At 40.1% G+C, this 121463-nt stretch overlaps 3 protein-coding genes, 1 long non-coding RNA gene and 3 pseudogenes across 10 annotated transcripts; 5 read left to right on the forward strand and 2 right to left on the reverse strand.

Annotated features, from left to right (window-relative positions):
- The first annotated feature begins 8256 nt into the window (after nt 1–8256).
- LOC150009863 (uncharacterized) lies at nt 8257–29917 on the forward strand. The gene is made up of 4 exons (XR_016511209.1): nt 8257–8404; nt 8846–8924; nt 12758–12836; nt 29713–29917. It is a non-coding gene; the product is annotated as an uncharacterized LOC150009863 (long non-coding RNA).
- On the reverse strand, nt 17558–38885 carry CUTC (cutC copper transporter). 2 transcript variants are annotated; one of them, XM_090277838.1, is made up of 9 exons: nt 38684–38882; nt 35740–35811; nt 32892–32951; nt 30421–30630; nt 29737–29772; nt 27614–27747; nt 22844–22871; nt 19361–19466; nt 17558–18045 (listed from the first exon to the last, which is right to left on the reverse strand). In XM_090277838.1, the coding sequence occupies exons 1-9, from the start codon at nt 38742–38744 to the stop codon at nt 17931–17933; spliced, it is 822 nt and encodes a 273-aa protein (XP_090133964.1). In that variant the 5' UTR covers nt 38745–38882; the 3' UTR covers nt 17558–17930. The 2 variants fall into 2 exon arrangements, with proteins under 2 accessions (XP_090133964.1, XP_090133965.1); XM_090277839.1 differs by lacking the exon at nt 17558–18045 and adding an exon at nt 20186–20282 and having other exon boundaries at nt 19402–19466; nt 38684–38885.
- Nucleotides 24421–24909, forward strand: LOC150009865 (adenylate kinase isoenzyme 6 pseudogene; annotated as a pseudogene).
- A 53-nt stretch (nt 38886–38938) lies between the features above and the next one.
- Nucleotides 38939–104835, forward strand: COX15 (cytochrome c oxidase assembly factor COX15). 6 transcript variants are annotated; one of them, XR_016511210.1, is made up of 10 exons: nt 38942–39147; nt 41256–41446; nt 42987–43109; nt 43400–43586; nt 45918–46085; nt 48220–48301; nt 50206–50360; nt 51902–52015; nt 59487–59605; nt 81261–81317. XR_016511210.1 is itself a non-coding variant. In XM_090277841.1 (9 exons), the coding sequence occupies exons 1-9, from the start codon at nt 39058–39060 to the stop codon at nt 104546–104548; spliced, it is 1320 nt and encodes a 439-aa protein (XP_090133967.1). In that variant the 5' UTR covers nt 38939–39057; the 3' UTR covers nt 104549–104835. The 6 variants fall into 6 exon arrangements, 5 of the variants coding, with proteins under 5 accessions (XP_090133967.1, XP_090133968.1, XP_090133970.1 ...); XM_090277841.1 differs by lacking the exons at nt 59487–59605; nt 81261–81317 and adding an exon at nt 104339–104835 and having other exon boundaries at nt 38939–39147; XM_090277842.1 differs by lacking the exons at nt 59487–59605; nt 81261–81317 and adding an exon at nt 53198–54064 and having other exon boundaries at nt 38940–39147.
- ENTPD7 (ectonucleoside triphosphate diphosphohydrolase 7) lies at nt 61307–103577 on the reverse strand. The gene is made up of 13 exons (XM_090277846.1): nt 103503–103577; nt 103118–103220; nt 101870–102052; nt 81981–82186; nt 81581–81731; nt 77732–77835; nt 75521–75577; nt 72381–72514; nt 69490–69656; nt 66853–67177; nt 64875–64960; nt 63882–64043; nt 61307–62448 (listed from the first exon to the last, which is right to left on the reverse strand). Exons 2-13 carry the CDS (start codon nt 103123–103125, stop codon nt 62217–62219), a joined length of 1815 nt encoding a protein of 604 aa, XP_090133972.1. The 5' UTR covers nt 103126–103220; nt 103503–103577; the 3' UTR covers nt 61307–62216.
- On the forward strand, nt 67631–68302 carry LOC150009868 (receptor-binding cancer antigen expressed on SiSo cells pseudogene; annotated as a pseudogene).
- Nucleotides 104836–108381: 3546 nt separating the features above from the next.
- LOC150009869 (small ribosomal subunit protein uS8 pseudogene) lies at nt 108382–109338 on the forward strand (annotated as a pseudogene).
- Nucleotides 109339–121463: the final 12125 nt, after the last annotated feature.

A 121463-nucleotide genomic window follows, 5' to 3' on the forward strand; every position in this document is an offset into this window, starting at 1 on the left:
AAGGCAGGACCCTCCCTGTATTGCTCCTCTGACCACTGGCCCACTCCTTGGCCAACCCTCGCCCAAGGCCCTGGGCCTGCCAGTGTCCTGGCTCCGCCCCTGCCCGTATCTGGCCCACACTAAGGCCTTTTCCTGGAAGGTCTCAGCTGCGCGGCGGCCGGGACTCCTGCTCTGTGTTAAGGGGGTGCCAATCCTCTGCCCAGGCTTGGGGGAGGATTCAATGACATGCTGAGGCCACTCCCTACTTCCAGGAAGTCCTCCCCCTCCCACCTCTAAGCCCAAGGCACAAGCTGCCCTCCTGACACACACAGGACTGTGCAGCTCACTGGCTGCTTTCCAGGTGGGCGTTCTCTTCCCACCCCCGATGGACTGAGCTCCCAGGGGAATTTAGCCCCGAGGGCGCCCTGGCCTGGGCCCTGGTTAATGGAAGTGGGAGATGCGTGACTCCCCTGGGACCTCAGTGGCGGGAGCCAGCCTGGCCTGCCCTGCCAGGCGCTGAACCCCAAGGCCTGGCCGCCTTACACGGGATGATCTGGATGACTCTGGCCTTCTTCATGTTCGGGGCAAGTTGCCTATTCCTCATGTTCTCCTTCATGATCCAGAAATTCATCAATTTCTGCAGTCAGAACAGGACACAGCCATGCCGTCAAAGTGCTGACACTCCTGAGTGTGTCTCCCAGCTTCCTAACACCAGGCACCAGTATCTGCCTCTGTCCCCAGACTTCCCCCTGGGTGCTGGGAAGTAAAAACTGTGTGCGGGACACTGTCCCCCACTTGGGGGCTGCTGTGTTCTCCCTCCCCGGCAAGTCACCCAGGGCTGGCTCCGCCGCCTTCTCCAGGACCCATCAGCAGGGCAGCGTGGAAAGCGGCTTCCTTTGAGCCGACCTGCCTTCCTGGGCTGCTGGGACACTCACCCTGAACTCTTCGTCCAGCCCGATCTTGTCGAAGTGGGTGGCAGTGCCCTGCAGCATCTGCAGGTGCTTCTCCAGGGAGGACATGTCCAGCTCGGTGTCCCCGTAGAGGCAGTGCTCTAGTAAGGCCTAGAAGATGAACATGTACTGCATCTGCAGGGACATAGCAGGCGGCCGTGGGGTGCACCCCGCAGGCCCTGACTGCTCGCGCTGGCAGCTTCAGGGGCGGAAGAGGTTTGGGGCAAGAGCCGGATGGCTGGCCGTTTACAGTGACTGTTTGATGGCCTGGAGTAAAGGCCACACGACTGAGGACAGTCTGTGCAGGCACGGCCCCCACGCACTACCAGCTGCAGCGGGACAGCTGCAGCGGGCTGCAGAGGCATCTGGGTTGTTCCTTGACACTCAGGCCAGGACGAGGGGCTGGGCCAGTGGAGGGGGACTCATGTCCGTCTGCACCATCTGCGGGCGCTGGTTGCGGATTCTTGCCACAAACTCGAAGACGTCCACCTTCTGCTCCGTGTGCATCATGTCCATCATCGCATCGATGACGATGAAGGTGCCCGTGCAGCCCATGCCCGCACTGCAGGGACAAAGATGCCATGTTGAGTCACATTCCCCCCGAAACAAATGACAGGGCCTCGGATCGTGCCCACAGGTCAGGATGGAGGGAGAGGCCCACCCACCTGCCCTTAACTGGGAGGCCGACCCCTGGTCCCAGAACCCAACCTTGTTTGGGTTACTCAGGAGCACATCTATGGTGGGGCCACGAGAGTGAGCCACAATCTTAGTAAAAATGATCTAGAAACTGTTAGAAGGCGGATCAGACAGAGCTGCCATGGTGAGCCTCGTCTGAGACTGTGCAGATCATTTTCCTATACATGTGTCGCACGTTCTGAACACAAATGAAACCACACCAATACCCCTTGTTCTGCAGGCTGAGCGTGTGTTTCACACTAACACCTGTGTCCGCCTCCCCCCAACCCCTGCCCGAGACTGGCCAGGTGGAGCAGCTTCACCGTTTTAAGAGGTTGCCTGCAGAACACCCCCTCAGGCAAACGGTCCACAGCTCTGCCTTCGCCGGGTGTGAGAAAGACCAGGAAAACGACTCAGTACATACGAATAGTAAAATATCTTAATAACATTCGTGTTAGTTTTACGCATATGGCAAGGAGAACATGGTGAGTGAGCTCAGGCCCCCAGGTGGCATTCCGGGTCCAGACGGCAGGGGGCGCCATCCAGGCCCCAAGGCCAAGGTCTAGGTCTCTGCTGGTGTCTGGTACGCAGCTGCAGAGCGTTAACAGGGGCTTCTATTCGGGCGTCACTATTCTTCTCTGGGGATCTCCGCCTCGGCTTCGGGATGTCCTTCCCCACGCAGGCTTAAAGTCAGCCATGTTTTAAACAACGAAAGCTGTTTTGCCAATTTCAGTTACGAGCAGTTCAATCCAAGACGTATCTGTCAGGTGCCTGGGGACAAAGCAGTGAAGGCAGGGGCCGCGGTCCGGGTCCCCACGGAGCCAACCACATGTGCGTGCTGGGAGCATCACAGGGCAGCGGCGATGGGTTTCACAGGGCTGGCCGGGCGAGGGCCACCGAGGGTCCCAGCCCTGCGTGTGCTCAGGCGGATCAGCGCTCAGGGAGACGGCACCTCTGAGCGAGCTGCGTTCTCCATCCGAGACCAATGGTCCTCTGATGAGTTCCCACGATCCCGTCTGGGGCTCGCGCCTCCTGCTGGCCTCGCTTCTCCAGAAAACACTGCTCCGTGAGGCTCAGTGTACACCTGTCGGCGCAGACGGCCTGCTCATGCCCAGCATCGTACAGGTGTTATTTGCTTCTTCCCAAGGGCCGTGCTGCCAGGTAGGTCTCACTCCGGTTTTGGAAACGAGGTGCCCGTGGCACACACGGGATGCATCGTCCTCTCGGCCTTCGGGGATCACGCAGCCAGCGGTGAGCTGTGTGCTTGGCTGACAGCCTCTGGCTCTTCCTCAGGGTCAGCCTCCTCTGGAAGGGTGACCCCGTCTGGTCCACACCCTGGGTGGTCCAAGGGGCAGCCCTTTCTCCCCACTGTCAGCCTTTGGTGCATCTGAGCCATGATCTGGTGGCTCTCTGTTCAGTCCTGCCCCCCCCCCTTTTCCATCACAGGGTTTGCTCCCCAAGACACCCTGGGCCTCCTGGGCCATCCTGCGCTCTCCTTCACAGACACCCTGACCTGTGGGAAACTGAGGACCAGGAGCAGCTTCGCTGGCTGCTTCGGTGTTTATTCATGGCTGCCAAGCACCAAGCACAGCCAAATTGTCTCTGGGCCCCAACAACCTCGCTGGGGTAGAAACGCCCCACTCCTGCCTCCCCCCGCCGCCCCGTGTTTCCTGCCTTGCTGCCCCCACATAGCCCTTGAATGGCCAGGCCTCCTCGAGTCATTGCAGGGCTCCATTGTGGGGTCTGTTGCGGACACGTGGTTGCTCCCCCTCTGGCGCAGTCATATGGGGGCCCCCTGGGGAGTGCAAGGCAGGGCGGGGCTGCTGAGAAGGGGGGCACTGCCTGCAGGGGAGCACTCTGATTGTGGGAGCGTTCACCTCGTAATGGCGCCGCAGAGGGGGTGCCAGTAAAAGGCTGTTTTATGACAGTAACCCGAGTGTGTCTGTTCTCCTGGCACCTTGCAAATACCTTGGGTGCCACAGGAGTCACACGGGGCGTGGCCAGGGCGGCTCACGCCTGTGAATGGGACCTTTCAGCTGCCCCTCCCCCGGAAATGCTCGCAGCCCTTGCCTCCCGCAGGTGCCCAGCCCAGTGTCCCCTCTGACACCTGCGTTCACCAGTAGCTCTGCTGGCTCAGACCAGCTGTGGGTTTTGTTTTGTTCTGTTACATTTTTGTCTTTTTATTTGAAAGCTTGATAAACAAAATGAAAGGAGCTTTAACAAGAATAAGGGAATGAGAATGTTAATGTCCAGCCCCATGATGGTCTGAATTTTGCGATTGAGACATGTACATGCCTCGTCTTACATGGTCTGTGAAGCTCTGGGAACGTCCTTGTCACCCCAGCCAGGCCCGTACAGGCTCCCACATCCACAGATCTGACTCCCTGGTCCTAGGCCCAGGGGTGGATAAGGATTTGTGGGGCCTGAAGGATACGCAGCTTGAGACACGTTTTTAAAGAAAAGGATACAAAATTAGGAATCAAGCTAGATATTTATCTGGGATAAAGATCAGAGTCATCAACCATCCCTGGAGATGGGGGAGGGCCACTGGGGAAGAGGCATGTTTGCAGGGATCAGAGCCACAGGGACTCTGTGGGCAAACTCTGCCTCAGAAACTGGTCATGGAAGGGCCACCCCCAGAGACATGGCAGGTCTCCCTCCGGCCAGACATGGAGAGGAGACCCACGCTCCCTCCCACCATGGACTCAGTGGTGCCCTTGATGACCACACTCTTGTCTGTGGTCGGTAACCACAGCCAGTGTGCTATTGCCCTGGGGGCAGAATAGTTCTTATGCTCGTAAAGGACTGTATAAAAGTATTTAAAGTAGAACAATATGTGACAGAGACCATTTTTACTAGTCCTGACAGAATAAGTTTGCTCATCTGTGTCTGCAGTTCAGGACCTTGTGACCTGTCACCTAAACGACAGTCTCCTGAACATGCTCAAGACCTTCTCATTAAAGGTAGAGCTGGCCTATCTCTCCTGAGCGCAGACTTTTTCGGTGGCTCCCAGGGCCACCCCCGATCCTTTCACTGGTCTCCAGCACACTGCCCCAATTGGACCTTTCCAGACTTTCACCTTCACCCAGTCCTATCCCTCATTCATACTTGATGTGCCCATTCCTGATGCCGGTGAGCTACCTGGCAGCCCCAGGGCCTTCCTCAGCGGCCCCCTCTGTGAGTGTTGGAGAGCCCTGGGGGCCAGGCTGCCGGTCCCCTCCAGGGTCCACGAACAGATGCCTGTGGCTCGCTGACGCTCAGACGCAGTGCGCCCAGCCTTTCCGAGCTCCCCCAGCGCGCTGGCTGCACCTGGCCATTGCCCTTCTCTGGACTCCCAGGGGTGCGCATTTGTGAACCCTTGAGGTGAGTACTGCCCTCATTTCCTCTGAACGCCTCATGGTCAGCCAACCTCTGGGGACACTGGACTCAATGTGACTCAGTGCCTGGGATGTCACGGGCTTCTGAGGATCACCAGGGCAGGGGTGCTGACTGGCTGTGCCCTGCTGCACAGACGGGCAAAGGGAAGCCCGGAGAACTCAGTGGTCTGGGCCATCCGGGCAGCGGCTGAGCCTCCTGGCTGCCAGCCCCGGGCCTCGGCTCCAGCCCTGCCTTGGCCTCGCGCTGCAAACGCAGGTCTCTGGTGGGGCTGCTGTCGGGGTAGCTGAGCTTCTGCGCACGGTGACAGCCACCTGGGGGATTTTCCATGAAGTTGATGGATGGATTCTCTGATTTCAACAACAGTGCTCCTTGAAATAAATTTCTCCGGAAAATATCAAACGTTCACAAAAATAGAACAAGAAGATAAACCGCCATATACCTGCTACTCTGCTTAAGCAATAATTACCTTGTTTCATCTGTACCCGGCGCCCTTCTACCCCCACTCTGGAGTATTTCAAAGAAAATATCAAACTCATAGAATTTTCAGGTCATGCTGGTAAAACTAAGGATACACACACATACATGCATGCACAAAATGCCATTAACCCCTTCAAAACTTTACAATATCTCTACACTATCATTAAATATCCAATTAGGGTTCCAATTTCCTTGGCAATCTTATAAATTGTTAATAATTTACTGTTCAAGTCAGGATCAAAATAAGATACATGCATTGCAATTGGTTGGTGCTTCTCAACTCTCCATTAGTCTCTCTCTCCCCATACCCCTCTCTCTCCCCGCACTCCCCATCCCTGCCTCCCGTTTCCATAGTGATTAACATGAAGGAAGCAGGCTAATTGGCCCATGGAGTCCCAGTGTTGCATCCACAGTATGTGTCCCTGCCTCTCACCCAGCCCCTTCCTTGCTGTCTGTGGGCATTTGGTGGTTGGATCTAAGCAGGCTTCCCCGCTGCTGAGCTACTGTCGTTTGGGACCAGCTGCTGGTGGGCGGTCCTGTGCTTGGCAGGGTCTTTAGCAGCATCCTAACCTCTGCTCATTAGATGTCAGTAGCACCTCCAGCAATGACCACCAAAAACATCTCCAGACACGACCACGTGTCCCCCAGGGCCCAAGTGGCCCTTGGCTAATGACCACTGCTCTAGGGGGTGTTGGGACTCAGGTATGATTTTTTCACAAACCCCACCGTGGCGGCGGCGTCTGCACTCCGCATCAGGAACATGGTGAGGCAGGTGCACGGAGAAGGCCAAGCTACTTCCCGCGTAGTCTCTGCTCTCCTTGGAGGCTGCTGTCACCAACTGGGGACAGATCCTAGGCCTTGCTCACCACTTCCTAAGACAATGTAGAGAGAGCTTTTAGTGCCCTTTCTGGACAAGTACTTTCCCATCCCCTCTTTCTGGCTGGCAAGGGCAACCCCTGCACTGAATTAAAGGAAGAGCAACGGAATCGTGGCTTTGGGCAGACGGCCTGAGGCTGGGGACACGGGGTGGCCTGGCTGTCCCTCGCCTACACCGTCCTGCGCTCTGGGTGGATCTCTGCCTCACATGACCACGTAAGGACAAGGGGTCTCTGGTTACCACCAAGGACCTGACTGTGTTCTGATTTATGGGCCATGAATTCTAACAGATTTGGGGCAGTCAACTAACTGATGCTTCTCTAGGTTGTAGTTCTAGACAACACGAGGTTCTTAATGAATTCTGTTACATTAAAATGCCAACATTGTTTAATAAAGTGTTTTTCCCCTCCACATTAGATGACACAACTTTGACTTTTTTCTCTTTTGTATTATTACAATTTAAAATGAGGAAAGCTATGTAGCCATTTCAGGTTAATTTGTTATTATATTTGCCAGCTTATTTCACTGCATTATTAAAACATTTAGTACTGTGTGTCATTAGTATCCCAAAATGTAATTAGCATATTTAATCCAAAACAATTAAAAACAAACTCTGCTTCCCTTTTTAAGTAACAAACTATTTACTTCTGCAAAAGCAAATGGAAATCAAAGGTACCTTGAGGTGTTGGGTTTTTGAGAAAGGAAAGAGGGAGGAAGGAAGGAAGGAAGTTCCATGGCGACTTGCCACCTAAGCTCCCTCTGGTGGATCCTTTACCTTCTTTGTTCCTCTTGGGGATTTTGGTTTTTGTAAAGTCAATTGCAAAGAAATAAAACGCCATTACTCCTCCTCAGAACAATAGTAAAGGGCACTGTATGAACTAAAAGGTGTACGGTTCTCTGTTTGGGAGTCTGGCTTCTCAGCTGGAAGTGTCTTGCTTGTACTGGCAGGTCTGAATGTTAAAAGGCTGAGTGAGGCCTCAAGATGCCTGCAGCCTTACTGCAGAGAGCGGCGCAGCAACACCCACTGCCCTTGCGCATGGAGGGCACCCTGCGTGTGAGGGCGGCCTTGGCAGTGACCTTGGCTTGGCAGCGACCTGGGCAGCACCCCAGCCGCCAGCCAGCCCTCTTGGTTTTCCACGTGCCTTTCTCGTTGAGATCCAGCACGACGCGGCCTGCGCCTTGGTCCCCACCGGCTCCTGCCCGCGCCCGCACGCAGACCAGTGACCCTCCCCGCCTCCCTCCTCACGGCCCGCAAACCTGGACCTCTGCTCTCTCCTCCTTCTTCACTGACCCTCCTTTGGTCTCCCGTTCTTTCTTTCAAGGGCTTTGACCTCAGGACCCACATGTCCTCACTCTCTTTCCAAGGACCCCACGTGATGTACATCACTGCCCTGTCAGCGTGTTGGCACGTCTGCAAACCTCAGCCAGGCCGGTGTTGTCATTCTCCTTATCTACACCTGGGAAACGGAGCGTCACGGGCAGACACGGCCCAGACAGGTGCTTTGTGTCACCGTAGAGCTGAGGTCACCGACATTAGCACCAACTGTATAGTGAGACCTCTGGTGTGTCTGGAGAACTAAGAACATAATCTGGTGTGCCAAAGCAAGGATTTTGCTCCATATATTCATCACACCATTATCTGTAACCCTAAAATATTGAGCCCCAGCTGGTGTGTGTGGCTCAGTGCATTGAGCACTGGCCTGTGAACCAAAAGGTCACTGGTTTGATTCCCAGTCAGGGCACATGCCTGGGCTGTGGGCCAGGTCCCCAGTTGCACCAAATTTGAATCGCTGTTTTCTTTTGAATGTGGAGAAGGCGGCGGGCGGCTTTCCGGGCCTGCCCCGCGAACACCGCGCACTTTGGGGCCATAGCTGGGCGGGCCACCGGGTCAGTGGGGAGGGCGACTGCGGCCGCAGAGGAGGTGGGCGCGGGCCCGCGGGCTGAGTGCCCGACCCTGGGACGCGCGGCGGGAGGTGGACGCAAGTGGACACGTTGCGGGCCCCTCACCGCGCGGACCTGGGCAGCGCCCCAAAGAGCGCACAGGTGGCGGTGCTGGCAACTCGTCCTGGGTGAGTCGGAGCACCACGGGGGCGGGGGCCGCGGAAACCTCGCGGGGCTCTGCAGGGCCCGGGCCGGGAGCGCGCCAGGGCGCGGCTCCTTCCGGGCTCGGACTCCGGGGTCTCGGTGGGAATTCCCGGGGGACGTGATCCCAGGGTCCCGTCCTGGCCGTGGATCTTTGGGGGCGCCGCGAGCTGGAGGGTGCCCATGGGGCAGCGCAGGGCCTGGGTGGGGCTCCCCAGCTGTCACAAAGGGTGGTTGCCAGGGCAACAGCGACCTCAGTGAATTGTACCAGAAGCCTCAGTCAGTCACTTACAAGTGACTTCTTGGCAAGTAACACGCAACCCCTACCCCGCGCAGCGTATACTTTTTTTTTTAATTATTCAGTTCGAGTGCCTGCGGTAGAAGAGTAGCTTGTACTCAAACTGTGGTTTAGAAAATGAGTCTTACAGGACGCCTTGTGACTATCAAAAGGAGCCGGATCGACAGCCCCCACTTTCAGCTGAGCCTGAGCACCTGCTTGTTTGTGAGGTGAGCCCTGCGTGCGCGCGCGCAGACAATTTAGCTGAAAAGACTCGAATATCCTGATACCAGAACAGCAGGCTGGGGACTGACTCTGTGCTGTCAACTGGGCGGCGTTGTTTAGTACAAAACAGAATGTCGCAAACAGGGTTTATCGATTTGGTGAACGCCTTTAGATGGAGAAAAACGTTGATGGCTGTCACACCCTGTTTCAGGTCGGGCGTCAGGGGAAGACAGCTTGTGCGTCTGAAACCCGGGGGCGGGCACACGGGGAGCAGAGGGCAGAGGGAGGCTCCTGTGGGGCTTCTTGGTCTTTTCGGGGAAATGACAACGGGAGGGCAACCCCTCCTGCTAGTGTTTTGAGAACTCTTTTTTTAAAAAATATGTTTTGTTGATTATACTGTTACAGTTGTCCCACTTTCCCTTCCCTCTGCTCCCCTCCACCCAGTGGCCCCCCTCCCTCCAGTTGTCCCCCGCTTTTAGTCCATGCCCATCGGTTGTGCAAATAGTTCTTCTCAACCTCTTCCTGTCTGTTTCACTCCCTCCTACTATGCTTCTTAATTCCTGTACTATCTCCCTCCCAAACCCCCTCCTCCCTCCCTGCTGACCTCCCCCCAGTATGTTCCCCATATCTATAGTTCTTTTCCCACTCTTGTTGCCTATTTAGTTTGCCTTCGTTTTGATTCCCTAGCTTCTGTTGTTGGTTCTTGTGATGCAGTTTTCCTTTTAATGTTCATAGTTTTGATCCTCCTTTTTCTAAACCAGTCCCTTTAACATCTCATGTAATAGTGGTTTGGATCTAATGAACTCCTTCAGTTTTACTTTGTCCTGGAAGCACTTTCTCTGCCCTTCTTTTCTGCGTAACAGTTTCGCTGGATAGAGTATTCGTGGCTGTAGGTTTTTGCTTTTCATTATTTTGAATATTTCTTGCCAGTTCCTTCTTGCCTGCAGGGTCTCCCTCGAGAAGTCAGCTGATAGTCTAACTGGGACCCCTTTGTACATGATTCTTTTCTTCTCTCTTGCTGCTTTTAAGATTCTCTCTTTATCTTTAATTTTTGACAATTTGATTATAATGTGTCTTGGAGTGTTTCTCCCTGGGTCCAGTTTTTCTGGAACTCTCTGTCCTTCCTGGACCTGTAAGTCTATTTCCTTCCCCAAGTTCGGGAAGTTCTGGTTCGTTACTTTTTCACATAATTTTTCAATTTCTAGTTCTTCTTCTTTGTCCTCTAGCAATCCTATAATCCGTACGTTCGATCTCTTATTGCTGTCCCAGAGGTTTCTGATCCTCTCCTCACTTTCTTTGTTTTCTTTTTCTTCTTTCCACATTGGTTGACTGTTTCTTCCCTATATTCTGGTTTGTTGATTTGATCTCTGGATTTTATTTTCTCACCATTTGTCTTGTATGTGTTTCTGTTCTTTTTAGTATGAGTGGCTTTCAATTCTTTCTCGTCTTGTTTCAAATCTTTTGTTAATTCTGTAAGCTACCTAATGACTATAGCTCTGAATTGAGCCTCTGAAAGGTTTCTTATTTGCTCGTCTGTCAGATTCTTCACTGTTGCCTGGTGAGCTGCGTCACGGGCATTTCTATAGTTCTCTGCCTCATTTTGACAGATTTGCGTTTTGCTTTGCTTCTTGGGCAGGCTGTGGGGGGCGGAGCCCGTGTACTCGTCGCAACCAGGCAGCCAGTGGCGATCCGCAACCTTTTTCGTGGCACTGTGGCGCTTTGTGTGTGGGCGGGGGTCCAAGATGGATTCCTCCCGTTATTCTCTGCTGGGAGACGGGGACCGTCCTCCCGCCCTCTGGGCCTCGCCGTCAGAGGCAATGCGGGGGCTGTCTTTCCCAGCTTTGGGGTCGCGAGCTGCCCAGGCTCCACTGCAGCCAGGATTGCTCTCCCTGCCGCTGTCCCTAGTGCTACTGTAAACAGCGCCGCCTGATTTCCGCTCTACCTACCTGTCCGAGGAGCACCCCTGGTTTACAACTTTGTACGTTGGGCTTCCGTGTAGTTTTATTTTCTGGAATTTCTAGTTATCTTTTGTTTTGGGGTAGTTGTATTCCTTTCTAGTTGTAGAGGGAGACCAAGCATGTTAGTCTAAGCCTCCATCTTGGCCGGAAGTCCTGAACTTCTCTTCTTGATGCCTTCCTGTGTTGGTGGTGGCGATTACTGTGGTCCCAATGACAGGCAACGTTATTAGCCGCACCCCTGTCCACCTCTAACATATGCCTTTGTAGGCAAATGATAGGTCACTCTTCCTGGGGAACCCCGTAGGGTGCCACCTCGAGCCTCCTCAACCCACATCCAGTGCTACCGTGGTCCACCCCACCTGGGTGGGACATCCCTGGCTTGTCTGTCCCACTACTAAGCTTCCAAGGACAGGACCATTTGTTAACAATTGCGTCTTCGGTACCTCGGATGGGGTCTGTCTTGTAAGATCAGTATTTAGCCCTGGAGCTGGGGAATTGGAATCAGTCTATAACAACGGTTCCCAGCTGAGGGCCGTTGTGCCCTAGGGAGACATTCCCAAGTCACAGGGGGACATTTCAATGTCACAGGGAGATATTGTCTTGTTGCAGTGCGGCAGGCTCAGGCCCCTGACATCACTGAGCAGGGGCCAGGGATGCTGCTGCTGGTCCTGCAACGTACAGGGTAGTGCCCGCTGTCAAGAAGGATGCGGCCGAGGTTAACAGTGCTCCCCTGTACTGATCCTGACTGGCAGTCTCCTGCCAGACAACTCAATTCTAATGGGATAGTATCTCACCAGAATGTTCTTTTACCTAAAAATCTAATTCTTTTCTTTGACTTAATGTGGCTGTTCACTTTCCGTAGCCTCTTCTCTAAAAAAAAAAAAAAATTGCATAAAGACGTATTGGAATCAAATGGCAGTAATTGTGGTTATTAATACAGCAGTGATGAGTGTATTTTTATGAAAGATTTGTAACTGAGAACCCATCAATAAGTGTTTGGTCGCAGGACGTGGGTGGGAGGAGAAATCTTTGCCTCCAGAGGTTCTTCCTGAGAACAGAGATGAGCAGTATTGTTCCAACTCTAAACCCCAGGGTGGGGACGGGAACCCCAGAGGACCCCCCCAAGGACCACCGGTAGCTTTGGGAAGTCTCCCTTCCTGTGCTTCCTGCTGGACTTTGCTGTTCTGTGAAAAAACAAGTTGAATCTAGAGAAAGGTTTTCTTTGTCACTTGCAGATTAGTGCTTTTGGGACTAGACTGTGAATCTGTCAGTGAATGGAGTGTAGTTTTAAAAAACAAAGCTCACAAGTAATGGCATGTACTGTTTTTTAAGCAAGTGACAGATGTGCATAACTCACTTAATAGTTTGAAGGACACCACTATATAGGCACTGTCATTCTCTTTTTATATATGAAGAAACTGAGGCACGGAGAGGGGCTGGCGTCAAACAGCCCGTTTGGTGAGCAGTAATCCTTAAATTAGACATCACGTTACAAATGAACCCACAGCCACCTTTCTGTCGAAAAGCAGCAGAGTATTAAAAGTAACCCATTCTTCAAACTGGTGTGAAATATTCCTTTCATCGGGCCTTAGAAGCATAGATATTTTAGTAAAAGGCACGCCAATTTTATAGTGTAGTGTTTTCTAGTGTAATTACTTTTAAGTGCTCTAAGTTTTAAAGATTTAAAATACTTGTTATATAACACTTGTGAAAGTTATTTGCAAAATTCAGAGACTGTTGACATCATCTGGTTGGTTATTTCTTTCTGTCATTTCACAGATAGAATAAACATATAGTCAAGTGTTGTTTTATTTTGAAACATTGATGTAATTTTTTTAATGCAGAAACTTAAAAGAAAACCTTCATTCCTTTTGGTTCAGGGGTATTGAGTGTGACATCCATATCCAGCTTCCTGTTGTGTCCAGGCAGCACTGCAGGATTGAAGTCCACAAGTAGATGGTGAGTGGGGTGTGGGAAGTCTGTTCTTAGAAAGTATTCACTTCACTTCTTACCTGTGGTTTCCTGTTTTCCCCTCTGTTCTCCTTTCAGGCAGTCTTGTTTAACTTCAGTGCCGCAAACCTCATTTTTTAAAAAACAGCTTTATTGAGATATGAATTCCATACAATCCACCAATTTAGTGTATAATTCAATGGTTTTTAGCATATTCGGAATTGTATAATTTGGGGATATTTTTATGACCCACAAAACAAACTCACCTCTAATTTAAAGCCCCTCCCCTTTCTTGGCTCAGGGACCAGCTACTGCTGGGGAGAGGTCACTCCTTTTATCATTTTCCTTGTTATTCCAGCCCCACCCCCCAAATCCTACCAGGATTAGGGCAAGAAAGTAAGGACTAAGAGGCAAAGATAATTTCACTGAGCTGGTAAGGTTACCAAATTTTTCCAGTTTACCTGGCACTCAGCAGTTTCCCAGGACATGGGAATTTCAATGCTAAAATCAGAAGAGTTCCAAGCAAACTGGGATGGTTGTTCACTCTATGAGCTAGTGCTGTTTGTAGTCGTCTTGCTTAATCAATGGCTACCCATCATACTGGGTTACAGCTCCTTACCAACTCAGCTCTTCGAACGTAGGAGACCTCCAAACTCCAATTTCCTAACATAGGTTATATGCTCCAGATGACCTACTTTCCCTCTCAAATCCTGTCCTTCAGCAGTGCGGTCTTGTCTCTTACTGGGTTGAGGTGGTAAAAATCAGATAGCTCCATTATAAGAAAAAGTTTCTATCTTTATGACTGGCAATTAAGCTAGAGGGCAATGTTTTAGCACCATATGGATATTCAGCTATCTTTTACCTAATAGTTTTAGCATTGATGGTCTTTGACTGGTTTATTTCATTAGGGAGTGCAAAATGGTTATTCTCTAATTCTAAAAGATAAATAATGTTACTATGAACATTTATATACAAGTTTTTGTGTGGGCATATTTTCAATTCTTTTGGGTATATGCATACAAGTGGAATTGCTGGGTCATACGACAGCTCTATTTAACATTTTTAGGAACTCCCAGACCATTTTACAGAGCACCTCCACCATTTACATTCTTACTATCAGTATATGAAGATTTTAGTTGCTCCACATCCTTGGTATGGTCAGTCTTTGGGGGTATAGTCTCATCCTAGTGGGTGTAAAGTGGTATCTCATTGATCTGCATTTCCTAATAACAAATGTTGAGCACATTTTCATGGTCAACTGTATACCTTCTTTGGAGAAATGGCTATTTAAATCCTTTGCCTATTTAAAAATTAGATTGTCTTCTTAATGTTGAGTTGTAAGTAATCTCTATATATTCTGAATACAAGCCCCCTATCAAATACATGATTTGCAAATATTTTCTCCAATTTTCTGGGTTGTCTTTTCATTTTATTGATGTTATCCTTTGGAGCATAACTTTTTAATTTTGATGAAGTCCTATGTTTTTTCTTTTCACTTGTGCTTTGGTGTCATATCTAAGGCTTTATCTAACCCAAGGTCACAGACTTTACTCCTGTTTTCATGAGTTTTATGTTTTAGGTCATTTAGGTCTATCATCCATTTGAGTTAATTTTTGTACATGATGTTAAGGTCCAACTTCATTCTTTTACATGTGGATGCCCAGTTTTCTCAGAACCATTTAAAAATACCATTCTTTCCCCCATGAATTGTTTTGGCATTCTTGTAAAGAATCTATTGACATATTGATCACTTAATTGACATAATATAAGAATTATTTCTGGATTCTCAATTCTATTGCACTGAGCTGTACATTCACCTTTATGTCACTGCGACATTGTCTTGATTACTGCAACTTTGTAGTCAGTTTTGAAATCAGGAAGTGAGAGTCCTTCAACTTTGTTCTTTTTCCAGATTGTTAGGCTTATTCTGGGTCCCTTGTATTTCCAGATTAATTTTAGATCAGTTTGTCAATTTCTGTTTACAAAGGTGGTCCGGATTTTGATATGGATGACATTGAATCTGTATATCAATTGGGGAGTATTGCTATCTAAACAATACTCTTTCAATCTATAAACATGGGATGTCTATTTATTGTTAGGTCTTTTAAAATTCCTTTCAACAATGCTTTAGTTTTCAGTGTACTGTCTTACACTTCTTTGGTTAAATTTATTCCTACGTATTTTCTCCTTTTGACGCTACAATAAATGGAACTGTTTTCTTAATTGCTTTTTAGGTTTGCTAATTGCTAGTATATAACAATACAATTGATTTTGCATATTCATTCTACATCCTGCAAACTTGCTGAACCCATTTGTTATTTTTTGTGTCTGTCTATTCGTTAGAATTTTCTAATAAGATTATGTCACCTGCAAATGGAGAGCATTTTACCTCTTTCTTTCCAGTGTGTATGCTTTTTCTTTCTTTTCCTTTCCTAATACTTTGGCTAGAACCTCCAGTACAACGTTGGGTAAAAGTGGTGGGAGTGGACATCTTGTCTTACATCTGCCATTAGGGAGAAAGTATTAAGTATGATGTTGGCTGTGTAGGGTTTTTTTGTTTTTGTTTTGGTAGATGCTCTTTATTCAATTGAGGAAGTTCCTTTCTATACTAAGTTTGTTAAGTGTTTTTATTATGAAAGGGTATTGGATTCTGTCAAATGCTTTTTCTGTGTTGAGATGATCATGTGGTTTTTGTACTTTATCAACATAATGTGTTACACTGATTATTTGATGTTACACCTGGTACATTACTGGAACAGTATAAATCCTACTTGGTCACAGTGTATAATTTCTTTAATGTTGCTGGGCTCAGTTTACAGGAGCAAAGTGATGAATGGATCTGGAGGGATATTTAGCATAATTACCAAAGAGAGTGCTCTTTTCCCACTAGCATCATAATCAATATGAGTATATAATTTGATGGGTATGAGAAATATATAAAAATATGGAGACACAGTCCTTTAGCCTCAAAATACTTACAGTATTGTTGAGAAGAAACTTATAGAAACTTAAACACATGAAATAATCAGTAAATATTTTTAAAAAGACCTAAGTGTAGATAAATAAAATCAATGTAAGGATTACCTTATGTTGCTTTTACTTTACACAGTGGAAGGCACAAAGTATTGGTTTTAATACTCAATACCTGGCTTCGTGGGAAGGGGTTTTAAACTATCAAAGACTGATACTAGAAAGTTAACCTAGAAGAAAAGAACATTTAATTGGTTCTTACTATGTACTTGGTGCTTAAATATATCATTTAACCAGAAACCATGGTTTAGTTATTATTCCTGACTTACAAATGAGAAAATCAAAGTTCAAGAAATTAAGTTAACGTTCTCATGCTTAAACTTGGAGCTAGAATATCATGGGTGTGTCTGATTTGCCCTGGAGTATTGCTCTCTGTACCACATCATCGTACTAGAAGCATCTTAAAGCAGAAGACTGGAAGTTTAGTAGCCTAGTATTCAAACAATGTTAATTTGTTGTTAAATTTTGAGCAATTTCTACCACCTCTCAAATCCCTAGCTAATCTGTTTTAATAAAATAGAGATGGTTGGCTCTGTAGCTTCAGCTTCACTGGAGAGGACACTCCAGCGTCATCGCAAGATGTCGATTCAACACGGGAGGAGACAGATACCGTGTCACTCCCGAGTCGGACTGCACAGCCATTCTCGGCGGTGCAGATAGACTCTTAAGAAGCTACACCATCGTCTCTCGAGACAGACGGGCATGGGCAACAGCAGACCCTCCATATCACCCTGCCCAGGCTCTGTAGCTTCAGCTTCACTGGAGAGGACACTCTTAAGAAGCTACACCATCGTCTCTCGAGACGGATGGCTGCCGACGACGGTCTGCTCTTGTCTTTACATAAAATACAGTGAAGTCCAAGCACAGGGGAGGGTTGGGACAAAATACTAAATATGAGCATATGTGTATGTGTGTGTGATACTGTATTACACATGTCTCTATATTCCAAAGCCAATAATGAAGACTATTTTTGAAATACTTACTATCTTTAGTAACAGTCTGAATAAGCGAGAAAATAAACCACTGAGATTATTATTGATTTTTAAACAGTTTGCCCTTCATTTTCATAAACTACTTAGTGAATATTCTACATTGATTCTACATTGAAATTGTACCTGACAAAATGAGGAAAGGAACTAAGATTTAAGGGTGAGGGAAGGGGCACATTTAAATAAAGGCAAGGCTCTAAGTATATACATTCTTAAGTACCCAGATCTATGCATGCTGTTCACAGAAGCTCCATTAACTAGCTTCCTAACCAAGGGCATGCCCTTTACATTAAGCTTCAGCGACTCTCCTAATATAGAAACAACAGGTCTATTATCAGTGTGTCATTAGTATAAAATGATATTATAAATATCAAAATGACAGATAAGGCTAGTAATGACCTTCACCATTTATCATTAAACTACATTCTCCCTATCTGTAGCCTTGGTGGAAAGAAATAGCTATATCCTTATTCTAGGTCTTTGTAAACTGTCAGATGAATGTTATGGCTAAGCCATTTCTCTATCTGGAAACAGAGGCAGAGGTAACCTGGGGAACATAGGAGATCACTTCCACCTTTATAAAGTCTAGGAACTTTTACATCCTGTTTCCAAATCTTGGAATTTTTATGCTGTACCATTTTACTCTGTATCCTTAGCATTTTGCCCAGGGCAACATATCCAATTAATACATAAAAATAAGAGACTCTGCCATAATAGCATGGACATTTTTATTTTACAAATAAAAATGTAAAATACTGCTATGAAATTGAGCCTGAAGTCACACTAAATTCATACCTTGCTGTTGAATTTTCTCAGTTCATCAATTGATTCCAATGAAAACAGAATAAGCCTCAAGCACAGACCAGATTAACCATGGCAATGAAGATGGCTGGCAAGATTAAGTAAAGGGAGTGATTGTAGCTCTGTTTCAAGTTCTTTTTCTTCTTGGAAACATTCTCCATAGCCACGTGAAACTTAAAGACTGACTGTTCTGGCCAGAGAAGGCTAAAGTTGTGTCACAGAGAACTGTAAACGACTCTTCTGTCTTCATTCTGTGATATCCATGTCTCTCAGAGAGGTCCAGCTAAACCAAGATATTCTTTGCTATAGCATTCAAAGTCCTTACTAGAGTCACATCTGTTACCTTTAGAGAATATTCTGAGCTAGAAAGAGAGGCTCCCATGGCAACAGAGGAATTTCTGCAATAGAAATAATAAAGGAAGAGGTAATTATATGTTGTTAAATGAGCTCTCCTACTGGCACTTCATTTTATAGGTTATTTCATGGCCTAGAACATAGGTTGTCCCTGGCTGGTTTGGCTCAGTGGATTGAGCGTCGGCCTGCGAGCTAAGTGTCGCTGGTTCGATCTTCCAGTCAGGGCACATCAGAGAAGGAAAACTCTGACTCCAAAAAACCTCCGCTGCCTTGCGGCATACCTCTTCAGGGGAAAGGCTAAGGGAGTAAACCCCGACAGAAAATCCGGAGCCGGAGTCCCTAAGGCAGTTTGACGTTGTAGTCAACACCGGCAACTCCTGCGGCGCACCTGAAGCCAAGCTGTATTGACTCCGTCTTTCCCTTGGACCCTTCAGCTGCGAAGAGAGGGGGGGTCTGCTGCATGGGCAACAGCAGACCCTCCATATCACCCTGCCCAGGCTCTGTAGCTTCAGCTTCACTGGAGGGGACACTCCAGCGTCATCGCAAGATGTCAATTCAACATGGGAGGAGACAGATACCGTGTCACTCCCGAGTCGGACTGCACAGCCATTCTCGGCGGTGCAGATAGACTCTTAAGAAGCTACACCATCGTCTCTCGAGACGGACGGCTGCCGACGACGACGAGAACACAGGTAAGTCAAAGTCCCTGGACTGTTATACTCCATAATTTTTATTAGTTACTTGAAGCATCTAGTAGTCAAATCTACCAGACAGTATAACTGACTTTCTATCTAGAAATGTAAGTTCTAAGCCTCTTGCTTCTTTTATATCACATTTTTTCCAAACTTACAAATAATCAACTGCTAACTATTCAATTATAGGAGTCCTCTCAAGTCACATAACAGTTTCAATTCCTTAATGATAATAAAATTTCAAAATAACTAAAATAGAGAGCAAGGGTAAGGGAAGACTAAGTATTAAAGATAGGAGGGATAAAAATAACTGACTCTTCCATCCTTACACCCTAGTTATTAAGTTTGCTAAAGGAAAGCACAGATGAATGAGCACATACACTTAACTGACTCATTTGAAACTTAGCTATTAAATTAGCTTACTATTAACTGGTCTAAGTTAAACAATGACTTAATGAATAAATGGTTCATCTATTTCAGAAGAGCCTGCTTATTTAAAGCAGGATAAAAACCATTTTGCAGTTGAAAATTGCAAAATAACTGCAATACTTATGTACTAATCACAACTTTCCACTCATTTATCATGCCATTAACTAAGGTTTTCCTATGTGGGGAAGTAAAGATTAATTTCATTCCTTCCTGTAGAAGTCAAAGAATACATTTTTACCGAAACTTCATTCCTGAATCTCTAGCAGCCCGAGCAGAACAGTGGAATTCTGTAGCACCTGAACCCTCAAGGATTCTTTGTAGATTTCTGTCTGTTATACCACCCCCTGTTGGAAAAAAATAAGTAATACATTACATAGAATAGAATTTTGCATAAAATTTAACAAATAATAATGACTGCTTACTCTATCTACTAAGCTAGAATAGAATTAGGAAAGAATGATGAAAGACAAACTACAAATTCTGAAGAACAACTGATAAGGTCATAGAACCTATGATGGAATCTTCATATATATTGGTTATATAACAATGTTATATGCTACAGACTTAAAATCTAAAAAGATTACTCTAGGGAAAGGAAAACCATCAAGCATTCTATCCCTGTTCCTCCTCAATTAAAGAAAAGTCAAATTAAAACAAAAGAAGGATAGGCTTGAGGTCAAAGCTACAAAAGCACAGGCTCAGAAATGTGTCTGAAAGAGAATCTTGAAGATTCTCTCTCTAGACCAGGATTCGAAGACCACACTGATGTCATTAGACATGGGAATAATGCCAAGTGTTATACAGTTTACTCATTATAATATCAATTTTTTGGTTTCATTTCACGGAAGAATCTCTCCTTTATTAAAACTGCACAATCAAGTACTTTATGATCACTCATTTGTTTTGATGAACAATCTCTTAAATATTTACATATAAAGAATCATATTCTCAACTGGTACCATATTTAAATATAATATAAAATTAGTTTATTCGTCTTTATACCCCTGTCTCCTAATAACAGGAGTATTCAATAAGTATTTTTAATGACTGATAAAATATGTACTTTGTATCTCAAGCTGTTCAGGTTGCTGAAGTAACTTTACACACTCTTTCGGACTCATAAACTTTTTTTCTTAGTGGTACAGTAACATCACTGAGTCCTAAGAAGTAAAAAGAATACAGAATGAGCAGTCAGACTTAGATTGGAATCCTGGCTTCACCAATGTAACTCTTCACAGCTATGTGATCTTAGATAAATTACTGTAAACCACTGAGCCTCAATTTTTTCCACCAATAAAAGAGGGATAATTGCCTACCTCAGAGCCTGTTATAAGGATTAAAATACAAATACGTTATTTCCTTCTAACAAAAACAAGATATCTGGCCACTTGAAACCATGTTGCTCCAGTTATCAGCAACTTTAGGACATAGATAATACATTTTCCAAACACAGAGTAACACATCTTTACAGTCAGAACCTAAGAGGACAATTAGCTCAATACCTCTCTTTACAGATGAGGAAACTGGTGACTAAGTATGTTGTAAGCTTCATTATGAAACTCCCCAGAGGGAAACTACTCTGTTTTACTTATCTTTATATTTCTCAATAACAAATACTCATTAGGAATTCAGTTTCACTTACTTAGGAATTTTTGCTTTTTGGTACTTATTTTCATGAAATGGTAATAATTTATTTATAGATCTATTCTATTTGTTCCTCAAGTAAAGGGATTACTTCATATTTATTTCTGTCTTTTCATATCTACCAAAGAACTTGGCATATAATTATCATTTGCTTGGTAAGGTATGTTAAGTAGTCACAAATATTTTCATATACAGCATCTTTTCACCTAAGACTGTTAAGCCTTTTGAGGAAGTAATTTCTTATGTAACACTGCATCCCAAGTAATACCTTGCACATAGCAGATAACTTAGTAATTATATAATAAGCAAAGGCAATCTTAACATTAACAATTACATAAGTCTGGCTATTAGTTGTCAAGACTAAAAACATTTAGTCTTAAATGGAAATGCATTAGACTCAGGTAAGTCTCTTTAACATTTCCTGATTATTAATAAAGGGTCTCAAATTTGACAGATAACATATGCTTTCTATCTGTTCATGTTTCAGGAACTTGTTGCAGGTCAAAACTTCCCTAAATTTCTGACTATCCCTTTATCTGGTCTCTTTTTAAGAGTTGGCCTTTATTTTTCTATCACCATTTTGACCCCTGTTAGCCTTGGCACCACTGGTGGTGAGACAACCAAACATTGTACACCTTCTGATGTGATATGATACATACAGAATGAGACAACCAAACACTGTATGCCTTCTGATGTGATATAATGATACATACAGAATCACACATAAGATAGCCTTACCAAAATATTTAACCAGAACCTAATCAAGCCTTATGATCTAGCTACCAGTTTATAGGAAATGCAGAGGCTAAGAAATAAGAGCTAAACCATATCAAGAGAAAACAGTACAATAAATCCATAAAGTAGGACACTGTACAGGGTAAATGCCCAAACTTTTTAAATTTCATTTTTTTAAGAAAAAGAAAAGAAAAGGAAAACTTTTATATTAAAAAATATTAGGTCCTGGCTGGTGTGGTTCAATGAATTGAGTGCCCACCTGCAAACCAAAGGGGTCACCAGTTCGATTCCCAGCCAAGACACATGCCTGGGTTGCAGGCCAGGTCCCCAGTTGGTGCATGAGAGGCAACCACACATTGATGTTTCTCTCCCTTTCTTTCTCCCACCCTTCCCCCCTCTCTAAAACTAAATAAGATAAATAAATAAAATCTTTAAAAAAAATTAGGATAACAACTAATTGCAATACTTATTCTTTGATGAGCTCCTGATTTGAACATATCAGCTATAAAAAACATTCTGGGGGCAACTAGGGAAAAAAGAGTATTGACTATTAAATGGTATTAAAGAATTAGTGTTTATTTTTATAAATATGATAATGGTATTGTGATCATAGTAAAATGCTCTTGTTTTTTAGAGATGCATAAAGATAAAATGTCATGATGCCTTTAATTAAACTTTAAAATACCACAGGATGATGAGACCAATGTTAGAAAATGTTAAATCTTTGGAATGAAAATATGCTATTTCCTACTCTTTCATATGTTTGACAAGTTTAATAATAAAAAATTATATTTGTCTCCCTCTGATTCAAGGTGACCTTTTATAATGCTTTAAAAATTGTTCATTTCTAATGAGCCATTATGTACTTAATTGATCTCACAGTTATCACCAGGAGCATATGGACTAATTGTTTTACTAAATAGAGTAATCAGAGATTTTCAGGAACTGAGTATTATATTTATCTGGGATATTATTTGCTTAAGCCTTGTTAACAACATGGACATCTGGCCCTAGCACAGTGCAGCAGCAAACTTGGTGTGCCTTACCAGAGATGAACATCCACATTCACAAAATTCTACACTATGGGAGAGCAAACATGGAGAAAGCCCAATCCTACTTTTTTTGCTTTTCTCTGAGCTTATCCCTTCTAGAATGTTCGCCTCCTTATCTAAGGTTTTAAATTGCAACAGAAATCTTCCAATCTTAAACACATTAATCAAATGATATAATCTTCTTTCTGAACACCAAGTACTAATACTTTCTCCCATATTGCCCTGCCTCATTTGCTCCTCCTCCACTGCAGTTCATTGTTACACTAGTGAATGGATAGATAAATAAATACCTGGCATTACCACAATCCTGCCTTTTGCCTGAAAAAAGAAAAAAAAAGTAAATTTTTATCTTTCTCTAAGTGAAATAATAAGGCAATGAGAACAGAAACATAAGTTAAATTTCAAAAATTACTTTTAGTGTTTAATTTTCAATAGATCTTTTCTCTTTCTTTGGAACTTTGGATGCGTAATTTAAAATTTTGTACTGTTATAAACACAAAGAATAGGAAAATACAATAAAAATACTGAAAAATCACACCACCTTAAGAAAAGCCATTACTCAAAAATAACACTAATCTGAGATATGATGGTATGGAAACAGTTAAACAAGATTTCAGCATGAAAGAAAGAGCACAGCATAACTAAATTACTGGAAAAAGTCTACACAAATTTTGTATCCTCAACTAAATTCCCTAGCTTATCAAACCAATTAAATAAAACCATAGGTCCATTTAACTAGGTTTTAAGCAATAATACTGGACTATATGGATTGATTTAATTTATGATAATTCTAAAAGACATGTATTACTTTTATTCCAATCTCCATCACATTTTCTAAATAAATTTTGGTGATATATCATTGAGAGTCAAAAGAAAATCACCCCATTACAAATGCATACTTAGTGGAACTACTAGTAGCAGGTAAATAACAAGGACAGAATAAAAAATTACATATGTCAGGCTCACTAATTTGCAGAATAAAATCTGTACATTATATATAAATAGAATTTTTTCACATGTGGATTCCCTGAGATGGGTCTTTAATACTGGACCAGCCAATCCTGCCAAGCCAACACAATTCCAAATCATCTGCCTCATCTGTTAAGCTTATGTATACACTCAGCCTATACTCTATCCAACTCAAGGTTAGGTAGGCAATCTTTCTTCTATTGAGTGCTGTGGAACAATGAAACAATTCAATCAATAACCACCCATAACTTAGTTTCTTTATCCATAAAACAATGAAATATTTAACTACTGTATTCAATAAATATAATTAGTGTTGAAAAAATACTTAATTCTACATCATGTCCAGTTAGGACAAATGAGAAAACTAAAAGATGAGCTTCGTGTGGGAAAGACAAATGGGAAGAAAAGAAAAAAGAGGTATCATGTCTGATGTGAGAAGAGGGGCAGAAGGGTAAAGAAGAAAGAGGATGCAAGGGAACAGAAGAGAGCAGAAGCCAGAAGGGAATAAAGTAAAAATTGACTCACACCAGCAATAACAAATGCAAAAAAAGGAAGAGCAGCAGAAAGTCTCAAAAGCAGTGATAGCATAATAGTAGTGAAAAGGGAAGGTAATAACAGTAGGGAAAAGAATAGAGATAGTCATGAGTGGAGGGAGAGAACCTTACTCCTTACTTTTAAGACAAGTTACAGATACTTTAGTGAGCTTTAAGTAACTAACAGTGTAAAGTTAAGGTGAACATTCAACATGATTGTTCTTTGAGAGATTTTATGTAGCAAAGCAACAAATTCTAAAGCAGCTCCAAAGAGCTAGATATACTATAGAAGCCATCTATAAAAAGGATTCCAAATTATTTTAGTTTAAAGAAAGTGAGGGTAGGGAGCCATTGCAGTGAGGACCATGCTGCTTCCGAACAGCCTGCTCACTGGTACATCAGCGGTTAAAAAAACCACACTAAGCAAAGAACTTGCATCAAGGTCCAGAGTGACATACATTAATGTGGGTGATTTAGCTTGAGAAGAGCAGTTATATGATGGCTATGATGAAGAGTATAACGGTCCCATTTTAGATGAAGACAGAGTAGTTGGGTTGGAAAACCAAATGAATGAAGGTGGAGTTATCGTTGATTACCATGGTTGTGATTTCTTCCCTTAACAGTGGTTTCATAATCGTTTTTGTGCTGAAAACAGATAACAGTGTATTATACAAAAGAAACTAAAAGATAACATTGAGTGTGAAAATTTTCAAGTTCTTTATGAAGAAGCATTAGCATCCTACAAGAAAGAAATAGTGCATTAGCTGCCCAGCAATAAACCCAAAGATCTAGAGGATAATATCAATCAGATATTGAAGTGGATTGAGTAATAGATCAAAGATCAGAGCTCTTGACTTGTAAGACTAACCACTTTAGAATCACTCTTAATATTTCTCTGCCCACATCATATAAATTGTCCAATTATCAGTAAAAATTTTTATTAAAATTGTGCTGCTGAACTAGTAGGTGGATAGTATAAAGGTTTATGTTTGGCTTCTTTTTTCTATAAGAAAGCTAAACAATTTCAAGTATAATGAATATAACATTGCTAAAGACAGAATAAAAACTGCCATCATTTAATGCTTCAATTGCTAAAGAATAAATAAATCCAACCCCCCCCAAAAAAAACGTGAGGGTAAAAAATGATTTGCGGATTCAAAAAGAGAAATAGACACCAATAAATGACTTGGAAAGAGTGGTCATAGAGAAAAAAGATGGACTGCTACAAAACTGTTTTAGTTGCATATTACAATATTAAGGTGTAAAAAAACACCACTCTTCTGTAGAGTGTGTGAGCCAACAACAAATTATATTCTACACTGTGCAAAAATAGAATCCCCAGATTAGTATTAAGTAACAGGGACTGATAGGAGAATGCAAGAGTTAAAGATTTTAGCTTCATATAGTTGATAGCCTTAAATAATTAATGCATGTGGAGAGCCGTTATTCCAGGAACTAGAATATGTACATGATGCAGATCAAGAACTGTTAATCAAGAGATAAAGAAGTATTAGGAAAAATCGCTGCTGGACTGCAACTCTTATCCAAGTAACTTTTTTTCCCAAGCCCCTTTCCTACCCTTTCTTTTCCTTGTAAAAAGGTCAGCCTGAGATGAGATGTTAAGATAGTTTTTGAGGGTACATTACCTGCTGTCTTCTCAGATTGCCGGAATCGGAATAAAGTACCCAGAAAGATTCAATCCTTTTCTCTACTTATTGATTCTGGTAGTGACAAGGAGTGTGAATGCTGACTTTTCCAGTTTCAATGGTAATAATAATGCCATATTTAACAGTACTGGAAATTTACTGAAGAGTATATTTCAGGTGCTCTTACCACACACACACAACACACAACACACACACATGGTAGCTATATAAACAGATATGAGCTTGACTGCAATCATTTTTATTATATATGTATATCAAACCATGTTATATACCTTAAATACATAAAATTTTTTTTAAGTTAGTGTAAAGGAAAAGTTAACCCAGCTCTTCCTGACAACCGATGATTAAACTACATATCTCTTACACATACACACACACACAGAGGCTTAAAATGCAATATGAGACTATGGCAATTATTCTCTACTCCATGCTAAGTAACAGTTCAAAAATGAAAATATATCAACTCTTCTATTTTAAAACCCTGCAGGCTTCCCCAGTACACAAGGGACAGAATTCTCTTCACATTCAATATCATAGTAATTCTTCAATATATTAAGTTATGCTCACTTCTGTTTCCATTTCTTTGCATATACTATTCCTTCTACATGGACCATTCCCCAATTCTCCCTCTCCTCCACCCCCTTTTACATGAAAAACTAATTCCTAATCATCTTTCAAATGAGTAAGACATCACAGTGTAGATGTCTTTTCTTCTGGGAAGCTAACTACTGCCAACTTCCATCCCTCAAATCTGGAGTTAAATCCTGTCCAATGTGTTCCCACAGTACCTTTATTTATAACATTCCATGAAAATTGCTTGCTCTATTAAAAGTGCCTGTTGTGCACTAGATTGTAAAGGCAGCGATTATACACACACACACACACATACACACACAAACTTGGTCATCACCATAATACAAATGCCCTGCTTCAATTATATACTTAATAAATATTTGTAAAATCAGTAAGTTATAGACTAGTAAAGGCACATCAGATCCTTCTGTGAAACTTCTAAAGATTATTTTCATGGCTATAGAAAAGCAAACATCAACAGATACCTACCCAGGAACACTAAATAATATTATTAATAATAGCAGTAGTAATAATAATAGAAACTAACATGTATTAAGATGTATTGTATGTCAAACCCTGTGCTAAGGCTCATAGATAGCTTTTTTCTACCAATCCTCAGAGCAACCCTATATAGGAAGTATTAAACATCTCAATTTCCACCTGAGGAAAGAGAGGTTTAAAGGTTAGTAATCTACTCAACATTACACAGCAAATAAATTTCAAATCTGAGTCTCAAATCCAAAACTCACTCTTCTCAAAGTCCATACTCTAACTTAGAATGTCTCTGGACAGATGTCAGAAAAATACAGACATATCCCAATTACAAAGCAATCTTCCAACTGCTCTATAGATGATGATAACACACAAGGGCATACAAGAGAAAAATATTATAGTATTTCCTCCTATCTTGATATATAGAAAGACATGAAAGAAGAATATAGTTTTAGTTTTAGAATTCACCTGAAAATGATAATGATATCAAATTATACATGGGATCCCCTGAATATATACATAGAGTGCCAGTGAGAAGGTGTGGTTTAAAACTATGCAATGCTGACCGGCTGAGCAAAAGTAAAATTTGCTCTGGTTATTCAAAATAGGTAAGATCCTTAGGCATTTTCTATAATCTGATCTTAAGAGCCTTGGTTACTAAAAATGCTCATGTGAAAGGAGTAAGAATTATATATTACTGCATGCTTGCATTTTCCTATACAGTAAACAGTCAGTAATACTTAGTTTCACAACCTAGCTGAACAACAGAATATCAGTAGTAACCACAACAACAGTCTTAGGAAAAATAGAAAAAAATTGTTTGTACCTGATCTATGAGTCGCTTTATTACAGGTAGCCCTTCTAAAGCTGAACTGTCACATCCACTGGTCAATACTCGTTCAAATCCCAAGGTCAAGAGAGTCTCTAGAGCTGCCATTGGATCATGAACCATGTCAAAGGCTGAAATAAATAAAGCTGATTTGAATTTCAAACAGATATCACTAACACAGTGCTTTCTAAAATGTAGTATATACACAGTGGTGAGCTGGACTTCACTTGTACTGGTATGCATGAGCCAACTGATAAATATTCAGAAATTTTGCAAGCATGATCATTAAGCCATTGGCAGCTTGAAATCACTTAAAAGTGGAAGTATTTAAACCACAAAAATCAACAAATGCTACAAACTGGGGCTCTTTTTTCCCCAAGAACCAGTTTACCAGCACGCCACAATCTGCATGCCATTGGTGGTATGCATGATCATTTAGGTGGTACACATTTGAATAGATTCAGTTACTTAATTAAATTCAGATTAGAAAGCAAGGTTTCAAATTTTTGTTAGCTGTAGAAGTTTCTCTTCAAAATAAACTTATTTAGGATTTAAGAAAATTAGGAAATAACTTTGCACAGGTGGCAATCAGGTGTGATAAAGTCATAAATGTGATAGGCCGCTGACACAAACTGGGGAAGTCTGCCCTAAGGCGTCAGACAGACTGAGCAAGCAGCATTAAACAGTACTCCCCAGTTCTAGAAAAGGCCTTGGTCCATATACTGTCTTGTTAAATACATGAGTGAACGCAGGCCACGTAAAATTTTGCGAACATGAAAATATTTTTGTTGAACTTATTGAATAGTTTCATAAACTTATGTAAAATAGGTTAGTGTCTGCAGATAACTGAAAAGTCAGTTTTGTGATTGCAAAGGAAAAGAACAGAAATTTGAAATGACTTTCTTAGTTTAAGAACAAAATAATTCAGTATGATGGGTTTATTTTGAATTATTTAGCATGTCAAATTTTAAACTATGTTTTTCAAATGTTTATTCATTAAAATTAATTGTCATATTTCAAAAAAATGTTTGACTAGCCTCAAGGTTCTGACTTTTAAGCAATATAACATTTTTAATTATTGCTAGTTACTGAGAAGCACTGCTAAATAGCAGTCAAGAGAACAGTTTTCTGGTGGTATTATCCATTTAAAGAAAAACAGGGTAATAAATGCTTTATCTCTTGCTTTTATATAAATGGATGAAACCGTTTGTGTCTACTCTTATCCAAATCTCTGAATGCTTATTCAAAAGGTGAGAAAAACATTCAACAATTCTCAAGCATACTATCAAGTCAAAAAAAAAAACAAAAACAAAACTGACTGAAGACTCCCTTCTTTTCTTGTGCAATAGCAGTGCCCTCTGAAGGCAAAACTGACCCTTGTTCCTTCATTTTACCAATGTTTGGCAAAAGTTTATGGAAATTATAACTATCTGACTTATAGACAGGAAGTATTTTCATATGAAATTGGGTACATTTTAGAAATTATTCTGATGAAGGTAAGTTATCAATAACTGTAAAGCAATTTTGTGCACTATAGTGAACACCTCTCTGTTCACTGCCTGTCCAGAATCTAATTTCTTTTTGCCTCCTTCCTAACAGAATCCAATTCCTCTTCAGATATTCACCCCCTCTCTGCCCACGATTCATATATTCTGCTGGGAAAGCTGACCTCACTCCTAGTTCCAGGAATAGTCTTGTCTAGCTTAAGCCAGGCAGTAAATTTCATTTCACTGGCCACAGTAATTTATTCTTTCGGGGCTTGCATAGGACCTAAGGCAATCTAATAAAAATGAGTCTCAGGATTCTTGCTTGGAATGCTGTGATGAGTAGATACACTTGTAGGTAATGCTTACTCTCTCCCCCTATTATAGCCTTCCACCACAACTATTTTTTTTTTTTCACCACTGTCTAATTTGAACAACTTTTCACAACTAAGGCTTCATATATTCTAGAAGTTGAACATTTCTAAATATACAGTTGTTAATACCAAGATCAGATAAAGAAACCAATTGGTAACACTGTAGTACTACAGAATTTTGTTCCCAAAAAAAGGTTGTGACATTTGGTGAAATTCGAAAACTGACTCTATTCAACAGAGCTTCTAAAATGGAAACACTCACCTCGGTGGAAAGTGACTGGCAGAGGACGGCACATAGCTACAAAAGAAAGTCACATAACAACATGAATGAAGAGATCATTATTGATTACTATGTACAGAATTCTCCATGTTAGATAAGACTTTTATATCTTCCTCTCCTAAGTGAACCAAAATAATAAAATGGCAGCCTTTCAAATTCAGAAGTTCTGTTCCATTAATCTAAATTTTATATTAAAAAAAAAATGTTCATCCTCTCCTTAGAGGCACCAAATTAAAATTATATAATCTGGCAACTATAAGGGCAGCATTCATTATATTTACTACTCACTCCTCTGAGAATCTTCAAGAACTATTCTGACCTACTAATAAAAATAGTTTACTTCTGTCCTCTCCACATCTCCCTGTCCTCACCAAATGCAATAGCTTTTGTGGGTTTTGGTACAATAATGAAAGGAATCAAGGCAAACTTGCCTTTAACCCTTTAGGAACAGTAGCAAAACCAGATCTATAGCAACTGAAAAGCGTCAGGAAGGCTATGCCACACACGCCCTCTGCCCAAACATCTCAATAACTGCTGTTTGTTATAGGCTATTAAGTGCTTGCACGTGTGACTGTAAAGTCAGTTTTGTGATTGTGGTTTTCTATATCAGGAATATTAAATGCAATAGTCATTAGAAGCTTTTTGGTCTCAGATACAAATTCTTACCGACAAGGGACATGCACAGTTCTTCGTTGATGTGTCCATCTTCTGTTAATGCCCCAAATACCAGACCATCAGCACCATATAGCTTGGCAAGACGAATGTCAGCTTTCATCACCTCAACTTCACGATCTGAGTATAAAAAGTCACCTCCCCGTGGCCGAATCATCACAAAAACCGGGATCTGGACACACTGCTTCACTACTTGAAGGACACCTACAACAGGAATCAGACTAATTAAAATGAAAATGTGAGCTAGAAGCTCAAGGAAGTCAATAAAATATTATTGGTCTTTTACATATGCTCTTATGATAGTATCACTTCTGCAAGAAAAGGAAGAGTTGACTGAAGAAACAAGAGAAAAGTGGACCTAAAAGGAAGGAGAATACTGAGAAAAACAGAGACACAGAATAAGTAATTAAAAAATCAAAGGTAAAAAAAGAGCAACTTAGAAATGAAAGGAAGTTACTGCATTTTAAAACCACTTGTCAGCTAGACTCAATAAAAATCCTTTTACTAGTATGTAACATTTGAAAATGTAATAACTACTAGGCTCAATATATTCCCTAAGATCCAGTTTCTCCTTTCTAACTGGTGACAGCTCTATTTAAAACTTAGTATATAGATGGTCACATAGTGTTAAAGTTTATGATCCTTTAATGGACAAAGACATTTTAGCAAAACCTTTTTTTGAAAGAGATATGTAAAAGGGAGCAAAGTTCTACTTATTTGTGATTTTATGCAGAGATCTATAGATAAAAGTACCTAAATATGACATAATCAGAACTCTTCATAGTTATGATTTGTAGCAAGCACCATTAGTGTTTACCCAATATAAACTTACTTCTTTTTCTTTGCTACAAGAACCCCAACACGAAGCAGTGAATCATGATTGCTGTTGAAAAACAGATTGCTATCAAATTTGCAGATACGCTCTAGAGTTTTCATAAAATGGCTAGGGAATATCCTCTTTTAGTGAGATTTCAAAGGGCTATTGCATATATATTAAAAAATGCTATCATCAAACTCAAAATAACATATGTCTTGTATTCAATAAAAAAACGATATGGAGAGAAAATAAGATGCATCATGAGGTGATAAGTGAATCAAACAAAACCAACCTAGAACTGATACAAATGTTAGAATTAGCAGCCAAGTCACTAAAAAAGCTATTATAACTTTATTCCATATGTTCAAAAAGTTAAGCTACAAGGGAGATATAACAGACTCAAACTTCTAGAGATGAAAACTATGTGTGAGATGAAAAACAGCAGGATTAACAGTGATTAGACAATGCAGAGAAAAATTAGTAAACTTGAAAACAAAGCAATAGGATCTATGCAAATGAAACACAAAGGAAAAGGAGGCTTCCTCAGGTCCATCATAATCAAATTGCTCCAAACGGAGAGCAAACAACAACAACAACAACAACAACAAAACCTTAAAAGCAACCAGAGAAAAGAGACACATTACACAGAAAAGAACAAAAGTATGGATGATATCAGATTTCTTGTCAGAAACAATGCAAGCAAGAAGAGAGTGAAGAACAATCTTTAAAGTACTGAAAGAAAGATAAAAAACCTGTCAACCTGGAACTCTACACCCAGCGAAAATGTTTTAAAAAAATAGGAAAAGATGTTTTCAGACATAAAAAGCTGAAAGAATTCATCACCAACACACTTGTATTATAAAAAAATGATAGAGAAATTACTTCAGGCAGAAGGAAAATGAAACCACATGGAAATACAGATCTACACAAAAGAATTAAGAGTACCAGAAATTATAACTATGCGTGCGTAAATATGTGATTGTTCTCTTATTACTTCAGACTCTTTAAACAAAAGTCACAGGGCTGTGAAAATTGTTGTGAACCCCATGGGCAAGTTAAACAAGTGTGGAGTGAGCTGCCTCAGATTTTGTATGTAACTCAAAGACCTAGAAAGTGGCAGACTAGCCAGCTCTCAGCCTGTCAGTTTGATTTCATTGCCCCGACAACAGCAGCAGGCGTTGCGGACCATGAAGAACCAAGACCAAAACACATGAGAGGGAAAACCCTGGGATTCTTTCTCTCGGGATGTAATACACATGTGCCAATAAAATGCCTCGGTGTGAGTAACAACCACAACAACATGGTGTGGAGTTTTTAGCATATGTGGAAGTAGAATGTACAACACCACCACAAAGACAAGAAGGGGAGAAATGAAGACAAACGTCAATAAACTGAGGACACCAAAATGGAAAGATAAATTACTGCACAGCAACTGAACCAATATTAAGAGCAATTACCTATCTCTCAACTTTTTGATGTATAAGGAAGAAAAATCAACTTGATCATATCTTTGACAAACTTATTTACAATCATTAGCATTTCTGATACAATATCCATAGCATAGTTAACATGGTAGTAACATCAGTAGAAGATTCCAATGAAACAGATTATCAATAGTCTCCTGGCAATCCAAAAAAAGTTCTCTTACCCATGCTGGGTGTGGTTCCTCCTTCCAATAAACCTGAACATAATTCAATCCGACCAGCACCTGGGACAAAAACAAAAAACAAAAAACATTGCTCAGCACACAAAAAAGTTTTTTTAATTAAGAAAAAGTTTTAAAGCATTGCTCAAAAATTACTGGCCAAAACTCCTATTATACAGCAAACAATATTTTTTCCAAATATAGAACAAAGAGTGTTAGAAACTGAGAGAAAATCAAATTATAAATCTAGAGTAAAGTCTATTTTTAATCCCAACTATATCGACCAACTCACATTTTGTTCCTAATAGTCAAATTTAAGAGTTAACTCAAGCTAGGTCTCTTAAATTTTTTATTACCGAGTTGTCTCTCCAAGTACAAAGAAGTGACTTAGAATAAAGAAGTTTCTAGATTGACCATTTTGGAACTCTTGACTCTTCATTAGTAAGAAAATAACAATCTTTTCCAAAAGAGTCTTTATTACTCTTAAGTTTTAAAAAAGCAGTTATTTTAAATAGCTTAACGCAAGATAATTTCAGATAAGAAAATACTGAAAGCAAAAGATATAAGACTATAGGTCATGTCAAAGGTCTCAGGAACTTGTTTGAAAAGGCTTCTCCCTACCAGTCAAAAATGGGACATTTTGAGTATCAATAAGAATAACTACAGTGTATTAAAATATATCAAATATGTCTAAATCTAGGTTCACAATGATAAAACAATTCACTGGAGAACAGAGAACAAACACATCATCCCAAAAATCAGTAAATAAGGGGAAAAAAGCAAGTATTTATTCTGTCCTCCTTACAAACTGAACCTCAGTATACCCAAACAGCCGAGGAGGAAAAATTCTTCTTTATAGAAGTATACTGCTAATATATGTAAATGAATGTTGGATTTAATATCGCACCATTTTGCAAACGCACCATTTTGCAAACTCTACTAAAATATACATTGCTAAAATTACTAGGTGAAACTAAGTAATTATAGAGGATGGATCAAGTTGACAATACTCGAATCCATTGATCAATCTTAATATTACAAAAACAGAAAAAACTAAGATGTTATCCTCCCAATGTGATGCAACAGGGGTTGGGGTGGGTGGATGGAGAGACTGAGCAAAAAAGAAAAAGAAAAGAGAACTCATGGACACGGAAAACAGTGTGGGAGGAGGAGTTGGTGGCAGTGGAAGAGGGTGTAGGGGGATAAATGGTAATGGAAAAAAACACAATTAAAAAAATAATGTTAAAAAGCTCTCAAATCTAAATCTGATTAAGCCTTTGGGCTAACTACAACTTTACAGAAAATATAAGGGTCAGAGAACATAGTAAATGACGCTACATATACAATCAGCAAAACTGAGAAAATGAAATACTCTAAAAGATGAAAATCACAGTTTCTCTAACAAACTACAAGAAAAGAAAAAAGGGAAAGATTCAGATAGACTTAAAAGACATCAAACAAATGAAATATTTGGATCTTAATTCAAAGGACTGCAAAACAAAACAAAACCATATGAGCTAATAAAAAAAATCTGATAACTAAATGGGTTATTTTTGGTTATACTAAGAAATTATTTTAAATATGTTAGTGATATTGTGATTATTATTTTTAAAAAGTCCTTTCAGAGACACATACTAAAATATCTGAGGATGAAATGACATGATGTCTGGGATTTTCTTCAAAACAATCTGGGGAGAGAGGAGGGAAGGCAGTTATAATAAATCAACAGTCAGCAAACTATGGCCAATAGGCCAAAGGCCCATGGTTCATTTTTGTTATGACCTGCAAGTTATAAAATGTTTGCGTTTTTCAAAAATAACATCTTTATCGACACATACCATAAAATGCACCCACTGAAAGTGTGTAATTCAATGGTTTTTAGTATACTCAGAGCTCTGAAACCATTCCCATAATCAATTTTGGAACATTTCCATCAACCCCTCTAAAAAACCTGGCATCCTGTAAGCAGTCACTTCCCTCTGTCCCCATATTCCTCAGCCCTAGGCAATCCCTAATCTACTTTATGTCTCCATAAATTTGCCTACTCTGGACATTTCATATAAGTGGAATCATACAATATATTGTTTTTTGTTGTTGTCTTTCTTTTTTAACTGTAAAAACTTAGAATAATCTTTCAAGATTTATCTATGTTGGAGCATGTATCAGTACTTCATTGTTTTTTATTGCCAAATTAAGAATGGTATTTACATTTTCAAAGGATTATTTAAAAAGCCAAAGACAATGCAATGAAGACCAAATGTAGCCAGCAAAGCTGAAAATATATTGTATATTATGCTACTCTTTACAAAAAAGTTTGCTAATCCCACCAATATGGATGAAAGATTGGCTATACACTGAAAATGAGTGAAGCTAAGTAATGGGTACATGGGGATTCATTATACTATTTTATTTTTGTATATGTTTGAAATTTTCCATAATAAAATGTTAAAACATTTTTCTGATCCTGAGACGATGGGAATTTATATGCTACCTATTAAAGCAGGTTCACCATGCAAAAGTAACTTTGACATAAAAATGTTTAAAAAAAAGATAAGATAGAAGTCCTAATAATAAAAATCTCTAAAATCATCTTTAAATCAATGGTTTGAAGAAAATTAAACGTTTGCTCAGTTCAATAAAAAATGAACTTGGCGAGTAAGCACTATTGTGGACACTAACTCCCCTACTAGGGGAGTAAGACTAGATCCTAATTTTCAAGTAGGTTGGTTGTTTTCAAAAGGATTACTGGGATCCTTCGAAATCACAAAGGCTCACAAGATCAGCTCCCAGGATTCATTTTCAGACTCTTACAAGGACTGTAAACTGTCATTCATTCTCTAATTTCTCTTACCTCCTCTTTCTGCATTCATAGCCGACTCCACTGAATCAACACACACTTCCATGAGGAACCCATTTGCTGTTCCTAAAATACATGAAAAACCATGCAATACCATAATGGGACTATTCACCTAGACCAATCTACCATTAACATTTTATATTTTGCTGCCCAAATCCATATGTCCAATAATAGGAAAATAGATAATTACACCAGGGTCCATGAATGCAATAAATGACCACATTACAAAATTGATGTCAGGACTATGAAATAAGAACCTATACAGACATATGTGTATAAAATTATACTGAGAAAAATATATATTGAATGCCAAATTAATCTTCTTAAAACACAGACCTCATCATCATATTCCAGGTCAAGATTCTTTCAGTGCTTCTCAATGAATGCCTGCAGACTATTTAAACTTCTTTACAAGGAATGGATGTTTAACAGTTGGGATGGAATTCAAATTCTGGCCCTCAACTACACATATTTGTCTAGAATCAAATTACTTAGCCTAAATTTCCTATAAAACAGAGTAGGTTTTAGTACCTACCTCAGAGTAGTGAGGATAAAGATAATTCATGTAAACTAGGTATTACCAGCTAAATGTGTAAAAAGTATTAGTTTCATTAACTACACAGCATTTTCTCTGTATGCCTTGTTCTCTTTAATCCCCATCCCTGCTCTTGCTTATGCCATTTCCTCAATCTGCCAAGTCCTTCCAGTTCCATCTTTGACTGCTAAACTCTTCCAAGTCATACAGGATTTCCATGATACTTCCTCTCACAAAGTAGGAAACTATATCTCCCTTTTTTGAACTCATATAACTCTTTTTAAGTTATATGTTCTTCTTTAAGACACTAATTGTATCTATTCAAAATACTAATTATTTTCTAGCTATTTTTAGTATTTCTGTAGATAAGTGTCTGATCACTCTTACTTGATTTAAAGTTCTCAAGCTTGGTCTTTATGTGAGAGATCACCCACAGCAAGCACAGTGCCTACCATGGTACACAAGAGTCAGGCAAAGATTTATTAAAGGCTAAATTACAAATTCACAAAAATCCAAGTATTTACACTAAAAAGTATGATGAAAACAAAGTTTTGAGGGTTTTTTCCTTCTGTAAGCTAAGCATATATTTTAAAAATTAAGGATTTTTGAGCCCTAGTTGGTGTGGCTCAGTGGATTGAGTGCTGGCCTGTGAACCAAAGGGTCGCCAGTTCGATTACCAATCAGGGCACATGCCTGGGCTGCGGGCCAGGTTCCCAGTTGGGGACACGTGAGAGGCAACCACACATTGATATTTCTCACTCTCTCTTTCTCTCTCCCTTAACCCTCTCCCTAAAAATAAAAAATATTAAAAAAAAGATTTTTGAATGCATACTTAATGCAATAACACCTAAAAGAATGGCTGCCACATACTGATAATGATTACAACCAGGTGCTAGGATTTGGAATGCCTTTGTTCTCTTTTTTACTTTCCTATATTGCTTGATTTTTTGTCTACTCAATATTGCTTTTATTTTTTAAAAAGCAATTTTTAATTTGGAAAACAAAAATCCATGATCTGCAAACATCGAGTTGCAACTGCCTCATTTATTTAAAAGAAGACTATCAGTCTCAAGCTGTGAAAGAGTTAAGTGCCCCCTTAAGCTCTTAACTAGCAGTGCTGCATTAAGCCCATGAGTTTCCTGACAGTCACCCCCTCCAGCAGTCAGGTCCATCTAACGAGACAATGCTGCAGGGTTGCCAATCTTCTCCTGCAAGGAGCCTTCGCTAGCATTGAGTGGAGATGCACAAAAGACTCTGAGAGAAGGCAGAGTAAGGCAATTGTTCTAAGAAATGAAGATATCTGCAGGGTTCACAGACAATGACACTTCTTCGGAGCAGCAGTTCTCAAAGTGTGGTAGGTCAGTTAGCTCTGGGGACCTTAGGAATCTGGGGATCTTCTAAAACCTTTTCTGAGTCTGTGCAGTGAAAATTTTCATAATGACATTAAAACTTTATTTGCCTTTTTCACTGTCATTATTTCACACCTGGAGTTTCTGGGAGGCTACCTGCCATGTCAGACTGAATACAGAAGCAGGAATAAGAAAAGGGGTGTGAGAATTCCATTAAACTAGAGAGTAAAGAGACCTACAAAAATACAAAACATCGGCACTGTTCTATTTCATTGAGGAAAATTGTTATTTTTCATAAAAAAATGTTATTTGCGTTAACATATAATGAGTTTATTATGGTCACTTCCTAGTTAATACATATATTAAAAATGTTTTAATTTCGAATACAGTAATATCAATAGATTTAACCTATATAAATAAAAAGTCTTTGACGTTCTCAATTTCTAGGAGAGTAAAGGGCTCCTCAGATCAAAAAGTTTGAGGACCACTGGTTTGGCTTGGCGGAACCAAAGGTTCACGGAGGAGGGATCCGCCAAATCCCCAGCACCTGCACTGCCATCCTACCCCGGCGCCACAGGAAGAACTAGGGACTTGTGACAGCCACAAGCTCTGCCACTCGGTAGCCGTGTGGCTTTGGGAACAATCCCACCCCCGCTGTTGCAGCTACAGTTATTGAGCGGTCACCACAGGTTAGGCACTGTGTTCAGCACTCGACATTTAACTATCACAGCGATGCCGTGAAGAGGGTACAGGGATCCCCATGTGGCGACGGGAAACGTGAGGCTGAGAGAAGTTCACCAAGTTGAACTCGGTTGCACGATGATGCACGGTGGCGCCGGGATTCAAACCCACACATCTGGCTATAGAGCAGGGCCACTCTTGCTACATGCCCCTTCTCAGGCCACCCGTTGCCACGCCTTTCATGTCAGAATGACAGAACATGTCGCGCAGGGGGCTCCGAGGGAAATCGCGATTAATCCACAGGTCAGAACCCCTGCCGGCCCGCCCCTGGGAGCTAGATGGGCCGACCGCCCCTTCCCGCCCCCTTCCGCACCGGCCTTCCCGGAGGGTATCCGCGCCAGTTTCCGCTCCGAAGAGGACCCCTGCCTCTTCATCCTCCACGCGCTCCTCCCTCGCGCGTCTTCGGTTTCCACTCAGTCCGGGCTCAGGCGCGCGCGCCCAGAGAGGATCGTTCGCACCGCCCCGCGCCGCGCGTCCCTGCGCGTCCCCGACGTGCACGCCCCAGCAGCCTTCGCGAAAACGAGTCGCTAGCGCCGGCGCAGGCGCAGGCGCAGTCACGGCTCACCAGGGCCGTCGGAGGAGGAGGGGTTTGCTCTGTGACTCGGAAGTGATTTTTTTTTGTAGCTAAGAGAGGAGGTTGCAGAGGTTGCTGGGGTTTTGAGGTGGCGGCCGTTCAGTGCCTTCAGTATGCAGCGATTACTCTTTCCGCCCTTGAAAGCGTTGATGGGGAGCCCATGCCTCCGACTCCTGGTTCCAAGGGCGGCTCCTAGAACGCAGGTACTGCACCGCCCCGGATGAGTCTCGGAAGTGGGTGTGGGGGCAAAGAGCCTGGAGAAAGGTAGTAGACAACCCATATCACCTTTCCGTAGATCCTTAGAGTTCAAAACGCATTTCCTTGTTTCCAGAGCCCATGACTTCTGAACTGGACCTTCCAGTTACGAGCTGTGTGGTATTAGCCGAGTTAGCCAACCTTTCTCTGCCTCAATTTCCCCATCTGTAAAAATGGGGATAACAGCAATATTTAGTTCATAGGATTTCTGGAAGGATTAAATGTAATATACAACAGGCACTTAGTACAAAGTAAAAGCTCAGTAAATTTTACCCCAGTATTTTTTTGCCAGAAGTCCCCAGGTAGTCAGGTTAGGGATTATAACCCCCCTGTACCAAGAAGGAAATTGAGGCTTAATTTAAGTTGTCTAAAGTTGCTTAATTAGAAGCAGGAAACCAAAACGGGTTTTCTGATTCTCAGGCATAGAGTCAGAAGAGGGCATATATCCACTCAATTAATAATTACTGTGTTGAATGATTAGTATGTGTTAGGAACTGGGAAGCGAAAGGTAAACACCACAAGGCTACTGCCCCGAAGGAAGCCGCAGTTTATTTATTCATAATTTATTCCTTAAATCTTTATTAAGGTCTTGTTATGTCAGGGAACTGTGTTTGGAACAAAGGAAGCCAGAGGGGAAGAACCTGGCTGACCAGACGCCCTTGTCCCACAGCTCCTAGTTCAGTGGGAGATAGACAGGAGTATGTTAAGGATTGATAGGAGAAGTAAAATGTACAGAAAGTGACCTGTTGCAGACCTAGAATAGTCTGGGAACACTTCCCAGAGGAGGTGACATCTAAGCTTAGGTCCGCAAGTAGGTATTACAGACACACTTGAAAGGTAGGTTGGGTTCCAGACCGCTGCAACAAAGCGAATATTGCAATAAAGTGAGTTGTGTGAATTAAGTGTGCAATAGCATTACGTCTAAAAAAAAAAAAAAGTACATACCTTCATTTAAAAATACTTTATTGCTAAAAAACAGTGACCATCATCTGATTGTGGGTCTTGCCTTGATATTTATTGATGGCTGCTGACTGATCAGGGTGGTGGTTATTGAAGGTTGGGGTGGCTATAGCAATTATTTAAAATAAGATGACAATGAAGTTTACTACACTGATTGAGTTCCTTTTATGAGAATGATTTCTCTGTAGCTTGCTGTTTGATAGCATTTTGCTCACAGTGGAACTTCTTTCAAAACTGGAGTCAATCCACCCAAACCCTGACACTGCTTTACCAACTAAGTTTACATAGTAATTCTAAACCCTTTGTTGTTATCTCAACAATCTTCACAGCACCTTCAGCAGAAATAGGTTCCATCTCAAGAAACCACTTTCTTCACTCATCCATAAGAAGCAGTTCCTCATCTGTTAAAGCTTTATCATGAGGTTACAGCAACTTAGTCATATCCTCAGGCTCCAGTTGCTACCACATCTGTAGTTATTTCTTTCTCTAAAGGCTTGAGTCCTGCAATGCCATCCATGAGGGTTGGATTCAACTTCCAAATTCCTGTTAATGTTGATATCTTCACCTCTTCCCATGAAACAGGAATGTTAATGGCATCTAGAGTGGTGAATGCTTTCCAGGAGGTTTTCAATGTGCTTAATGCAGGGTTGCCACAAATCTTCAATTAAAAAAAAAAACAAAACAAGCAAACCATGCAATATCTGCAAAGTGCAATAATTGAAGTGCAATAAAATGAGGTGTGCCTGTATTTTCAATCAGAGGACAGGTAGTGTCCCAACCAGAGAGAAATCTCTGTTAAAGACCCACAGAAGAAAGAAAATAAACTATATATAACTGTAGAGTTAAGTCTGGGGAAGAATGCAGAGAACAGAAGGTTCTTGTGTGGGGATGGATTGGAATGAGGCCAAGACTAGAGGCAGGAAACCAGTTGGAAGGTAGATGCGGTAATCCAGTGAGAAGATGATAAACCGGGGCATTAGTGGTGGAGCTGTTGCCATACAGGGTCCTCAAACTCCAGAAGGATTCAGTGGGAGTTGCAGTAGAGTGACGTCTTTCCCGCTTTCTTTAGTTGTAATTTATCTGTCTTGATCCTTAGTGTGGTTGCAGCTGTGGGATCAGAAGCCCCTCGAGACCAGGGCAATACAGCACCATCTCTGAAGTAGCTTTACAGTCTGCAAGGGGTCCAGTGTCCCTTCCATCAAAGGCTGCTGAGCGGGTGGTGGGCCGATGGCTCCTGGTCTGCAGCGGAACAGTGGCTGGAGCAGTTATTCTTGGTGGAGTAACTAGGTGAGTAATTTGCTCATAGTGTGTGAGCTGTTTGAGTCATGAGTAGAGGCACAGGATGACCAAGGTGGGGAGGGACCCTAGGAATCATGTAGTCTAGCTCCCTCATTTTACAAATGCAGAAACTGAAGCCTGAAGAGGGAACAAGTCTGATGGCTCGCCTGACAGAACAGTTCAGGGGATTTTTAGTTGCAGTCCTTCACAAAGACTGGGCTAGATCTTAACTATTAGCTGTACATTGTGTATATTTTCCCCTACAATCAGAGTTCAAATTTGTCTCAAAATTTTTGTACAGTTAGTTTGAATTAAACCCAAAGAAATTCCATACATCACAGTTAGTTCATATGCCTCTTAGATCTCTTAAAACCTCCCCCACCGCCATATTTGCAGTTTGTATTGTTGTTAAGGAAACCCAAATCATTTGTCCTACAGAATTTCCCAGTCTAGATTTTCCTGATTGCATGCTCTGGAGGTGTTTAACAAGTGCCATTGTCCCCTGTATCTCCTGTAAACTGGTTATTGCTTCATCAGATCCAGGTTGGAGCAGGGGGCAAAATACTTCATAGGTGACTATAACATTTATAAGTATCTGGTGTCTATTAGAGATGTCAGCCACCATTCATGATCATTGCCTAGATTCATTATTTCATTAGAGTTGCAAATGTGTAATATTCTGTTAGCTCAGCTGTAAAAGAAACTCCCTCATCAACAATTGGGTTACCCTAAGGTACAGTGTGTATAGGAAAGTCAGGATAAGTCTTTGATTCTTTCCCTTTATTTACCAGTTTTCAAAAAAAATAAATTGGTTCCCAAGCATCTTCCAAAGGTAACCAATACAGTGTTTGAGTTTTTAAGTATCATTATGAGCTCATAGGTTTACACATACTTGGTATGTTTCAGCCCATTGCAGTGATGATGTTTTGCTCAAATTGTCCCATCTTTAGTCAGTGAAAACCTTCTCAAATTGGCTCCAGAATTGTTTTTGACAGGACCCTAGTAATTTTTGATTCCTTGTTTTCTGGATGATAAGATGTTCAGGCTCTTCTTGCAGATTTCCTGCCTCAGGCCTAAAATCAACCTTTTACTGTGTGAATCCTAACTCATTTTGTTGAAAATACTTTCAATTTTAACAAAGTATGTGTTCTCAAATTCTCTCCACATTCCCTGTGCCCTTATTTCAAAATACTGTATGTGTTACATAGGGTGTTATGGGAAACTGACAAATTTGCATTTTACTGTCTTTAAAATCACTTAAGAACCTAAAATGTTTATCAAATATCTTTTCCTTGTGTAAGTAATGTTGGTTATGCATTTTAGGGCAAATTTCTTTGGTCTAAGTGTTGATTTTGCTGTTTCTCTCAAAATTCTAAGGAGTAAGAGAAGAGGAAGGTGTCAGAGGAAATGGTGAAGTGGTGTGTTTACCTTCAGAGGGGTCTACTTGTTGCTATAAACCATTTATGAGTAATCCAGCATTGCGTGCATGCATGCATACACACACACACACACTCACACTCACTCACTCAAATATCTTTCCTTTTCTAAGGTTGACAGAGTCTGGCCTCTCAATGGTAGATTGGCATTTAATAAAGGAGATGAAGCCACCTACAAGCGAAGAGGAATGGGAAGCAGAATTCCAAAAATACCAGCAATTTCCAGAATTTAAAATGTAAGTCTTATAGAAAATCAAGTAATCATTCCACAATATCCACTCTAGTTTTTTCCTTATTCAAACATGTCAGAATGATTAGATTCCATTATTTCTTGATATTTGGCTCAGTTATGTTTAGTGAGCTTCCTACTCTAAACCTGCAATCCAAAGCGATCCTAAGGTCACTGATGAGGAAGAGGGCAGACCTATCAAGCTTCAAGACCAAGAATGTCCCTGCATTCTATTGAGAAACAAAAATCAGATGGATGTTTCCTCTTTCTTATTTTTTGACTTCCCTTTTCACCTAGCTTGAATCATGATATGACATTGGCAGAATTCAAGTTCATCTGGTACATGGAGTACTCACACCGAATGTGGGGTCGCCTTGTAGGCCTCGCATACATCCTGCCTGCTGCCTACTTTTGGAGAAAGGGCTGGCTCAGCCGCGGCATGAAAGGACGTGTTCTTGCCCTCTGTGGTTTAGTGTGCTTCCAGGTGAGATTTATTCAAGTATGGGAAACCAGAGATGCTCCCAAGAGTTTCCCAGTTGGCATTGTTTTTAAGAAAGTAATTTTATAACAGAGTACGTGAGAGTGTGGATTTTAGTGTCACATGCCTGGCTTCAAGGCCCAGCTCTGCCACTTAGTAGGGCAAGTTCTAACCTAAGTAGGCTATGCTTTCCTTACCTGTAAACAGGGATAATAACAGCGCCTACTGTTTTGGTTGCATGAATATTAAATGAGACCATACTGTACATATATAGTACTTAGGTTAGTGTCTGGAATCAATAAGCACTCAATAAATATATTTTTGTGTCAGAAGATTGAGTTTTTTTCCCACCATGGCTCTCCTCCTGGGTTCTCCTTCCTTTTCCTAACTTGACTGCTCTATGCAGAGTGGGGATCCCTATGGTAGAATGTCTACAGAAGCAAATAGGAAAATTCCAAAAGAGAGGAGCAGTTTATGGGATGAGGGATCTTAAAATAGAGATGTAGCTGAGAGATATTCAAGTACTGTATAAATGGTGGTTAAAATCACATAAGTTGAACTCTTAAGGAAAGGAGCATTGAATGACAGTCACAGTTACAGGGTTAGGTGAGGCTGAGAGCCAAGAAAAGGAATATTAGAGAAGACACGTGCGTAGTTGGGTCAAAGAGTACAGGCCCTACGGGAAAGTATCAGAGCATCAAAGAAATACCAAAATTTGATCAGGAGGAAGGGAGTTGGTTAATTCAACTTAGAAGTGGGGAGACTGTGAACCAAATAGAAGGAATTAAGGAGGGAGACAGAAGAGATGTAATAGAGGCAATAGAAACAGATAATAAGGAATTAGACATTAATAAAAGTCTAATAGAAACAGGGGAAAAGTTTGTTTTAGAATGGAAAAAAAAAAATCCCACTAAAGACAGACTGTCAAAGAGGCAGAAAGTTAAAGATGGCAGATAGAGTGTGGAAGGAAGAAAGTGAGGGCTAGTAGATCACACTGTATACTATTTCGTGTTCCAGTGTCCTGTGCAGATGAAGTCAAGATAATTAGAACATCCAGAGTAGTCATGAAGGGGGGAAAATGCCCAAAAAGATTTTCCAAGGAGCATATATTTAGAAGAAGTAGGCCGTGACTGAGTAGCTCGATTGGAGCATTATCCCCATACATCAAGGTTGCAGGTTCAGTCTCCAGTCAGGGCACATACAAAAAGCAACCACTGAACGCATAAATAAGTGGAACAACAAATTGATGTCTTTCTCTCTCTCCCTGCCGCCCCCCCCCTTACCTCCTCCTCCTTCTCTCTCCAAACTCAATCAATAAATAAAAATTAAAAATTTTAAAGCCCTGGCCAGTGTGGCTCAGTTGACTGGAGCATTGTCCCATACCCAAAAGGTTGTGGGTTTGATTCCCAGTCAGGGCACGTCACCTAGGTTTCAGGTTTGTTCTGGGAGGCAACAAACCCATGCTTCTCTCTCACATTGATGTTTTCCTCTGTCTCTGAAAACAATGAAAAAAATGTCCTCAGGTGAGGATTAAAAAACAAAAAAGAAGAAGAGAAGGTGGGAAAATCCCACCTTTTGACAGGATTCTATTGGGGATGAAAGGGCTGTATCTTATCTGATATGATTGGAACTGACATTTGTTTGGGTTATTTGAAAAAGTTGGTAAAAGCAGGGAATCATAGAATAATAAAAATACCTTCAACTTTTAAACATACGTTTTTATTATCTTTTATTTATTTATTTTAATGAAGAGCCAAGGCCTGTTCTTTAGTCCTCTGTTTGGAGTTCAACTTTAGATCTCTTGCACCCCAATAAACTATCATTTTCGTTAAAGAGGAATGAGAACTTAGATTCTTGCAAGGCAATCTGACTGCAGAGCCTTACAGATTTTAATGACTTTCCCCCCCCAGAATGTTATTATTTTCTATTTCTAACTTGACAGTATTTGTTTTTAAGCTTTCTCAAGCTTTCCAAAACTTTTAGTCTGTTTTTTATAGAAACAGCTCTCTTTTCTCTTACTTCACTGGTTTACATAATATTAAATCATATCAAGGATATGTAAGGTTTTGCCCACAGATGAGTTTTTATATACTTTTCTGTAGTTGACTTATACTTCAATAAAATGTTAATCTAATCAGCACTTAAATGTTTATGGTGCTGTATGTGGAAATGTGGATAGGTCATGATTCCTGGGATACTGAGGATATAAGAGGGGTATGGAAGCGGGGGGTCAGGTAGAGAGTACATCTGATAACTGATAACTCACTTTCTCAGAGAGTAAAGTTCAATAGACAGTTTCAACCTTGTTTGATTTGCCTCTTATCTTTTTGGTTCTAGGGTCTGTTGGGGTGGTATATGGTGAAAAGTGGATTAGAAGAAAAACCAGATTCTCATGACATCCCTCGGGTCAGTCAGTACCGCCTCGCTGCCCACCTGGGATCAGCCCTTGTTCTTTACTGCGCCAGCTTGTGGACCTCGCTCTCATTGCTGCTGCCGCAGCACAAGGTAAAAGTCAGTCTGTGTTGTTACCACATCTGCACAGATGCTGACAGACAGGGAAATAGTAATTCTGGTTCTAATAGGAAGTTATATCAAAATGCACACATTCCCCTAGTGACATCTGCCAATGTACCAAAAACTAGGTATAACCAAAGTTTAGAGGAACATTGAACTTTGGGACTGGATAGCTTTGGCACTGCAGAGTAAAATGCGCAGTTACTTTGAGCTGGAACAACTTATTCAAAGGAGAGATAGTATTTTGTCAGCATTGCCTCTTGGGAAAGGTAAAAACATAAATTTTAGAAAAAGTGGGAAGGAACACCAACAAGAGATATCCCAGCCACTCTACTTCTGACTTCCAGAGGGAAGGCAGACGGCAAGATGAGGAGGGCAGAACGAGAGCGGTTTCTGGCCCTGTGGTGGGGCACAAGAGCCGTGTTGGATCGTTTGTTCTTTAGATGGGACCTACCATGCATCAAGTCGAACAGTACGATAAACCTTAGTGATCTTGCCTGAGAGTATTTTCTCAGTAGGCTGATTTGAGTTTTTTCTAATTTTTTTTTAATCAATAATATTTTAGGTATTGAAGTCATGGTAGACCTGAATCACCTAATCATGGGGTTGTTTTTGAGATGATAATAGGACTTTTAAGTAGAATCATCCAATAGGTACTTGGAGCCAGTGGCCTGGATCGCAGTAAGGACAGGAGGACCTGACTTGGCAGTCACCACACAGGGAAGCCAGGTGGAGTTGAAACATTGGTGTAGTACACAAGTCCACATCTGAATAATTCCTGTTCTCCTGACTTTCAGAGCCAAAATTCTCAGATGAATTGCCTATAGCTATAGATGTTCATCCTCACAACTCATTCTTCCTTTTCAGTTCTTGCCATCTGGCTTCCCCACCCACCCCTATAAATATACACACACATATTCCCACTCTACTGAAATGGTACCCTTAAAGGTTACCAGTGTCTTTAATTATCAATTAATTGTTTTTACCTTTTAAAAATTTATTTCTACTCTACTAACTACAGAAAATATTTGAGACCATAGTCAAACATATAGTTGGACTGTGCTGTCCAGCTCAGTAGCTAACTAGCTGCATGTGGCTATTTAAATTCTAATTAATATGAAATAAAATTAACTTTAAAAACTTGTTGTTTACTTAAACTTTAAATAAAATTAACTTTTTATTTACTTTTAAGTTGCTCTAGCCTTGCTTTAAGTCCTCATTATCCACATATTGGGCAGCACAGGAAGTTAAATATTGACAGCAGTGACATACTGTGCTACAAAATACCTAAATTCACATGCTAAATTGTAAAACATTTTTGTATCCTTACAGTTGTCTGTTATAAAGCTTTTTTTAAAAAATTTATTTATTTTTGTAGAGAGGGGAAGGGAGGGAGAAGAGAGGGAGAAAAACATCGATGTGTGAGAGATACGTGGATTGGTTGCCTCTCGCACACCCAGGGACCTGGCCCACAACCCAGGCATGTGCCCTGACCGGGAATCGAACCTACGACCTTTTGGTTTGCAGGCTGGCACTCAGTCCACTGAGCCACACCAGCTAGGGCTACAAAGGTCTTAATAAATATTTGTTGATTCACTGTTAGTATCAGAAGTTGGCTATAGTAAAAATAAAAACAAATTTGGAATTTACCAAGAACACTCAATGCAAGAATCTGCACTCTAGGCATTTTATGCAGTTTTGATTCTGACTATATTTGTTAAGCACTAAATATCACACACAAGATGAAAATCTAGTCCTATATCTGAAGCCACACCATTTCAACCATGGTGAAGCATTTTTTTCCCTGAACACTGCAAATCCTTCAGTTACTAAATAGATACGTATTGAATTCCTATATCCCAAGCCCTGGGCTAGTACTACTGCAAGACAGATGGCAGTTCCTGCCTTCACAAAACTTAGAGGATAGCAGAGAAGACAGATAGTAAATGTACAAATTTAATAAATATGATGCATTCGTCAGAACAGAATATCGCTGGGAATATCTAACTTAGTTTTGGGGTTAGACAAGATCTGACCTCAGATTGTCTTAGGTTTATCCTTGGAGATCTTTGCTGCCTCTTGTAGTTCCTAAAGTACATTTAACCTGAGTGATTTTCTTATGTAGTTGCCTGAAACCCGTCAACTCCTCTGGCTGAGACGATTTGCCCACGGAACAGCGGGCCTAGTGTTCCTCACAGCTCTCTCGGGTAGGACTCTTTAAGATGCCTATTTCTATTTCACTCTCACATAGGATCTCTTGCCTCATGCTTCTCCCTTTCTTCCTGTATCCTCCTATTTCCCTTTCACACCTGCCTCTCTCATACCCATCATCTTTACCATTCCTTCCTCCCTTCTAAAAATCCTGCTTTCCACTCAATTGAACAAAAATATTGAGCCTCTATGTGGATCCAGACTGCCTAGGCTCAAATACTGGCTTCACCACCTATGAACTCTTATGACCTTGGACAAGTTGTAGAACCTCTTTGGGCCTCAGTGACCTCTTCTGTAAAATGGGAATGATAATAGTATGAGTAGAATATGTGAAGTGTTTACAATAGTGCCTGGCATGTAGCAAAAGATATGTAAATGTTAGCTGTTATTAGTATATAAACATTATTATTATTATTATTATTATTATTATTACATATACCAAGATGGATCAGACAAAAAGTCTTCCCTCAAAAATGGTCCAAGGTAGGGAGTTCATTGGGGCAAAGAGACCAGCACAGATCTTTCTCATTCTCTCATGTGACTATTTAAATGTAAATTATTTAAAATTAAATGAAATTTAAAATTTAGTTGTCAGTCACACCAGCCACACTTACAGGGCTCAGTAGCCACATGTGGCTAGCACCTATTATATTGGATGGCAGATATAGAACATTTTCATCATCCCAGGAACTTCTCTTGAACAGAACTGCTTTATTATTTATTTCATCAGTTACCTCTCATACATGCCCAAACCTGGGACCGAACATGCAATCCAGGCATGTGCCCTGGCTGGAAATTGTATTGGTGACGTTTCATTTTGCAGGACGACATCCAGCCATCACCAGTCAGGGCTGAACAGCACTGCTTTAAGATATAACCAGCAGCCCTGGCTGGTATGGCTCTAGGTTGGGCAGCAGCAGCATCCCACAAACCAAAAGGTTGCAGGTTTGGTCCCCAGTTGGGGCACATGCAAGAGGCAACTGATCAGTGTTTTTCTTTCACATCAAGGTTTCTCTCCCTCTCTTCCTCCCTTCCCCTCTCTCTAGAATACATTTTTAAAAATTTTAATAAAACCATCAAACCAGTGATCTATCCAACCTTCACTCCCCCCCTTTTTTTGGTGGAAGAAAATGAATTTTAACTTAATAAATGGCATTTACAAAATAAGGAATGTGATCTAAACATCCCAGAATTCTCTTTGGTCATAAATAATGAAATCAAAATAATAATTTGATCATAATAATGATTTGTAAATACCCTGTTTATTTGTTTATCCAGGATTTAGTCTATAAGGCTTTTCTTTTTTTGTTTTTTGGGTTTTTTTTTTTTTTTTGTTCATTCAACAAACATTTTTTTGAGCACTTGGAGAAGAGATAAACAATAAAAACAACATGTCAGATAGTGTTCAGTGCTGCGAAGGAAAATAAAGCACAGTGAGGGGTGGAACTGGGGTGGGGGAGTGCTGTCTTATACAGGCTCATTGGGGAGGTCTCTTTGCTAAGGTGACATTCAAGTGAAGACTGAAGAAGTGAGGGAATAAATTACACAGAGTCTGGGGGAAGAACACTTCCAGAATAAATAAGTAGTTTTCAGTGAGTGGAATCACTAAGGGAATTTTTTCAAACTAGTATGCTTCTCTCTAGAGCTTCCAGTTCACTTCTCCGGGTGAGGCAAGCCAGAATCTTGAGGTGGGAGCAAGTGAGGATATAGTTGTTTTTCTTTTAAGTTCTTATGGTGATTCTGATATTCTGTTTGAGAACCCCTACTGTAAATATTTCTATTTATTATTCTCTGGCACTTCCTTTTATCTAACTCTGGGGTAATACAGTTTTTCTATGTCAGAATAGTATTTGGCCTCTTCTTTCTCTCATCTTAATAATTACCATTTACCTCGGTACAGGGGCTTTTGTAGCAGGGCTGGATGCTGGGCTTGTATACAACTCCTTCCCCAAGATGGGAGAATCTTGGATCCCAGAGGACCTCTTTACCTTCTCCCCCATCCTGAGGAATGTTTTTGAGAATCCCACTATGGTACAGTTTGATCACCGGATTCTGGTAAGTCTGGCTGTTGGTTACTGCCTGCTAGGCAACAGGGGGCCTCTCACAGGTTCTGGGATGTTTGAAGCCCTGATGGTAACAGTGAGAGGGTAGAATGAGCACTAGATGTCTTCCTCTTTTTAGAAGAAATTGAGTACCAGCTCTCTGTTGTGATGTTTTTTCCCCAATTACCCATACATCCTCCAGCCAAATTCTGGCTTACAGGATACTGCCAGCTTCTCAAAGTTCAAATCTGCTTTTTGCCATGTGGCAAATGATAACCTCTCTCAATCCTGCACACACACTTTAGCAGATAGGAGGCTGAGTAGAGTAGAGAATGCAAAGACGGTGGTAGCCGAGCACATGGCTATTGGAGCTGAACCAGAACCCCAAGGAGTCAAGAGCATCATAAGTACTTTTGGTTTTATTTACGCTAACGTTCATTAAGGGCCTGCCATGGGTCATGTAAAGATTGGCCTGGTAGCCTAGGTGTGGTACATTGGAGCAAGGGAAGATCAGCAAGGAGACTGGTGAGAAGCAGTATTGCTGTTGCAGTAATGCAAGTGAGAGTGATGGAGTTCAAGGCTTCACGGTGGGAGTGAATTTAAGAAGTAGGATAAATCTGAGGGACTGTAAGGAATAGAAGATTGGCTGTAGAAATGAAGATGAAGAAAGATCAAGAGAGATCCCAAAACTTCTTCTGGGGCATCTTTAAAACACAACCGACAAAAATGAGACTGTTGGAATGAGTGTTGAACTAGACATGGGGAGTTGTCATCAGATTGAGGTATGCCAAGTGTGAGAGGATAGAGGGCATCCAAACAGAGAAGTCCAGAGGACTCAGACGTCCAAAGGGAATGCTGGGGCCGCACAAGTGACCTTGTGTGGTGGGCCCGGTCCCCACTGCCACATATGGTAGAATTAGCAAAGTCTGGTTGAAGTTGTCATCATGGACAGCTCTGAAAAAGAGAAGAAGTGAAACAGTTGTACAGATACGACAGAAGAACATTCTCCTTGACATCAGAGAAGGGGATGGAGACCCTATTGTCAGGCCCAGACCCTTGTTCTGAAGGGGCGGGGATGAAAATGAGACTGCAGACCTTTTTAGCACTAGCTGGCAACACTACCACCTCCTCTACTCACAGCCCAGGAAATAAAATAACCCTCATGGGCTGGGGTCAGCCCTGCTTTAACAATACAGGGTGAGGGTAGAGGGAAAAGGGTACAAAGAATGACTTAAAATGTGAGGGCCATGCCTGGGGGACACCCACAGTGGAAAGTGGATGAGATCACTGAGAGTGTGTATATAAAGTGATAGGTGCGGAAACTTGAGGTGGCACCTGGGGGAACACCAACACTTAAGTGGCAGCCAGAAGGGGAGTGGGAATGAGACTGGGGAGCTATAGGCAGAGGAGGAACTGCAGGTGGGTCTCTGCCTGGCACAGGCAAGTGCCTGTGGTTACTCACTGGTTCTGGAGGACATACATGTAAAGTGAGCGGCAGTCAGGAGGGTGGAAGCTTTCTTCCTGGCACTTGATGAGACTCCTTCCTTCTTGCAGGGAATCACTTCAGTCACTGCCGTTACAGCGCTCTACTTCCTGTCCCGGAGAATCCCTCTTCCTCGAAGGACCAAGATGGCAGCAGCAACTCTGCTGGCTTTGGCATATACACAGGTACAAACCACATCTCTCTGGCCTGAGGGTGTCCCCAACACAAGGTCAAAAAGGCAAGGTAACAGGCTAGGAGAAAATATGTTCAGTACTTAAAATAGACCAGAAGATTAATTACCAGAAAATAAAATAAGGATATCAATTACAATTCTCACAAGAGGAATGATGAATGGCCAATAAATATGAAAAGCTGTTTAGTCTCACTTATGATCACAGAGGAGCAAATTAAAACAATGTGTGCCATTTTGTGCTTGTCAAATTGGGGAAAAAAATGAAGAAATAAAGATAACCAGGTATTGGCACAGGCATAGGAAAATGGATACCTTCCTGTATTCTTGATGGGAGCATGAGTTTGTCTGATGTTTCTCAGAGGGCAGTTTGGCAGTATCTTTTAAAATGTTAAATGTATACATTCTTGGCTCAGCAAACAGACTTATTTGTGCCTGCCCTGAAGATATTCTAATGCACAAAGAGCTATATCTATAAAGAAATTCATTATAGAGTTGATGTTATGCCCTGGCTGGTGTGCCTCAGTGGATTGAGTGCCGGCCTGTGAACCAAGGGGTCGCTGGTTTGATTACCAGTCAGGGCACATGCCTGGGTTGCAGGCGGGTCCTCAGTTGGCAGCGTGCAGAAGGCAACTGATCAATGTGTCTCTCGCAGATCAATGTTGCTCTCCCTCTTTCCCTTCCTTCCCCTCTCTTTAAAATAAATAAAATATTTTTTTTTAAAGGGAATTGCTGTGATGGTGAAAAATTGGAAACAATCTAAATAGTTAAGTAAATAACTATGGTAAATTCTGAGGAATACTGTAAGGCAATTTAATAAGATTTCAAGACCAATATTAAGTGAAAAAAGCAAATGACAGAATAATGCATTTTTTAAGAGCACAAAACTTTTTCTAAAAACATTTATACACTAACAAGTATAAGTGTGTAGAAGCTGGTAATAGTGACTATCTTTGGTGAGGGGACCTTGGATAGGGTAAAGGATAATTAAGGGAAATTTTAGGTCTTTTTCATTTTGTTTGAATTTACTTCATTTTAAGTATACTTGTAAAAATAAAAATTTATTTTTAATGTTCTGATAGAATAGAGGTTTGTGTATCTGGTTGTCGGTGCCCAGTCGTTTCAGCTCTGAATTGTGGTTCCTACTTTGCTTACTGCGTTCTTTCCTCTGTAACAGGTGGGCTTGGGCATTAGCACTCTGCTAATGTACGTTCCAACCCCTTTGGCCGCCACTCACCAGTCGGGCTCCTTGGCTCTGCTCAGTGTTGCCCTTTGGCTCATGAACGAACTCCGAAGAGTCCCAAAATAATAATAAGAGGATTGGTTGCACAGGGCTGAAACTGCTTTTGAAAGCTCACGAGAGAGCACAAGAACTTGAGTTTTGCTAAGAGGATGACCTTGGCATATCAAGTGGTTTCCAAATTTGTTAAGTTTTAAATATGTTTTTGCCTATTTTTAAAAGTTGCTGGATCCAGAATGTCATTGGATATGGTTACACTAAAGGTTCCTTTTTAAATCTGTTACTCTTCACGTTGAAAAGTAGGTTTAGTGTAGAAAAAGAAATATTTGCTGCTTCCTAGTAGGTTTGTCTCAGGTTTCTTATGTTGGCAAGCTCTTGGTTCTAAATGCACCATCTCTGTCTCACCCTCCTCGGTCCTGAATTCTGCCTAAATAGAAATTCTTTATGATCTTCACTTCTCTCATGTGAAGATTGAAAGGAAAAGATTGGCACCCCTTAAAGTAGCCAGATAGCCATCAACAAGAAATAGCTAGTCTTCTAGTATCCTGACTTTTATTACTGGGAAAAGGGTAGATTTTGACAAGCTTAATATCTATGTGCAGCAAAGTGGTTTATGGGTACTTAGAGGAAAGGAGGTAATCGCTAATGACCCACTCAGATTCATCAAGCAGTAACCTATATAGTGCCGTTACATTGCTAGCTCCATATAGCATAAGTCAGTTCCTGAAAGGGTTTCCTCATGGATGAAAAAATGTGCCATTTAAGGGGGACAACGACAATTTAAACAAATTGTTGACTAATGAATTGCTGTGATTTTGGTCTCTATTGATATGTCACAGGGCTCTCTGTCTTATGTCTGGATGAAGGCATCAGATCAGGTTTGAGTATGGAGCAGCCAGACATTGCTAATATAATAGATGACAGTCACAGTTCAAAACTGTTCCAAAGTGACATGATCAAGATGAAGTTAGATTATAAATATAACACCCTCATTTCAATTAAATAGGTTGTATAAATTTGGGGTGGAGAAACCTGACTTCATATCATTTCATATAAAAAAGATAGGGATTTCATTTGGCCACATACTCAGCATGAACCAACAATGTGATTACTCCAGTAAAAATTAGTGTCAGTTAAGATTTTATCAATATAAATGTCACAGTTATAGTCAGAATACCTCAGTGTTAGTGCTGCATTTCCCTAGGGGTACCACATTTGAAGAGGACATTGATTTCAGTTTCAACTCCAATATTCTGGAAGTTTCAGCGACTCCCAGTGTGCAGTTCTCAAGTGGTTCTTAGCAACACAGACATGGACAGTTTGTCTTTGATTTTTAGAAAGTCTGAAACCATGGGACTTCATGCTATGGCTAGCCCAACGTCTCTCACATTACAATCTTTAAAAATCCTAAAGCTCAAGGCATCCCTCAAGACCAAATTGAATTACAATCTCTGGATGCAGTAATAGGCATATTTTTAAGTTCCCCAAGTGATTCCAATTGCAGACAAGTTTGGGAACCACAGACCTGGGCCCTAATAGCCTAATTACCGTAGAAAGTTTTGGCCACTTATTCCCATTCCCTCCCAACTGCCACCCCCACTGTATCTCATTTAACCTGTTTTGTTGATCCTGTTAATGGGATATCACCTCTTCTAGACAGAATTCTTTAAAAAAGGGAACCTACGGTCACTGGGGTAGGCTCCCATACCATTATCTCCTGATCCCCAAACAAAGATTGTCCTTAATACGTCAGCAGAGGGCAGTATAATCCAACCCAAAGAACCCTATGGTAATACTTGTACTACTGTTCCTTTAGCCCTGGCTGGTTTAGCTCAGTGGATTGAGCGTCGGCCTGCGAGCTAAGTGTCGCTGGTTCGATCTTCCAGTCAGGGTACATCAGAGAAGGAAAACTCTGACTAAAAACCTCCGCTGCCTTGCGGCATACCTCTTCAGGGGAAAGGCTAAGGGAGTAAACCCCGACAGAAAATCCTGAGCCGGAGTCCCTAAGGCGGTTTGACGTTGTAGTCAACACCGGCAACTCCTGCGGCGCACCTGAACCCAAGCTGTATCGACTCCGTCTTTCCCTTGGACCCTTCAGCTGCGAAGAGAGGGGGGGTCTGCTGCATGGGCAACAGCAGACCCTCCATATTACCCTGCCCAGGCTCTGTAGCTTCAGCGTCATCGCAAGATGTCGATTCAACACGGGAGGAGACAGATACTACCATGTCACTCCCGAGTCGGACTGCACAGCCATTCTCGGCGGTGCAGATGGACTCTTAAGAAGCTACACCATCGTCTCTCGAGACGGACGGCTGCCGACGACGACTGTTCCTTCTAACAAAGTAGCAACGAATGAATTAATAAGTTCAAGTTTTAGATGTTTTACTTCATTTCAATTTTATTAAAGATGAATAAGTTTGGAAAAACAAATCTGGTTGCATTTAGCAATATAACTGTATTATGTCTATCCACGAGCTCCTGGTGAATGGAAATTACCCTGAATTATTTTTGTTTGCATTATTCCCAGCATCAGACACACCAAATATTACATGAATGAATGAAAAATGATTAGATTGATATCCCAGACACCTCTTTCAAAATAATTCATCACATACCTAGAAGATTAAATGAGTTTCCCATAATATTTTCAAAGGTCCCTCTATAATTGTCAGTTTTTAAAACATCAAAGGAAATTAAACACCTGCCTTTCATAGTCAACTGGTAATATTTTTGTCTTTAATGTACGGTGACAAATGATGTCCACATGGCAGGGGTAACAATTAGCTATTGCTTTAAAGTTATGCTGATTGCAAAGACAACACTGATGATCATGATCTTAGGATAACCAGTTTACCTGCAGCAATCCTTCCGGTCCTGGAATGAATGGTGGGTTATATATTGGCATATGTAACACATATATACCCATGTCCCGGCATAAGGGAGAATGCCTCCCCTCTCTAATATGCCTTGCATATTTTGCTCCACAATGATTTAACAGTATGTATCAGTAAGAATTATAAGAACTGTTCATCAAAATTATTCACGTGAAGCAACAGAAAAACTTAATCTTAGTAACCCCCAGAAGTGATGCAATATAAGCAGCCTTTGGTTTTTTTAAAGCAAGAAGGGAGTGTATTGTGGATCACAAGGAATAGATGCCTTTCAACACTGCAGAGTCTATCATTCAGGACAAAAACAATGAAGGAGATGAGGCATATACATGGTGTCAACTGAAGAGGAATAGTAAGATAAAAATTTCAAAAACAACATAATGATAGAAATACCAGCGATCAACATAATTGGGATCCTTGCAGAGAAAGACTTTATGAAGCTAATAAAAGGCAGACGCTTCAGCACTGGCAGTCATACAGGCCAGACTGGCAGGTGCTCTGCAGGAGGGGCCACTCAGGAAGGTGCCAGGGCTAGCTTACTCCAGAGTGGAGTGGCAGTGGAGGAGTGTGGCAGGCCACCGGCGGGTGTACAAGTGGCTGCACCACTTAAAAAGAAGAGGCTCAGAAGCAGACCCATCTTCAGGCTTGCCTGAATCATGCACGCATGGCTGTAAACATCCTGTGATTCAGAAATTTTTTTAAACTTTGGTTTTATAAAAAATGGCAAGCAATGATTGAATACATTTTAAAGCAGAAAACCCTTATGAGTAATAATTCAATTATACAAATAAAAGGATCTCATTATTGCTCAGACTTCCAGAGAAACAAAATGGTCAACAGATGACTGAGAAATAATATTAGAGCAAAAGAAACACTGGGTAATAATACAAGGGAAGTCTATTACAATATATATTTTAAAAGTCCTTATTTTTTAACAAATATTTTTTGTAACACCAGCAAAATCCTCTTCAGTTTGAGAGAGCATACGGCTCTTGTGGCAGGACTCTGAAACGAGCCAAACTGAAAAGACTAATTGGGGAGAATCTGAAACATTCACTGCTACTTCTGCCTTAATTCTTGATCCCAATTGAAGTTACATCACATAGCACAGCAAAAAGAGGAATTATATACCATTTCCAAATTAGCTTGGAAAGAAGTTTAGCTTAAAGACAGCTGAGAGAAACAGCACTGTTTCTATAAGGGAGTCTAGAAACTGCCCAAGAATTACAACCAAGTTTCTTAATGAGATCGCTCTAATAGGGATTTATACCTTTAATGATCTGGATTTTAACCATCACATGAATTGCCAGAACCCTGTGCTTAAGGAAATTGTATAAAATTAAGCAAATTGTTTAAAAGACATCTAAAATTTTGAAGCATTAAATACAGAAGCTAGATTAGATGTAGTGAAAACTTAGTACTGTTTCTAGCAAAGTCTTTACTATCTATTCTTAAACATGAGCAAAGCAATCATAAATGAATATCAGAAGGAGTTGTAAAGATTGGGTATGATTTGCTACAGTCAGCTTATTGTACAGAACTGATTTTGTTGAAACACAGTCTTGCCAGGAAGATTCTGTCCATGAGCATTTCATGGCAGCTGTCACTGCTAGTGTAGTAACAGTACATGTTACTACTGCTGTGGGACTCAATTTCAAGGGATCTCTAAAATCCCTTTTAAAATCTCATGTTCTGAAATGTATGTATAACGATAGCTGTTGGAAACTGCATTCCCATCAGGAAATGTCAGAGGTCATGGGCTCTTTTGGGCAGCCTGGTCTTCTAAACCAAAGACCAAAATCCTCTTCCTGAAACCATATTCATGTCTACTTTCTCTCCTGCTTTTAGTGCCTTAGCCAATGGTTCTCCTTTTAAAACTAACCTCAGCTGGAAACAGGCTAAGTGCCCATCTGTAGATGAGTGGATCAAAAAACTGTGGTACATTTACACAATGGAATACTACGCAGCAGAAAGGAAGAACTCTTGCCATTTGCGACAACATGGATGGAACTGGAGAGTATTATGCTAAGTGAAATAAGCCAGTAGGTGAAAGATAAATACCATATTGGTCTCACCTATAAAAGGAATTTAATGACAAAATAAACTAACAAACAAAATAGAGCCACAGGCATGGAAACATGGAACAGGCTGACAGTGACCAGAGGGGCGGGGAATAATGGTGGAAAGAAGGGAAAGGGACTAGTCAAAGAACATGTGTGAATGACCCTGGACATGGACAACAGGGTAGGAATTGACTGTGGAAGTAGGTGGTAGGATGGGGGGAGGAGGGCAAAGGAGGAAAAATTGGGACAACTGTAAGAGAATAACAATAAAAAAAATGATTAAGAAAAAGAACTAAGCCTTGGTCATCTTGTCTAGCCACCCTGTTTTATAGATGAAAAATTAACCAGAGAGGGCAAGTGACTTGCCTGGAGCACCAGAGCTAGTTAATGACAAAGCCAGGACTGACGTTCCTTCCCCTAAATCATACCACCTGCCTGTCTTTCACTCCTGACAAAATGCAAAACACAAAACTATGAGAACGGGGGTGGGGGTTTGGGGGGTATCTAGTTAGATAATACCAGTGAGTAGTCTTAAAGTTATTTTATTTCAAAAAAGTAAGTATGGATGTGAAAACGTTAATGCCTACAAAACTAGCTTAGCAATGGATGGTAGAGTCAATCAACAACATTCTAATAATCACTGCCTTTGGAGTTAAAGGAAGCTCTTAGGCTGAAGTGGGGAGGGTCAAAATATTTTAGATGACACTAAAAGAATAAATACAAGGCTACTAGAAAGTGTTTAAAATTTCATTGACCTAGGAAAATCAATTCAAGGAGCTAAGTAACAGAGTTAAGAAGATGGTGTAATTTTGCTTAGAATTGGGTGCAACTTAAGTGAATGTAATGCTGTATAAATGAATATTACACATATTTTCCTTATGTTCTAGTGACAAGAATTTGGAGAAAAGTGATGGGTTGTGCCATCATGAGACTAATAAAACATTACTCTTAAAAGCCACTGACTCTGGTTCTGACATTTGTGACCTGTCTCAGTAATAATAAAAGTACTAAACCAGTTTAGATTCAAAACGACTGGTTTGCAGGATTCAAAGGAACCAGAAGAATGTGTATTTTACAAAAACCATAATTATATTCACAGGAAAACCACTCAAAATGCAGAAATGCAAATAAAAATATTTAAAAATCTTTAAAAAATGAGGACTAAAAGAGGGTTAAAAACAAGACAAACTGTGACTTTAATAAGCACAAATATTTCATTAAGAGAAAACTATATACAGTGGTACCTCGGGACTCTTTGTTAATTCGTTCCAGAATTTGTGACAAGTGCAGAAACCGACAAGTACTGAGCAAGGGACGTGTGATGAAACATCTTTTTGTCAAAATGCGACAAGTACAGGATTTGATGAGTTCTGAAGCTGACAGCTACCAAGGTATGACTGTATATAAGTAATTTCCCCTCAGCAAAGAATAAATGGCTTCCATTTCTAGCTAATGGGATTTCATTTAAGATCATTAATTGGGAGTAATGGAAGAAGCCCTGGAACCAATACTAAGAGCATCTATTCAGTTTTTCTGAGGGGTGTGATAAAAATGTGTCCTTATTTTTATAACATGGAACTCTGAGAAGTTTTACTCGTGGTAATAAAGACAAGCTTAGATCCTATAATATGAAAACAATATTCAGGATATAGCACACTAAACAAAAAAAATCAGACTAAAATAAATTAAGAATGTGAAAAACATTTACAGTGAATAAAATGATAAATATAGGTATCCTGAGTTTCTCAACTATAAAAAGAGCATAGTAATATCAATCTGAAAGGCTGTCATAATGATTGATAACATATAAAATTCTTAACAGAGTGTCTGGTATACAATAAGTGCTTAACAAATGGTGGTTATTACTGTTATAACCAGGATGAAGAATAATTTCCTAAGAGCTTTCAAATTGGACTAATCACCACCTCCTCCCTGCTTCAACTTCGTTTTGAGACATGAAAGGGATAACTGTCAGCCAGCTAGGTAGCTTTTGACTCAATCACTGACTAGATCTACAAGGAAAATATAAATAGTAGTATTTGGAAACCAAGGTGAGGGGATAAGAGTCATCTAAGTAGGCAAAGGCTAGCAAAAACATATTGTGACATTTATAAGCAGCATTCATAAGGTGAAGGCTCACTCACAGTGACAGAAAGATAAGAAGTCAAAGAAAATCAAGGCAAATTAGCAGTCTTAAAAATTAATGGAAATTGCTGTGATGTAAGTCCTAAAAAGATACTTCCAAAGGACACTATAAGACTTCGCTAGACCCATTATTATCTAATTTGGAAACAATTCAAGATTTGTCACCTTTTCATCTACCAACCAAGAGTCAATATACTCATTTTCCTGTTTATTTCTAGGAAGATCTTGATTTCTTTTACTCTGTTTCCTTTTGTTCCCAGTATGAAATTTATATTTTAAGAATTTTGCTTTTTTCTTCCTTTAACATCAGGGCCCATAACCTTATTCATCTAATTTTAGAAATCAAAAGTGACAAAAAAAAAAAAAAGAAAGCTACTTCAGCTCTGGGAGCACATTCTTGGGCAGGATGTTCAAGGCTACATATAGGAAGAGACAAAGTATAAAGAAGATTCCATGAGGGAAGGTGGCAGTGGATGAATAAGAAATCCTCGTGCAATTTAAGGGCTAACTGTGAGGCTGGGCAAAGCTCCTAATGGATTGTGGATGAAAATTAATTATGGCTTTTCCTCTCTCCTTGTTAATGGAAATGCTGTTTGTGACTGAGCAATCTCTTAACAGTGGTTCTCAAAGTTTCCAAGTGGCTTATTAACAGATTTATCTACTTATTCCAAAGTTTACAATTTGCTTCTTTTCAGACATCCGAAGAGTCAAACAGAAATTTTCTATTTCTCAGAAAAAATAAGACTTCAGATTTTATTTTGCCCACTATCCTCATGTGGTTCTTTCCTTCTTTAAAAACAACCCAAATATATCCCTTCCCAAACTATATATTGATCTTAGCAGTGAAATAAAGGAACTCTTGAATCTTCCTGTATACGGAGTCATAAAAATAGGCCTACAGACTTGGGGTGGTGAACACACAATACAATATACAGATGATGCACACCTGAAACCTATATAATTTTATTAACCAATATCACCCCAATAAACTCAATAAAAAATAAAATAGGCCTAGAGGACAGTGACCTGAGACCAAACCCATGTCTCCACTCCCCATCACAGTTTCTTCAGTCTACAAGCACATTTAAGGCTCAAAAGAAAAGTTAATGCCCAAACAGCCTCTGAGGCACATAGACATGGAAAAATTTTCTGTCCTGCTCATACAAGACATCAGATAAGATTTAGTAAATATCTTGGATGGACTACCCATTTAGAAGGGGCTATAACCCTTTAAAATCACATACTGACATCAGCAACACGAAGTCAGGAGCCTTGGACCACGATTATAATGGCTTCTTTGTCAAGGAAGCAAGGAAGTTGTGTTATTTTGGTTGCCTGGAGATTCATACCTGTTCCACTGAACTGCAGATTATCTTGGATCCCTATTAAAAGTTGTGGATCTCCACATAAATGATATCTCTGTTACAGAGAAAGAAGGGGCTGCTGCACTTGGTAGAATGTCTTCAGCTTTGTATCAGATGCTCCAAGTTTGGTTTCAACCTGGCTTTTATCATGCCCAATGCCAAATTTCATGCCTTAGCAAGGGGAGAAAAGTCTAACTCCGGGAACACACCAGATCTCTCAGATAAAGGAGCTGATCAATTGGACTAAGGTGGGTCACCTTTGTTAGCACCAATTTCTCATTATTTTAGTTCTTCACAGACTAAGTTATAGCTTCTCCTAGATAAGAGGACCTGGAGATTGAGAAGGAATTAAAGAAGATATCAAAGTAGGAATTCCAAGGCCAAAAATTCACAAGATCAGGCAAAACAGCATCTGAAGCCAGTGTAAGAAAGTGGTGGAATTCAATGAGCAGCAACTCTGGGGTACTTGTGCTTCTGTAGTCCTTGCCCAGCCTCATGGCCCCACCTGTACCCCCATCATGGGCACCACCTCTTCAATCCACAGCAAGTTCAATGGAGCTGAGGCTCGAGTTGGTCGATGGTGAATTCGGCGTAGCCGCAGAAGGTACAGGATGATGGCCAGTAGCACCACCAGGATACAGGCAAAGAAGAGATAGTGGTTGTACACAAAGGAGAGACGGAACCAGCTACTATGGGCCTGCCGGACACCTTCCTGCCGTAGATCCCTAGGGAACAGTTTGAAGGTGAAAAGAAATGTTAGTTTCAGAGAGAAACCGTTATGCTGATTCAAAAGGCCCAGTGATGTATGTTAGCCCATTTATTCCATCCACGTAAGCATTCTATGACACCGCTCCATAGAACAAGCAAAGCTGAAGCATGTTCCAGCCCCAGGGCTGCTGTGTGATTCTTCCTGTATCTTTCTTTCCAAGCCTGAAGAGGAAGCCTCACAGGCTTCCAGAACCTGGGGACAAAATTGTAAGTTAAGAAAATGAATAGTAAGACAGGACTGGTCCTCTGTAACATTAGTCTTAAGAGTGGCCCCATAATACTCTGGCCTACATATAGTTTATAAATATGGTACTAATGAGAATAGGGTGGTCTCTGCATCCAATCAAAAAATCAGAGTATATCTAAATCTTTTTTAAAAAGTTGCTATGCTTTTTGAGGATTTAGGTTATGGCTAGAGAAATCTGTCACCTGATCAATTCTGTTGTAACCTGGACAAAAATGTAGAGACACGTAAAGCTAAGTGCAGTGGTCTGCCTGTCTAGAACAGCAGCCATTCTCTAGTGGTGTAGATAGCAGATTGGTTTTCGTTTTGTTTGACCTGCAGTGTTTCTTTCTTTCTTTTTTTTTTTTTTTAATGTGACTCTTCAAACTGGAAGACTGCATATAAAATATGGACTTCTGGCTTTTCTTGACAAATAAGAATGGGCAAATGCTGGGACAGCATTTCTGCATGGCAGTTGTCAGCCCTCGGGGAGGGCACACACTCTCCACTTCCCCACTTCTCTGACTTCTGTCACCTGCAAGGCTTCTGACAGTATTGAGTTTAGTAAAAACAGGCATGAAAAAAGAAAAAAAAAAAAACGAATTTTAGTTTATCTGAAATAATCCAGGGAAGAGAATACCTAAAGATTTTCCCAAATACCTTATAGTTCTCAACAGCAAGAAATCAGACCTGATGAAAATATCTCCCTAGCGGCACCTTGCATCCTCTGTTCAAATTCGGGCCCACCAAAAACCTTCCAAGCCAATGATACCACCTCGGAGTGGCACTGCCCACCAGGAGAGATGGCTCTACACAGACAGCCTACCCCAGTTCTCTAGTCAGATAGGTAGGTGTTCCAGGGTAAATTAAGAATGACATTTTAGTGTATCAGTCAGTATCCTGGAAGTAGTTAGTGAGAGCTCAGTCCTAAAGGTTTATTTGATGTGGATCAACAAATAAAACTGAATTTATGAAATTTCAAAGCTAAGGAACAGACTCTAGACCTATAATGCTCAACCTTCTTTCTGTTTCAACATGTCTGGTTAATAGCAATTCACCTGGTAGTAATAAAGGGAGTTTGTTTGCTTGTTTGTTTGCTTTGGGGGGCTATTCTGAGACACTATCATCTTCTGAGCTCAAGACAGCAGCTTGGTTAGCGCAGCTTACCTGAGTGGTAGGAATCGCGTTTTATACAGAATGGCTCCCAGTGTCCACTGAACCTCTCGGTCATATACCAGCTGGGCTGTCTGTAGGTTTGGGTAGTCGTAAGGAAAGTGGAATCCTTCATGAAGGACTTGGTACATCCAAGCCGATTTAAAACACTGATATCTATGTGACAAAAAATAAGATAATTTTTAAAGAATTCTAATGCTTTCCTTTGGAAAGACAAAAAAAGAAAAACCTGTCTCTATCGGCTTTACCTTCCTCACCTCTAGGTGGAGCCAAATTTGAGTCTACTTTATCTTAACATTTACCACATTGTGAAGAACACCTTTATACAGTTAATAATATTATGACTATGTTTTCTTTCTTTTTAAGAGTTCTTATTTTCAGAGAATATATGCTGAAATATCTACATATATAATTATGAAGTCTGGGATTTGCTTCAAAATAACCCAATTATGATAAGAGGAGAGTTGTGGGTGGGAAAATTGATGAGAGAAGACTGGCCAGGAGTTGATAACTATCAGCAGAGTAGCCGGCTGATAGGTACACAGAAGTTCATTATACTATTTTTGTTTATGTTTTAAAATTTTTAAACTAAAATGTTTATAAAATGGGAGGCCCAATAAACCAAACTGACAAAATACTGATATCTGTTGAAGCTGAGTGACAGTTACCTGAGTGTTTATATTAGTTATTTCTACTTTTCTAAATGTTTGACATTTTAATAAAAAGTTGTCATTTTTTTTAAAGAGCACCACTTTTGATTTCAAATCACTTAGAAAGAACTCTGGTAACCACTGGTTTCCCTTGGCTTCAACTAACATAGGCTCATTATTTGGCCCCTATTATTCAGAAAAAATCAAAATCAGATATAATCAAATTCTCATTCAACATAAAATCCAATCTGTATTATTGCTTGCTCTCTCTCTCTCCTTCACTATACTCTACCTACATTTTAAGGCCACATCTAGAGTAGAAAAGGAAGTTACCTACTTGAGTCGATGCTCATCTGCATGTGGTGAATAAAGGCCATTCTTAAATCTCTGAGTTAGTACTGACCAAGTCATGCCACAGTAATCCTGGAAAAACCACAGAGAAATGGTGCAACATGAAATTGGAGGCAATCTCTAATTCCTCCACAGCCACAGCTGTTCCATTTCTAAAGTGACTTGTGGGCTACTAGTTGACAAAGGAAAACAGGAATGGCACATTCATTCACTCAATATGGTGTCAGGTCCTGTGCAACTTAAGTCCCAGACCTCAGGCTTCTGAGATACCTGAGTGGACTGGAAATATTCTTATTTTATTCCTAGCTCCTCCAACTCCAGTACAAAGCCAGCCTGAGATGACTCCTCAGCCTCTCCAGCTGCAGAAAAGGGTAATTTTAGAACCAAGAACATCAACATCAAAATCCAAAGAGAGCTTCACTCTACTCAACAAAGGACTGACCTGCACAAGTAAAGCAGATAGAACAGAATGTTCAAAAACCTAGCACTGGCCTACCTCCATGTGGTAACTCGCACCAAAGGAATCATTCCTTTTGGTTTGTCCAATAAGCTAACATTTCCTAAATGTCTACTATGTCCCAGGTGTTATTCCACGTGTCAGGGGATTCAGCAGTAAATACAACAAGACAAAAATTTCTGGTGAATTTTCTTTGTTTCTCAGAAGTTTATGTTCTAGTGGTGGGTGACAGACAATAACCAAATATACATACATACACACACATATAGTATGTGTTAAATGACATAAATGCTCACAGGAAAAATAAAGCAGGAAAGGGAAATGGGTAATACTGGGGAAGGCTGCAATTTGGGGTAGGGTGGCCAGGGAAGGAGTCCTTGGAAAGATAAAATAAGAGTCAAAGTGAAAAAAATAGGGAATAAAATTATCTTTTACCTGGGAAAGAGAACATATTAAGCCACTACCAACTCAGGCAAGCAATAATTTGAGCTCTTTGGTATTCAACAGATTAGGATTTGAAGAAGTTTTGAAATGAAAGATTGAAGTCATGAACAGTCAGGAAGCCCAAACACTAGAAAAGGAAAGGGAATATGAAGATATTCCTGGAGGCTAGGGAGGAAAGACAAACACAAACCAGGTTTTCCCCAATATTTCTTAGGGACTGCCTTTAGGGAACAGAATAGTACATAGTGCAGATATTCTACTGGAAATCTTCTACCAAGAGAACCCTAGAGAACTATAAAAAAGCAGAAAGGAAAGAATAAAAAATATAAGAGAACAGATTCTTCCTATAAGTTTCTCTGATAAATAAAAGATAGAGATCATAGAGATACACACAAAAATTCAAAGTGATGAATCTAAATTAAAGCAGGAACTATAGAAGGCGAGTTGAACTTTTACCTGTCCAGGTAACTAATGATTTAAGCCTATAGGATGCTTAAGTCCTATATATGCTTAAAATGAATCTTTACTTCTTCTGCATTTTAAGTTAAAAAAGTTCTTCCACCATAATTGCACATATTCACATCTTTCTAATATTCTGAGTAAACCTATACCACTCCAACTTTTTAATAGCTCAAACCAAGAAAATGAAAATGGACTTGCCCACCTGTATGACATCATTTCCAAAAGCCCATTACAACTGGGAACACCCAGTAAGGGGAAAAATACCCAAAGATGACACTACTTTGCCACAAAGATTAAATAAGACTATTGGTAAGTTGGAGGAAAAACTATTAGCTGCCACAACAGTTTTAGACCTGGGTGATGCTGTGGGCAACAGGACACCCTGGAAAGCTAAGCTTAATTAATTGCAGTATAGCAAAGCGGGTTCCTTAACTTCTCTAAATACTATATTTCCTATTCTGTAAAATGAGAGTTTATATGGCTCTTGCAGAGTCAAGTGAAACCGCGCATGCAAAGCTCTTTGCACAGCACCTGGAGCAAAGTTGGGCATCCAATAAATAGCCACCGATGGCATGAGCCGTCCTTCTTATTAATAATTTACCTGAGCAGCCTTGGCAAACGTTGGCCCATGGTAGCGGCCACCGATGCGCAACACATCCTCCGTACAGTAAAAGAACTCTGAGAAACCGTAGAACTCGCTCTTGTTGAAGTCAATTGGTGACTGGTAGATGCCATTCAGCGAGGCCTGGCTGGTGTTGGAGCGAGCAAGCAGGGGGCGCAGCATTGCCCCACAAGTCGCCCAGTCCCCTTTTCCTCGGACATGCAGGACCTGCTTGTTCCTCTCCACCACATCTGTGAGTCCCACAGGCAGGCACGGGTCCAGAAATGGATTGTCAGGACTCAGACCTGTCTTCTCACCCAGCAACCTACCACAATGACAAAAATAAAACACATCACAACTGCACTCAATCTACTCTAAGAAAGACCTAATTGAAGAAACCTGGTCTAAGAATGTGCTTCACAGACACCTTGTTATTGTTTGCATGACTTCCCTAGAAACAAGGATGGAATATCACCAAGTAGCTGAGTCACATAAACATTTAACTTAAGCAAATTCAATTTAGCAGGAAAGAGCAAGAAAGAAAAACAGAAATATGGCAGTGATCAATTTTGTTCAATCTTTTAGCCAGCATGTATATTTCTCAGTGTAAAGTACAATTGGAGATGTGAAATCTGCTATTCTCCATCATGCACACTTGCTTCTTAAAAGTGCAAAGATCTCATCCTGCTGAATGTGGTTCTAATGTTTAAAATAACGACTGGGAAAAGGCTAAGTGGGAGGGGCTGGGGGAGCTTCCTGAGGAGCGGACCATGGCAGTGGTGCGGTGTCAAAGGCTGGCAACAGAGAGGTACACACACCAGACTCTGAGTGGGAGGGAAGGGACAGGTTTGAATCCCACCATGGCCATCACACAGTTCTGGTTACTGAAGATCCCCACTTGCCTAGCAACAGTATTCTCCTTCCTAAAGAGATTAATATGCAGATCTTGGCAAGGTCAAAAATTAAGTGGAGATCAAGTAGCTTTGCCAACTGCAGTTAACTAATGCACCCTGAAGAGACAGGTGCTGAGGAGTGGACTTCCTGGGATGAGGATGCACACACCAGTATAAAGACTGAAGAAGGGAATGGGACTGTAGCAACACAACAAAATGGGCACACTGGAACCTATTTTAAGGATGTGACACCAAACTATAAGAAAATCATTATTAAGAGAGAACCTGTAAGTTTTGACATCTCAGGAAGCACAGGTTTCTCTAGAAGATTAGCAGCTACACAAGATGAGTAATCACTCATCTGAATTAGGTGACTTGCTTCCATGGCAAGAAAATGCCAGTGCATGGGAAGATGACACAGCTCGGCAAGGTCTGAGGCCGCAGAAAACAGCAGACAGAAAAAAAGAGCAGCAGAACAACAAAGGAAGAAAATGGAAAAGGAAGCACAGTGGCTAACAAAGAAGGAACAAAACAAAATTGGTGTGAAGCCTTCATAATAACAGCTTGGATACCGTAGTGTCAGCAGGAGTGATCTGAGCACCACAACCCAAGCAACAGTTGTATGGATTTAAGAGTATTTTGGAATACAAACACACTGCTTAATTTTAATGCATTTAGCAATTAATGCACGATAACAGAAGTCTCCCAAAATTTCTTAAACTTACTTGCAAAAACAAAAAAGACTTATGAGACAATAGTTTTTAACATGCTCCCAACATATGATAAGTGTTATAGAAAACTGGGATATACCAATACTTCTGTAAATGGAATATATCAATACCTTCTTAAACGTGTGTTTCTAGCTAAACAAATAGGGGTAAATAATTGTGTGGTGGAAAGAATTCTGCCATCTATTATGCTTTCCTCCAGTATACATAATGATAAAATAAATTTAAATGCTAAAAAAACCCCACAACTGTCTGTACATTATGGTCTACTTTATCTGATACTCAAATGAAAAATCAGTGCTCTGGCCCATGCTAGAGGAAAAACTGGCAGTTCTGGAATTAATGAGATAACAATTTAAAGGTCAAATTTGCCCTGGCCAGTGTGGCTCAGTTGGTTAGAGCATTGTCCCATAAACTGAAAGGTCGCAGGTTTGATTCCCAGGCTGGGCACATGCCTGGGTTGTAGGTTCAGTTCCCAGTAGGGGTCTCTCTCTCACATCACTGTTTCTCTCCCACTCTCTTTCTCTCTCTTCCCCTCCCTCTAAAATCAATAAACATGTCCTTGGGTGAGGATTTTTTTTAAATGGTTAATTTTAACTACACATGCTTTTTATCTTTTAAGTGCACTATGGAACATAACTCCTGCATAAAATGCAACTCCACTATATTAATAATTCAACAAATATGTCATGAGCACTTCCATGGCTGCACAATTAAAATTAACAATTTAATCTCACTTAATCCTGTGACATCTGAAGTGAGACACAGCAAGAGGTCGCCACAATAAGCTGCTGTACTTTTTTATGAGTCCTAATAACAATGATTAGAATGCACTCTCATCCAGACCAACTAATGGCGGGTCTCTAAGAGATGCTACCCATTGGCAGGGTGGTCAGAAAAAAAAGAGAAAGCAAGAGTGTATCTTAGTAGGACATGAATATTTCTAATATCTGCAACCTGACAACATTCTGTTTCAGAAGCACACATCCCATGTCAAATGTACCTGTCAAATGTACCTGTTTTTGTTAAGAGTCTCATTCAGCACAAGGTCTTCATAGCGCTGTCGGGCAAAGTTGCCCCCAAAACCCAGAAAGGTGGTGACGTAAACCCTATACACATGTTCAGTGTGTTGCACATCACAACCCAGGTTGAATTCAGCCAGCAGGATCTTTGCAGCTTCTTCCTGTAATACAATGTGAAGAGAAAAAAGGGAATTTTAGTTTAGGTTGATTTCCAGAGAGCTATGACATTGCTAATACACCAGACTTCATTTGTTATGACTACTCTTTAAAATACCTTGTGGCATTCTTTCATCCTCATAGCACTATTTTAAACAAAAACATAAAATGACAAGACTGTACAAGAAAGAACAAATCAGATGCTAAACACCAAGGCAAAGACTAAAACACTCTTTGTAGATTTATAGAAGGAGGCAGAATCCTTATATATGTTGTCATGTTCTTGCATGGGCTTTTCTCATTTTCCAGTACTCCAAAATGGGAATGTACTGTTTTTATAATTATAAAAAAAAAATCCTTTGATAAAAATAAATTAAAGGAATTTGAGAGATCATCATGAGATCTATTCTATGGCCTTTTCTAAAACTATTCAAGAAGTCCTAATGTTCCCTGTGATAGATTTGGAATTGGAAAAGTTCAATTTTATTGTACCTCCAATGAAAAGGTGTTCCATCTATCTACCTATTTATTTATTTTATTTTTAACTGGTAATGAATATGAAGTGATGAAAACATTTTGGAATTCAACAATGGTGGCTGCACAATTTGGTGAATTGAACAAAAACTTCATTAGGCATTTAGGATTATTTAAGTTTTTAGAAGTGCTATTGTATTATTCCTCATTGTTTTTTTTCCTTTTTTTATCAAGCACTAAGATCCATCTTTACAATACATTATATTGTTATGTATACAACAATCTGTTGTTTGAGAGCATATTTCTATGCCAGTGCTGCTTTCTAAATCTGCACACACAAAAAAGTCATTCATCTAAGACTCTAAGGCCCAGTGTCACCTGTCACTTATCCCTTTGTATCAGAACCATGCCTTCATTTTACCTGCTGAATACATACTAACAAATACAGACTAAAAAAGTCTCACAACCTAGTAGTTCCCAAAATCTTGGGACTTTTTGGCAGATCACCAAACCCAAATGTCCAACAATCTTGTGGGACAGACACATGTGTTCATCAGATACTTCAAACTCAACATACTCAAAATTGGACTCATTGGTTGTAGGATTTCAACTAGAGACCATAAAGATGCTCTCACCCAAAGCACCTGGACATCCTGGTTTGCTTAGCATCAGCCCTGCCCTTTCCCTTGTGGTCTCTCTCTCAGGGCCTGGGCTCCTCACCCTGCCAGTTAGTTCTCTGAGCTGGACCCTCGGAATCACTGGCCAGCTCCCCTGCCCTACCCATACCACCACATTACATTGGTTTTTCACTCCAAAATGTCCCAAATTTGTCCCTTTCCTTCCATTTCCACTTACATTGTCTAGTTTAACCCCTTATCACTTCTCATCCAAGATTCCCTGACCTACATTTCTTTCTTTAACGCCAAAATTATTTTCCTAAAAAATACATTGATTGGATCGCAGCCATACAATTAACATAGTCACAAAATTCAGAGCTGGGAAGGACCTTCAGGGTTTAATTATTTCATAGATGATGACACTGAGGCCCATATGAATCTTTGCTGATTCCCTGCTACTTGTAGATATGAAAGCCAAATCCCCTAGCATGGCACCAACAAATCCTCACGATTTAACTTCATCTTAAGTTCCTGGCCTTACCTTTTACCACAATTGCAAATCCTGTACTTCAACAGGCTATTCACCATTCCCTGGACATTCTGGGCTCTTTGCTTTTTCTGTACCTTTGTGCATCTTGTTTGCTCTATGCAGATGGCCTTCCTTCAACCTCTAGTGTGCAAAAACCTATCATCAGCCAAGGCCCAGGTGAATGGGAAACAGTGGAAGCTGGCATGGCTCCTATTCAAGCCTTGCAGATGCAGTTGACCCTACCAGTTCACACACTGCCACAGCTTTGTTTAGACCAGAAGTTCTCAACAAGCATGATTTTGTAACCCCAAGAGACATTTGGCAACATGTAGAAATACTTCTGATTGCTAAAATTGGGAGTTGGGGGTGGGGATGTTACTAGCATTTAGTAGAGGCCAGGGATGCTGCCAAACACCATATGATGCACAGGACAGTCCCCACAACAAAGATTTATCCAGGCCAAAATGTCAATAGTGCCAAGGATGAGAAACCCTGGTTTATATCAACTTACAGCACTGCCATGGTTTGCCCATTATTGCAGGCTCTCTCCACTGATAGATTACAAGCTTTTGGGCCAGTGTAACATTTCTCATTCCCTGAATGTAATAGGTACTCACAAGTGTCTGTATTTTTTTTCCTATCTATGATAACATTTCTCCCTCAAAGTATATTCTTTACATTTTAGTCAGGTAAGGGATATTATAAGAATGGCATTTTTGGTAAGGAGAAGGGAATAAACTTAATGAACAAGTATATACCAAATACTGTGCTCTGGGGTTTATATGTTTTACTAAGTTTAATTCTCAGGCAACCCTGAGTATTAGGGATATAGGTAGTATATAATTACTAAAATGTGTTAACATTTATTATATGCTTGACAGTTTGCTTAGTGCTTTACACACGGTGGTATTTCATCCTCACAACTTTATGAAATAGATATTATTATTCTCTTTCTACATATAAGGAAACTGATGTTCAGAGAGAGAACACAAGCTAGCAAATATCTGAACAAATATTTATACCCAGGCAAGTTGGTCTAAATCCAAAGACAGTGCCCTTCTTTTTTAAATACTGACATTCTTAGTGACTCTCCCTAAAAGGTAAAATACCTGTTTTGGAGGAAGGACGGAGACTGAGGTAGGAACTTCATAAGCAATTTGAAGAGAGGCTCCTCCCATATCCAGTATTCCTACTGTCCTTTTGCGTCCTGTTGCCAGCTCCTGGGGAGCTTCAGCATCTGATTCTGAAATAAACAAGGGAATGGAAGGGGTCTAGTAATTTAAAACCAAAATAAATCAAAAAGGAAAAAAAAACCCAAAAAACAGAAACCCCTTAAAAAATTGAAAGCAAACAGAAGGAAATTAATCTAACTATATCAACTGTGTATTACACAGTGAATTATTTCAAGTGACTTAAAACATGGTATCTTAATAATATTCCTTATAGAGTATATTTAATAACGAAAGAAACAAATAAATATATTAAACCACATTCTAGGAGTCTTATTGGCAATATTATTGATATTATTTTAAAACCATTAAACATATATTATGGAATAAAGCAAATAAATATTTATGTTAATATCTTTAGAAACAAATATTCAGCATAGGAGAAAATGGGTAAAAGTATAAAATCAAAGAAATTAACCCTATAACCTTAAACATGAGTTGTAGATATCACTATGAATTCATGGTTTATTTTTTTTCTTCCTGAAAAATACGTATTTCCTAGACCTAGAAACAAGGATAATCCAGGAGCAATGAACATCCCTGGAATTTATTTTTTTAGAAATTTTATTTATATTAAGAGGGAAAGGAAGGGAGAAAGAGAGGGAGAGAAACATCAGTGTATGAGAGAAACATGGATCAGTTGCCTCTCACATGCCCTCAACTGTGGACCTGGCCTGTAGCCCAAGCATGTGCCCTCGCTGGGAATCAAACTAGTGACCCTTTGGTTTGCAGGCTGGAGCTCAATCCACTGAGCCACACCAACCAGGGCCATCCCTGGTACTTAGACCACAGCCTCTCAATATCATTTTCCACTAAAAGAAACCAGGGCTCCTTTAAAAAAAAATAGCATAGGAAATACAAAACTACTGACATCATATTAAAAGGATACAAGAGCGAACTTAAAGGTACTCCTCCTCATCAATGATGGTATATTTTGAGCCCAAAAGCATAAAAAAAAATAGTGGTATGATGGACTGTAATGCATCAACTACATTAAAATCTATAAGTTCATAATAATACTGAAAATAAACTTCACTGGTTACCTTCGGAAGATGCTAGGGCACCAACTCATTATTTTAATAAATAAAGGGAAAGAATCAAGGATTTAGTCTGTCTTTCCCATAAGAACTGTATTTCAGGATAACCAAAGAGTTGATGAAGAAGATTTCACTTTATAAAAATTCCAGCTGTTAAATGCAGAAGGAATGACAGAATTAGCAAAATCATCATTTTGCATCTTCCAGGGAAAAAACAGATCTAAGCAACAAATCATAATTGGCTACTAAACCATTAGGTGAAAAGTGAATGGGGAATTTTTATAATAGATTAGATCAGTCTGACGACACCTGAACCATGAGTACCTGATCAGTCTTAACATGGCTAAAAGTGAGACAGCCAGACATCACAACCAGACTCTTCATGTGATGCAGGAAGAAACACTTAGCACCACCTATGCTTCATTCTTGTGAAAAGAATTGAGTTAGAGTCTAATAAAGCTTCTATATCTAATCTCCAGTTTACAGGACATATAAGGGGATGAGAAACATGTTAAAGACCCCCAGAAGATACAGTCAACCAAATTTAGAACATGGCAAATTCATTCTTCCAAGTGACTAGTTGTTGTTGTTGTTGTTTTTTTTTAATGAATGATTTGAAAAAAAGAGGTGGGGAGACCGTTAACTGTTATAAGATTAAGAGAGACATATCAATCAAACGAAATTTGTGATCCATGTTCAGATTCTGATTTGAAGAAAACAGATACAAATAAATATTCTTGAGACAATCAAGGAAGTCTTTATCTGGGTATTAAGATGGTCATTACCTATTAGGAACTGTTAATTTTGTTAAAATATAAAAATGGCATTGCAGGTATGTTTTTGTTTTGAAACTCCTTATCTGTTGATGTATATATTAAGGTCCATGAAGGCAAAATGTGTCTGGACTTTGCTTTTGAAAATCCAATAGGAAAGCTCTTTCCAGCTGGTGCCACGCCATGGTCACCTTTTGGAACAACTGGCGTAAGCACCACAAGACAGGGGCTAGAGAAAGCCCTACCACAAGCAAACGCAGGAGCTGCGATGCCCGGCTGCCAGCACTGAGACTGGCCCCCAGCGCGTACTCGCAATCCACCTGTGTACCAAGCTGTGAGGCTGGACGTGGGCAACCTCTCCTGGGGTTCAGAGTGCTGTACACACAAAACAGGGATTACTGATGTTGTCACAACGCATCCCACAGCAAACTGGTCCTCACCAAGACCCTAGTAAAGAACTGCATTGTTGGGGAAAAGACACAATAAAAAATAAATTAAACAGAACAGAAAAGAGAGCTGTATTGTGCTTGTTGACAGCACTGCACCCGCCCACAGTGGTCTGAGTCCCGCTGGGCACGGCCCCGGGGCCACAAGAAGGGGGCCAAGCGGACTCCTGAGGAGGAAGAAATTTCAAACAAAAAACCACCAAAGAAAATTCATACTAAATACAATGAAAGAAGAAAGAATGCCAAAATCAGCAGTCTTCTCGAGGAGCAGTTCCAGCAGGGCAAGCTTCCTATGTGCATCCTGCAAGACCAGGACAGTGTTGCCAAGCAGATGGCTCTGCGCTGGAGGGCAAGGAGCTGGAGATGTGAGGAAAATCAAGGCCCGGAAAGGCAAATATATCCTCCTCCCTCCTATCTTAGCTCATGTAAGAAAGGTGTTTATTGTCCTAAAATAAACCCAATAGGAAAAAAAAAACCTGTGTGGAGGGAGTGTAGGGACAAAAAAAATGGGAATATGTTAGTAAATGTTGAGTCTGGGTAACAGATTCATCAAGGTTCATTTCATTATTTACTCTACTTTTGTGATAGTTTGAAACTTTCCATACTAAAAAGTTAAAAAGAAATAAAAGAAAACATATTAGGCTGGCAAATGAAGCAACCTAAGCTTTAAAAAAGAAAAATATAAAACGCTACTGATAGGGTATGATTTAAACCCTCAGCCCTTAATTAAAGAACTTCATAAGAAGACAACGTTACGTACTCACCATCCTCATGGTCGAATCTTCCTAAAACAAAGTTGATTCCAATCCACGCATAAACCCCTAAGAGAGAAATATACGAGTAAAACCTCTCGCTCAATCCTCTGCGGCCACACCTTGCCACACACCTCTCTCCCCAGGACTGCTCTTATTCTCCTTCTTGGAAAAGATGCTGATAGTATTTTACTCCACACACATGGATTTAAAATCTTTTATCTTGTGATGTTTTTCCTTTTAAAACCATCTGAATTTCTAAATTTCCTACAATGAATAGAAATTATTGCGAAGAAACAAATGTTAATAAACAAAGTAAATCTTGGAGTTCTGGTTCTGGACAAGATGGAGTAAACACATTCCACCCAGCCTCCCCACTGAACGTAAGTATAAACCCTGGACAGAAGGTAGGGGGAGGCTTCTGAGAACTCTGAAAGTAAATGATAGTAGGCACGCTAACACAGAGATCAGAATTTAAAGAACCAGCAAACCAGTAAAGACCTTCCCACTTTTTTCCCTCTTATATCGCCTGGCCTGCACTCAAAAGCAGCTTGATTAGAACGAAAGTACACACCCAGTGTGGACAGAAAGAACTGGCTTGCTTTCTGTTCCAAGAAGGCAGAACGAGGACTTCACGAAGTTTAGTGAGAGTGGGGAAAATCCCTTGCTCTTTTTTCTTTATTTTGTTCTCTCCTACCAGGCAATCCTGCAGCTGCAGAAGTAAATGTTGGACAGGTCCCTAAAACTCTTGAGGGGTGTGAATCCTTCTCTCTGACCAGAGGAGCTGTGCCTCAAGAGTTGCAGCAAATCCCTAATGCTTACTTTTCACCACCTCTGTCCTCTACCACTTGGCCCTGGATGCAGATGCAATCATGTGAATGCATGGTGGAGCAGACAAATTAAAACTCTAGCTTTCTGACTGGAACACCATAAAAGTAAGCCCTGCGGAACCAGAAAGTGTCAGGAAAATCGTGGAAAGAAGGGAATAAAGTGGTGTATGAACTCCTGGACTCACTTCCAAGCTATATGTGCATGGATCTGACTGTAAACAATATATCAAAGGTTTTGAGAACTGAGGTAGGGGCTAGGCAACCAATCTGTATGGGCTATGCCCAGGTTCTAGATTGGCCAACAGCTGGCACACGCATGGGACAAATCCAAATAGCAGTGCCATGGCTTTGAAAATGAATGAATAGAATCACAGCCGGTAGAAGGCAGGTCAGAACTTGAGTCCTGCTGGCCAGGTCAACTGTCTGCTCAAATGCACATCAGTATTCTTCTTATGATTGAAACAAGACACAGAGTCTCATAGTATTATATTCAAAATGTCCATATTGCAATATAAAATTACTTGGCATACAAAAAACTAGGAAAATCTCAAACAATAAGGGAAAAGATGGTCAAAAGATTCCAACCCCAACACGAGAAAAAGATGCCAGAGTTATCAGGCAAAGATATTAAAGCAGCTACATAACCAAGAAATAAAATCAGTCTTATAATGAATGGAAAGACAGAAAGTCTCAACAAAGAAACAGAATATAAAAAGAATTAAATGAAAATTTTGGGACTGAAAAATGTTGAAATTAAAAAAGGACAACTTTTCCCTTATGTAGACTGCAACTAGAAGACATAAAAGATCTTCTTTTTCAAGAAATGAAAATATAATTCATCATACAGGCCACATTTGGGCAACATGAGGAAACTCGCTCAGCTCTACCCCAAACTACAAACCCAATAGTGTGGGGTTTTAGGAGAGCATCAATACTGCTTTAATAAGTGCAATAACGGGAGAGCGCATAACAATACAAAAGTAACTCATCCCAATCCATCCCTGAAATTAAAGTTTCCCCTTACTTTAATAATTTGCTTTATATCTGAATTTGACAAACAATACAATCCCTGGATGTATGTATGTTTTCAAAACTACATTTAGCTAACCAAAGATCCATTTGGAGTCACCATTCATTAAATACTAATACATTCTTATAAACATAATCCTTAGCACAAAGTTAAGAACATATCAATTTATGTCTTCTAGAAGCAGCATTCTAAAGCAGATACTAATACATAGTATGCAGATAATCAAATAAACTAGACAGCAGAATCAAGAAAATTATTGTTAGAAAAAGAAAAATCAGATATATGGAGTAATCTAAACACCCATTAGAGAGACTGTCGTGATTGGCTGGGAGGTGAACCAGCGCACCCCTCAAGGCCCAGTACCTTCCTGCTTCCCAGAGATCACTTCTGCCTGAGACTGTGAAAAGAGGAAGTCAAACTCCAGTGGCAAATCTTTCACTAGATCAGCCAAGACAGCCAACTGCTTCCTGCAAGAAAGAACCAAAAGTTAATCGTTAAATTCTCCTCTCACAACAGCCTCAACTTAACCTTCTACTTAGCCTTATTTTGACCTCACTGTTCACCTACCCATTCCTTTGTCAAGCCCTGCTTTTCTTTGGTACCTCCTTGCATTCCAAAGGTTTAAACTGCCTCCAAAACATAGCCTCATACTTAAAAGGCAATATGGTAAGAGTAATACTTTTCTTTTCTATGATGTTACAATTCAAACAGTGTTAAGAGATGAAACCATGGCTCTATGCCTCTCACAGGCTGCATAAGCTGCTGGAAGTTGAAGCAGTTTCGCAACCTGTTAAAATAGATATAATGACATTTTTCCTAACTGCTCTGAAAGGAAGCTGCTAAATTGAGGAACACAATCTTCAGAAACAATGCCTCACTTCATCACACAAGAAGCACTGTCAGGTCCACAGGTTTCTCATAATCCTTTACATGAGCTTACAGTAAAGTTTTTAATCTCCTTTTCCATATTTCAGTTAAATTTTCTTCTTTATAAAATCTTATCATTTGAAAATCCCATATCAGGATCAAAATCCAAAGGTCATAACAATTTGGGAATAATATTTGAAGCTTAGTATCTATAGGATTGTTTTTTCCTCTAAAGTTTCATGTTATCAGTATTATTAGATAAAGAAAAGCAAAGAAACAAAGCTAGAAGTAATACAATGAATCTAGAGAAAATGTTGGTTAAAAATAAGCCCAATTATCTTGGATTTTAAAAATTACTCATTACAAAAATATTCTATTAGTGCAGATAGTTGTCAGCATGACTTAGTAAGGAATGTGATTAGCACTTCGAAGTGAAGAATTACATTTAATGTAATAACCTTCCAATATAATGTCAAGTATAGTTTCTAAAAAATGCATTTTATACATATAAAATTCATGCAATATGAATCTCACATGGAGAACACAAGGAGCTACTTTTCCCTCCCTATTGGATATGCTTCTTAACTTCCCAAAGAACAGGGCTTTGCTGATTTGAGTTATGATATGGAAGAATGGGCACCGACATACACTGCTATTTGGAAGGTAAATTACTGGTACAACCTATCGAATGGGCAATCCAGAGCTATACATCAATAATTTTAATGTGCTTAACCTTTGACCCAGCTATTACACTCTTGGAAATTTACTACAAGGAAATCATCAAATAAAAATACAAAGAGGAAGAATACTGCAGCATTATTTATAACAATGAAAAACTGGAAATAACCTAAAATACATATTAGGAATTTGTTGAATAATTTATGGTGGTACATCCACACAATGTAATACTATAATGATGTTAAAAGAAATGAGGTCAATTTATATCTACATGTATTGACATGAAAATTGATCCAATATACATTGAGTTCTAACAGGTTACAAAACAACATATGATATGCTACCCATTTTGTTTAAAAAAAAACACTAGCTTTCATTTTGTAAAATGAACTTTTAATGGCAAAACGTTAACTACTAAAACTGGGTGGTGGGTAAGTAGGGATTCATTACATTTTTATCTCTACTTGTATATATATTTGAAATTTCTTGTAATAAAAAGAGTTGTTTTTTCCCTTAAATATCACCGTGTATTACCTTTGTATTTTTTAAGGGTTCTTCCATTACAAAATAAAAAGGATGTGGAACAAATTTATTTTTTTGCCAAAGAAATAAAACCTAGTGCCAATAAATTCAAAATACAATCCACTGCTTTAAATCCATTTTGAATATCACTCACAAATGCTAATAAATTAGCAAAACATTATTTATACAAAATAGGTTTCTGCAGTGACAGGTACACTAACATCAACAACTACAGTTGCCGTAAGGGTAGCAATGATTTCATAAGCTCAAGATAGATCTAGGCATTAGAGAGGTGATCAGAAAACAAGTTAAAAGAACAGAAGAGTTCTTTAAAAATCCTTAAGGTAAAATAAATATTAATATTCAGAGCTTCCAGGCTAAATGGGGTAGAGCTATGTAGTGGGTTTTGTCAGAATAGAATTTCTCTGACAGACAGGTGGTGCTGAGCAGGCCGGGAGATGAGGCAATCCTCTCCTTCGCTCCGCACACACAAAAGGTGGCCAAACCACCACCCTGCTGGTTGACTGTAATTTTTGACCTCCAACTCGGCTTTTCCTCTGGCCCTCCCATCCTGCCCCCTCCTTCGCTGTGAGTCATCAGGCTGTTCGCAGACTTCTGATGTGGCACTACCTGTGTCATCTATACTCTTCCTGGGTTTCTAAAATTTTGAACAATGTAAGTATTACTTATGTCAAAAACAAAAATTCTAGAAGAACTATATGCACAACCAATGGACATGGACTAAAAGGGGGGGACAAGTGGAGGGAGGGGGGCCACCAGGTGGAGGGGAGCAGAGGGAAGGGAAATTGGGACAACTGTAACAGCATAATCAACAAAAGATATTTTTTAAAAAATTCTAAACTGCATGCGCCGTATGATTGCAACTTGTAGAAATCACATACCGATAGATATACAGGGAGAAAGGGAATGTGGCAAAATGAAATAGCTTTGATAGAGTAGTAGGATTATAAGTTTTTGTTTGGATTGGTTTTTTTGTGCTTTGTTGTTTCTTTTTTTTTACTTTTAAGATTTCCTAATGATATAAGGTTGCAGGTATAATATTTCAAAGTCTGGTTTTAAAAACATGCAAAAGAAAACCCAAAAATTTTTTTAAAACCAAGATATATGGGAAAATAAGGAGCTAGAAGGCCTCTCATGTTGACAAATGGCTGTATAAAATGATCTGCTTCTCAACAGTAAACCAAATAGTAAACCAGTAACTGCATGTCTAAACAGAGGGCATGTCCGATACAAGCAGCATGGAGCTCTACAAGTATGGCTGAGGTTCTGTCGTTGTTGACCAAGTATACAAATGAAACTCTGTGGAAAAGGGAACTGTTATTTATCAGGAAAAATTATTTAAGCTAATAAAAAGTGCCTGATGCCTATGATACTATGTACATTCCAGAAGAATGGATTCTAAGTTAAGGGACTCACTTCCCTCCCATGATCATATCTGTGGAGGGGTCAGGGAGGTAGGTGTTCAAATGGGAGATATTACAAACAAAGAGGGGTCTGACCTAAGTACAGCTGCTGCCTCTTCATTTTCCTCCTCTTCTAGTGAGGAAAGAAGGATCAGATGGCAAGATGCCAGGCTAACCTGCCAAGGTCAAGTGGAAAAGGCTTGACTGGCTAGGGTTGAAAAACTGGTATAAAACAATGGAGCCTGAGCTTTGCAAGTAGCACCAACTATGACCAGGGAGCCAGGCAAAGTTACAGAGAAAGCAGCATTCCTCCCAGAGCCTTCCTACTAGCCCCCAGGTACCCACCCGGTCCCTCGGGTGACACTCTTACTACCCTTCTGTTATTATGTTCCCCCCTCTAGGTACCTCATGATCCAAATTTAACCCCAGCACCACAGCTTCAAACCCTCAATCAAAACTAAGAATCACGATAGCCATCTCAGATCTATGTGGATCCCAAAGGAGCAAATGACATGACAGTGTGAAGAACTGATTGTGAAATAATTGGGTGATGGAGGATCTGCTCTATTTCTGAGCAAGGAGTCTTTTAGTGCCGCCTGTCAGCTCTGTGGTGAAGCCACATCCCATCTTCAGACCAGGGAACCACAGAGAACACGCAGGAATCAGCCTTGCAACTCCTTTGCCAGCCATTTTCCTGTGTTTCTCAGACCCTGCATCTCACCTCTCAGGAAGAAGCCTCATGCCCGCTGTGCAGAGAATGTAAAGGGGGGTCTCCTTGTGCTTCTTCACAGGCACGTGAGCAGCGGCAAAGCTCAGCAGAGGACGAAGGTAATCACTGGCATGTTCAGGAGTATCTGCCATGGCAGAGATTCCTTAAGAAAGATAAAGTACTTTCTTTAAAAAATAGATCACATACACTCAGAAGACTGATACCCACAAGGCTCTGCTTAAGGTCCTAAGCCTTTCTTTATTCAAGGGAGGGAGGCAGTGAATGAGATGTCCCTCCCATTATCCAGAACCTAAGAGAAAAGGGTAGCATGCTTTCCCCAGCTTCACGTCTCTCCTCTCTCACGCGCATAGCAGATAAAAGAGATTGACAAGAAATAAATTCCAGTTAGTACCCGGCTTGATTTTTTTCACCACTGGTTGGCTGTTGCGGTCTCTCATCTGTTTGATGTCCAGCAAGTCATGTGGGTTTCCATTATGTCTTGGCCAAAAATAAACAAAAATCCGGGACCCACTGCTGCCACAGTCCACAACAAGTCCATAATTCAGGTTTGGGTCTTCAGTGTCAGTAGCTTCAAGATCCCCTACTCGAGCCAAATATCTAAGTCAGGGAAAAAAATTCAGTGTGAAGAAAAAGCCAGGTCCACAAAAGGCACCACCATTTAATTCACTGTTTATGAATTAAGGGTCTAATGTGCCAGCACATTATGGGTCCTAACAAAGGAATGAAACATTATCGACCATATGTACTGATGTGTATGAGGCAACTATTGGTCTGTTTGCCTAGACGCCAAGGAAGTTAGAGAACTAAAAGACTCCTCCATACTTGGGGCAAGTTCGGAAACTGGCTGGGGTAACAAATCTTTTACCAAGCATTAAAGAGTGGCTAGGCTCAGGTAAATAACTGGTTTTTGTGTTATAAGCCACTAACTTCTGGGGTTGTATGTTTTACACTCTAAATAACTAAAACAATCCTAATAACTTCTCTTCTATCTATTTATCCTTTCCCTATATAAACATAAAGAATACTACAGAATGATATAGCACACTTAATACGTTTGTGCAGTGACATATTTATGAGACTTTTTGCTTTGCATTTTAAATTGCTACAATTGCATTAATAAACATGTATTTCATAAAAATAATTATTATTCTTTTCTATAATCTTTTAAAAGTTGTAGCTATAAAAAGAATGTTCATAAAATATGTAGTACAGGGCATAAAGAAGACTAATAAAACAATGCCTGCATACCTAACACCCAGATTAAAAATCAAACATTACACTGTAAAACAATAAAAGCTTCTAGTCTGTAAGACAGCACTTTGTGTTGAGATTTTCTTAGATTCTCATCCCAACACATCTGACTGATAGCAGGAAGATGAAACAAGTAAAAGATGTTACCAGCAACACTGAGGTTTGAGTCTCAGCTCTAGTACTTTCTATGCTGTGTGACCTCAACAAGTTACTTAACTTCTCTCTGACTGTTTCTTTGTCTGTAACATAAGGACAGTGGAATCTCCACCCTCAGAGAGACTACACATGTCGAGCAGTTGGCACAGGACTGTGCTGCTGTGGCCACTGCTCTTATCACATGATAATATTGGGAGAGAAAATAATAGAAGACTCTGGAGAAAGGGGCTAAAAAATCCAGAAAGAAAAGAAGGTTAAGAGTTGGAAAATACTTCTGATCACTGAGGCTTTAAATAATATTAAAATCCCCTCAGAGACTGAAGATCTGAAAAGTACAAACTCTGCCTCCTCTTCAAAGGGTTTCACATGAAAAGAAGCCCCATAAAAATGGCTTTTAGCTTATTATTCAGTAAAGGAGAGCTTTTTCTTGGTGCTAAGAATATACGAGGCCTGTCCAGACGGTATCCAGCCATGTATATGAAAAATAGAGACATTTATTGGAGAAGATACATGATACAAGAAACACTGTTCACAGGACAATGATGCCTCAGTCCCCTCAAAGTAGGCACGTTGGGACCTCACACAGTTCTCCCAATTGCCATCAGCGGCCCCATCGTATTTTCCTGAATCTCATCGTCTCTTCCCTTTCAAAGGTGACGTTAGTTTTGGGAAAAGTCAGAAGTCACAGGGCGCCATATCTGGGCTGCAGGGGGGCTGAGTCATCTGGGTGATTTGATGTTTTGAAAAAACAAACTATGCACAAGAGACATGTTGTCGTGATAAAGCTACCAATCACCAGTTTGTGATCTGCAGAATAGTTTTCGCGGAGGAATGTTCAAACTTAACGCAAAATTTGATGTGAATGTGTTGCTGTGCTCCCTCAGTCATTTTGAATGCGATGGCCACACAGTACACATGCTCACTCAATAGCGTCTACCCTCCCCAATGACTAGTACAGTACAGTGAAGTCATCACTGTTCAGGCAAGTGCATTCCAGTCCACTCTCCTTAGCGGCCAGGTGACATCAATGTCGCACAAACAGTTCTCATTATGTTAACAATGGCTGGACTTTTTCCGGACAGAGCTCATGTACTGCGTGGTAAACAGATTAAAATTTTGTCTTCTAAATAATTGAGCTAATAATTGAATAAATGCCCTGAAAGCAATGCTGTGAATTTTTCACTTATTAGAGCTAAGCTCCCTTCCTTATAAGATATGCGTCCTCCTCATCCCCAAGACCCTTACACAGAACTCCTCAGGACTAGGTTTTGTGAGGCCTGAAGCTAATACAATGGGGAGGGAGGGTGGAGGGTCTTTTTAAGGAAAGATTCAACATTACAAATACAAAAATGGCCCATGCAAGTGAGGGGCCTTAAATGGAGGTATCATTAGCTCTGTAGTAAATCCGCCTTTGACCAGAACACTAAGCCACATGTCCTGCCTCTCAGAAGTATGTTCACTGGTTGTTTCACATTGCTATAGAGACCACAAAGTTCCTTACTTTGGACAGAAAAGCAAACTTGTTAAAAGAAGAACATGTAGAAACTGTTCTAAAATCTAAAAGTAGAGCTGAATACCTTTCCCATTCTACAATGCAAAATGTGTTTTTCAAAAAGAGAAGATAGCAACTCTCTCCGTGGAATATATCTGCGCCCTTCCCCAATTCCTTCCCCCAGGTGTGTTTTTCCTTGTCTCCCTCTGTCCTAAGTCCCAAGGCCCTTTCCTTTGCCTCTGTAACTTGTTTCCTGGGCCCATTTCTCCTATGACTCACTTCTTCTACCTCTGTAACTTTCTAAATAAACTTTCTCATAGAGTTCGAAAAAAAAAAAGTAGATATATTTGAGCTTTAATATAATGCTGTAAATTATTGCATAGCACAGGGTCAGGTAGAACTTGTTTCTTGATTTGATATGAGAGCAGCTTATGGGAAATGAAACAGGTGGCAAAAATCTTCTACACAATAGAGTTTACAGTCCTAAAGATTCCATTTCACCATGTTCTTTCCCATGCTAATCAAATTACTGGGCTGAACTGGACTCATAGTCCACCAATCAACTTGAAACAGTTCACTTCTATCACATGAAAGCTAGGCAGAGGTCTGGGTTCATTATAGAACTCTTGCAAATACTGACCTCGAAAGATACCATAGATTGGAAAAAAATAGGCAAGATAACCCATCTCCAGTCCGAAGTGACATTTCATTTCCCATCACAGTAACCTTTGTACTTCAGTGCTTCACAGATCTTTCTCTGCTTCTCTGAAAACCAACCTTTCTACTTTTCTCAGACAACATTCTGGATCCCATTGCCTCCTGCTTAATGAATAACTCTTCTCTAAGTACATTGGTTCTCAAACTGTTGGGGTCCAGAACACCTTTATTTTCTTAAATATTTTTGAACCCCAGAGAGTGCTTGTGTACTTGGGTTACATCTACCTATATTTACCATATTAGAAAATAAAACAGAAATTTTTAAGTATTTATTAATTTAGATATATCAATAATAAACTCATATTAACATATTTTATGAAAGATAGCTATATTTTCTAAAACAAAAAGAGTGGTGCTGTTTTATAGTTCTGCAAATCTTTTTAGTGTCTGGATTAATAGAATACAGCTAGATTCTCATATTTGCTTCACTGCTCAATCTGTTATGTTATTTTGATTGAAGTTTATGAAGAAAATAAATGTTCACATAGACATTGTTGGAAGAGGGAAAAGCATCATTTCAACAGCGTTTTTTGATCACTGTGGATATTCTTCTTTGATACTACACTAAAACTCAACAAGTGGACTTCCTAAGAGGTTAGCTGCAATGTGGAATCTAAACCCCATCTAGGAACTTTTTATACTCTATAACATTAAAATCCATTAGTTATCTTGAGCTTTGAATGGCTTTTATCCATGCATAATTTTATAACATCATATATTGGAAAATACCGGTTCACTGAGCTATGCAAATCTTCCTAATATTCACACATTTCATTATACAATATTTAAAATACACATTCATTAACATCACTACCAGTCTTAGCAAAAAGTCTTTTATGTACTGGAAAGCTATTAAATTCACAATGGCAGATACAAGTTTTTCAAACTTCTGATTTTCACTTGAAAGCTCTAATCTTACCACTGGCAATAAATACTGACAGTTGTTTTCCTTAAAATGACAAGCTTTTACTTCTTCATTCATTTTCAATAAAATGTCTATGGAATACCCAAGACTGAAAACCATAGTTTTCCTGGCAGTCATTCTTTCAAGTAAAAACAGTATTGCATGATAAAAAAGTAGCTAGGCTTAGCTCATCACTCAAAGAATTGCCTACATGTTTTTCCTCAAGACAACTGAAGTATGCAACAGAAATGCTTAATGTATATTTCCCATTTTGTCACACAGAATATTGATATTCTTAAGAGCAACTGTTCTTTCTCCCCCACTGCACCTATGGGACATTGACAACTACAACTGCTGGTACAATTTGGGACTTCTAATCTTGATTTGCCTTAAGGCCCCAGCAGTTTTATTTACCTTTACATCATCAGTGTAAATGTCAACTCAGTGAAAAGGCCAAGTAACATCACAACAGCCAAGAGGTAGAAGCAACTCAAATGTCAGTTGACAGATGAACAGATAAAATGTGGTGTATACATACAATGGAATATTGTTTAGTTTTAAAAAAGAAAATCCTGTCAAATGCTACAACATGGATGAACCTTGAAAACTTTATGCTAAGTGAAATAAGCCACTCACAAAGATAAATACTGTATTATTCCACTTATATGAGGTATGTAAAGTAGTCATATTTGTAGAAACAGAAAACAGAATAATGGTTACCAGGGGCTGGGTGAAGAAGGAAAAAGGGGCAGTTGTTTAGTGGATATGAAGTTTCAGATTTGCAAGATGAAAAACTTCTGGAGGTTGTTTGCATAACAATGTGAATATACTTCACTGAGCATTTAAAAATGGTTAAGATGGTAAATTTTACATGTTTCTTAACATAATTTTTAAAGGGAAAATATCTTTGTATTATTATGCAAATAGTTTTGACCTCATAGACCCACTGAAACGGCCTCAGAGATTCCAAAGGGTCAGTAAACACTTTGAGAACCAATTCTCTAATGTGATCTTTATTTTCTTTCTTCACATCCATCTGCTTCTCTACCTGATCATTCCCCTTTCCCATCATTGATATGCCTTCCCACTTCTTAAGAAGCCTCAACTCCACAATGCTGACTCTTATAATAGCCACAATGATCTAGAAAGGCCTCTTTCTGTTGTAAAATGTGGAGTGTCATTATTCTGTTTGAGCACTTATAGCTCATTATGAACCCCTAAGACCTCTTTCATATATTTCTCTGCCTCTCCATTTAGGCTATCAGTTTCTCAAGAGTAGGTATCTTATCTGCAGTACCTAGATATTGTCACAGTGTTCCTCACATTTCTCTGATATGCATCAATCAGTGCTGATTAGTCTGGTCTTAGAGCTCACAATATGGAGCAGTTGATTTGCTACTAACTCCTCTATGTCTTTGTATCGCGACGTTCAAAATCAATTGATTGCCTTCTTAGAAAGTTTCAATGGCTTCCCAAAGTGTCCTGTCATACTCTGTGGTTCCTGTCAAGAGAAACAGCTTTACAGCTCTAATCTGGGTGCAACTCAGCTTTTCTTTCTCTTCCCTTATGCACTGGCAGAAAAATGTCAGCTGACATTAGAACACAAGGGAGAAAGATAGGACCAGAGGTGTTTATGTCACACTTCTCACGGGAGTGTTTGATCAGTGCTTCAGGCAGCAGCAGGTCTCCATTTTCTCATCTTGCATACAGATGAGTAACTGAAGAACAATTTTCTCCTCTGGGAAGTAATAATATCACTTCTGTATGGAACTCGGACATCTTGTGACCTTATAGGCTTCTTACACTTAACGACCTGATGGTCTTCCTCTGGACAGGCTCCTAACATGGAGAGATCACTGGTCCTTCTTGGATGTTTTCATTTTGTAAGAGAGTAGCCAGAAGCCTCAGAATTTGAGGAATGGGACTCAGTGGAGCACAGCCATTTTTCCTGAGAGATGCCTTTGCATATCTATGGCTGGTAGCTAGCTTCTTAGTTATGCAAATGGCTATGGCCACTCCACAAGCCAAGGAGATGAGAGGGGCTTTGACCATAGAATGGTGACAAAAGAGCTTACGGGGCCTGCACAAGATTCTGCAAGTGGCCAGGACCAGTCACCACACTGACTGTGTCACAGGCCGTGATTGGGGTTTAAAATAAGGCAGCAGCCATTAAGGGAGAGCCATGCGGTTTGAAAGGAGGTAGAAGGAGCCACCCTGTCTGAAGGAATGAAGGGAGCCAGGCAGAATGAAAGGTGGCAGCCATTTGGCGGGCTGGGGCATGCAGTTTGAAAACACTGGGGAGGCACTGCACCAGCCCGCCATGAGATCTGTGTGTAGGAGGAGAGCCATGATGTAGCAATTAGGCAGCTAGTTCTATAGGCGAGCTGGTCTGCTATGGGAGAGGGCCATGCAGCCTGGGCCAGTAAGGAGGCAGGCCTGCTGCTGCTTTGATCATGCCAGCTCCAGCTGACTTAGAAGACACCAAGGTCTCTGCCTTGCAAATCTGGACTCTCTTTGGACTTTTGGAACTTGGGACATGTAGAGAGGGCTCTCTCAGGACTTGAGCCTTTCTGGGACTTCACCATGCTTTCCTGGACTATTATACAGAGACTGATGACCTCATATTCCAGATCCTGAAGGAAAAAGCTGAGAGATAAGGAATGGGGAACTCCTGGGCATGTTTTTGGCTTACAGCCTTTTGGGGAGCAAGGGAAGTGCTGGGTCTCAGGGGAGAACAGGGGTTTGAGCAGGAGTGCTCACAGCCCCTCCACCCCCAGATTGGACTATTGTAAATAAAGACCTGTTTTTCTCAACACTAATTGTTGGGTCTTACACCAAGGCGCTACACGACTGAGTTCCCCTTTGCTCGGTAACAATTTGTAATGTGCAGTCCTGGCCTTAGCCATCGTGGTCAATTACTTACATTGATGGACCACCCTGCTTTGCTGATGCTACACTAAGTTACTCCCTAAAGAGGAACTAAAGCCCAAGAGAAAAGTTCTGAAAGCCCTGGAATCCCTCACATCCAGCTTCCCAGGAGAGATCTGATTCACCATCACACACTTACCTCCCTTCCCCTCACACATATATTGTCTCTCTATTTGAGGAACATGATTTCCCTCTGGTCACCACTGCGTCAATGAAAGGGAAGTTACCCACATATACATCACCCAAGGCAGAATGGAAAGACAGCCACTTTTCACTGCCATTATCCTGAAAACATGGACAGCATTAGAGTGGTAACTGACCAAACCATTACCTAGCTTACAAAATCAAAACTAATTATACCACTTCTAGAGTTCAAATAGAACTCAATAATACCCCAGAAGTCAATGGAATTGTCCCTCATCAGCATGGGGCTACCAGCTCTTTGCTGAATATCTATTCCGTTCAAGTCTCAGAACCAAATATAATCACATTATAGCCAAAGTAACTGTGCATGACTAATCTTAGGAATACATGCCCAGAAAAATATCTTGTAAGATTACTCTCTAACTCTTAACAAGATTAATCGGAGCAGTCAGAACATTTGTAAGCTAAAATTCTGCTTATAAATACCACTAAGAACAAGTAAGAGAATAAATGAATAAATAAGAATAAATGTCTTCAATTTCACCAACAAAAATCTCTGAATTGTTCTATTGTACATAAGAACACTTACACGCATATCCTAAAGTTAATAATTTTTTTCTAACCAAAAGTAATGCCTCTTTATGACCTGCTTTAAAAAGAATTCAAACTCCTAAGGAAGGCCAGTACTAGCCTACAGGTGGCCAGTGAGCACTTCAAATGTGACTAATACAAGTGAAGAACTAAATTTATGTTATTTTATTTTTAAATTTAAAATAGCTACTTGTGTGTAGTGGCTACCCTATTTGGATACCACAATGTAGACACTTATTTTATTTTATTTATCTGTTTTTAGAGAGAAGGGAAAGGATAAAGAGAGGGAGAGAAACATCAATGTGCAGTTGCCTCTCACATGCCCCCAACTGGGCACCTGACGTGCAACCCAGTCATGTGCCCTGACTGGGAATCGAACCAGCGACACTTGGTTCGCGGGCTGACGGTCAATCCACTGAGCCATAGCAGGCAGGTAGACACTCAATATTATTCGCTGAATAATTGACTAGATGAATGAATCAATAAATGTAAAATATTTATTAAGTCTGAAGAAGTTGTTGGTGCATGTCTTATGATATATGGCACACACTAGATAAAAAATTAATGAAAACATACATCTAACCAAAATTATTCTTAAAAACAGCTTTGCTCTGCATGAGGGTGGGGAATGTACAGGGTCTATATGGGAAATCTCTGTACTTTCTGCTCAATTTATCTGTGAACCTAAAACTGCTAAAAAAATAAATAAATAACATCTATTAAAACAAAACAAAACAAAACAAAACAGCTCTGGGTTCTATCCTTACTGACATTCCATCACTCTCTAAATTTACCTTTCCCTAAATTCTAGTTCTAATGCAAACCTTCTTCTCTCTCTTCTCAGAAGCAATGTGGGTACATGTTCATAATAAAGGAAAAAAAAATACAACCCTTCAGTTTTGAAACTATTGAGGCAAAAAAAAAACCCACAGAGGCTTCTAAAATTCTGGGACATTATCACCTCTGAAGTGATAGGCTAAGTTCCATGAATGGCTGAAAAAAAACTAGAGTTAAAATGTTTTTTCCACATAAAAATAAATTAAGATGTTTTTTAAACATTAGATACTTTCATACATACATGTATTAAAATACAAAGATGCAATGTAGGAGAGATTATAATTCCTAACTAAAGCAATGCCTCATTTATCAAGACCATAGAATGAATTCAGTGTTCTTATGGGCATACTTTTCCTGGTCAAGGGTTTCCAAACTTGTTCCAAAGAAGACACCTATAAGTCAGTGTTCTCCTGGCAACAAAACATAGTAAGTACTCACTTAATGTCATCAGTAGGTTCTTGGAAACTGTGACTTTACACAAAACGACATAGAACAAAACCAATTTTACCATTGGCTCACGATATAAACAAGTTAAGTTCCTACTGCATATTTCTGGTCACCAAAACATCACCAACTTCTAAATGAAGACCCAAAACAATTCTAATATTAAACACCGAAATAAATGTGAGCTATACATACATTTAAGACAGATCAATAAAAACAAGTTAAAGATAATAATTTTCCAACCCACCGATTCCAGTTCAGGGTCCCAGATGGCCAGAGACCATTAAGCAGCTCAGGGCACAATAGGAAGCCACCTGAATAAGACACCTTCCCATTGAGGGTGCCACTCACACTCACCTACACTCATTCAGACTGGGGCCATTTAGAAATGCCAGTTCACCTCATGTGTGCATCTTTGGGATGTGGGAGGAAACCAGAGTACTAAAAGGAAACCCACACAGACATGGGGAGGATGTGCAAACTGCACACAGACAGTGGTCCCAGTGGGAATCATTTTTTTTTCTCATCAGTGCTGAACAAAACAATGCTATTTGAGGCCCTGCTGTACACTCTTGTGAAGCATCACAAAATAATGATATAATTCATCATGTAAATTAGGAACAATATAAATAGGAATAAATATGACTATATAAATATATGTGTAATAAAAAATCACAACCACAAGCATTATCTTAAAATTTTTTTACAAGCTGCTGAACTGAAATCATAGGTGTTGCCATCAATTCCTAGTTATTTGCTTAAAAATTCCTATATATTTGCTTAATGATTTTATCATCAGCTAGGGGTCACCTGTGCTTAAGCAGTAGCTCCTGCTGCAAAAAAAGAAATTCTGGAAGGAAAATTTTAAATGAGATAATGCTGCCTATTAAGTCTTCAGTATATATTTGCAGGGCAGGAAAGGGAACTGGAGAACAACAACAAAAAAAGATTTCAAATAATAATAATAAGAGTAACATCCATGATGCAACAGGCAGTCCCAGATGCTTTTTTCTCTTTTAATCCAAATGACAAAGCTTCCTCACTTTATACATAAAGAAAATGGCATTCCACAATACAACACCTGCCCAAGCCACCCAACTAGCAAATGATGGGCTGATTAGCTCTAAAATGAATACCCTTTTTCCTACACCATAATATCTCCTCCCCAAATAGGTAAACCTTAGAGCAGTGATATTTAACATTTTTCATCTTATGGCACATATAAACTAATTACTAAAATTCTGGGGCACACCAAAAAATGTATATTTTGCCTATCTGATGGCTATTGTTGTGTTGGCTGTTGTCATTTCTTAATTTGTAAATTTAAGAGAAATGAGATCAGTGCCCCTCACTAAATAGTCAGGTATTGCATGTCTTAAAAATTCTTGCAGCACACTTCTGGCCAAGATAGAGGCATAGGTAGACACACTTTGCCTCCTTGCACAACCACAAGAAGGATCACAACTAATCTCAAAAGACAACCAGAACTGCCAGAAAATCAAACTGTATGAAAGTCCAACAACCAAGGATTTAAAGAAGAAATATTCATCCAGATGGGTAGGAGGGGCGAAGATGGGAACCCGGACAGGTAGGACACGGTATGGGGGTGGCAAGGCAACAGCAGAATGGGTGATCCCACATTAATGTGTAGCAAATAAAAGCCAGGATGAACACCTGGAGATCAATCCCAGCCCAGGGTTCCAGTGCTGGGAAAATAAAGCCTCATTACTTCTGACTCTGAAAACCAGTGGGGGTTGGAGCAGCAGAAGAAATTGCCAGTCTATCAGGAGAGTCTGTTTACGTAAAGGGCCCCCAAAGTCCTAGAATATATGCAGCCCACCCACTCTAGGAACCACCAAGGCAGCAGCTAGAGAGGGACCAGTCACATGCAGAGAGTGGGTGAAGTGACTAGAAAAGGGGCGAGTGCCGAGCAAGCAGCATTGTTCCTTCTCTGACCCCTCCCGCACATACAGCACCACAAAACAATAAAAGAGGTTGCCCCATACTGACAAATACCAAAGGCTCCACCCCTTACCACATAACAAGTATGCCCAGACAGGGAGTGAAAGTAGCTCTACCTATTACACAGAAACAAACACAGGTAGGCAGCCAAATTGAGAAGACAAAGAAATATGGCCCAAATGAAAGAACAGATCAAAACTCCAGAAAAAGAACAAACAAAATGGAGATATCCAGCCTATCAGATGCAGAGTTCAACACACTGGCAAGCCTTGGCTGATGTGGCTCAGTGGATTGAGTGCCAGCCTGTGAACCAAGGGGTTGTTGGTTCGATTCCTTGTCAGGGCACATGCCTGGGATGAGGGTCAGTTCCCCAGATGGAGGCACGTGAGAGACAACCACACACTGGTGTTTCTCTCCCTTTCTTTCTCCCTTCCTTCCACTCTCTCTAAAAATAAAATCTTAAAAAAATAAAATAAAAAAAAAACACAGGTGATAATGATGCTCAGAGAAGTGATTGAGTATAGCAAATGTATAAGGAAAGAAATGAAGGTTACAATAAGCGAAATAAGGAAAAATCCACATGAAACCAATAGTGATGGGAACACAACCAGGGATCAATGAATTGGAACATAAGGAAGAAATAAACAGTCAACCAGTACAGAATGAAGAAACAAAAATTGGAAAAAAAAATGAGAGGATTAGGAACCTCTGCACAACTTTAAAAGTACCAACATCTGAATCATATGGGTGCCAGAAGGAGAAGAGGAAGAGCAAGAAATTGAAAACTTATTTTGAAAAAATAATGAAAGAAAACTTCCCTAATTTTGTGCAGGAAATAGACATACAAGTGTAGGAAGCACAGAAATTCCCAAACAAGTTGGACCCAAAGAGGACCACACCAAGACACATCATAATTAAAATGTCAAAGGTTAAAGAAAAGAGAGAATCCTAAAAGCAGCAAGAGAAAAGAAGAGTTTCCTACAAAGGGGTGCCTATAAGACTATCAGTTGATTTCTCAAAAGAAACTTTGCAAGCAAGAAGGGACTGGCAAGAAGTATTCAAGGTGATGAAAAGCAAGGACCTACAACCAAGATTACTCTATCCAGCAAAGCTATCATTTAGAATAGAAGGGTAGATAAAATGCTTCCCAGACAAGGTAAAGCTAAAAGAGTTCAACATCACCAAGCCATTATTATATGAAATGTCAAAGGGACTTACCTAAGAAAAAGAAGATCAAAACTATGAACATTAAAATGACAACAAACTCACAATTATCAACAACTGAATCTAAAAAAGAAAAACAAAATCCAACTAAGCAAACCAGAATAGGAACAGAATCATAGGTATGGGGATCATTTGGAGGGTTATCAGCTGGGAGGGGGAAGGGGGAGAAATGGGGAAATGGTGCAGGGATTAAGAAGCATAATTGGTTGGTACAAAGTTGACAGGGGGAAGTTAAGAATAATAGAGGGAGATCCAAGATGGTGGAGGAGTAAGTGGAAGCTCACATCATTAAAATCAACATCAATAAAATGTCCATACTACCCAAAGCAATTTATAGATTCAATGCAATCCCTATTAAAATACCAATGACATATTTCACAGACCTAGAACAAATACTTCAAAAATTTATATGGAACCGAAAAAGACCCCGAATAGCCACAGCAATCTTGAGGAAGAAGAACACAGTAGGGGGAATCACAATACTTGATACCAAACTATACTACAAGGCCACGGTAATCAAAACAGTCTGGTACTGGGATAAGAACAAACGTATAGACCAATGGAACAGAATAGAGAGCCCGGAAATAAACCTAGGTCTATATGGTCAACTAATATTTGACAAAGGGGGAAGGAGCATAAAATGGAGTGAAAAGAGCCTCTTCAACAAATGGTTTTGTGAGAACTAGACAGGGACATGCAAAAAAATGAAACTAGACCACCAACTTACAACATACACCAGAATAAACTCAAGATGGATCAAAGACTTAAATATAAGCCATGATACCATAAGTCCTAAAGGAAAACATACGCAGGAAAATTTCAGATATCCCATGTAGCAATATTTTCACTGATATAACTCCTAAGGCAAGGGAAATAAAGGAAAGAATAAACAAATGGGACTACATCAAACTAAAAAGTTTCTGCTCAGCAAAAGAAAACATCAGCAAGATGAAAAGGGAACCAACCGTATGGGAAAATATATTTGCCAATGGTACCTCAGACAAGGGATTAATCTCCAAAATATATAAAGAATTTATATGACTCAACACCAAGAAGACAGACAACCCAATTAAAAAATGGGCAAAGGACCTGAACAAACACTTCTCCAAAGAGGATACAGACAGGGTCCATAGGCATATGAAAGAATGCTCAACATCACTAGCCATCAGAGAAATGCAAATAAAAACCACAATGAGATACCACCTCACACCAGTCAGAATGGCTATCATCAACAAATCAACAAACAACAAGTGCTGGTGAGGATGTAGAGAAAAGGGAACCCTGGTGTACTGCTGGTTGGAATGCAGACCGGTGCAGCCACTGTGGAAAACAGTATGGAATTTCCTCAAAAAACTAAAAATGGAATTGCCTTTTGAACCAGCAATTCTGTTGCTAGTTCAAAGATACCCGAAGAATCCTGAAACACCAATTCAAAAGAACCTATGTAGCCCTATGTTCATAGCAGCACTATTTACCATAGCCAAGTGCTGGAAGCAACCTAAGTGCTCATCTGCAGATGAGTGGGTTAAAAAACTGTGGTACATTTACACAATGGAGTTCTATGTAGCAGAAAGAAAGAAGGAACTTCTACCATTTGCAATAACATGGATGGAACCAGAGAGAATTATGCTTAGCGAAATGAGCCAGGCAATGAAATAAAAATACCTTATGCTATCAACTATTACAGGAGACTAATGAACAACACACACAAAAGAGCAAAATAGAACCAGAGGTATGTAACCAAGGAGTAGACTAACAATGACAAGGGGGGAGGGGGAGGGGGAGAAGGAGGTAAGAAGGGGAAGGATCTAGTCAAAGAACATGTATAAATGACCCATGGACATATACAACTGAGTGGGGACTGACTGTGGCAAAAGGGGTGGTGAGGGTGCGGGGAAGCAATAGGGAAAAGTGTGGGACAATTGTAATAGAAAAACAAACAAAAATTTTTAGTGGGAGAAAAAAATGAAAGCAAAATAAATTAATAACTGAGCCAGCAACCACCCCCCCCCCCAAAAAAACCCTCACATGTAGGAAAGTGAACAAAAGAAAATATAAAGAATGGAAATGCAATTTTAGTGAATATTAGAAGGACAAGGCTTTTCCTTCACACTGCATATTTTTCTCCCTATCTGATCCCTGCAGAATTTGGCATTTTGAGGAAGTAAGTAATGACATAAGGTTCTTTGCATAAAACTAGTAAGACCAGTTGTTAATAGAGGTTTTGTTGATGAGACTATGACTGGAATGTCATGCCTAAAGGAAACATGCTTGGGCTCTGGTTGTTAACTAAAAACCCCGAGGAACTAGGATTGACTTTCGAAGGTAATAAAAGCCCATGAGAAAAAAGGCCTGGTACCTTGGCTGGTTGTCCAGTCCATGGCAATCTCTCCAGGGAAGGAACAAAGGTTGCTTTCCTAAAAGATGGCTAGAAAGGACCTTAAGGCACAATGGAAGGACTTGGAAAAGACAAGTAATTATAGGCAAGGCTGAATGGCAGGTATGTGACTCAGCTCCTGTGCCCTGAAGGGCAGACTGAAGGTCACCCTAAAGGTTCCTTGTGTAAGTTCCAGCAAAGCAGACTTAAAGATCATATGTGATCATTTGCTGCTCTTGTTGTATCTATGCAAATGAACAGGATAAATTAAAATTGGCCTTAATGCAATCCCTTTAATGACAAGGAGGGTAATCTTAAGGAGAAAAATCGTGATTCAAGGAAAATTGCAATGCTCAGTGGTAGACTATATACTAGTGCAGCTAACTGTCTTTAAAGTTTATTTTCATTCAAAGTCTGTTTTCATTTTAAAGTTAAACTAGGTCTGTGGCATCATCAAAGATGCTTAATTTACAGGCAAGAAGAATGTCAAATGCTTTGCAACTGGATGTCTTTCCAATAAGACAGTCTTTAGAGACTGGTTTGTGGGTTATATTGCATAAATTAACATGTGTTTTCTGTTTTCAAAGGGCATAAGCCTATGATCTCATTACCTGAGTGATTGTCTGTACGTATAGGCCTCACTTAATCCTGTCTGCATCGCTGCCTCCTGAGACTCAACGGTTTGGGTGAACTAAGTGGCTGGGTTGGTGAAAATGGGGTGGTCTGTGGGCTTCACTTTAAAACTGGTTTCTCTTTTCTATCCTAATGGCTTGGACAGAAAGGTCCCAGAGGTCTGAGAGGAGGGAAACCTAAAGTATTCCCCTCAGCCCAAATTAAATATAGTGGCAAAAGGGTTTGGGACAGGTGTGCCATGCCTGGCACACCTTCTTCCAAAGAAGTCCTTTTTTTCCCTAATGTGAAACATTGAGAAATTAATACCTGCCTTTTGTCATCTAGTGGTTATGGATTGAATGATGCCTTTCAACCCTGTTGCCAAATCTGTTGCCCCCAGAATACAACAAGGACGCCAACCTGTTAAACCAAGCATGCCATTGTCCGTGGACAGCCAAATGACCTGAAGTCTGCAAGATCTTTCCCCATGTGGGAAGGCCACCCTCCCCTCCACACCCTCACTCTTATTAGGGATTTCTGGACCCAAGGGTAGGTAGGACGACAACCATGCCCAGCCAGAAGCAGCTAGAGGAACATGAGACCTTAGCACATTGTCCTTAATAAGATTATAAAGGGTCTTAAGTCTGAGGGGGTGGGGGGATTTTTTTTTTTTATTGTTATAAAAATCAATCAATTGTTTTTAAAAAAGAATAATATAGGAAAGGGTGAAGCCAAAGAACTTTTATGCACAACCCGTGGACATGAACTAAGGGGGATGGGATTGCTGGAGGGAAGGAGGGGTACTGGGCGGAGGGGAGCAAAAGAAACAAAAAAGAAGAAGGAGCTTTATTAACATCATTAAAATGTCCATACTACCCAAAGCATTCTATAGATTCAACACGACTCCTATTAAAATACCAATGGAGTATTTCACAGGTCTAGAACAAATATTTCAAAAATGTATATGGAACCAAAAAAGACCCTGAATAGCCACAGCAATCTTGAGAAATATCAGGGATCACATTACCTGATATCAAACTATATTTCAAGTCCATTGTAATCAGAACAGTATGGTATTGGCATAAAAACAGACACATAGATCAGTGGATCAGAATAGAGAGCCCAGAAATAAACCCAGGTCTCTATGATCAATTAATATTTGACAAAGGGGTCAGGAGCATAAAATGAAGTAAAAAAAAGCCTCTTCAATAAATGGTGTTGGGAGAACTAGAGTGGTACAAGTTAAAAAATGAAACTAGCCCTGGCCGGTGTGGCTCAGTGGATTGAACAGCAGCCTGTGAACCGAAGGGTTGCTGGTTCGATTCCCAGTCAGGGCACATGCCTAGGTTGTGGGCCAGTCCCAGGTTGGGGGTGTGTGAGAGGCAACCAATATTTCACACAACGATATTTCTCTCCCTCTCTATTTCCCTTCCCCTCTCTCTAAAAATAAATAAAATCTTTTTTAAAAAAATGAAACTAGACCACCAGAATAAACTCAAAATGGATAAAAGACTTAAATATAAGTTGTGACACAATAAAAATCCCAGTAGAAATCATAGGCAGAAAAATTTCAGATATCCTATGTAACAATATTTTTGCTGATATACATTCTAGGACAAGGGAAATAAAGGGGAAAAAAAAAACAAATGGGACTAATCAAATTAAAAAGCCTCTGCATGGCTAAAAAAGAATCATCAAAATGAAAAGGGAACCAACCATATAGGAGAACATATTTGCCAATGATACATGGGACAAGGGTTTGAAATCCAAAATATATAAACAACTAATATGACTCAACACCAGGAAGACAAACAACCCAATTAAAAAATGGGAAAAGGACCTGAATAGATACTTTTCCAAGGAGGACATACAGAGGGCCTACAGTCATATAAAAAAAATGTTCAACATCACTAGCCATCAGAGATGCAAGTTAAAACCACGATGAGATGTCACCTCACACCTGTCAGAATGGCTATCATTAATAAATCAACAAACAACAAATGCTGGCAAGGATGTTGAGAAAAGGGAACCCTGGTGCATTGTTGGTGGGAACGCAGACTGGTGCAGCCACTGTGGAAAACAGTATGGAATTTCCTCAAAAAATTAAATTGGAACTGCCTTTTGACCCAGTGATTCCACTGCTAGGGTTATACCTTAAGAATCCAAAAACAGCAGTTCAAAAGAACCTATGCACTCCTATGTTCATATCAGCGCTATTTACAATAGCCAAGTGCTAGAAACAGCCTAAGTGCCCATCAGTAGATGAGTGGATTAAAAAAGTGTGGTATGTTTACACGATGGAATACTATACCGCAGAAGGAAAGAAGGAATTCCTACCTTTTGCAACAGTATGGACAGTACTGGAGATTATTACGCTAAGAGAAATAAGCTGGCTGCTGCTAGTGCTGGGCCTGGAACTCACTGAGGCCAGCTGTTGCTTGTTTAATAGGATTTAGGAAGTTGTGAAACATGAGCCAAGACCAGCCATTCATATAGGCCCATAAGTTGGGTGGGGTGGAGTCTCTGGGGATTTTCAAGCTGTTAGCCAGGTTGATGGAGTCTCAAATAAGGCGCCAGCTTTTGGGCTCTATGGGGGGTTGGGGGGTTAGAAAAGAGACAATGGCCTCTGCTTACCTTGATTCCAGACACTTCGGTTTCTCCCTGTATACCACTGGTGCCTTTCAAACTGCTACCTAAGCACTGGAGCTCAGAGGGAATGAGTCTGAGTAGGTAGGTCCATGTGTGGGTTCTTTAAAAGGAACTGCCTGGGGCTCCAGCCGTTTCTCCCACCAACTCAATCCCCACTGGTTTTTGCAAACAGAAGTTGTGGGGACTTACCTTCTTGGCACTGGAAGCCTGGATTGGAGGGCCTGGTGTGGGGCTGGGACTCCTCATTCTCATGATATCCCTCCCAAACTTTTATCCACCACACGTGGGTGTGGGACCAGCCTGATCCAAGTCTGCACCCGTCCTACCAGTCTAGATGGATGTGGTTACTTTAATTCTGTAGTTGTCAGACTTTCAAAAGTCAACTCGATTTCTGACGGTTCTGACTGATGATTGTGCTATATTTTAGTTGTAATTCTGATGTGGTTATAATAAATAAAATCTTTTTTAAAAATCTTCAACATGGCTCAATATATATATGTTGTCATAGATGAAGTGGGAAAGCCCAGAAAACGTATTTGAAGAAGTAATGGTCAAAATTTGTCCAAATTTGATTAAAAACTATAAATCCATAGATTTAAGGATCAACAATCACTAGCCCAAGAATCATGAAGAAACCTCCAACAATGAACAGCAAAAGCAAATTGCTTAAAACCTGTGATAAAGAGAAAATCTTAACAGCCAGAGGAAAAGGACAGATGTACAGAGAGAACAAAGATAAAAATGCAGAAGACTTCTCCTCAGTAAGAATGCAAGCCAAAAGACAGTGGAGCATCATCTTTAAAGTAATAAAAGAAAACCAACCAATCCAATGAGCATTTCTTTTAAAAGGAAAGCAAAATACTTTTTTAATCATATAAAATTGAAAGAATTCACCAATCACAGAACTCACACTACTAGACATATTAAAGTAAGTACTCTAAGTAAAAGAAAAGTGTTACCAGATGGAAATATGAATCTACACAAAGGGATGGAGAGGCCCAGGAATAATAAATATATAGGCCTTTTCTTTTTATTTTTAAAATCTCTTTAAAAGGTAATTGAATGTTTAAAGCAAAAATAAAAACAATATATGGTAGCACTTACAACACATAGAGAAGTAAAGTATATGACAGCAATAGCACATAGGCCAAGGGCAAAAGGAAAGGTTCTTACACCATGTGTGAAGAGGTATGATATTACTTGAATGTAGGCTATGATAAGTTAAAGACTTATCCTACAAAGGCTAAATCCTAAAACAATTACTAAAAAAATAAAAACAAAGTTATATCTAATAAGGTAATAAAAGAGACAAATGGAATCATAAAATATGTACTCAATTAAAAAAAAGAGAGAAATAACAAAGAACAGATGTGACAAGAAGAAAAGACATAACAAGATAGATTTAAACATAAACCTAATTGATGATCACATTAACTGTAAATGGCTTATATACCCCAAATAAAAGGCAGACATTGTCAGATGGGATAAAAAGCAAAACTGAACTAAATGATGCCTACAACAAGTCCACTTTAAACATAAGGACACAAATAGTCTAAAACTAAAAGGATGGAAAAACACCTGTCATGCTAACACTAATCAAAAGAAAGCCCAAGTGCTTATATTGATACCAGGCCAGTAGATTTCAGAGCAAACAATATAATCAAGGACAAAGATAGTCATTTAATAATGATAAAAAGGGTCAAGTCATCAAGAGTACATAACAATCCTAAATATTTATGCACCCAATAAGTTAGCCCACCAAAACAAGAAAAAAAGAAAGATGCCTTTCATGGTTAAAATGCAGCATCATCATTCCTGATTCAAAACTGAAAACTGTCAAGATCTTTATGTAATAAGTGGCATGCAATTTTACTAATAAAAGTGCAGTATTCCCCAAAAGGGTCAAAGGTAGCAATGTATTAAACAGCTTATCAAAATATTTATGACTTCAATGAAAAGCTGATCACAATGATCTAAAGCTGACTCACTCACCTTTCATATTGCCTGTCTCGTGGTAATGAAGCACCCCAATGTCGAAAGTCCATGATTAGCATAAGTAAAAGGAGACAGGATATGAAGAAGAGTCCCAGGAATGCCACCCGCTGACGGGGAAATGGGCTCACTGTGGGCACAGTAAAGTACCAGGAGGCTGGGCAGAGGTAGGAAAAACTGATCCTGAAATGAGACAAACAATAGTAAGAAAAGTCTCTACAAGTGAGTACTAAAAAATAGTTTTTCAAATGGAGCAAAGCCCTTCCTAATGAAGGCAAAAATTCATGCCACCAGACATTTAAATGTTATTTTAGTCTCAAATTTTAGAAAAAACCTATATGGTTCATGGCGATTCTACTATATAAATCAGAAAAGCTTTAGCTGCTCTCTTACCAAGTTTGTACTTTGGGGTGCAATTCAAGGAATAATCTTATTTTAATGAAAGGATCACCAGTCTCCCTGAGCAACCTTCTAACAAAGAATGCTGTCAAAAAACTGGATAGTCAGAAAATTTATTCAACTGATTTTTAAAAATACTTTAATAGGCAATATGTGCACATTGTACAAAAAAATAATCAAATAGTTTAAAGGGATATATAGTGGGAAGTGTGTGTTTTGCCCTAACCCAACTATTTCCTTCTTAGAGGCAACCATTACTACCTGTTGTGTATTTTTCCAGGGATATTCTATGTATATACAATCACAGATATATATCATATATGGTAATATAGCCATGTGTGTGTATGTACCTCCATTCCTTTGGCTTTGCACCATACATATTCCTCTACATCTTTCCCCACTTACTCTATTTGACAACTGTCCCATATCCACAAATCCACAGTAATGTTTCTGAAAGCTTCAGAGTATTATTACAATGTATGGATAAGTGCATTCGACTGTGAAGTTTACCTTCTATATTGATTCATAAAGACCTCAGTCTGCTTTCAAAGTTCATTGCAAAAAAAATATTCGTTTAATCTCCTCAAGTGATACCTAGCCTCACTCAAAAGGAATTTGAAAGAACATTGCAATCTAGCCCTTTTCAACCGAAGCCCCAGGTTATGGACTGGAAACTTTTTGTATCTGCTTTCAAAAGAATGCAACTTTGATCTTTGCATTCCTGTGTCCAGATGCAAAGTTCAGATGCAATCCTAGGGCAATCTTCACTTGTAATAACCTGCCAGGGCCCCTCAAGCTGCCTGCCACCCTCCCCAAGCCCATAGCTGAGAAGAAAGTACACAGCCTTACCTAGCCATGGGATCCCTTCAGTGGTCTCAATGCTTGTCACCTCCTTTTCCTTTTGCCCTGAGAAGGTGGTCTCCTTGTCCCAGGCATCTCCTTAGCCTGTAGCCTGGAAAGAGTTGGCTGGGTTTCAGGATCACCTCCAGCAACGCCCACGAGACCAGACCTCCACAAGAAGGCCACAGTGCCCACGTATCCCCCGAACTCCCATTCCAGATAATACGTCTGCTCTCGTTCCTGGGACCCAGCAGACCCTGACCCGGCTTCCTGGGAGCTAGGCGTTCTCGAGGGCCAGCTATATCCTCGAGGAACCGGCAGTCTCCAGATGGCGAGGCTGGGGTCTCTGCTTCCCTTCCCGTCCATCCCGGCCCCGCAGCCCTCCAGCACTTACACTCACGGGTCGAGTGACCCGCCAGCTCCTCCTGCACCTCTCCACCTGGTCCACTGCGACTGCCCGCAGTCTCTAGCTCATCCGGAAGGACGCCTGAGCCAGCAGCAGCGCCACGTCCCCAAGGAAACCGCAGGGAGCCAATGACTGACAGGGGACCCTGAAAGGAACCCGCCCTCCCCCCCACCCCCAGAGCCACCACCAAACCAGCTCCGTTGGCCGCCTGTCTGTCCGTCAGGGTGACCAATCCCCAAGAGCGTTTGACCTCTAATGCCCGCCCCAGGATTTCGAGTGCTTCCAATGCGGAAGGGCGTTGTGCGCGGCTCCGCCTTGAGGGGCTGGAGGAAAGCGTACAGGTAAGAGGTGAGGTGACACCCCGGGGTTCGCTGAGGTCCCGGGGTGCGCTGCCCTCTTGGCTGCTCCAGTTCTCCGCCGGCTGCTTTCTCCGTGGCCGCTTCCAGGTCAGAGCAGCCGCGGTGGGTGGGTCTCGGAGTGTCTGCAACAATCGTGCATCCCTTGCCCACAACCTATTGGAGGTTTTCAGCCCTGCCCGGCAGAATGGCAGTTCTCCCACCTTAAACCTTTCCTATAGCCTCCCAAACTGATGCCTGGGCCTCATTGTTTTGTCCCGTGAAGAAAACATATAAATGGGGGACAATGACATCTACACCAAATCGCTTAGATCCATCCCTTCGACGTTAATTGAATGTCTACTGTATGCCAGACATTACGAGCGGCTGTGTTCCTGTCCACCCAGACCTTACAGTAATACATACGAACGTTATGTATCCTTAATGATGTTTTTCTTCCTTCCTTACACAAGTCATTTTCATTTCCAGGAGGGAGCCGCTTGGAAAGGATCAAGGCCAAGTCCTTACATACGTGGCACATACGAGGCGATACATGAGACGTCAGTACTGTACAGCATCTTTTGCCTGCTCCTTACCTCCCTTATTATGCTCCAGCAATGCACCTCTGGTCTCCTTCTTTTAGGTTTTGCTCAGTCTGCCTTCCCACACCCCTCAATTGCCTTGAATATCCTCCCCTGACTTTTAGTCAGGCCAACTTACTCATCCCTTAGCACTTGGCTTAAGCATCACCTCCTCTAAACGCCTTACTTGATCTACACCCCCTTTATAACTTCACTATTTTGTTGCTTACCCCATTAAACTACAAGTATAGTCATGTGTCTGTCTGTCCAAATGACAGATTATCCTTAAGGGCAGGGACTGTCTGCTTCAACATCAATGCTGAGCACTGCCTGGCACATAAAATCACTAATATATGTGAACTAATAACTGTGAAATTAAATGAAGACAACCCAAATGAGAACAAAAAAGAGTCTATTTATTCTATGCCTGCTATAACAAGGCTGTCAGCTGACATCACTGTGTCCAGCAGACTCAAAAGGTGTTAGGGGAGTGGTAAAGTTAAAAGTGGAAAAAAAAAAATGGGTGAGAGTATTAGCATGAGGAAGCTGGAGGTCAACTAACCAGAAGCAGGGCATGTTAGGTAATTGTGTTGGGGGAGCATATTGGGCTGTCTCTAATTGGTCCTTAGTTGGAAGGGGAAGGGCAAAAAATAGGGAAGCAGACAATCATTAACCCGTCAAGAGTTCGGGGCTGACTGCTGCAGAGTTGGTGGGTCCAGAGTTCCAGTCATCATATATGGTCTGGCCATTGTCCAATTTGTATATTCACTCTCATGACTACAGTTGACCCTTGAACAACATGGGTTTGAACTGCATGAGTCCACTTGTACATGGGTTTTTTTTCAATAGATATGTACAGTACTGCAAATGTATTTTTTCCTTCCTTATGATTTAAGTTATTTTTTTCCTCTAGTTACTTTACTGTAAGAATATAGTATATATTACATATAACATACAAAAACATGTTAATGGACTATTTATGTTATCTGTAAGGCTTCTGGTCAACACTAGGCTATTAGTTGCTAAGTTATGAGAGAGTCAAAAGTTATATGTGAATTTTTGACGGAGCGGGGTCAGTGTCCCTAAGCCCGATGTTATTCAGGATCACCTGTATTTTTTTTTCCTATAACCCTCCCAACCTAATTGGCTCCCTAACTTGCCTTTCTCCCTCAATTCTCAGTTTCAGTGTTCTTCTTTGTCCCTCGATATTTACTGTTCTTCAAATGTTTTATTTTATCTGGATCCCCAGAAACCACATTGAGTAAAATAGTTGCATAAAGTTAGGATTAACCACAACATTATACAAATATCAGATATTTTTACATTTCTAGAGCCCAGTCCAGTACCTGGTACAAGATAGACATGGAAAACACTCAACAAATGTTTTGGATTATTTTTTAATTCTTGAAGTTGCCTGCCAACTGTGCAGTTCTAAGTCTAACCTATGTATATTTAAAACTCAAGTGTTCCATCAAAAGGGTGTTTTTGAATGGAAATAGAATTCCTATTTGTGTTTTAAACTACTTAATTCATATGGTTTATGAACTATATTAACTTAGAACTTGAAGGTGCATTGAAACATCTAATTTACACAGAAAATAAGGCTATGTTTTAATATCAACACTTTATTTTTTAATAATTATGTTTAAAATGTTTTATTTTATTTTTTATTTTAGAGAGAGGGTAAGGGAAGGAGAAAGAGAGGACAAGAAACATCGATGTGAGAGAGAATGTGAAAAACATCGACTGGCTGCCTTCCATATATGCCTAGAGGTTGTTCACCACAAGCCAGGCATGTGCCTCAACTGGGAATCAAACTGGTGACCCTCTGGTTCTCAAGAGGATGCCCAAGCAACTGAGCCACTGTGCCCGGACCCCAACACTTTCTCCTTATACTTTTTTTGTCTGCTTGATTTGGACAATACTTCCTTCAATAAGTCATATGCCATCAGGCATTTGTAAAGCATAATTCTTTACAAAAGCCTGCAGTGTTTATCTGATTAACGGCTCACAGGGCTAAGCTCTGAGGTTTCCAGTCAGAGGGCCAAAAATATATATATATGGGTTGAGATCATTTCGCCATCTCATTTGCTGTAACTCAGCATGTTGAAACAAATTACAGAAATCCATATTTCAAAACAGGTTTTTAACTTCTTTTTAAAGGCTTGTCTACAATTATATCTGCAATTTTCTCTGGAAGTTCTTGACTTTACCTAGTCCTGAACAAAATCAGCCAAACCAGTCCTACATTAGATGTCAGTTGTCTACGTTACTTTATTTCTCTCACCAATTTTCCTACATTCCACACTCCATCCTGCCCTAACCTCACTCTCCCTTGTAAGTTTACTCATCTCTCTTCATGTGTCTTAAAGGCTCCTCATTGTCCAAGACCAAGTTCATTGTCCCTTTACTCTCACCTTATCTGCCCAAACCTCCTCTATATTTATATTACAAGTTTGATTAAATACCTTATGATTCACCTAAGCAGAAATCTGCAAGTCATTCTAGAATCTTGTCCTTCTACTTGCTTTCACCATTCTATCCAATTAGTCACAAGGTACTCTTAATTCAAGTTTCTAAAATCCTCTCTAATATTTTCTGATGAAGCCTTCTAACTTGTGGCTCTGCCTCCAGACTCATGCCCCTCCTAAGTACCCCTCCATTCTGATAAACTAGTGAAATATAAATATACTGCTTCCTGTTTTAAAATCTTTCTGTGGTTCTTCATCCCAATGAGATACAGTCCAAATTTCTTGGCATGGTGTGGCAGGCTCTGCTGACTGCCTACCCAAAAAAGCCAACAATCTCTCTTCCACCTTTTTAATAGAATCCCAATTTCACTTGAGTAATTACACTTCTATACTTGGCCATGTGCTTAAAGACTGCTAGGCTCCAACCCCAGCCTCAAGGAGTAAACTATGATTAGTCTAAGTCAATCATGGTGACCCATTCCCTCACCAAATATTAAGCCTGGGCATATGATGCAATTCTACCCAATGATACTGAAGGGAAGTCAGCTGTGGGGAAGAATGAGAGGAGGAGAGAAGACATTTATGGGAAGGGATTTCTCCATCCTAAAAAGAGTGTAAGTCAATAAAAAGTTTACATAAGAGAAAGAAGAGAAGACCCCTTTTCTTCCTACAGAAGTAATTTTAAAGATAGGATGCCTGGAGCTCCTATAGCATTGTACAGCTATGGTGGGGGGACAAGCCTGGGAATAACAGAATAGAAATACAGTAGAAATCTGGGTCCTTGATAATATCATTAAGCTGCCGAGTTAACCAATGTAGGAGCAACCCCACCTATGGACTTATTATTTGAGATACTAAATTCATTATTGTTCTTATTTTTAAGTCAATTGAATCAGGGAATTGTTATCTGTGCTATTCTAACTGATACATGTGGCTTTACAATGCCTAATGTGATCTAACCCCCAATATCTTCCAAGTACCCCAATAGGTATTCTTACCCACATTCCTGGCATGTTTAGTTCTCAGAAGTATGTCTTTTCTCATCTCTGAGACTTTGTACTTGCTGTTACTTCCCCATAAATGACTTTCTTTTGTTTCTCTACCAAATGAGTTCCTACTTATCCTCCAAACCTCAGCTCAAAGACACCCCTTCTGCGAGCTCCCCTCATCAGCTTAGGTGTTTTGCCTTGTTTGCTCTTTATTAGGGCAATAATAATTGTTTTATAAGCTGGCAGCTGTTTGAGTGGACTTACTACCAGTTGGCCTGACAGGGAGACAGAATATCCAGCTTTAGTCTCAATTAGTATGTTTGGTCAGAGAAAGTGGGACCAACCTGGGCTTAGCCTAAATGAGAGAGGTTTAGACTAAGGCATTTAAATTATTCTGCACAATAAAATACAAGAATTTTGAGCATTTCCTCTAGAGGCTGGATATGGGGAGTTCTGATAAGGAAAAAAGAAAAAGATAAAAGAAAAGGGACATGTGTAAGATAATGGCAAACAACTGAAGAGAAGGGCTTATGAAAGATTCTCTGCATTATTTGTCTATAGTTGCATAACAAATTATGCCAAAATTTGGTGGCCTAAACAAACACGCACTATTATCTCTCACAGTTTTCATGGATCTCTCATAGGTTGCAGTAAAAATGTCACCTAGGGTTATAATTGTCTGAAGTGTTAACTGGGACTCAAAGATATACTCGTATTTCCAAGATGGCATACTACATGACTTGCAAATTGATGCTGGCTGTCCGTTGAAGGCGTCAGTTTCTTTTTGCATGGGGCTCTCCCAGAGATGTTTGAGTGTCTTCATGACATGGCATCTGGCCTCTCCCAAACCAATGAGAAAGAGAGAGAGAGAGTGAGGGAGGGAGGGGGAGAGAGAGGGGGGGGGAGAGAGAGAGGGAGAGGGAGAGAGAGAGAGAGAGAGAGAACCAGGTGGAAGCCTCTATCCTTTTTATGACCTAGCCTCAAGAGTCATACATCACTCTTTCTGCTGTCATAATGGTGCACATTTAAGTTTTAAGTCCTGGCTGATGATCTCAAGGGTGTCAACAATGCAGAAAAGAGAGGAAAATGCCAGGATCTTATTAGGCCATGCTCCAAAGTCATTGTCCAGTTTTTACCTGTGATGATGAAGCCTGGTTCCATTGGTGAATTTGAAATCACTGATGATCACAGAGCTGGGAGAATTGTCGTGAACCTCATAGGTGGGTTAAACAAGTGTGGTGTGATGAGCCCCAGATTTGATGTACAACGCAAAGATCTGAAACAAAAAAAAATGTGGCTGAACAACATGTTCCCATCCTGTCAGTTTGGTTTCATTATACTAACAACCTAAGTGGGCATCATGGACCATGAAGAAGACAAAAACACACAGGAGGGAAAATCCTGAGATTCTTTTCTAGGGATGTAATACATATTTGCAAATAAAATGCCTCAATGGGAAAAAGTCACATATCTTTACTTCTGCCATGTATTATTTGTTAAAAGCAAGTCACTAACTCCCAGCCCATAGTTAAGGGAAGGGCAATTAGGCTCTACCTTTTGAAGGGAGAAATAGCAAAACAATTTGTAGACACTTTAAAATCACCACAATCCCCAAGGCCAAGTGGTCAAAGAAATTTTAAGTAATAGTGTTGACATCTAGGGTTTAATTTTGAGTTCTGTGCTCTGTTGGAGTCCTTTCCATGATCCTAAACTTTACTAAAAGTTTGATTACACTACAGCCATGTATTAGAGAACATTGAAGAATGAAGTATAGCAGTGCAAAAGATGACAACAGCTTTGGGAAGTAAATTAATATGTAGCATAATTGAAAATTTGACAATCACAGGAAATCAATAGTCATTCAGAGAAGTGAAAGGCCATGCTTTGGAGGTACCAGCAGTGGAGGCAAGGTACAGTATGGGAAACTAAAATGATCATAGTACTTGAGTCGCTGGCATGGGGGAAAGATGTTAACCCCTTCTTTTAGTATCCATTCTAATTTTATTTGGGTGTGGTCACCTTCCCCACGAGTAGCCCATGTGCATTTGAGGATTCTAACTCCACCCCTGCCTCTTGGAGCAAGACATGTAAGTTAGGCCTAACATAAGCAAAATTCCATCCCTTGGCCACATCTATTTTTCTAGGAGTGGACATATAGCTCAATTCCAAATAAAGAGACATTTGCTAGGCCAAATAAAAAGTGTATTTGCTTTTGTGAAAGAGTGTATTAGGGAGCAATTCTCTCTCTCTCTCTCTTTTCCCTCCTCCATTCCCTAGATTCTTAACAACATAGTTAAGCCACTGAGACAGACCAAAGCTGCATTTCATTTTATGTCTGGGCATCCAATTACTTGAGCTAATATCTTTTATTAAGTAAATGTGAAATGAATACTAGTCTTTCAACTTTTTACATGTTTGACAATTTTCACAATCGAAATGGAGGGAGAGGACTTCCGGCCAAGATAGAGGTGTACGTAGACACTTTGCCTCCCTCCACAACCATAAGAAGGAATAAAACTACCTCAAAACTAAAAATAACCAGAAATACCAAAAAACCGAACTGCATGGAAGCCCAACAAACAAAAATATAAAGAAGTGATACTCATCCAGACAGGAAGGAGGGGTGGAGCTGGGGTGGAGAGGATATGATATGGCAGTGGTGGAGGAGGTAGCAGCAAGGCAGTGGCTGTGGTCAGCTGGCAGAACATGCAGTCACACACTATAAAAGATGGGAGGGACACCTGAAGAGTAATCCCAGCCCCAGACCAGACCACACAGCTCATGGTTCCAGTGCCGAGGAAAATAAAGCCTTATTGCTTCTGACTGTGAAAAACAGTGGAGGGTGGGGCAGAGGAAGAAACTGCCGGTCTCTCAGCAGAGTCCAATTGCTTAGAAGGCCCCCATGGTCCTAGAACACTTGCAAATCCACCCATTCTGGTAACCACAACCAGGGTAACAGCTAGAGGGGTGCCAGGCCCATACAGGAAGGAGGAGAAGTGCCTGGAAAAGGGGCAAGTACTGAGCAAGTGTCATTGTTCCCTCTCAGACTCTTCCCCCACATACAGCGCCATGATGTGGTGAAATGGGTCACCCCACACTGATGAATACATAAGTCTCCACCCCTTACAACACAACAGGTGTGACAGTTCTACCTAAGACACAGAGGCAAACACAGGAGGCTGTCAAGTTGAGGAGACAGAGAAGTATGACTCAAAAGAAGGAACAGATCAAGGTTCCAGTGGGAGAAGTAAATGACAAGGAGATAACCAATCTAACAGACACAGAATTCAAAATACTGGTGATAACGATGCTCACAGACTTGACAGTCATGACTGAGTATGGTAAATGCATAAGGTAAGAAGTGAAGGCCATACTAAGTGAAATGAAGGAAAATCTGCATGAAATGAATGGTGAAGGGAAGGAAGCCGGAATACAAATCAACAATTTGGAACATAAGAAAGAAATAAACAGTCCACCAGTACTGAATTAAGAAACAAGAATTGAAAAAAACAAGGAGAGGCTTAGGGACCTCTGGGACAACGTTAAATGTACCAAATCATAGGGGTACCAGAAGGAGAAGAGGAAGAGCAAGAATTTGAAAATTTATTTGAAAAAATAATGAAGGAAAACTTCCCTAATTTGATGAAGGAAATAGACATACATAGCAGAGAGTCCCAAAGAAGCTAGACCTAAAGAGGATCACACCAAGACACACTGTAATTAAAATGCCAAAGGTTAAAGATAAAGAGAGAATCTTAAAAGCAGCAAGAAAAAAGAAGTTACCTACAAAGGTGTTCCTATAAGACTATCAGCTGATTTCTCAAAAGAAATTTTGCAGGCAAGAAGGGACTGGCAAGAAGTATTCGAGGTGATGAAAAGCAAGGACCTACAACCAAGATTACTCTATCCATTAAAGCTCTCATTTAGAATGGAAGGACAGATCAAGTGCTTCCCAGACAAGGTAAAGCTAAAGGAGTTCATCATCATCAAGTCATTATTATATGAAATGTTAACAGGATTTATTTAAGAAAAAGAAGAAGATCAAAACTATGAACATTAAAATGACAACAAACTCACAACTATCAACAACAGAATCTAAAAAATAAAAACAAAAACAAACTAAGCAAACAATCAGAATAGAAACAGAATCATAGGTATGGGCATCAACTGAAGGGTTATTAGCTGGGAAAGGGAAATGGGAGAAATGGGGAAATGGTGCAGGGTTTAAGAAGCATAACTGGTAGGGACAAAATAGACAGGGAGATGTTAAGAATAGTATAGGAGACCCCTCCCCCACACACAGCACCACAAGGTGGTGAAACTGGTAACCCTCTACTGATAAATACCTAAGGCTCTGCTCCTTACAATGTCATAGGTATGACAGCTCTACCTAAGACACAGAGGCAAACAAACACAGGAACCTGTCAAGATGAGGAGACAGAGAAGTGTCGCTCAGAAGGGGAATGGATCAAGGTTCTAGTGGGAGAACTAAGCGATGAGGAGATAGCCAACCTAACAGATGAAGAATTCAAAACACTGGTGATAAAGATGCTCACAGGCTTGACAGATATGCTTAAGTATGGCAGATGCATAAGGGAAGAAGTGAAGGCTATGCTAAATGAAATGAAGGAAAATCCACACAAAACCAATGATGAAGGGAAGGAAACTGGGGTTCAAATCAATGATTTGGAACATAAGGAGGAAATAAACAGTCAACCAGTACAGAATGAGGAAACAAGAATTGAAAAAAATGAGGAGAGGCTTAGGAACCTCTGGGACAACTTTAAACATGACAACATCCAAACCATAAGGGTGCCAGAAGGAGAAGAGGAAGAGCAAGAAATTGAAAACTTATATGAGAAAATAATGAAGGAAAACTCCCAAAATTTGGCAAAGGAAATAGACATACAAGTCCAGGAATCACAGAGAGTCCCAAACAAGCTAGACCCAAAAGGGACCACACCAAGACACATCATAATTAAAATGTCAAAGTTTCAAGATAAAGAGAGAATCTTAAAAGCAGCAAGAGAAAAGCAGAGAGTTACTTACAAAGGGGTACCTATAAGACTATCAGCTGATTTCCCAAAAGAAACTTTGCAGGCAAGAAGGGTCTGGCAAGAAGTATTCAAGGTGATGAAAAGCAAGGACTTACAACCAAGATTACTCTATCCAGCAAAGCTCTCATTTAGAATGGAAGGGCAGAAAAAGTGCTTCCCAGACAAGGTAAAGCTAAAGGAACTCATCATTACCAAGCTATTATTATATAAAATGTCAAAGGGACTTACTTAATAAAAAGATCAAAATTATGAACATTAAAATGACAACAAACTCACAACTATCAACAACTGAATCTAAAAAAGAAAAACAAAACCCAATTAAGCACTCCAAGATAGGAACAGAATCATAGGTAAGGAGATCATTTGGAGGGCTATCAGCTGGCAGGGGGAAGAGGGAGAAATGGGGAAATGTTTTGGGGATTAAGAAGCATAATTTGTTAGCACCAAATAGACAGGGGGAAGATAAGAATAACAGGAAAGGGTGAAGCCAAAGAGCTTCTATGCATGACCCATGGATATGAACTAAGGTGGGGTGGCATTGCTGGAGGGAAGGGCGGTACTGGGCAGAGGGGAGCAAAGGGGAAAAAATTGGGACTACTGTAACAACATAATCAATAAAATACTCTTAAAAAATAATAGTGTAGGAAAGGGTGAAGCTAAAGAACTTATATGCAAGACTCATGGACATGAACTAACGGGGGTAGGATTGCTGGAGAGAAGGGGGTTACTGGGCAGAGGGGAGCAAAGGGATAAAAAACTGGGACAACTGTAACAGCATAATCAATAAAATATACATAAAAAGTGTAGGGGGAAAAACCTACAGTTGATACTATTTTTCAACTACCAGATTGGAAAAATTAAATTGTTTGGTAATGCACTATGTTATCAAAAGGGTAAAAAAACACTCCCTTCTTCTAGATGCTCAGGTCGAAAATTTGGGGAGTTATCCTTAATCCCTCTTTTGTCCCCAACCCCCCATCCAGTCCATGAACAAAGTCTGTGGACATTACCTTAAAAATGTATCCAGAATCCAGTCATTTCTCACTAACCTCACTGCTATTACTCAGGTCCAAACTCCTATCATTTCTTACTAAATTATTGCAGTCACCTCCTACATGGTCTTTCTGCTACTACCCTTACCCCCTATAGTCTATTCTGAACACTACAATCAACATAATCCTTTCAAGTGTAAACCAGATGGTTTCACTCCAAACTCTAGTAGCTTCTTATCTCAGAGTAAAAGCCCTAGTCCTCATAACAACTTACAACATATACACCTCTTAACTCTCTAACCTCATTTACCATTATTCCCTTCACTCACTTTACTCCAGCCACGTGGGCCTCCTTACTGTTTATAGAACATGACAGCTCTCCCGTTTTAAGTTTTTCTAATTAGTGTTGCCTTCTCCAGAGATTCTATACATCTGTTCTCCCTGCCTTGTTCTCTTCCTCCCTTTAGTCTATGAAAATATCAACTTCTCAGTGAGGCTCTGTGCAATATTGTGATTCATAAGAAATACAGTCATTCAGGTGACCCAAATATATTTCTCAGATATATTTGGTTTTTATCCACAGTTCTCAGCTCACAGTTCCCAAACCCCTTGGAATTTCCTGATGAGAGCAACAGAGGTGTGTCTTATGTTAATGAGGTGACTTTTGGACTCCGTCCAAGGCTGGGAGCTGGTTTCCAGTAGCAGTCAACCATTCGGTAAGAGGATTGGAACAGCCTGTCCTACCCTTGATTTCAAGGGATGCAGGTAGGGCTTGAGACTGAATCATCACCAATGGCCAAGGACTTAGTCAATGATGACACATAAAAAGGCAAAGGGACAGCTCATTAGTCCTTTTTCAGAGAATTTCCACATTGGTGAACCAAAATGCTTCTGTGTGCCACCATGCCAGGCCCCAAGCTCCACGAGGACACCAGCTCCTTCATTCAGGACCTCACCCTCTGTATGTCTTCATCTGACTGTTGATTCATATCCTTTAATAACCTTTGTAATAAATCAGTAATCTAGTAATTAAATGGGTTCTCTTGAGTTCTGTGAGCTATTCTAGGAAATTACTGGAATCCAAGGAGGGGGGCTTGGGAAACTCTGATTTATAGCTGTAGTACAGATAACAACCTTAACTTGTGATTGGCATCCGAGTTGGAGGGGGGTGTTGGAAGCTCTAAGTTGTAGCCAGTTGGACAGAAGCACAGATAACAACCTGAGTTTGTGACTGGTGTCTGGAGTGGAGGGTGGTCTTGTGGAACTGAGCTCTCTACCTGTGGAACCTGATTCTATCTCTGGGTAAATTGTGTCAGAATTTAGTTGAATTCTCAAACAACCTGCTGGTGTCCTGAGAATTGCTTGTTGGTGTGGGGAAGCCTACACGCGCGCACACACACACACACACACACACACTGGAATTGGGTCCAGGAACCCCTTTTTACCCTCTCTAACCATCCTACTTAAAATTATAACTGTCCTTCCCACTCACCCTTCCTGTATCACATTTTCCTTGCCCAATCACCATTTTATATACAATGTTTTACTTACTGATTTATTGTCTGTCTCCCTGCGACTAGAATTTCATCTCCACCAGCACAGGAATTTGACTCTAAAAATGAAATAAGGAAGCTTTTTAAGTATGAGAATAGCTCAAAGAAATATTGTTAAATAAAAACTGACAGCTAACGAAAAACCTCATATCACATACAAAAATTAACTTGAAATAAACCATAGCCCTAAATGTAAAGACTATAACTATATAACTTGTAAAAGAAAAAAATAGGAGAAAATCTTAGAGATATTGGGTTTAATGAAAATTTCCTAGGCTCAAAAGCAGAAGCAAGGATTCACAAAAGGAAAACGTAATAACTTGGTTTTTATTAAAACTAAGATCTTGTTCTTCAAGAGACACTGCTAAGAGAATGAAAAAATGAGCCACACATTGTGAGAGAAAATATTTGCAAATCACAAATCTGATAAAGAATTTGTGTCTAGACAATAAAAAGAATTGCCAAAACTGAACAATAAGAAAAAAACAACCCGATTATCAATTGGACAAAAGATTTAGACACCTCACCAAAAAAAGATACACAGATGGTGAATAAGCACATGAGATGTTGAACATCATTAGTTACCAGGAAAATGCAAACTAAAACTACAATGAGATACTACTAATACCCACTAGAATGGCTATCATAAACAAGACAGTCAATAATTTGCCAAGAACATGGTACCATGTGCTACATGTCATGAGGGCCCTTAAGCAGCTCTCCCACATGGAGAGGAACTGAGGTCTCCTGCCAACAGCCAGCAACAACCTGACAGTTGTGTGAGTGAGCCATTGTGGCCCCACTCAAGCCTTCATTTAACTGTAGCCCCAACCAACATCATGACTAAAATTTTATGAGATACCCAAAGCCATAACTACTCATCTAAGCCACCATCAAATTCCTCACCCATAGACACTGATCATAAACTAATGTTTATTGCTGTTTTAAGCCACGATGTTTTCTAGTAATTTGTCCTGGAGCAGTGGATAACTAAAATAGAGCCACATAAGAATAAAAGAAATAACATATACATTGGCTGGCCCTTCATAAAGATTAGCTGTAATCATTGTATATAGTGCGTGCATGTCGTTTTTCACCAGTGATTGTAAGTTTCTTAAAAAGAAGTACAGCTCATTCCCCCCACCCCCACCCCTTTTTTTTTTTTTTGGCACTTTCTGCCTCTCCTCATCCTGCTCAGCCCCTTAGCACACTGCTGGGAACAACAGAAGCTCAAAGGGAGGGAATTAAATCCAAAAATAAAACAATTTACGTTTATCACTGTGAGGATAATGTTCCATTTCCTGAAGTATCTGATTATCTTCTTTGTTACAGTCAATGTAAATGCCTGGGCTCTTACATGCTAGTTTGTAATTAGTAAACTGTAAAGAAAAACTAAGGAGTGAAGAGGAGACTTGAATGATAAAAAGAGGCAATGAAGAAATGAGCATTGGATAAGGCAGAAGACCTGGTAAAAGAGTCAAGGATGTGCCTGTAGTTAAACAAACAAAAAAGTAAAACATGGGAATAAGACCTGAAGAACAGCCAGGAAAATCACACAGATAACTCAGGGGTTCAAGGTTCATGGATTTGAGGTCCACATTTGTTGCCATAATTAGTTTTTTGTCAATGATGTTGTTGTTGTTGATAATGTTTGCTGCCTCCATAACCCTGGCTAGTTACTTTGAGAATATATCCTTCATTTACAAAGAGTTCAATATCACAGAGCATTAAAAATACACAGCAAGTACTTAGATAAATAAGCCAAACCTCATTTCCTGCTGATAGCTTATCTTATTTCTGTGTCAAGGACAACAGACATTATATTATTTAATATTCAAGGAAAGTTTTGTAATTCTAGTCTAGTCAAATCTACTCTTTATGATACAAAGTTCATACAATAATTGAAGTCACTCTGACATGCCTGAATTAAGAATATTATCATTAAAAGAAGGCTTATTTGCGAGCTAGCCCAAATTTGGTGTTCTCGTTTATCAATAAGTTGATTGTGCAAACAAGTGATGGGGGTCATCTTGGTTTCTAGTTTGGCAGTCAGGTAACAAGATGGGATCAATTTCTGTAATGGGTGGACAGACAGCAAGGAAGAATAGTTAATAATAATTATAATAATAGGAATAATAACCAACACTTATTGAATTCTAACTATATACCTGATAATTTAGTAAGGACTTACTCTTATTTTGATTTAATCCTCAAACAATGCAGTGAAGTATATGTTATTACGGTTACGTTTTACAGATTAGGTAACTGAAACTTAGATCAAGTCATGGAACTTCAGTTCCCCTCTGTTTCCTTCTTCCTTCTGACATTTTCTGACAAGAGTCATGACCAAGGTAAAGAGGAGGGATGAGTCAGACATGAGGTTCTCTGATTCTTCCTTTTTATCATGTTAACTAACTCTATTTTGGTAATTTATTACCCCATAAGACAAAGTTTGTTGATTGTAAACAAAGACCTATTTCAATTATTTAGGTTATGTTCAAATGCCTTAAGACATTACATATGGGGAGAAATTGGTATGGTAAAAATATTACATACGGGTTTATAATTTCATTTCAAGATTTATACAAGTTTGAAATTATACATTTGAAAGCATTAAAAGAACATGTCACAGTCTGAGGAGAAATTCATCATAATTATAATTAAATGAAACAAATTTGGGACATTATATCCTAGATTACATTTTGGGAAAACTTTGTTTTGCCAGGTACATAAGTAGAACTTTTTGAGTGGAAATAAGCAGGAAAAAGAAGAGAAGGTATCATATGACTAGTAGGTGCAGTGTAAAAATAATTATTTGGGGGCATTATTTACAGAATTTACAACATGTTTTTGCCCTGATAATGAAGATATGATAGAAATCAATAAATGGGGGTGGGAGGTTGAGTGGCAGTGAGATTCATGCTCAAATAAGAATGAATATGGACATAACAATACCGAATATTTTTTTCTAACTGTATCTGTTACAACTTGAGTGTGAAATGAACTTCCTACTAGGCAAGAAGCAGTGAAGCTAAAGTAATTTTTCTGGATTTTCACCCACGATTCAAAGATGACATGAGGTTTGTTTCTTAGGTAGATGAAAATTAGTACTCTACTTTGTTTTGCCTTTTTTTTTTTTTTTTTTTTTTTAGAAATAAGCTCTTTTAGGAGAAAATTTAATGAAAAAGGGTGGTGTTATTACAGTAACTGCACCCCCCCGCCAAAGAAAGATGTACAAGGGGACATCATTTGTTGCTTAAAGGTTGATGAAACTGAAGTTCCAAAAGAAAATAGTCTTCAACGTACCTCAATTAGATGTTTTACTTTTTAAAATATCTTCATTGAGATATAATTCTTATACAGTAAAATTCACCAAATTCAATGGTTTTTAGTATATTCACAGTGTTGTGCAACCATCATCACAATATAATTTTAAAACATTTGTATCAACCAAAAAGAAACTTGGTATCCATTAGCAATCACTTCTCAGACATTTCACTTTGGCCCAAAGTAGATCTTCTTCAAGTTCATGTGGAGCAACCTGGGAGCTGTGGCCCTTTAGAGCTGCTGCTCTGAGTCACAGAGTCATAGACTTTTGAGAAGATAATAAGATGCTTATTCAGTTTATCTGTTGGGTGCTAGTTAATCTTTTATTTTTTAAATTGAGATGAAAGTCACAGAACATAAAATTAACCATTTTAAAGGTGCTGATCTGTGAAAACTAAACATGTACTTACCCTATACTTCTAGAAATAATGCAAGATATAAAATTGAGATTCAAGTTGAGACTTGGGTACATGAAGATTATATCCCTCAGGTCTCTCGTTTCTGACCAGGGAAGAAGCATTGTACTTTGTAGCACATTATTACTTCTCAGGATGCATTTCTAAAAATCTTGAGTATCCTAGTCCCAAAATAGGTGATATAGACCTTGCCATGAATGTGTTACCTGAGTGAAATAAGGCCCTACCACTTTTAATATCTAATTATTCTTTTTGCTTTGTTCTAAGGGAAATCTCCCTAAGAAACAATGTATTGTTTGATAAAAGTCAGGGGTTAGAATAGATAATGTAAGTTAAAAACCCACTGTTCCACTGTACAATATATGTATGCACTGAATATCTCACAAAGACTAAAATATAAGCCAAGTTTTGCCCTAAGAGAAATATATGTAAGTCAGAGAAAGACATGCAGTCTACAGTTGTACCTTGATTAGAGGGCAATGAACTAAAGCAAGATGAAGTATGGTTAAAGGCACACTTTTCTTTTGTAAGGTGGAAGAACAGACTGAGAAATGGGAGGAAGGAAAAAAGAACTGCCTCAACTGCTTTCTCAGGAAGATGAGTTTTAGGGAAGATGCAGAAAATGAGTAATAGCGAATTGATTCCCTTGAAAAGTTTCCCTACAGACCCCTTGGGAAGCCATCCTGTATCCATTCTTCAGTTTGAAACTGCTTAAATATACAATATCTTTTCACCCCTTCAGTCCTCACTAATTGCCCCATCTCTGACTTCCTACAGCTCTGACGATCTATTCTTCATAATTTAGGAAGCAATTTTTCTTTAAGTGACCGTAAAGAAGTCAGTCTTATTTTAGGTGTGGTTGCTGGAATCAGTATCAGTCTATACTATAATCATATCTACTTCATGCCTAGTCACATACAATGGCAGTTCAAGGAAAGAGGGTAATATTAAGCTGGAAGAAGTAGTGGGACCTGTTTTGGATCCTCGACAATGAAAATTCTGTTCAGAACAAAAGGAGAAATGCATCCTGGGGAAGAACATGTGTCAGGATATACTAAATCAGCTGCTATAACAAAGATTCAGACTAACAGCAATTGCTTAAACAAGTTCTCTCATGTACTAGAACACAAGTAGTCCAATAGTACTATTGTTATCCATAGGCAGCAGGTGTCTTCTACCTTTTGCTCTGCTACCTGCTAAGGTATAGACTACAGCTGGGAAGCCATGGGGCCAAGCTAAAACTTGGGGATTTGGTTACTAAAGAAAATAAATGAGACTTGATATTGAGACCCCTAGTTGTCTCATAGATAGACGAAGAAAATGACAGGATCTAGAGAGAAGAATGCAGAAAACAATTGTCCAAGGAATATAAGAAAATAGTCTACAGTGCCCCAGGGAAGCTATTAAGGGTTCAGAAAGAATATTACCAAGAAAGTTGCTTCTTTGCTTGCTAATCCTTTTTTTTTTTTTTTTTTTTTTTTTTTTTTTTAGGAAGGTGTAGTGCTTTTGAGGTGTAGGATAGGGTATATGTAGCTGTATTGAGAGGGGTATACCAGATAGTCAGGATGGATTAAGTCCATGCTATTCAAATTGTGGTTCAGGGTCTTACAGCATCGGCATCATCTGCGGGCCTATCAGAAATGCAGAATCTCAGTCTCCACCCAGACCTACAGAATTATAATCTGCATTTTAGCAAATTCTTCAGGTAACTAATATCTCATTAAAGTTTGAGCAGCACTAGACTAGATTATGCTCTGGATGGAATAATCCTAAAACCTCCTTGTCTTAAAAACAATAAAGATTTATTTCTCATGCATACTAAAAGTCCATCTGGGATGAAGTAGGTGACAAGTAGGGGCCTCTGCTTATCATCCTCAGTGGGGTGATGGAGCCTCCACCATTTGAACATCAACATTCAGGTGGTGGGGGAAGTTAATGTGTGGCTCTAATGTTTGTCTAACATTTCATTGGCCAAAGCAAATCCCATGACCATGCCTATCTTCAAAGAGGTGGGAAGAATAATCCTACCACATACCTGGAAGGAGGAGAATCATAATATAAAGGATCCTGAGGTAGGGAGGTCTTTCAAAGAGTTATTACAATATAGATGAAAAGTGATCAGATACTGAGAAAGTACATCAATAAGAAGGAAAAGGAGAGCATGAAAAAAGAACATTTCAGAATAATTATTCTGAAGTAGTCAAAAAAGATTCTCAGTTTTAGAGTCT

Source organism: Furipterus horrens, unplaced genomic scaffold (genome assembly GCF_987537825.1).
Source record: "Furipterus horrens unplaced genomic scaffold, mFurHor1.1.pri manual_scaffold_5, whole genome shotgun sequence".
Classification (NCBI taxonomy): domain Eukaryota; kingdom Metazoa; phylum Chordata; class Mammalia; order Chiroptera; family Furipteridae; genus Furipterus; species Furipterus horrens.

Excerpts from the sequence above, each read along its gene's own strand:
- CUTC (XM_090277838.1), bottom strand. The coding sequence starts at position 38,744 with ATGAAGAGGCAGGGGTCCTCTTCGGAGCGGAAACTGGCGCGGATACCC. Across the intron at positions 22,872-27,613 it reads TAAAGCGACTCATAGATCAG|GCAAAAGGCAGGATTGTGGT; the intron begins GTACAAACAATT and ends TTCTTTTTTCAG. Across the intron at positions 18,046-19,360 it reads GATTCAGGAATGAAGTTTCG|AAATTCCTCTGTTGCCATGG; the intron begins GTAAAAATGTAT and ends TTTCTATTGCAG.
- COX15 (XM_090277841.1), top strand. The coding sequence starts at position 39,058 with ATGCAGCGATTACTCTTTCCGCCCTTGAAAGCGTTGATGGGGAGCCCA. Across the intron at positions 43,587-45,917 it reads GTGGTTTAGTGTGCTTCCAG|GGTCTGTTGGGGTGGTATAT; the intron begins GTGAGATTTATT and ends TTTTGGTTCTAG. Across the intron at positions 46,086-48,219 it reads TGCTGCTGCCGCAGCACAAG|TTGCCTGAAACCCGTCAACT; the intron begins GTAAAAGTCAGT and ends TTTCTTATGTAG.
- ENTPD7 (XM_090277846.1), bottom strand. Across the intron at positions 72,515-75,520 it reads AAGATTCGACCATGAGGATG|AATCAGATGCTGAAGCTCCC; the intron begins GTGAGTACGTAA and ends TGTTTATTTCAG. Across the intron at positions 67,178-69,489 it reads GAGACTCTTAACAAAAACAG|GTTGCTGGGTGAGAAGACAG; the intron begins GTACATTTGACA and ends TCATTGTGGTAG.